The sequence below is a fragment of the Cajanus cajan genome, chromosome 1 (assembly GCF_000230855.2).
Source record: "Cajanus cajan strain Asha chromosome 1, NIPB_CcT2T_4, whole genome shotgun sequence".
Classification (NCBI taxonomy): Eukaryota; Viridiplantae; Streptophyta; class Magnoliopsida; order Fabales; family Fabaceae; genus Cajanus; species Cajanus cajan.
In genome coordinates, this window is record NC_138517.1 from 39481517 (window position 1) to 39625695 (window position 144179).

Consider the following 144179-nt stretch of genomic DNA (forward strand, 5'->3'; position numbering starts at 1 on the left):
AAACTGTATAATAAATGAGTTAAAAAACTTTATGGAGGTCTCAGAATTTGTGGAAGTAGGTATGAGCAAAGTGGAGAGGGTGAGAGAGCCATTACCTTGACTGCCTTGGTAAGATCTCCATCTTTCCCACAGACACTACTCCATTTCAAATTTTTTGGAGTTTCCTTTCCAAGAGCTAACCCTGCAAGGGCTCGCACAGCTTCCAGTGCTGATCCAAATAACAGTTTGTCATGTGACAATGATGTCTTACGACATTGTAAACTGTAAAGCTCAACAGCATTCTGACCATGCATTAACCAATCAATAGGAGCCACATTGACTGCCTCTGCACAGTTGAAGCCACAATTGAAGCCAGAATGATATGCCCTTGGAAAGGTAATAACAAATTCCCCAGAATGCTGAACTGTGCGATACACAGGCACTCCCTCAGATTTAAGAATTGAAGGAGAAAACTGGGTAACCTGCTCAAAGGAAAAAATCAAAACCATTAGAATTATAATACTTTTCCAAACTTACAAACTATGTGGTGTGTACATAGAATGCTAAAAACTGAACAAATGCACTGGGAAAATCTGGAGATGAACAAATGTTAATTGTTAGTAGTAATAAAACTGACAAAATTCATCCCACTATGTAAGGAGGGATAGGCTTTAAACAGATTGATTATTGATAAGAGCGACCATCATTGCAGCAATAACGGAGCTGAAAGTTTGTGTCATACAGAACACATCATGAAGGATATTGGTCATGAGGAACTGTCAAGTCATTAAGATGATGCCAATTCTCAGTCACGACTTTTCCCAAACACACTAGCAGTGTGGTTTGCTAGAATCTATAATGAACTTCAGTTCTAAGGTATGATAACTGATAACTACTCTAATCATTAATATATTTCTTCTCTATAGAAACAATAAAGTAGTACTAAAGCAACTGATAACTGAAAATACTAGTCAACAACCGAAAGCAATAAGGAAAGTACAAGTGGTAGCGTTATACCAGTTCATTGAGTAGATTTGGTTGTTCCTCAAATAAATCACTCAAGTGCTTCCTCATTACATTTTCCAAAGCTGGAGCATGGCTTCCAGGTACTCCATACCATACTTTTGGGTCACCCCAGTGCAAATAGTTTAGTGAATAGAGGTGATGGTCCTCAACATGCTGTTTCGAGAAGCAGAAAATGATGACAATATGTTATCTTTCTAAGAAAAAAGTTAGGAATTGAAATGAAAGAAATGCAAAATTCAAGATCACTGCATATGTTATTAGTTTTATAGTTCAACATGTCAAATATATCAACACAAGCAAGTGGAATACAAAATACCGCAAGTGCAAACATACTGAGGTTTCTATTATATTAATTTATTTAATGATAAAGCAGTATGAAGCAGCCCACTCCATTCTCTATTACTTCAAGTAATCTATTTTGTTAGGTAAACCTTTAACCAAGTGAGAAATTTTCTAAACTAAACAGCTGTCAAAAATTTTAAGCAAACTTTGATGAAAAATAACTTAAACTCTTAACATCATGTCATGGCAAAAAAATTGTTTATATTACATCTCATCAAGTTGAGTTAAATTTAGACTTGGAAAAAAATCATTACTTACCCAGCAAAATGATGAAAAACACATGCCAACATACAGCCATGGCACTAGAACTCCTGATATATCACTTCCCTCATAACTTAGTACAGAACCTGGCAGCCGCGGGAAATTATTCAGATTCCAGCCCGACAGAGCATATTGATCTGAATCACTCTTAGTTAAGGATGATGCCTTAGGAAAACCACTTCCAAGTGCTCCAGTTTCCAAATCAGCTCCATAATACACCTACAATATAACACAGTAACATATATACTGTTTCCACGGTTGTGTGGTAATAAAGACTAATATAGTTTTCAATAGACAATGCTTAATACCTCAACCTCATCAGTTGGTTGTTCAATTATACGCCAGTATTCACCTTCAATTTCCTCCTCAGAGGGCTCCCATTTCCTCTCAGGGTTGCTGTCGTTGGCTATTCTGTCTCCATTGGCATCTCTCAACCCAAAGTAGCACTCTTTAAAAAAATTAGCATATTGCTGAAAGTCTTTAAGAGTGAAGTCTGACCCTGATTGAAATCCAAATTTCTCTTCAGACTCAGAAGCATTGGCAGGCTTCCTCCTACATGTCCCTGTTTTGGAATGCTTTCTACGTTTTCTTTTCCTTCCCCTACTTTTTTTCCTCATAGGTTCCCTATTTTGAAGCAAATCAATTTGTTGAATACGGGTGGGAAATTCAGCATTTTCCCATAGATCTTTCTCCTTAAGAGGACAGGGTGGAGTCCAGCAAGCTGGTGGAACAATCCTACATATGCCATGGTGTTCAGCTAGGGGCCGAATCTTTGCTATGTAACTGAGTGTGTCTTCAAACTCCTAATTAAAAAGAATAAAAATAAGAAATCAAATTACTCATAGTACAATATTACTACCACAAATGTGAAGATGGCAATAATAATAACAAGTACTTCAATAGTCGGATAGAAGACAGGTGCTTCTTCAATTATAGGCCGACATGCTTCAACTGGATCCCATCGAGCTGATATCTGCAGCATAGCAATAATAATTCAACATATGAAAAAACAAAATCTCTCTTCTATATAATCATTAATGGTAGCTTTCAACCCATTAATTTCTTCTATACTATAAGAAATATGTTTAAAAAACTGAATTTGGTCATTGACTAATCTATATCCTATTATGCTTTCAATAAGCTGGGAATCAGATTATTCAAGTTAGATTCACCTGATGACTATCAAGACAAGTATTGATTGCTCAAAATTGTGAACCCTCATATTAAACAAGTTCATCTAATTCAAAAAACAGGAAGGGAAGTTTAAAAATAAAATTACTTAAAGCACAGGGTGCTGAAAGGTAATTCTACTCGGATTTCAAAAGTCGGTTCCTATTTGTTCCAAAGACAAGAAAAGTACAGAGTATTGTTGATGGACCATGAAAGCATTATGCATGCTCAACACATAGGATCATATTGCATACCTTTCTATTTCTCAGACTGTCCGAAGACTCAAGCACATTGTTATTTTTTGGCTTGTTCCCCAAAGGATTATCCTGAAAAATATGAGTGATAAATTTATTAAAATTTGCAGCCTCAATAAAAATAATCAATGTAAAAAATGAATTGAAGGAAATCATAATTAATAATGTTACATTCCAAATATTGCCAAAGGATTTGGTACAAAAAAGTGTGACAGTTTAATGTCAAAGAGGTCAAGCTGTAGAAAACAGAAAGTAAGAATGCACCAAAAGTAAACAGCAAAAATTGTAGATGATGCACATGAAAATTAATATTTAAAAAGAAAATAGAGATAGTGATGCATTCATATTTCAAGTACTGGAAAATATAATTTAAATTTCAGTTTCAAGTAAAGACAGAACATTCACTCAATCATAAATTAAATCCAATCTTATAGGCTGAAATAAGTCATAAATATTTACATAAGCATCCTCAAATAAATTTCCAAAGACTCCGAGTTAAAAGAGTACTGGATGCCATAATTGGGAAGGAAGGGGAGATCTGTATAAAATACAGACCAAAACAGTGCCAAGGTTCACACTCTAGTTTTTTTCCCCCTCATGTGTCTATTGCATAGCTTCAAAATGTAATGCATAGCATTCGAATGGTCAATGAAAAGATACAATGAATTTAAGCAAATAATACTTTTACAGTTATAATAAGTACAACCTCCCAACATTGAAAATCACCTAAAAGGAGCACTTTTGATATTTGGTACTTCCCTCTTGTTTGAAAAATCAAGAAGCAGACAACATGCACTGAATAATATGTATTACATGTTACCTATTTTTCACCCCTTCTATGAGGTATGTCAATTTAGAGATATTGAGAGTGACAGATACAAATACCACTGGTGTATGCAATTCCAAAAGGCTAAACAGAGGCAGTACTAGTCACAACCACTTGCTGAAAATTTTCTAATCTTTCAAATCCCCGTGATATAAAGAAACCACAAAGCTTGGCACATAGACCAGGCAATAGAAGATGTTAAGCAATTAGGATATGAGATAATTAACGATCTGAAGGGCAGAAGTTAGCTCATCAACTAGAAGTGTTGAACAACAAAAGCCATCACAAGTCACAAGTGAACACAGAACGTTATAAGCAAATTAAGAGGGGGAAAATAGTATAGTAACACATGACTAGCAAGATTTTTCAGACACAAACATGAATAATAAGATCACCAGCAATTGTGATCCTTAAAACAGAGGATAGAAGATTTTAGATACAGAGGGAGGAAATAAAATATTCCAAAAGGGGCTTCAGAAACAAAGACGTATCACACATTGCTAGGGTTTGAAATTCTAACCTCTTTGGCTTTAGAATCTGCAACCAGTTTCAACTGCTCCATTCAATGCAAAATGATAATATAGATAAACTAATTGAATAATTATGCCTGCAACAAAAGCCACATACCCTTTATCATAGAGTCAACAAAAGATCAAGGAGAAAACCCAGAAACAGTTTTCTACTTCTTTATTAGCAAACTCACTGACGGGAAAAAGAAACGTTAACAAAAGCAAAAAACAAAAAACAAAAAAATAGGGGTAATAGAAGAACAAATGCAGAACATCACAATACTCACCCCAATGCAGCAAAAAGACAGTTCGGTTCCTTCCACGTTCTGATTGCGTACAAATGAATTAAACATGAAATTCCTATAGAGATCAACACAGTGAAGAAAACCTAAATGCAAATTCAATTTGCATGTGTATGCATATTCCTGTGAAACCCCTTAACAATTGCCTACAAATTAAAAAAAGTACAAAATCCTATGAATCATGGAATCAAATGCTCAAAAATTCAAACAGTTCCCACAAATGAAAACACAAAATTAAGAGAAGAAAATTGAAACAACAATTGACCGAGTAACAATCTTTATTTAATTTATTTATTTTGACAGGTGGACTGGGAAAGAGAATTATTAAATTAATAAATAGATATAATGCAAAAGATAAAGCTACAGGTTAAAAATTAAAACCCGAATACTTTTCAAAATATTCTATTTATTTATTTTTCAGTACTTTTCTTAAAACGAAGACAAGTAAAACATTATTATTTTTTGAGAAAATATAGGGGCACAAAAAAAAAATAATAGTGCATATACCTCAGAGATAGAGATGTTAAGATATACTACGTCGAAAGGTGTGCTTGCTTTTGAAGTTTTCTAATGCTTTCTTATTTTTATGATTAAAAGGTTAAATTATAATTTGATGGGAAAATGCATCAAATGAAATCAAATATAGATATAATAATAATACGAAAGAAACCATTCGTATCAAAATAAATAAAATATAATAATGAAGAAACAATGAAAAAGAAAAGATAAAAATAAATAAATAAAAAATAATAAAGATGGATGAGAGAGAAAGAGAGTGAAACGAACCCGCTCTAACGCACGCAGTATTAACGGAAAGCGATGAAACCAACCAACCAACCATACACATGAAACAATCACACAACACAACACCTTAAAACTGTGGGTGTTGTCTTCTGCACTTGGAGTAATTAACATGAAACAAAAAACAACGCAATGTTTATATGTACTTGCTGAACAAAAATAAAAACGTAAATAAAAGTATTGTTAGCTGTATGAAATGATGGCTTATGTTTGGATTAAATTATTTCTCTTCTTTTTTTTAGTAATTTTATTTTACTTATAAACATGATTTACACAATGTTTTAAAATTAATAATTAATGATTAATTTATACTCATTTTTATTGAATAAACATTATTTTAATACAGGAGAAAATCAAACTTAAGAACACAAAATTAACATTTTATGTTCCAGGTCAGACCTTATAACATAACTATTGAGCTAACAAACTTAGTTTCTTTTCTTTGAATAAGCAAGTAATCATTATTTTTGTAACTAACTAAATAAACCATCCTTAAATTTTAATAGTTTTCATGAAATTATTAATAATTAAAAATATTTTTAAGAAATATTTATATAAAAATTTATTATAATGTATAATTAAAATATTGATTTTTATATATAAATATTGTTTCATAACTTAAAATTTCTAAATCCGTAAATGATTCTTAATATGAAATGATGGTTTATGTTTGAATTAAAATTTAATATAATCTTGGAGACACTAACAATTACAACCTATCCATAATATATAGTCAATCAATAAAATATTTTTAATTTAATCTTCTATATTTTTTTCCTTTTAAACACAATGTTCCTATTCAATAACATTCACTAAACATTTTTAATTTTTGGGTTTATATTATCAAATTAAAAACTAAGTAAACACTAATGCATTGAAACATTCATTGTAAGTGAGTTTATTGAGAACTTGTGCATATGTACGGGTACATGTGTGTACGGTGTATTTACGATTTAAATAAGATTTTAGTTCCGCTTTAATGGACTACCAGTAGACTTCTTTAATACCTACATGATATAGAAGGTTTCTTTCTTTATTTAACTTTGTTTTAGGTAACTATTTTCCAAGCAATATCATATCTATTTACCAAACTAAATAATCACATCATCGTTAAACATGTTGTTTATTACGGATATTTTTAATTTAAATAATTTTTTTTACAAATATCATTAAATTAAAAATTATTAAATAATATAATAATTGATAAAAATTTATGTCAATATACTATTATGCCGGATGTACTAGATATTAATTATTACACCATCAACAATTTTATAATAAAGATGATTTTATTAATCTAATCATTACTTATAATTTTATATCATCTTAAATATTTATGTCAAAATTTATAAAAATTAAATAAAAATTATAAAATAATTAAATTATTCATATTTTAATATATTTTAAAAGATATATATTATGTTAATTTTTATTTATATAAATAACGTATTAAATAATTTTATATTTAATATAAAATTATATATATACATATATATAAATTATGTAAAATAAACTTTTAATTCAATGATGAATTTTGATAAAATACTATATTCAATTAAAAGTTACTGTGATTGTTTTAAGCAATAATTAATATATATATATATATATATATATATATATATATATATATATATATATATATATATTACTCGTAACAATTTTTAGTTGTGATACATTAACATCCCATGTTAAAAAAAAAAATAAAAAGACAAAAAAAAATTTACTAAATATAATTTGGGACTAATAAAAAATTATTTAATTAAAAAAAATATAAAACCATTCCCTCTCTCCTCTTTCCTTAGTTCGGCCTCTAATTTTGTCAAAAGTCTCACAACCATTAACCATAAACATGGAGTTTGTGTTGGGATGCTCCGGTGTCATCATCATTAATATAGGATAAATACATGTAATTTTGGTGTCAATGGTCTCAAACTTACATGTTTACCAATTTATTCAATTTGTATTAATCTTTTATTTATTTTGATCAACATTTCCTTGTTAAACTGTTGAGGATTTTCAGTAGCATGAAATAACAGTAAAAAGGAAGCCATGAAAGAGAAACATAGAAAGCTCATATGATCTTCAATATATCATATGTAGAAGAAAAAAAATGATATATAATACCCTTATTTTGAACCTCAGATACATGTTCGTATTGACTTTCCACATATCATATTTACCTGTATCAAAAAGTTTCACACGGAAATAGTCTATCAGATGATGGTTTTTTTTTCCCAATCATAAGACATACTAATAAATCATTACTATCAGTGTCAAAAAATAAAAAAGCAATACTATCAAACAAAAAAAGAACACTAATTAAATATCAGATTTGGTTTCTTTAAGTAAGATTTTAAATTTAGGTAAAAAAAAATATTTAATGAGAAGATTTTATTAAAAATGTTCAACTAAATCTCATAACAAAAATTAATTATCAACAAAGTTTATGAATATTTTGTATTGATAATATAAATTAAAAAAATGTAAGATACATTTAAAAAATTTAAAAAAAGAAAAGACATATTAGCACTTCTCATTTTAAAAAGGGGCATTTAAAATGCTTTAGTACCACATATGACAAAATTGAAACAAAAGAATTAGGATTAAATTGAAACATTAAAAACATGCTTGATTTCAAGAAAATTTTGTAGCTTTCAGCTTTTTCACAAATAATTTTAAAGTGCCACTTTACTTTTTTTTATTTCTTACTTAAATATAACCAAAAAATAATTTTTTTTTAAAATTTTCTATATAAATTTTGAAGACAAAAATCAAAGTAAAAATAAAAAAGTTTTCCTTTTCTATTTTTAATTGTCATAAATATTGCAAAAGCATCGCATGAGATTAAAATAATATATAAAAATATTACAATTTTAATTAGTCATTGTTTTACAAAATATTTTAAGTTTTACTTTTAAAATTAAGTAAATAAAGACATATGAAAGGTCAAGATCAGGGAAAACATTTTTCTTTTATATGAGACAATTTTATTTGAGTAAGATCAATATTGTCGACAATTTTCTACCTTTGACCTTGAGGAAGTGTAACGACCCGCCATGATCTTTACTGGAATCACACTACTAGTGAACTAAGAGAATATTAAAACTGGATAACTCATACATATAGGTATATATAAATATAATAATAAAACTATGTTTCTATGTACAAAATATAACACTAAATATGTACAGTCATCCAAATAATATCACCCTAGTGTCGGTCAAGCACGACTAGTCAACACTCCAACAGACTCTGACACTGGGACAAAACACCTGATCTTGTCAGTAGCAGCCCCCACCAACTCCAACCTAACCCTGACCTGCTCCCATACATAGTATGATCATCGTAGTCCATCCACATGGAAACAGAAGGGTAAGCTAGAGTTCAATAAACAACCATACAAGCATAAGAATAAATATTTATGCTACTCAACTGTAACACCCCAAATTTTCTACTAATAGACTATTTATTATTATTTTATTTTTATATTTATGAAAATTATTTTCTTATAATTGTTTTAGTTAATTAAAGGGGTTTTATAGAATATTGTAAATGTTTGTAATAATTTAAATTATTTATGAATTTTTTTTATAAAATTGTTTTTTAAGGCTGGAACGGGCTATTCCAAAACTGGAACGGGCGTTCCAAACGATGAAAATAAATTATTTCTGAAGTAGCAGAACGGGTCGTTCCAAAAGTGGAACGGGCCGTTCCAAATTTGTAAAAAGGCCCATTTGGGTTTTTCCAGAACAGGTCGTTCCTAAAGTGAAACGGGCCGTTCCAAGATTCTAAAAATGCCTAAAAATCCAAGTTAGAAACGGGTCGTTCCAATGATGGTCAATGAGTGTAAAAATGAACTCCAGAACGGGCCGTTCTAATTTTAGAACGGGTCGTTCTGCGTTTTGAAAATGGACATTCTGATTTTAGAAGGAGTCCTTCCAGTTAAAAATTTTACATATATTCAAAGGATCCAAAACGGGCCGTTCCGGGTACCCCTGGATGCCTATAAATAGGAGGCAGGAGGGTGAAAAAAATTATAACTGAGTGAGAAGGTGCAAATTTTAGAGAGAGAGAGAGAGAGAAAGAAAGAAAGAGAAAGAGAGAGAAAGAAAAAGAGGGAATCCTGAGGAAGAAAGTAACAAGGTCCTGCTCAAGTTTCAATTCCTGTTTATCCAGGTAAAGGGGGGAGTGAGAAATCTCGCTCGGGGGTGTGAGAATAGTTGTTGGATAGTCTGATTGTCGGGTTGGCCCCCAATCCCTTGCTTGTTGCATGCTTCTAGGAACATGCAACGTATTAATGTGTTCTGTTTTACTTTCTGTTTGCTCTACTTTATTCCTTGTTGGAAGTAATAAATGAATATGTAATTAATGTTAAAAATAAATAAGTTTTAATATGAATAAGAATGCTCTCTGTGGATTCCTGTGCGGACCTTATGAAGAATAATTATGACATGACCATGTGAAATATGCACATATAACTCCAGGTGTGCTGCTTATGCCGCATATAAGAATGGACTATTGAGACAAGTTGTGATTATGAAAATATGAAAAATGATGACATGATGTACTAAATGAAATTCTGTAATAAGTCAAATGTTGAGTCAATGAAATAATGAATGTATGACATGCATCATATGCACATATAACTCCAGGTGTGCTGCTTATGCCGCATACCAGTGATGTACTGAGATATTTTAGGTGTACCTTAGGGTCACCAGTGATGCTAGCAAGGTGTACCTTAGGGTCACCCACAACGTAACATGCTAACAAGGTGTACCTTAGGGTCACCCACGACGTAACATGCTAACAAGGTGTACCTTAGGGTCACCCACGACGTAACATGCTAACAAGGTATACCTTAGGATCACCCACGACGTAACATGCTAACAAGGTGTACCTTAGGGTCACCGGTGATGTAACAAGCTATGAGAAATGTGAAACTTTCGTATGGCGCCACATGCATGCATTTATGAGTCGAGTCCATGACATCATTGCATGATAAATGAGTGTATATGTGATATTGATTATGTATGTGTATTGTATATGTTGTGTGGGTGTGCTATCTAACCTTTATTTCTGCACCTGAAACTGAGTGAGATGTTTCTCACTCCCTTATTGTTCTTGTATATGTTTAAATTATGTTGCAGGTGATCATCATCGTGAGGATGTTGGTGATGAGGCTTAAGACTTCAGTTGGGCATGCTCTGATAGGATGTGACATCAGGCATATCTAGGCTTAGTTGGGATATTATTGTTTTAAAAGCCTTAGTTTTCTTTTCTTTTGTAATTTTGAACGTTAATGATAAAAGACCAAAATGTGCATCTTTGTCATATTATTTTTATTACATGATTTGGAAGTTAAAAATTAATTCCTAACTAGGAGGCACTGTCACCTTTGTTGGAATTAATCTATATTTTTTCTTTATATGATTTCTTGAGTTTTGATACTTACATGTTGACTTTTTATGATTTATGAGTTACGAATGTGAATCTTCTACCTTATGATATTTGAGACAATTGTTTTATACATGAAAGATGTTATCAAACTATGAAAGATTTTATTTACTTAAAAAGAAAGAAAAAAAATCCATTGTTTACATTTATTGTGTATTAATGTTGGGGTAGAGTGTGAAGTCCCACATCGGCTAGTAAGGTGAACGAAGCATGCCATATATATGGGTGTGGATACCTTACTCTTGAGGACGCGTTTTGGGGTGGTGTTGGCCATTCCCGAGAACAAAACCGTGCGGCCGTGGGCCAAAGCGGACAATATCCTCATGCGGGTTGCTTGGGCTGTTACATTGGTATCAGAGCCGGGACCCGGGCAGGTGTGCCAGCGAGGGCGCTGGGCTCCCCGAGGGGGGGTGGATTGTGAAGTCCCACATCGGCTAGTAAGGTGAACGAAGCATGCCATATATATGGGTGTGGATACCTTACTCTTGAGGACGCGTTTTGGGGTGGTGTTGGCCATTCCCGAGAACAAAACCGTGCGGCCGTGGGCCAAAGCGGACAATATCCTCATGCGGGTTGCTTGGGCTGTTACATACTAAATGTGACACCCTCTACCCCAACATCATTAATAAACATAAACTATATTTATAAAAGATTTTCATAGAATGATATAAAACAATAAGTATCATAAGGTAGAAGATGCACATTCATAATTCATACACATAAATATTAAACTCAAGAAGTTATTATAAAACAAAGATTATAAATTAATCCCAGTAAAGGTGGCAGAGCCTCCTAGTTAGGAATTAACTTATAATCTTTTAGTAAAATTATAATATGACAAAAATACACACTTTCAACATAAATAACATAAAAATTACAAAAGAAAAATAATAATAATTTAACAATAAGTCTAGCTAATCCCGATGTCACATCCTATCAGAGCGAAACCCAAACAGAAGCCTAAGCTTCACCACCAACATCCTCAGCCTCATGCTAATTATCTGCATCATAATTTAAATATACACAAAAATGACAAGGGAGTGAGAAACTTCTCACTCAGTTGCAGATATAGAAATAAAAGTTAAATAGCACACACACACGCAGTATAATTCACATATATAATCAATCTCACATATATGCTTATGTATAATGATTTTCTTGACTTGACTCACTATTGTATGCATGTGGCGCCATACGGAAGTTTCAGAATTTATCACTGGTGACCCAAAGGTACACCTATCACTGGTGTTCATACACCTCGTTAGCATGTTACATCACTGGTGTCCCGAAGGCACACCTATCACTGGTGTTCATACACCTTGTTAGCATATCGTGGGTGACTCAAAGGTACACCTTGTTAGTCGTGGGTATGCGGCCTCAGCGGCACACCTGGAGTAATATGTGCATATGATGCATGTCATACATTCACAGACTCAACCTTTAGCATGTTACACATATCATATTCATATTTCATAATTAAGAATTATTTCAATAATCCAATTTAATAGTCCAATAGTCCAACAGTCCAAACAGTCCAACAGTCCAAACAGTCCAACAGTCCAACAGTCCAACAATCCAACAGTCCAGAGGTTGCTTAGGTATCATATTTTTCAATAATAATATATTAAGATCTTTTAAGTAAAGTAGGAAGCTTAAAAGGTAATATAAGATAATAAGGAGGCTCAGCCTTCCATTTAAATAACAGATTACAAATTTATAAATACTTAGGAGGCTTAGCCTTCCATTCAAATAACAGATTCTAATATGTAAATAAGATATAAAACAAAACACATCAATAATACATATTCAAAGAAATAAACAACAGGTAAGGGATCGGGAGCCAATCCAACAAACAAACTATTTAACAATTATTCCCACACCCCCAAGCGAGGTTTCCCACTCCCCCCTTACCTGGGTTTACAGAAATTTGGGCAGAATCTCCTCCTCTCTATCTTTCCTTAAAAGGAATCGGAATTAGGGCAGAATCTCTTCCTCTTTCTCCTTAAACAAGGCACTAGAGCAGAACCTCCTTTTCTTTCTCCTTCTCTCTCTCTTACTTTCTCTCTCTATTTCTCCAGAATTTCCTTCTCTCTAGAATTCTAAATTTTCAAAACCTTAGGCCCCTATTTATAGAATTTTTGAAGTTACTATGCACTATGCACTATTCATTATTATATTCAAATTAATTAAAATTTTGAAACGGAAAGAATCCGCAGCCCACGTTTCAGCCGCCCCTTTACTGTGCAATTGCATAGTAAAATACTATTCATACATACGTATTCGTAAATAGTAAAATACGTATACATAAATAGTAAAAATATGTATACATAAATAGTAAAATACGTATACGTAAATAGTAAAATACATAAATAAAATACTTATTCACATAAAAAAATATTTCTTTTCATTGAATAAAATTTGGGATGTTACAATTCTCCCCTCCTTTTAGAAATTTCGTCCCCGAAATTTTTGCAATGGTAAACTCTTCGCATTCTTACTTCTAATTCTTATGCAACATCACTACCTTGTTGATGTACAACTTTTATCAATTTCCTCAAAGGATTTGCTTAGGGAAAGATCTTGACGAATTTATCCACTTAAACACAAACAAAATCAATTTCTTAAGCGTCTTAGACAAATCTTCCACTAGGGTCTATCTATTCACCATCTTACTTCCAAAATGGAGCATCTAAGTGCTACAAGATTCTTAAAAACTTTTAGTATGCTAACCATAAATATACAATTGCTTTACTCCTCTCTTCATCTTAGGTCACAAAATATCTTCTTAAGATTTTGGTACATCTTAGTAGTTTCTGAATGGATACTAAAGATACTCTTATGACCTTCTTCTAGGATTGCTTTATTAAATTCTAGCACACTAGGAATGCCCAACTTATCCTTAAATCTCAAAACTCCATCCACTCTAAATTTAAACTCACTCTCCATACCTTGATTCAAGTTCTCTACTTCTCTTTCCATATTAGACCATCACGCTTCCCCTGCGCCACTCTGATACATTTTAGTAACTCCTAAATAAATGTTAAGAGTACTCTTATGTCCTTTCAAGTTTTATAACTAAACATTCAACTGTGTCCTTTCTGATCTCTTGCTTATTTGGGTCACTAATAAAGGATCTAACTCCTAGTTCCTCTAATCTCATCTATTAATCTGATAGTTACTTCCAACATAAATAATTCAATGCTACTAGGGTAATCTTACACATCAAGCATAAGTTTCTAAATTCTGCAATCAAATTCAATCCTTAAATCATCAAAATAATAATTTGGTTATCATTGTAATCCAGATATTTGCCACAACATCAACACCTAAGCATTAGATACACATATCAGATCACTAATTTTACTACTCTATCTACAACCAATTCAAACTCTTCTATGATCAATTCTAAAGATCAGGTACCTAAGCATAATGTACACTCGGTATCCATATCAGTTCTCTAGTTTCACCATTTCATCTTCACCCAAGTCATAATCATATCCATCACCTTAACCTATAGCCTTATAACTTGTTACCAAAATAAATCAACTAATTATGCTCCTATAATTTTCTTCAACAATCCATTCGTTATTCATACTTAATCTCACAATACTAGAAGTAACCTTATAATCCAAACTTAAATTTCTAATTTGAGCCAAAAAGATTCATCTCTCTAATCATAATGAAAGATAAAGATTTCCTCAAAACATCAATCACTACAATGGCTTTAGCCAAATAATAAGATCAAAATTTTACTCCTTAAGAAATTTCAACTATTTCTTTTATCTCGTATTCAACCCCTTTGGTCAAAAGATATTTAAGGTTCTTATGATCATTAAATACCTCAACCATAGAATCATATAGTTAGTGTCTCCAAATCTTAGTATAAATGACAAAGTCGCTAACAAGGTTATGGGTAAGGTAATTTCTCTCATGAATTTTCAATTTCTTAGAAACATAAGCTACTATCTTTTCTTCTTGCCACAATATTCTTCCTAAACCTATTTTCAGAGACATATTTATATATCACAATAATCTTACTAAAATCTAGTAATATTAACACTAGTCAATCTTTCCTTAAGAGTTTGAAAACTACTTCCTCAATTGTTATCCCATACTAATGTAACTCCTTTCTAGTCAATTCAGTCAAAGGTAATAGTAAGTAATTCAAAGAAGTAAGCAACGAAATGATTTGGGTAGTTAAAAATATACAAAGGTTCAAGAATTCCTGATATAGATTATCCTTACGGTTGATTCCAAGGGTAGGCAAGAAACAACCTAGTGAACTGAAACATCTTAATGACCAAAGAAACGAAGGCAAAAGCAATTTTTATAGTGAGAGCAGTTTAAACCATGAACAGTTGTTAAAAAAAAAATTACTCACTGAATTTTCATATAAACTATCAAACAAGACTCCTGATTTTACTAATTGACTCAAGTATCTCTCACTTAAGCATAACTTAAGTAGATCTTCCTCCGCAAGAAATTTCATGGTCTAAAATACTCACCTCATACAATCCAAATTCATACTTAGATAATCTAGTTTAAATCTATTTTTATGCCTAACAACTCAAAATATCATGATAGCATATATCTACCTGACACACAGAGTTGTATTCGTCCAAATGATTTCAAACCTATCTCAAACGAAAGTTAAGTGAATAAGCTACAACTCTTTATGAAGACATAAGATTTCCAAGAGATCATCTCTTTAGCTAAAGATTCAAATATCACCACTAATAAATTCAGTGCTTACTAAATTTCTAATCACCAAGGCAGTCATAACTTGAAGTTCTAGATTTTTGTTTCATCTTATCCTAGTTCTATTGAAAAGATAATATCTAAAACCATATTCTTCATAAAGACCTCAAAATATAAATTTTGTCGATATAATACTCATACTATCATAACAAACTATAATGAGAATATTTTCGACACCAAATAGCAATAATGTATCAATATATCTAATGCCACAAAATACCTCAACTTTTTCCAAATTCACTACTTAATTTCTCATTCAAGTCTCTCCTTACTTTTCTCAATCAAAACAACTCACATGCTACCTAAACCATAAATAATTAACATACCAATAATAACACTTAAGGGAATTAACATCATTTCGATCTCTCACCATAGAGACAACCACCTTTAGATTCAACCTGCTACAACTATAGATGTCAGAAACTTCACCAATCATAAACTCTTAGTACACTCAATATATCACCTCCCATCCAAGGTTCTAATAATTCGAGTTGGCTAACACTATCATGATTATCATTCCTCTGATTACAAACTAACTTAACAATCTCAAACTCAACAATATCAACACAGGACGAACATCATCATCATAGTACACAACAAACAAGACATAGTCAGAGTACACAACAGAGTCATGATAAGCACATAACACACACGGTTGATAAAATCGACTTGCTCTGATACCACTAAATGTGACACCCTCTACCCCAACATCATTAATAAACATAAACTATATTTATAAAAGATTTTCATAGAATGATATAAAACAATAAGTATCATAAGGTAGAAGATGCACATTCATAATTCATACACATAAATATTAAACTCAAGAAGTTATTATAAAACAAAGATTATAAATTAATCCCAGTAAAGGTGGCAGAGCCTCCTAGTTAGGAATTAACTTATAATCTTTTAGTAAAATTATAATATGACAAAAATACACACTTTCAACATAAATAACATAAAAATTACAAAAGAAAAATAATAATAATTTAACAATAAGTCTAGCTAATCCCGATGTCACATCCTATCAGAGCGAAACCCAAACAGAAGCCTAAGCTTCACCACCAACATCCTCAGCCTCATGCTAATTATCTGCATCATAATTTAAATATACACAAAAATGACAAGGGAGTGAGAAACTTCTCACTCAGTTGCAGATATAGAAATAAAAGTTAAATAGCACACACACACGCAGTATAATTCACATATATAATCAATCTCACATATATGCTTATGTATAATGATTTTCTTGACTTGACTCACTATTGTATGCATGTGGCGCCATACGGAAGTTTCAGAATTTATCACTGGTGACCCAAAGGTACACCTATCACTGGTGTTCATACACCTCGTTAGCATGTTACATCACTGGTGTCCCGAAGGCACACCTATCACTGGTGTTCATACACCTTGTTAGCATATCGTGGGTGACTCAAAGGTACACCTTGTTAGTCGTGGGTATGCGGCCTCAGCGGCACACCTGGAGTAATATGTGCATATGATGCATGTCATACATTCACAGACTCAACCTTTAGCATGTTACACATATCATATTCATATTTCATAATTAAGAATTATTTCAATAATCCAATTTAATAGTCCAATAGTCCAACAGTCCAAACAGTCCAACAGTCCAAACAGTCCAACAGTCCAACAGTCCAACAATCCAACAGTCCAGAGGTTGCTTAGGTATCATATTTTTCAATAATAATATATTAAGATCTTTTAAGTAAAGTAGGAAGCTTAAAAGGTAATATAAGATAATAAGGAGGCTCAGCCTTCCATTTAAATAACAGATTACAAATTTATAAATACTTAGGAGGCTTAGCCTTCCATTCAAATAACAGATTCTAATATGTAAATAAGATATAAAACAAAACACATCAATAATACATATTCAAAGAAATAAACAACAGGTAAGGGATCGGGAGCCAATCCAACAAACAAACTATTTAACAATTATTCCCACACCCCCAAGCGAGGTTTCCCACTCCCCCCTTACCTGGGTTTACAGAAATTTGGGCAGAATCTCCTCCTCTCTATCTTTCCTTAAAAGGAATCGGAATTAGGGCAGAATCTCTTCCTCTTTCTCCTTAAACAAGGCACTAGAGCAGAACCTCCTTTTCTTTCTCCTTCTCTCTCTCTTACTTTCTCTCTCTATTTCTCCAGAATTTCCTTCTCTCTAGAATTCTAAATTTTCAAAACCTTAGGCCCCTATTTATAGAATTTTTGAAGTTACTATGCACTATGCACTATTCATTATTATATTCAAATTAATTAAAATTTTGAAACGGAAAGAATCCGCAGCCCACGTTTCAGCCGCCCCTTTACTGTGCAATTGCATAGTAAAATACTATTCATACATACGTATTCGTAAATAGTAAAATACGTATACATAAATAGTAAAAATATGTATACATAAATAGTAAAATACGTATACGTAAATAGTAAAATACATAAATAAAATACTTATTCACATAAAAAAATATTTCTTTTCATTGAATAAAATTTGGGATGTTACATAGAGGTTGTCACATTTAGTGGTATTAGAGCAGGTCGATCCAATCGATCGTGAGTTATGAGTTTACTATGCTTATTTGGTAGATGAATGATGGACTAAATTGATTGTGGAACTTGTTGGTATGCTAGTATGATGATTGATTATGTTTATTAATTGTACTATTTTCTTAGATTATGGCTGGTAGAAATGATCGTGCGATTGCTGATGCTCTTCAAGCATTAACACAAGCTATGAATAATAACAATAGGACTGGAGTCGCTCCTAACTGGTTGGAGCAATTTCAGCGAAATCACCCACCTACCTTTAAAGGAGGATATGACCCAGATGCTGCTATGAATTGGCTAACAGAGATCGAGAAGATCTTCAATGTTATGGATTGTCCCCTTGCTCAGAAGGTGAAGTTGGCCACCTTCATGTTGACTGCTGATGCTCACTTTTGGTGGGAAGGAGCACTTTGGAGGATGATTGATGGAGGGGTGCACTTGAATTGGGACAACTTCAAGAAGGCTTTTCTTCAGAAGTATTTCCTGGATGATGTGAGGAGTCGGAAAGAAATGAAATTCCTTGAACTGAATCAAGGGAACGACATAGTGGCAGTATATGCTGCCAAATTTGATGCTTTGGTTCGTTATTGCACACACTACCATGGTGAGGGTGGTGAAAGAGCTAAATGCATAAAATTTGTAAATGGTCTGCATCCTGAAGTGAAGACTGCAATTAACTATAAGGAGATATATCACTTTCCCACTTTGGTCAATAAGTGCAGCATTTATGATCTTGACAACCATGCTCGTGCTGCTTTCTATAAAGGAGTGGGAGGTCCTATCCGTGCTGTGAGTTCTAGTACTACGGGTAGGAGTAAGCCTTACTCCGCTTCTACTAGATTTCAAGGGAGTAAAGTTGCTACTAATAAAAGCAAGTCATTTACTAGAGGATCCACTGTTAGTGCTACTGGAAGTGTTGGAGGGTCTATGTCCACTCCTTTATGAAGATGCGGGAAGTGTGGACATGTTGGTCATAATCAATTTGAGTGTCGTGACAAGGAGGTTACCTGCTTCAATTGCAGTGGTAAGGGTCACATCATCACCCAATGTCCTGAACCACCAAGAACACGTGTTATTGGATCGGGTTTGCAAATTGAGCGTCCAAAGACTGTAGGGAGAGTATTTACTCTTAGTAGTGTTGAAGCTGCTCGGTCGAAAAATTTGATACAAGGTACTTGTTTCATAGCTGAGACTCCTTTTGTTGTACTATTTGATTCTGGTGCAACTCATTCCTTTATTTCTGTCTCTTGTGTCCAAAAATTGAATTTGCCTATGTCTTTGTTAGAGTTTGATTTAGTTGTTGAAACCCTTACTAATGGTCCTGTGACTACATCCCTAGTGTGTTTGAAATGTCCTTTGACAGTTTCTGATAAGTAGTTTCTAGTTGACTTAATTTGTTTGCCTCTTAGTCAATTAGATGTAATTCTTGATATGGATTGGTTATCTTCCCACCATGTCCTTTTAAACTGCTTTGATAAATCTATTTCCTTTGGTGAATGTAAAAGTACGGAATTTCTTAGTGCTGCCGACATTAAAACTTGTTTAAAAGAAAAGGAAAGAGTGTACATGATCTTCGCTTCCTTAACACTTGAGACTAATAGTAAGCTAGATGAGATTCCCTTAGTGAGAGAATTTTCATAAGTATTTCCTAAGGATGTGTCTAGTTTACCACCTGAGAGAGAGATTGAGTTTAGCATAGACTTAGTACTAGGTACCTCACCTATATCTATAACACCCTATAGGATGTCCTCTAAGGAGTTATTTGAGCTTAAGAAACAAATAGAGGAACTGCAAGAGAAACAATTCATTAGGCCTAGTGTTTCGCCTTGGGGAGCGCCTGTTTTATTGGTTAAGAAGAAAGATGGGAGCATGAGGTTGTGCGTAGACTATAGGCAACTGAATAAAGTGATCATTAAGAATAAGTATCCCTTGCCTAGGATAGGTGACCTTATGGATCAACTAGTTGGAGCTTGTGTGTTCAGTAAGATAGATTTAAGGTCAGGATACCATCAGATTAGAGTGAGAGTTGAGGATGTTCCTAAGACTGCCTTTAGGACCCGCTATGGGAACTATGAGTATTTAGTTATGCCTTTTGGTGTGATTAATGCACCTGGTGTTTTTATGGACTACATGAATAGGATCTTTCACCCTTACTTGGATAGATTTGTAGTGGTCTTCATAGATGATATCCTAGTGTATTCCAAGACTAGGGAGGAGCATGTTGAGCACCTTAGGATTGTTCTTCAAACCCTTAAGGAGAAGCAGTTGTATGCTAAATTGTCAAAATGTGAATTTTGGTTGGATAGTGTGAACTTTCAAGGACATGTGATATCCAAGGGTGGGATAGCTGTAGATCCTACTAAGGTAGAAGTTGTGTCAGAGTGGAGTACACCTAAATCAGTATTTGAGATTAGGAGCTTCCTAGGACTAACCGGTTATTACAGAAGGTTCATAGAGAATTTCTCTAGGCTAGCTCTTCCTTTGACTAAGTTGACGAAGAAGGACCAACCTTTTGTGTGGGGTTCTAGGTGTGAGGAAAGTTTTCAAGAGCTTAAGAGGATATTAACTAGTGCCCCTGTGTTAGTGTTACCTGACCCTAGTAAGACTTTTGAGGTATTTTGTGATGCTTCTAAATTGGGTTTAGGAGGAGTTCTTATGCAAGAGGGTAAGGTAGTAGCCTATGCTTCTAGACAACTTAAAATTCATGAGCAAAACTATCCTACCCATGACCTTGAGTTAGCTGCAATAGTATTTGTACGTAAATTGTGGAGACATTACTTGTTTGGGTCTAGATTTGAGGTTTTTAGTGACCATAAAAGCCTTAAATACTTGTTTGACCAAAAGGAATTGAATATGAGGCAGAGGAGATGGTTAGAGTTCCTTAAGGATTATGAATTTCAATTGAATTATCACCCCAGCAAGGCTAATGTTGTAGCTGACGCTTTAAGTAAAAAAATTTTGAGAGTGTCTTCTTTGATGATTAGGGAATTGCATATGATTGAGGAGTTTAGGGATATGAGCTTAGGGTGTGAGTTGACCTCTAAGATTATTAAGTTGGGAGCTTTGAGAGTGACTAATAGCTTGATAGATGAGATTAGAGAAGGTTAGAAGATAGATCCTTTCTTATTGAGTCAAGTAGAGAAGTTGAATCAAGGTGTGAAAAGTGAGTTTAGATTTGGAGTGGATGGAGTCTTGAGATTTCAGGATAGGTTATGCATTCCTAGAGTGCTAGAGCTTAAGAGAGCAATCCTAGAAGAAGGTCATAAGAGTATTCTTAGTATCCATCCAGGAGCCACTAAGATGTATCAAGACCTTAAGAAGATGTTTTGGTAGCCTAAGATGAAGAGGGAAGTGGAGGAATTTGTGTATGCTTGCTTAGTATGTCAGAAAGCTAAGGTAGAACACCAAAAACCTTCAGGTCTGATGCAACCTTTAGATGTGCATGTGTGGAAATGGGATAGCATCTCAATGAATTTTGTAGTTGCGTTACCTAAAACTGTGAAGAACTTGGATGCTATATGGGTCATTATGGATAGATTGACTATGTCTGCCCATTTTATTCCCATTAATATTAGGTATCCTTTGGAGAGGTTAACTAAGTTGTACATCAGTGAGATCGTGAGGTTGCATGGAGTTCCTACTAGTATAGTGTCTGATAGAGATCCTAGGTTCACCTCTAGATTTTGGGAGAGTTTGCATAAGGTTTTAGGTACTAAGCTTAGATTGAGTTCAGCCTACTATCCCCAAACAGATGGCCAAACTGAGAGAACCATACAGTCTTTGGAAGACTTGTTGAGGGCTTGCATCTTAGAACATGGGGGTAGTTTGGATAGTTTCCTACCTTTGATAGAGTTTACCTACAATAATAGCTACCATTCCAGTATTAGGATGGCACCCTATGAGGCTTTGTATGGTAGGACATGTAGAACACCTTTATGTTGGGTAGAACCTGGAGAGAATGCCATGTTAGGACCTGAGATAGTTCAACAAACTACTGAACAGGTTAAGATGATCCAAGAGAGGATGAGAGCAACCCAGAGTAGGCAAAAGAGTTATAATGACAAGAGGAGAAAAGACCTTGAGTTTAAAGAAGGTGATCATTTATTTCTTAAAGTCACTCCTTGGACAGGAGTAGGCAGAGCACTGAAATCCCGTAAGCTTACTCCACGTTTCATCGGTCCTTATCAAGTTCTTAAAAGGATCGGTGAAGTAGCCTATCAAATTTCCTTGCCTCCATCTCTTTCAAATCTCCATAGTGTCTTTCATGTTTCCCAACTCAGAAAGTATGTCCATGATCCTTCCCATATCATTGAGTCTGACAACATTCAGTTGAAGGATAATCTCACTTATGAAACGGTTCCTTTAAGGATTGATGACACGAGGGTGAAACAACTAAGAGGAAAGGAAATCCCTTTGGTTAAGGTCGTTTGGGGAGGAAATTTTGAAGAAAGTGCTACATGGGAATTAGAAAGCAAGATGCGAGAAGCTTATCCATTTCTGTTTTCAAGTAAATTTCGGGGATGAAATTTCTAAAAGGAGGGGAGAATTGTAACACCTCGAATTTTCTACTAATAGACTATTTATTATTATTTATTTTTATATTTATGAAGATTATTTTCTTATAGTTGTTTTAGTTAATTAAAGAGGTTTTATAGAATATTGTAAATGTTTGTAATAATTTAAATTATTTATGAAATTTTTTTATAAAATTGTTTTTTAAGGCTAGAACGGGTTATTCCAAAAGTGGAAGGGGTCGTTCCAAACGATGAAAATAAATTATTTCTGAAGTAGCAGAACGGGTCGTTCCAAAAGTGGAACGGGCCGTTCCCAAAGTGAAACGGGTCGTTCCAAGATTCTAAAAGTGCCTAAAAATCCAAGTTAGAAACGGGTCGTTCCAATGATTGTCAATGAGTGTAAAAATGAACTCTAGAACGGGCCATTCTGATTTTAGAACGGGCCGTTTTGCTTTTTGAAAACGGGGCGTTTTGATTTTAGAACAGGTCGTTCCAGTTGAAAATTTTACATATATTCGAAGGATCCAGAACGAGCCATTCCAGATTCAATACGGGCTGTTCCGGGTACCCCTGGATGCCTATAAATAGGAGGCAGGTGTGACACCCTCTACCCCAACATAATTACTTAATAAGCATTAACTATATTAAAAAAATATATTAGAGTGATAATAAATATCATAAGGTAGAAGATGCACATTCGTAATTAACATTTATACCAAACTCAAGAAGTCATAATAAAACAAAGATTATAAATTAATCCCAGTAAAGGTGGCAGTGCCTCCTAGTTAGGAATCAATTTATAATTTTTTTTGATATCATACAAATATATTTAAATTTCAAAAGAAGGAAAATAAAACATTATTATCCCAGAAAGAAGCCTAGCTAAGCCCGATGTCACATCCTATCAGAGCATGCCCACTTAAGCCTCTAGACTTCATTACCAACATCCTCATGATTACGATTACCTGCAACATAAATTTAAACATATACAAGAATAACAAGAGGAGTGAAAATCTTCTCACTTAGTTGCAGGTATAGAAATAAAAGTTAAATAGCACACACACACGCAATATAATTCACATATATAATCAATCTCACAAATATGCTTATGTATAATGATTTTCTTGACTTGATTCACTAATGTATGCATGTGGCGCCATACGGAAGTTTCAGAATTTATCACTGGTGACCCAAAGGTACACCTATCACTGGTGTTCATACACCTCGTTAGCATGTTACATCACTGGTGTCCCGAAGGCACACCTATCACTGGTGATCATACACCTTGTTAGCATCACTGGTATGCGGCCTCAGCGGCACACCTGGAATAATATATGCATATGATGCATGTCATACATTCATAGACTCAACATTTAGCATATTACACATATAAGATTCATATTTCATAATTATGATTTATTTTATTAATCCAACTTTAATAGTCCAATAGTCCAACAGTCCAATAGTCCAACAGTCCAATAGTCCAATAGTCCAACAGTCCAATAGTCCAACAGTCCAATAGTCCAATAGTTCAACAGTTCAACGGTCCATTCATGGATCGTAAGTCACAAGTCATGAGTACATATTTCATACAGTCATATCCTCATAGGTCCGCATAGGTCTCATATATACTTCATATACTCAAGTCATAATAAGATCTTCATAAGTTCGCATAGGTATTTTTATTCTAAAACTTATTCTTTTTTTAACATCAATTACATATTTATTAATTAATAGGAGGCTTAGCCTTCCATATCTTTATTAATAAACAATTTATTCATTTTTTTTCTTTTATAAAAATAGTATAGTTATTATTTACTACGGACAAGAAATCAAGTAATGCAAAAAGCAAAGCACATTAATAACAATATTTCATACAAACAAACAACAGGCATAAGATCGGGAGCCAATCTAACAAACAACTATTTAACGATTACTCCAACACCCCCAAGCGAGGTTTCCCACTCCCCCCCTTACCTGGATAAAAAAGAATTCGGCAGAATCTCCTCTTTTTCTTCTTAGATGATTATCGAAACAAGGGCAGAACCTTCTCTATTCTCCTCCTCTTTCAAAACCTAGGCAGAACCTTATTTTCTTTTTCCTTCTCTCTCTCTTACTTTCTCTCTCTATTTCTCCAGAATTTCTTTCTCTCTAGAATTCTGAATTTCCAAAACCTTAAGCCCCTATTTATAGAAATTTTGAAGTTACTATGCACTATGCACTATTCATTAAAATAATATTATAAATTACTATGCACTATGCACTATTCATTATTATATTCAAATTAATTAAAATTTTGAAACGGAAAGAATCCGCAGCCCACGTTTCAGCCGCCCCTTCACTGTGCAATTGCATAATAAAATACTATTCATACATACGTATACGTAATTAATAAAATACGTATATATAAATAGTAAAATACGTATACATGAATAGTAAAATACGTATATAAATAGTAAAATATGTATATAAAAATATGATATATCTACTAAGAATCTCAATACATAAAAATAAAATTTTGGGATGTTACATTTCTCCCCTCCTTTTAGAAATTTCGTCCTCGAAATTTACCTGAAAATAGGAATGGATATGCTTCACGCATCTTGCTTTCTAATTCCCAAGTAGCACTTTCTTCAAAATTTCCTCCCCAAACGACCTTAACCAAAGGAATTTCCTTTCCTCTTAGTTGTTTTACCCTCGTATCATCAATTCTTAGAGGAACTGTTTCATAGGTAAGATTATCTTTCAACTGAATGTTGTCAGACTCAATGATATGGGAAGGATCATGGACATACTTTCTGAGTTGGGAAACATGAAAGACATTATGAAGATTTGAAAGAGATGGGGGTAAGGCAATTTGATAGGCTACTTCACCAATTCTTTTAAGGATTTGATAAGGACCAATAAAACGTGGAGTAAGTTTACGGGACTTCAGTGCTCTGCCCACTCCTGTCCAAGGAGTAACTTTAAGGAATACATGATCACCTTCATTAAACTCAAGGTCCTTTCTCCTCTTATCACTGTAACTTTTCTGCCTACTCTGAGTTGCTCTCATTCTCTCCTGGATCATCTTAACTTGTTCAGTAGTTTGTTGAACTATCTCAGGTCCTAAGATAGCATTCTCTCCAGGTTCTACCCAACACAAAGGTGTTCTACATCTCCTACCATATAGAGCTTCATAAGGTGCCATCCCAATACTGGAATGGTAGCTATTGTTGTAGGTAAACTCTATCAAAGGTAGGAAACTATCCCAACTACCCCCATGTTCTAAGATGCAAGCTCTCAACAAGTCTTCCAAAGATTGAATAGTTCTTTCGGTTTGACCATCTGTTTGGGGATGGTAGGCTGAACTCAATCTAAGCTTAGTGCCTAAAGCCTTATGCAAACTCTCCCAAAATCTAGAAGTAAATCTAGGATCTCTATCAGACATTATACTAGTAGGAACCCCATGTAATCTTACAATCTCACTTATGTACAACTTGGTTAGTCTTTCCAAAGAATATTTAATGTTAATTGGAATAAAATGGGCAGACTTAGTCAATCTATCCACAATGACCCATATAGCATCTAAGTTTTTCGCAGCTTTAGGTAACCCCACTACGAAATCCATAGAGATACTATCCCATTTCCACACAGGCACATCCAAAGGTTGCAGGAAACCTGAAGGTTTTTGGTGTTCTACCTTAGCTTTCTGACATACCAGGCAGGCATACACAAATTCCTCCACTTCCTTTTTCATCTTAGGCCACCAGAACATCTTCTTAAGGTCTTGGTACATCTTAGTGGCTCCTGGATGAATACTAAGGCTACTCCTATGTCCTTCTTCAAGTATTGCTTTCTTAAGTTCAGGCACCCTAGGAATACACAACCTATCCCTAAATCTCAATACTCCATCTATTCCAATTCTAAATTCATTTTCCACACCTTGATTCAATTTCTCAACTTGACTCAATAGGAAAGGGTCAATCTTCTGACCTTTTCTAATTTCATCTATCAAGTTATTAGTCACCTTCAAGGTTCCCAACCTAATACTCTTAGGGGTTAGTTCACACCCTAAACTCATATCCCTAAATTCTTCAATCATACGCAATTCCATAATCATCAAGGAAGACACTCTCAGAGATTTCCTACTCAAAGCGTCAGCCACAACATTAGCTTTGCCAGGGTGATAGTTCAATTGAAAGTCATAGTCCTTAAGAAATTCTAACCATCTTCTCTGTCTCATATTTAATTCTTTTTGGTCAAACAAGTACTTAAGGCTTTTGTGATCACTAAACACCTCAAATCTAGATCCAAACAAGTAGTGCCTCCACAACTTAAGCACGAATACTATTGCAGCTAACTCAAGGTCATGGGTAGGATAGTTTTGTTCATGGATCTTAAGTTGTCTAGACGCATAAGCTACTACCCTACCTTCCTGCATAAGTACTCCACCTAATCCCATTTTGGAAGCATCACAAAATACCTCAAAAGTCTTGCTAGGGTCAGGTAATACTAACACAGGTGCACTAGTTAGTCTCTTCTTAAGTTCTTGAAAACTCTCTTCACACTTAGAGTTCCACACAAAAGGTTGGTTCTTCCTAGTTAACTTGGTTAAAGGTAAAGCTAATCTAGAAAAACCCTCTATAAACCTCCTATAATACCCAGCTAATCCTAGAAAACTTCTAATCTCAAAAACTGACTTAGGTGCTTTCCATTCAAGAACCGCTTCTACCTTAGAGGGATCTACAGCTATTCCATCCTTGGATATCACATGCCCTAGAAAATTTACACTCTCCAACCAAAATTCACATTTTGCCAATTTAGCATACAACTGTTTCTCCTTAAGGGTTTGAAGGACAATCCTAAGGTGCTCAGCATGCTCCTCCCTGGTCTTGGAATACACTAGGATATCATCTATGAAGACTACTACAAATTTATCCAAGTAAGGATGAAAGATCCTATTCATATAATCCATGAATACTCCAGGTGCATTAGTTACACCAAAAGGCATAACTAAATACTCATAGTGCCCATAACGAGTCCTAAAAGCAGTCTTTGGGATATCCTCGGATTTCACTCGGATTTGATGGTAACCTGATCTCAAATCTATTTTACTAAACACACAAGCTCCAACTAGTTGATCCATAAGATCATCTATTCTAGGCAAGGGATACTTATTCTTAATGGTCACCTTATTCAATTGTCTATAATCTACACACAATCTCATACTTCCATCTTTCTTTTTGACCAATAAAACAGGCGCTCCCCAAGGTGAAACACTAGGCCTAATGAATTGTTTCTCTTGTAGTTCCTCTATTTGTTTCTTAAGCTCAACTAACTCTTTAGGAGACATCCTATAGGGTGCTATAGATATGGGTGCGGTACCTGGCACTAAGTCTATACTGAACTCAATCTCTCTCTCGGGTGGTAAACTAGACACATCCTTAGGAAATACTTCAGGAAATTCTCTCACTAAGGGAATCTCATCTAGCTTACTCTCAGTCTCAACTGTCAATGAAGATAAGATCATGTATACCCTTTCATTTTCCTTTAAACAAGTTTTAATCTCAGAAGCACTAAGAAATTCTGCACTCTTACATTCACCAAATGAAATGGATTTATCAAAGCAATTCAAAAGAACATGGTGAGAAGATAGCCAATCCATACCAAGGATTACATCTAATTGACTAAGAGGCAAACAGATTAAGTCAACTAGAAACTGTTTATCAGAAATTGTCAAAGGGCATTTTAAACACACTAGGGATGTAGTTACAGGACCATTAGTAGGAGTTTCAACAACTAAATCAAAATTTAACAAAGACACAGGCAATTTCAGTTTTTGGACACAAGAGATGGAAATAAAGGAATGAGTTGCACCAGAATCAAATAGTACAACAAAAGGAGTCTCAGCTATGAAACAAGTACCTTGTATCAAATTTTCTGACCGAGCAGCTTCAACACCACTAAGAGCAAATACTCTCCCTATAGTCTTTGGTCGTTCGGTTTGCGATCCTGATCCAATGACACGTGTTCTTGGTGGTTCAGGACATTGAGTACTGATGTGTCCTTTACCATTGCAGTTGAAGCAAGTAACCTCCTTGTCACGACACTCTGATTTAATATGACCGATCCGTCCACACTTTCCACATCTTCCTGAAGAAATAGACACAGACCCTCCAACACTACCAGTAGTGTTCACAGTGGACGATTTAGTTCTATTGGCAGCAGCCATATTTCCCTGAGATCTGGTAGAAGCAGAATAAGGCTTACTCTTACCAGAAGTATTTGAATTCACTGCACGAATAGGACCTCCAGCTCCCTTGTAAAAGACAGAACGTGCACGATTATCACGGTCATAGATTCTACTCTTGTTGACAAGCGTTGGGTAGTGATAAATCTCTTGATAATTAATTGCGGTTTTTATCTCAGGACGAAGGCCATTCACAAACTTAATACATTTAGCCCGTTCGCCACCCTCACCATGATAATGGGTACAATAACGGACCAAGGCATCAAATTTTTCAGCATAGTGTGCCACCGTATCATTTCCTTGCTTTAACTCGAGAAATTCAGCTTCCTTCTGGCTTCTCACATCATCCGGGAAATACTTCTCAAGAAAAACTCTTTTGAAGTTTTCCCAATTTAATTGCATTCCTCCATCTATTATCCTTTGAAGTGCTCCTTCCCACCAAAAATGGGCATCAGCAGTAAACATAAAGGTAGCCAACCTCACTTTCTGAGGAAAAGGACATTCCATAGCATTGAAGATCTTTTCGATTTCCATTAGCCAATTTATTGCAACATCTGGGTCATATCCTCCTTTAAAGGTCGGCGGGTTATTCTTCTGAAATTGCTCCAACCAGTTAGGAACAACTCCAGCCATATTGTTGTTGTTCATAGCTTGGGCTAATGCTTGGAGAGCATCAGCAATCGCACGATCATTTCTACCAGCCATAATCTGGATATATAGAACTTTTAATAAACACAGACAACTATAACATAATATATTTACAATCAATAAACATAGTAGACACATAACTCACGGCCGATAGAATCGACCTGCTCTGATACCACTAAATGTGACACCCTCTACCCCAACATAATTACTTAATAAGCATTAACTATATTAAAAAAATATATTAGAGTGATAATAAATATCATAAGGTAGAAGATGCACATTCGTAATTAACATTTATACCAAACTCAAGAAGTCATAATAAAACAAAGATTATAAATTAATCCCAGTAAAGGTGGCAGTGCCTCCTAGTTAGGAATCAATTTATAATTTTTTTTGATATCATACAAATATATTTAAATTTCAAAAGAAGGAAAATAAAACATTATTATCCCAGAAAGAAGCCTAGCTAAGCCCGATGTCACATCCTATCAGAGCATGCCCACTTAAGCCTCTAGACTTCATTACCAACATCCTCATGATTACGATTACCTGCAACATAAATTTAAACATATACAAGAATAACAAGAGGAGTGAAAATCTTCTCACTTAGTTGCAGGTATAGAAATAAAAGTTAAATAGCACACACACACGCAATATAATTCACATATATAATCAATCTCACAAATATGCTTATGTATAATGATTTTCTTGACTTGATTCACTAATGTATGCATGTGGCGCCATACGGAAGTTTCAGAATTTATCACTGGTGACCCAAAGGTACACCTATCACTGGTGTTCATACACCTCGTTAGCATGTTACATCACTGGTGTCCCGAAGGCACACCTATCACTGGTGATCATACACCTTGTTAGCATCACTGGTATGCGGCCTCAGCGGCACACCTGGAATAATATATGCATATGATGCATGTCATACATTCATAGACTCAACATTTAGCATATTACACATATAAGATTCATATTTCATAATTATGATTTATTTTATTAATCCAACTTTAATAGTCCAATAGTCCAACAGTCCAATAGTCCAACAGTCCAATAGTCCAATAGTCCAACAGTCCAATAGTCCAACAGTCCAATAGTCCAATAGTTCAACAGTTCAACGGTCCATTCATGGATCGTAAGTCACAAGTCATGAGTACATATTTCATACAGTCATATCCTCATAGGTCCGCATAGGTCTCATATATACTTCATATACTCAAGTCATAATAAGATCTTCATAAGTTCGCATAGGTATTTTTATTCTAAAACTTATTTTTTTTTTAACATCAATTACATATTTATTAATTAATAGGAGGCTTAGCCTTCCATATCTTTATTAATAAACAATTTATTCATTTTTTTTCTTTTATAAAAATAGTATAGTTATTATTTACTACGGACAAGAAATCAAGTAATGCAAAAAGCAAAGCACATTAATAACAATATTTCATACAAACAAACAACAGGCATAAGATCGGGAGCCAATCTAACAAACAACTATTTAACGATTACTCCAACACCCCCAAGCGAGGTTTCCCACTCCCCCCCTTACCTGGATAAAAAAGAATTCGGCAGAATCTCCTCTTTTTCTTCTTAGATGATTATCGAAACAAGGGCAGAACCTTCTCTATTCTCCTCCTCTTTCAAAACCTAGGCAGAACCTTATTTTCTTTTTCCTTCTCTCTCTCTTACTTTCTCTCTCTATTTCTCCAGAATTTCTTTCTCTCTAGAATTCTGAATTTCCAAAACCTTAAGCCCCTATTTATAGAAATTTTGAAGTTACTATGCACTATGCACTATTCATTAAAATAATATTATAAATTACTATGCACTATGCACTATTCATTATTATATTCAAATTAATTAAAATTTTGAAACGGAAAGAATCCGCAGCCCACGTTTCAGCCGCCCCTTCACTATGCAATTGCATAATAAAATACTATTCATACATACGTATACGTAATTAATAAAATACGTATATATAAATAGTAAAATACGTATACATGAATAGTAAAATACGTATATAAATAGTAAAATATGTATATAAAAATATGATATATCTACTAAGAATCTCAATACATAAAAATAAAATTTTGGGATGTTACAGCAGGGGGGTGAAAAAAATTATAACTGAGTGAGAATGTGAAAATCTTAGAGAGAGAGAGAGAGAGAGAAAGAGAAAGAAAGAGAGAGAAAGAAAAAGAGGGAATCTTGAGGAAGAAAGTAACAAGGTCCTGCTCAAGTTTCAAATCCTGTTTATCCAAGTAACGGGGGAGTGAGAAATCTCGCTCGAGGGTGTGGGAATAATTGTTGGATAGTCTGATTGTCGGATTGGCCCCCAATCCCTTGCCTGTTGCATGCTTCTAGGAACATGCAACGTATTAATGTGTTATGTTTTACTTTCTGTTTGTTCTACTTTGTTCCTTGTTGGAAGTAATAAATGAATATGGAATTAATGTTAAAAATAAATAAGTTTTAATATGAATAAGAATGCTCTCTGTGGATTCCTATGCGGACCTTATGAGGAATAATTATGACATGACCATGTGAAATATGCACAAATGACATGAGACATAAGAATGGACTATTGAGACAAGCTGTGATTATGAGAATATGAAAAATGATGACATGATGTACTAAATGAAATTCTATAATAAGTCAAATGTTGAGTCAATGAAATAATGAATGTATGACATGCATCATATGCACATATAACTCCAAGTGTGCCGCTTATGTCGCATACCAGTGATGTACTGAGATATTTTAGGTGTATCTTAGGGTCACCAGTGATGCTAACAAGGTGTACCTTAGGGTCACCCACGATATAACATGCTAACAAGGTGTACCTTAGGGTCACCCACGACGTAACATGCTAACAAGGTGTACCTTAAGGTCACCATTGATGTAACAAACTATGAGAAATGTGAAACTTCCGTATGGCGCCACATGCATGCATTTATGAGTCGAGTCCATGACATCATTACATGATAAATGATGATAAATGAGTGTATATGTGATATTGATTATGTATGTGTATTGTATATGTTGTGTGTGTGTGTTATCTAACCTTTATTTCTGCACCTGAAATTGAGTGAGATGTTTCTCACTCCCTTGTTGTTCTTGTATATGTTTAAATTATGTTGCAGGTGATCATCATCGTGAGGATGTTGGTGATGAGGCTTAAGGCTTCAGTTGGGCATGCTCTGATAGGATGTGACATCGGGCATAGCTAGGCTTAGTTGGGATATTATTGTTTTAAAAGCCTTAGTTTTCTTTTCTTTTGTAATTTTGAACGTTCATGATAAAAGACCAAAATGTGCATCTTTGTCATATTATTTTTATTACATGGTTTGGAAGTTAAAAATTAATTCCTAACTAGGAGGCACTGCCACCTTTGCTGGAATTAATCTATATTTTTTTCTTTATATGATTTCTTGAGTTTTGATACTTACATGTTGACTTTTTATGATTTATGAGTTACGAATGTGAATCTTATACCTTATGATATTTGAGACAATTGTTTTATACATGAAAGATGTTATCAAACTATGAAAGATTTTATTTACTCAAAAAGAAAGAAAAAAAAATTCATTGTTTACATTTATTGTGTATTAATGTTGGGGTAGCGAGTGTCACATCAACTATCAAATCATCTGGTCATGAAGTCAAACACCATACACTTCATCATAACAACATTCATGCAATTAAGCAACACATGAAAGATATCAATGCATATCTATCATCTAATGCGTTGTCATGCATACACCTAGGAGATCTCCTTAACAGTAGAGCAGTATAAGTGACATCCCAATCCTACCAAAACCACCCCAACCATTTTCATGCCCAATGCGCCTGCTCGGTCACAGCTAATTAGGACATAAATCCTCACTCGATTTTACTCGGATGATGTCACTTACACAATTAAAAGTTCAGTTCCACTGTCAAGTATAACACAACTGGGTACAGGCTTCCCATGATCTTGACATGCATTACCAAGTCACTTGTGGAGTTTGCCCACCGAATATCTGCAAGGAACCATGCACCTTCCCCAGTACTTGGTTAAGGGAATAACCCTCGACCTCATACCCCGCTCCAACACTAGCTAAGGACTTAGAGGAGACTTGCCCAAACTAGTGGTCTATCTAAGCACCACTCTCACCCAAAATCAGTGGCCTATCTAAGCACCACTCTCCATTTATATTAGTGGCATATCTAAGCACCACTCTCAAGAGACTTTATGTGAGCTCTAACAGTTTGAAAACATTTTCCCTCTCCTCAAGTCCTAGGCTAGACACATACCATAAGGCATCACATGCAATAATGCATCATACATCATACATGGTCAATCCACCATCATGATCAATATCATTCTCATATGAACATATATAAATGTCATATCATATCTAAACATTCATACATATCATCACCATACATCATATATCATACATACATGATCAATTCTTCAACGTTAAACATGCATAAGCATCATTCCTAAATTAACAGCATTAAACATACTCATGCTCGATGCAACTCTAACACCCCAATTTTCAAAAAGGTTATTATTATTATTATTATTATTATTATTATTATTATTATTATATGGTATTTGTTCATAATTATTTTAATAATTATAAAGGAATATTATTTTGTACGTTTTAAATAATTATTGTTTTGGACAATTATTTTGTACGTATTAAATAAGTATTTTTATTAGCATTTTTAAATAAATATTTATATGTTTTAAGAGAAGGTTTATTTTATATGATATTTTGTTATTGAAATTATATTATTATATTTTGGGTCAGAAATATATTATTATTATAGAAGAAAAATATTTTAAATATATATTTATTTGTTTTATTTAATTATTTTGAGGAAAAAGAGAAGTGGGCTAGAAGAGAAGAAAAATGGGTTGGGTTGACCCAGCCCAATAGATTAATTTTAAGAAAGGAGTCATGTAGCGTTAACCCTATCTGCCTCATTTGCATTTTGAAAGGTTACGAAAAAAAAGAGGAAAAATAAAGAGCTCTAAGGAAGAGTACTCAGGAACGATCTTAGATCACCCCAAGACCATTCGTCTTCTGCTCATCCAGGTACGGGGGGATTGAGAAACCTCGCTTAGAGTGTGGGAATATGTGTTGGGTAGTGGGATTGGTCTCCAATCCTGTGTTTGTTGTATTTGTTGTATGCTCATGTACGAGGGTTTTCCCCAATTGTATCTGTATCATCTATTGTTCCTCTTATATGTAATTAATTGTATGAATTGCTTAAATGAATGATTAATTTCAGTTTTAAAATTGTAATTGTATGATTTGAGATTCTTGTGAGTTCCTACGGGAAACACTATGAGAAGTAGACAAATTTTTAAATGTTATTTAAATATAAATGTATAATTTTGAGATCTCTATGGGTTCCTATGGGAAACTTAAGGGAATGAATTTGTAATTGTAACAGAAAAAATGTGAACTTTTTCTGTTTTGCTTTCTGATTGCTCTATTGTGTTCCTTGTTGAATGAGATGAATGAATATGTGTTTAGTTTTGAAAATAAACAAGTTTTGATATGAATTAGAGTGATCTGTGGGTTCCTGTGAAAACCCTATGAGAAATAGACAAATTTTAAATGTTTTTTGTTTTATCTTCTGAGTTTTCTGTTGTATTCCTTGATGTTTATGGAGTGTAAATATGTGTTTAATTTTAAAAATAGACAAGTTTTAATATAGATTAAAGTGCTCTGTGAAATTTATGAATGACATGTGATAATGTGATATGACAATGAAATGTGAATATAATGATGAGATATAATGATGAAATATGATGATGAAATGTGGTGATGAAATGTGATGATGAGATGTGATGATGACTATGTGATATGAGAATGAGACATGATAATATGATATGAGGATGCGTAGACTCTTGATTGACATGCATCATGTGCATAAATGTTTTTAAGGGTACGATATGGAATACATCGCTAGAGAAGACCCCTAGTGTAAAATCTTTGGGGATTAGTCCTTGGGGATAGCTCGATTTGTAAGTCTCAGTCTCACCCATTATGTGCATGGGATGTATCTTGCGCAGCTTAGCTATCCTGACGAGACTCTGGTAGTATGTCCTTCTAGTGAGAGTGCGCAGAGGGTGTGACCCGGCATGTACTCCTAGACTACTCTTCGTGTATTACTAGCGATAATAAGCCATGTGATATGTTATTAGCGCCACATGCATGATAAAATGTAGTTCATGTCCATCCATGTGCATTTTAATATTATATGATAAATTGATATTTTTATGTCTTGAATGAGTGAGATGTGATATTATTATTAATTTATCTATGTGATATATGTTTTGTTTGTGTTTGGTTATCTGGTGTATATTCCTACGCTGTGAGCCAGAGTGAGATATGTTTCTCACTCCCTTTTCTTGTGTTGTTTTTCCTTGACTTCCTTGTAGGGTATTATCAGCATGAAGCTGAAGATGTTGATGATGAAACTTAGGCTTCTATATTAGGATTTGCTCTGATAGGACATGTGACATCGGGCGTAGATAGGATTAGATTAAGATGTTTTTATTAAATTATTTTGAAAACTTTAGTTTTATTTCTTTGTAATTTTCGCTGATTTTGTTAAGTTATGGATGTGGTACTTTCTATCTGACCACGTTTGATATTTTAATGTTATGTTATTCAAATTTTCTTATTATGTGTTATGGTATGCGGGGTAGAGGGTGTCACATTAAGTGGTATCAGAGCAGGTCGATCCAATCGACCGTGAGTTATGTACTTATCATGATTCTGTTGTGTACTCTGACAGTGTTTTGTTTTTTGTATACTTTGATGATGCTTTCCTTTGATAATGATGATGATGATGTTCTCCTTGTGCTGATATTGTTGAGTTTTATACTGTTAGATTATATTGGAATTAGAGGAATGATAGATAGTGTTAGCTAATATCATTATGACTACTCTTCTTCATTCTTATGAGTGCTAAATTGTTTGATACTTCTTGCTTACGTAAGAAGTAGTGGTTGGGTGGCATTGCTTGTGTTGCAAGCATATGTGCGAGTAGTAGTAGACGAGATATTGTGCTAATCAACTAGAAATTATTGGGACCTTAGATTTGGGTGAGACATTGATTTGTCGAGAGTTTACGGTTAATGAAGTTTTTGGAATCTATAGTTGTAGCGATTGAATCCAAGGAGGTTGTATCTGAGAATTGGAGTTTTGATATCCTTGATGAGAGATTGAAATGTTGGTAATTCCCTTAAGTGTTGGTGTTGGCATGTTAACCGTTTATGGTTTAGGTAGCATGTGAGTTTTATTTTCTAAGTCTGTTGTGCTAAATATGTGAGTTGTTTTGGTTTAGGATTGTAGTGGGAAGCTTGAATATGAAGTTGAGGTGTGAGTTTGGAAGGGTTGAGGTATTTTTGTGGCCTTAGATATATTGATACACTATTACTGTTTGGTGTAGAGGATATTTTCGCTGCAGTTTTTTTGTGCCATTATGAGTACCTTATTGACAGATTTAGATTTTATGGTCTTCACAAAAGTTGTAGCCTTGGACGTTATCTTTCCAATGGAACTGGAATCAGGTAAAACGGAGGTCTAGAACTCCATTTATAGCTACTTTGGTGATCAAAGGTCTAGCTGTAAGCGCTGAATATATCTGCTGCGGTTTTTAAAATTTTTAGCTAAGAAGATGATCTTTTTAGAATCTTATGTCTTCATAGGAGTTGTAGCTTATTCTCTTAGCTTTCTTTTGAGATAAGTTTGAGATCATTTGGATGAGTATAACTCTCTAGGTATCATTTTCTTTGATCGTTGTTGAAGGGATATGTATGGTGTCATGATATTTTTGAATCGTTAGGCAATGCAAGGACAAAAATTGATTTTTGTCATGATTCTGAGATGTCATGTGGATTGACAGGTTGTTTAAGGTTGTATGATGTTATGTGGTAAAGTTGGTTCATGTACATGCTATATGGAGTAAATGGTGATTGATTCGTACATGCTTAGGGATGGTATATATGAAGGTTTAAAGTAGGTATCCTAATATGATTTGATATGCATGTATGTTGATATGTGGATAGATGACCTTAGGGATCAATTAGTGAGGTTAGGATTTCCTTGGGTTAGCTCATAATTATTAAAGATTTATTTAGTAAATTTCTAAGATAGCATTACTTTTGACTAGGTCGACTACGGAGAGTGTTGTCTTTGTGTGGGATAGTAAGTGTGAGAGTAGTTTCCAAACTCTTAAGGAAAGATTGATTAGTGTTAATACTACTAGATTTAGTAAGTCTTTTGTGGTATATAGTTGTGCTTCTAAGATGGGTTTGGGTGGATTGTTTATGCAAGAAGGAAAGGTAGTAGTTTATGTTTTTAGGCAATAAAAAATTCATGAGAGGAATTACCTTACCCATGACCTTGAGTTAGTAGTTATGATATTTACACTAAGATTTGGAGACACTACCTGTACGGTTCTAAGCTTGAGGTATTTAGTGATCATAAGAGCCTTAAATATCTTTTGACCAAAGGAGTTGAATATGAGACAAAAGAGATAACTGGAATTTCTTAAGAATTAGGATTTTGATCTTAGTTGTCATCTGGGAAAAGCTAGCATGGTGGCTGATGCTTTGAGTAGAAAACCTCTAGATATATCTTCCCTTATGGTTAGAGAGATAGATCTTTTGGCTCGGTCTAAGGATTTAAGTTTGGCTTATGAGGTTACCCTAAGTAGTGTGAGACTAGGTATGACTCGAGTAATGAGTGGATTGTTGAAGAAATTGGAGAAGCATAATTCGTTGATTCATTTTGGTGTCAAGACATGAGGCTATAGGACAAGGTAGTGGATAAGAGTTGCCTTGGGTATAGATGAAGTGGTAAGACTTGGAGATCGATTCTGTGTACCTAGTGAACTTACGCTTAGGCGCTTGATCTTTGGAGAGGGTCGTAGAAATAAAGCTATTATTCTGGCAGATACCTTGAGTAGGATGATCTTTCATCTATCGTCTTTGATGATTTAAGAATTAGATTCGATTGAAGAGTTTAGAGATTTAAGCTTGGTGTGTGAGATTACCCTTAAGAGCATTGAATCAATTATGTTGAAAGTGACTAGTGAATTAATGGATGAGATTAGAAAAGCCCAAGAGTCAGATCCTTTCTTAGTGAACCAAGTGAAGAAGATTGATAGGAGTATAGGTAACCTTTTCTGAGTAGGAATTGACGTTGTTTGGAGGTGCAAGAACAAAATTTGGGTGCCTAGTAATCCCGAATTAAGAGATGATCTTAGAGGAAGGACAAAAGAGTACTCTTAGCATCCATTTAGGAGCTACTAAGATGTATCAGAGTGGCGCAACGGAAGCGTGGTGGCCTAAGGTGAAGAGAGGAGTAGAAGAAGTTTGTGTACTCATGTTTAGTATGGTATAAGTCTAAGACAGAACATCTACTACAAGAAAAATGTTGATTTCTGACGGAAACAAGTAAATTTTCGATGGATTTTTTTTTTCAACAGATTTTTTACGGATTTAAATCCGTCGGAAAAAGTGGCGTCGAAAAAAAAATTTCTTACAAATATCCATCATAAAATTTCGTTAGAAATTTTTGACGGATATTTCTGTCAGAAATTATAATTTTTTAAAAATTTTAATAAATTTATTAATGTTTAGTGTGTTTTATCCTTACTTGCGCAATTTCCGGGAAACTTCTCAGAAGGTCACCCATCCTTATACTACTTCAGGTCAATCACGCTTAATTGTGAAGTTCTGATGAGTAAGCTACAAAAATGTATATATATGTTGTCAGTATAATTTTGTACAAATTAATTCATTTAAGTCATCCTCAAATATACAATCTCATACTAGTACTATAATAATAATATATAATAATTTTATATTACGAATAATAATAATAATATATTTAATTATTCTTTATTTATATGTACTTACTTTTATAATTAACATCTACTTATTTTTATTTAAAATTATAATTTAAATTATTTAATTTTATAATTTATAATGATAATATAATTTATAAAATTATAAATATTTATTTATTACATACTTATAAATTAAATTTTAACATTTTAAATAAATTATTAATTAATTTAATATATTTATTTACCTTAAATAAAACATATAAAATTCAAAAAATGTATTTATCCTTATTTTATTTTCTAATTATCAACCACTAATAAAATACTAACTTAAAATCTTATCTAATTATATCATAATATTCTCATATCAAATTTAAAATCAGATATTAGTTATACAAAAATATTAAGATCATATAGTAAATTGTTAATAAGATTTTAGTTAAATAATTTAAAATAATTAATGTTTCAATTATATTGTTAATTAGCAAGTAATTTATTCCAAAACTAATTAATTTTTTATATATTAATTATTAGTAAAATTTAATAAATTTTAATTTAACAATTAATTGGATCGATGAAATTCAACACACACCATGAGTTATTGAGCGGAATAACTTTACCAAGAGTTATTTTCTAAGTTATCTTAAATCAAACATATAAAATTCAAAAAATGTATTTATCTTTGTTTTATTTTTTAATTATCAACCATTAATAAAATACTAACTTAAAATCTTTTCTAATTATATCATAATATTTTCATATCAAATTTAAAACCAGTTCTTACATTTTCGACAAATATAAATTTGTCTGAAATATTCCATCAATAATATAGCTTTTCCTACAAAAATTTTCTCATTGAAAATATAAATTTTTCGATAGATTTAATTTTGTTTTATAAGAAATCATCTTTGAGTAATATAACATTTTGTATATATGATTTAAGAGTAAAGAATTTTCAATTTAACGGTTGGATTTACAAAATTCACATTTAATATAAAGTTATTAAGCGGTGTAATACTTAGTAAAATTTACACCGGTGTAAGTATAACCCCCCTCATATATATATATATATATATATATATATATATATATATATATATATATATATATATATATATATATTAAATGTGACTTTTGCTAAGTATTACACTCCTCAATATTTTTATATTAAATGTGAATTTGGTAAGTCCAACCGTTAGATTGAAAGTTTATATCTCTTAGATTATATATACAAAATTTTATATTAAACCAAGATGATTTGTTACTTCATTTTTATAAATAAAAAAAATTGATGTAATATATTCATTTCAAAATATATTAAAATATGAACAGTTTGATTACCTTCCAGTTGTTGTTCAATTTTAACAAAATTTGATATACACGTATAAAGGGATATGAACTTTCAATTTAACGGTTGGATTTACAAAATTCACATTTAATATAAAGTTATTGAGCAGCGTAATACTTATTAAAAGTTACAACGATATAACTATAACCTCTTATATTATATATATATATATATATGTGTGTGTGTGTGTGTATGTATGTGTGTGTGTGTGTAATTTTAAGCTTAATACTTCTAGAAAATAAAAAAAAAATTTCTTCTAAAATATAAAACTACTATTTATGTTAAATAAACTAATATATGCACTAATTATTTAATAGAAAACTCATGAAACACACAAATATGCAAATATTCACACTTGAACTTGCTTACTATAATTTTAAAGACAATATACTAACATCTCTAAGTAGTTTATAAATATTTAAAAATAAATATTATTTATTTAAAATAATTGTTAAGATCGAAAATATTAATTTTAGAAGGTTTAAATATATTTTAGTCCCTATAAGATGGGTGATTTTGATTTTGATCTTTGTAAATTTTTTTCTTTATTTTTCATCCTTGTAAGATTTATAAAGATTGTTTCGTACTTGTAAAATGAGTAAAATATTTTTCTTTGATTTTCATCCCTCTAAAATATAAATTCACTAGTTTGATTATTTTAAGGTAGATAAATAATATTTATTTTAAAAAACTAAAAAAAAAATTAGTGGTGTTAAATATCAATACGATAAGAGTACGTAATTGTTGTAGGTGACACCTAAGATAATTATTTATCTTTTTTTTCAATAAAAAGTAGTTAAAAATGATTACATAAAAAATAAGAATTAAAAATAAAAATTCCAATTTTAGAAAATGAAAGTAAGAATTAAAAATAAAATTAAAAATAAGAAATTAAAAATAAGAATTAAAAATAAGAAATTTCTAACGGATTGGAAATTTTTGACAGAAATATAAATCTGTCAGAAATTTCTGACGGAATATTCCGTCAAAATTTTTTTACGGATTTATTTTTCCGTCAGAAATTTCTGACGGATTTATTTTTCCAGCGAAAACGTCAGAAATTTCCGACGGATTTATATTTTTGTCATAAAATTTTGACGAAAAATTTCTGACGAAAAATTCTATCAGAAATTTCTCATCTAAAATTTGCGTTTTTCTTGTAGTGGTCGTTACACATATCATAAACCTAAATATCTAATGTTCATAAATTAAAATTCTATATATTAATATTTTATAATTAATATAAAATTTAATTCAATAATAAAAAAATGTTATCCACACAAAATTCAATAATAAAAAAATCACAATCCTTAATTACTAGAAATTGGTAACAAATGGTTGATTAAATTGACTTAAATTTTTGAGTTTGGTTATCTCTTACTCTTTTCAATTGATATATTTGCTACACAATATTAATCTACTATATTTCTTTCTTTCTTTTTTTAGCACGTCTTCTATATTTCTTATGATTTTGATATTCCAATTAACAAATTTTCAAAACTTTTGTACTTTCCCCCTACCTATTTGTTATGAATCCCTTTTCCATCAAACATGAAACTCTTAAGAATTTAAGAAATAAGAGCAATAAAAACTAAAATATATTTAATTAATTATCCTTCATATTGGAGCAATATACATTAATAATTATATATGACACACGTAATTGTAAACAAGAGTGCAAAATAGATTCCTAACACATTCTAAGAAAATTATTTTAAAACATACTCATTTAATTTCGGTTTTTATTTTTTTGACGAAACATACCTAAATTCAAAAGTTTTAAAGCAGGAGCACCGGATGTATACATAGAGGATACAAAAGAAAAAGTATCATATGATGGGTCGAACCAACATAGAAAATAGAGAAGTGTTGTTATGAAGAAGCATGGTTAATGCGATTTGGGTTGAGAAGCTTGATAATGGAGATGAGTGAAATAATGAGGAGGAGAATGAAGGCAATGAAAGAGACAATAAGGGCAGCACCACCTCGGTTGCAATAGGTTTCGAATTTGTCACAGATCTTATCCCATCTTGCATGAGAATTACCATTCCTTCCCAATTCAGACATGAATGTTGCTGCACCATCTCCAGCTGATGCCAGAGCCATTGTCATCTTCACCCAAAATTGTAAGTAATCAGTTTTCATACACCAGCTACAAATTTAAATGAATAATAATAATAATAATAATAAAGTACTACCATGTCTAGTATAGCAATTAATGCAAGCCGGAGTCCTTTGTAATCATATTGGGGTCCTAATACATCCACTGCTATCATCACCAAATTATGCAGACTCGCACTTCCATTGGCTATCACAAAGAACCTACGTCATCCCAAAAAAACATATATGCATATAATACTAATTAAAACGTCAGGTAAAGAAACAGGAAAAGTGGAAAACACAATCATATTTATAATTAGAATAAATGGTATATTTAGTCTTTTTATTTTTTTTTCTAGTCTCAATTTCAATTTTAATTTTAAAATAAAGATATCAAGTTCCTCTAATTTTAAAAATACAAAATTTTAATTCTCTTATCAAATTTATATTTATTAATTGTTAAAATTTAATATTTATTCATATTTAAGTGATATAATATTTAATAATATAATATTTAAAAATGAAAAGAAAATATAAAATAAATATTAATTATTTGTTAAAATTTATACAAATAAAAAAATTATTTATTATTTTTTAATTTTTATCTTTAGATGTCACTCACTAAATATTATTTCACTTAAATTATGATAAGTCATTGAACAATTTGAAATTTTAATAATTAATATTTGGCTCAAATATGTTTTTAGTCTCTTAAATTTAAGACAAATTTATTTTTGGTCTCTCAAATTTAAAATTATTATTTTTAGTTCCTATAATTCTTATAAATCTTGTTTTAGTTCCTTAGGTCACCAATAACATGTTTGAAAGTGACTAATTAAGGCAATTATGCAATATCAATCGGATTTAATGCGATATTTTCATTAATAGTGACACCAATAAGTAGATTTTATGCTATAATGTTTGATAAATTTCTTAACAAAATTTGAATATAAGGATTGAAATAAGATTTTTTAAAATTACAGGGACTAAAAACAACAATTTTAAATTTGAGGGACAAAAAACAGATTTATCATAAATTTGAGGGATTAAAAACATATTTAAGTCTTAATATTTTTATTTTAAAATAAAAAAACTAAAATTAGATATCAACAAAAATAGAAGTAATAAAATTGCAATTTAACTTTATAATTAAAAACTTACACAAAAGCTGGAGTTTGGTTAAACTTTGCTGCAATAGTAGCTGTTATGGGGGTGCTACCAACGGTGGCAACCACGAAGCTTTTGGTCTGTTTGTTGAGAGCCATGACAAGTGTTGCAGATGCAGTGGCCACAAATGCAACCACTCTCAGGGACAAAAGAACCCAATTCTTCTTTGCCTTTGTCCCTGGAAATGCATTGAGACCACCAACCTCTACTTTTTCTCCATTTTCTGGGGCCATTAAGCACTTACGTACCAAAGTGATCGAGAAAATGATATGATATGATATGATGGTGCAGATTATTAGGGAGAGGAATGGGTTATTATAGAAAGGGATAGTGAAATTGGTCAACCATATCATTTGTTGAGTCAAAGAAGCCAAGTGTGGGTTCTTTCTCGGAATTTCTAAGGTGGTGTAACCAACAGAAAACTTCAGGTGGTTGTTGGTTGGTGAAGAAATACTTGTCCAATTACCTTTTTGTTTTGGAAACATTTAGATTAATTAATTTAATAAAACTAAGAAATAGTTTTTAATTAGACGATATGGTATGTTAAATTAAAAATATGGAGCAAAATAAAAATTATGTTTTTAAGAAATCCAAGTCGTTGGTAAAGGTTGATATAATTCATTACTTGGATTAAATATGTTCATTATTTTGTTCGTTTTGAATCCGTAGATTAATGATTTTGAATAAAGCAATTGTATTTTCTTCCTAAACTTTTGATTGCCAAAACATAAAAAGTGGATCATCAACTCCTTCTCTTAAATGTTCCATGAATATCTACTACTTAAAGTCATTTCTAATTAATTAATGTGTTGTACAAATTAATCTCGCAAATTATTTACCAAAAGCAATCCAAATTAATAGTTTAATGCATCAAATGCGTCACCGGAGGAGGGCTATGACAACTTTAATTTTTAAGAAACAATTTTGTTTTTCTAAACAGACGTTTTCAGAACTAATTTAATAATTATCTTAAAACCAACTCGTATGGAAAAATTAACTCGTATAAAAAATTAACTTGTACTAAATCTATTTGAAGCCCTCAAATTTTTAAGAGGCCGGGATATGATTAATTGATGTAAAGTGATCAAAGTTTGTGGAAAGAACATCTCCAATAATTTTAATTAGGGTTAGTTGGTAGAATGAAAATTTTTTCATACTGAAAATCATGATTTGTAAAAATTATAATTTTATAAATAATTAAATATATTTAATTGTTCATAAATATTTTTAAAAAAGTTTATAAACATTAACTAGGAATCAAAGATTTTTATGGTATAACTAGACAAATAAGGTAACTTAATATTTTTAAAGTAGTAAAACATTTCTTTTATCTAAGGAATGTTAGATTCCTATATATATATATTTTTTTAAGAAAAGGGGCTTAAAAGCCCAAAACAGAAGATTCCTACCTATTCCATGGTAACAATTTGGTGGGAGACCTGTATATAAAAATTATTTCTAGGAAATCATGTGTTTCTTATAAGAATGTTATTATTTTGGATGATAAACCAACTATGAAAAACTAACATTCTTAACTTTAGATTCAACTTAAAGTAAAAATATTATGCATAACAAAAGTTGCCTTAAAGTAAATATTATTAGCTCAATCATAATTACTACAAAAAAAATTATTATATAATGATACACATTTTATAATAATACAATATTTGTCACTAAAATCTACTTTTATCTACATTATAAATACAATATATGTTAGTATATTGTTAAAAAATATTGGTATAAGCTATAATAACATAATATGTGTTGTTAAATCTCATTTAAAATCAATACTAAAATTATATGTAATTATACGTCAAACAAATTTATATTTACAGTGATATTTTTTTTGTATGTCATTATGTGTAATATTTCTTGAAGTGAATGCATATTAACTATCAAGATGTGATATGATTGATAAAATACTTTATCCTAAATGTGGTTGATGTATGGTCCTTAATTTATGTATGTGGACAAATATTTGTTGAGAGAGATTCACCAATTAAATAAAATTTTAGTGTCTCAAGAGATTGATCATTAACTTTCAATTAAAGATACCTAGTTAATAAATAATAAAAAAAGACTACAAAATTTCAACAATTTAAAAATATAGATTTTTATCATCTTATTATTTCATTGTGTAAAATGCCATTTTATCAAACAGATTGCGTGTGTATCCGTGTGTGTGGGAGGCAAATTTGTTTTACTTATAAGCATTACAAAGTTTTATGGATAAATTTTTTTTTACAAAGTTTGAATCTAATATAGCACATTTAGGAAAAACATGCTATTTGTGGTGGTTAAATTTGCCATTTCTGGCTATTAAAAACTAAAATGGCATTTTCGAAATTTAAAATAACATCGCAAGCGCCAAAACAATTTGTTGCAGAACTTAACTAAACATTGGCATCGCTAGGAAAGAAAAATAATTTCTAGCAGTTATATAACCCCACAAATGCATTTCAGTTCTATTTAAATTTTTATTTTTTGGTGATTTATAACTACCAAAATGTGTTTTTTATATATTTTTATTCGGTAGTTTTTGAGAGTTAAAAATCGTCACAAAATATAATTTTTTTTTTTACAACAAACCATACCAAGTGAATACAAAATAAGCATAATCTGACACCGAAATACTTTATGATCTTCTTCAACATGAATAACATGCATTTTATGGTAATAATTTTTCCAAATCTAGATCTACTATTACTCCAAAATTTGAAATCACACTTCAAACCAAAGAGCTATGCCAACTGATACCGCAAACCAAAAGCATACATTTAACTAAAACCATAAGTCATGAAGCCCTCGTGGGAACCGACAAACCACACCACTGCCTGACCTTGCTTTGTTTCATCTTCCTTTTAATACAGGCATCCAAAAACAAACCTTCCCAACCTCAATATTTGCACATATGAACCTAATGTTTTGGGCCTAGAAAGTTATTCATTCATTTTGAGTCATAGAAATACATTTTAATTGAATTTGGTAGCCATGTTGCCAGCCATGTAGAAAGGCTCACATGGACTACACAAATTCAATGCAAATGAACACATAACCTCCTTAGATCTACTAGCACTAGAGCTGTCAAAACGGGTAACCCGGCCTGGCCCGGCCCGGCCCACCACGGGTTGAGCCTTTGGTGGGCCAACCCAACCCAACTCGTTTATTGGTGAGCTGGAAAAAGTTGAGCCCGGCCCGGCCCACCACGGGTTGGTGGGCTAAACGGGTTGACTCACCTAATTTGAAAAAATCACCTAATTTTAAAAATTATTTATTTGAAATAAATTTAAAATTTTGAAACCCATGAAGACATGCCACAAAGCATGACCCTGAGGGTTAATAGGCCAACGGGAAATCTCCTTGCACAAAATACGGTCACGGAACCCAAACAAACTGCCAAATAAAAAAGTAACTAGAAATAGCTTTGCAAGCCGCTTGGCAGAAACATCTTTAGTGTAAATGTAATACTTGTACATTCTCGGAACGCAGAGGAGAATGAGAATGATATAATGCACTTTGAAGCCAATACCAAAATGAAACACTGAATGGGCAATGGCAAAAGCAGCACCATACACGAATGGAAGTGGGTGGAGAGCGAATAGCCTATAAATTGAAATTTCCTAATGATAAGGTTTTCAATTATAAAAAATTGATCCAGCCACAAACAACGAGGAAAAATCAGTTTAGAAGCATATAACGTTACCTGAACTGAAGCTAAAGGAGGAATAATTATTCGTGAGCAGTTAGCGAGTTCACTTTTTGGCGACGACGCCTGCTACTCGGAGTTCCACGCAAGGCCGATGAAGAGTGAAGACAGCGAGAGTGAAGAGCGGGTAGTGCCTCCTAGGCTCCTGGCTTGCGGCGTTGACGAGGGTGGGTGTGTGAGAAATGAGAATGAGAACTCATTAGTGATTAGGGTTACGACGTAAAAGAAATTTTAACTTTATTTGGCCCAACCCAATAGCACAAGTTTTTTTTTATTTTATGGGTTGGTGGGTCAGCCCGGCTCACCATGGGTTTAACCCGGGTGAGCCGGGTTGTTAGTGAGCCGGGTTTAAAATTGGCCCACACTGAAATTTTCAAATTTTTTTTAGCCCAACCCGGCTCAAACCCGTGGTGGGCCGGGTTGGCTCACCGGGCTGAGCCCATTTTGACAGCTCTAACTAGCACATGGATCTACTAGGTTCATGCACCAATTTGAATTTCAATTTCAAATTGGCGCACCTAGTAACTAGGATTAGGGAATCATGTTTGCTTAGACCTTAGTTTAACCTAGCTTCCTCCATAAGACAATTAGTTCTATTTAAGGCTTCTCCTTGATGTATTTGGTCAATTTTGAGTTTTATGAGTATTCTATATTCAAAATTATCTCTTTTCTCGCTCAAAAATCTCATTGGAGAATCACTCTCCTTAAGTAGTTTCAATAAGGAAACTTTCCTTATGGATTAGTGCTATAGTTTCGCTTGCTTCTTCCTTAGAAGAGTGCGCCCTACTAAACACCTATTCTTCCATCTTTGTTTGGTCAAATCCATTGAAAAAATATCAAGGAAGATCAAAGTGAGATCAAGGAGTCTCTTAGATGAATTTGGTCATCATTCAACTAAGTAGAATCCATCATACTAATTCATCAATGATGCCTTATCAACCCTTAAAAAAAATAGTCAATTAGTAAAGAGATGTTGATGAGTAACTTAGCAATAATTACTCACATCAAAAACTTTTAAATATTGGGAAACAAATCAATGAAATCACTTGATAATTGAAAAACCACGACTAATTCCTACTAATTGTAGCAAAAATTACAACAACAAAAAATATCCATATGACTACATTTCCGTATGTACTTTGATTTATGTTTGGATGTGTGTTGTGTGCCATAAGTGTGATTCCATGTGTACTTGATATGGGTTAAGTGTTGTAGTATGGTTGTTTTCGTTGGTTCTTTTGTTTGTTTGATACTTCTTACTTACATAAGAGGTTGGGTGGTATCATTCAGGTTGCGAGCTTAGGTGCAAGTAATAGTGGATGACTCTTCATGCTAATCAACTAAAAATAACTAGAAAATTTTTCTTAATGTGATGTTGAGCCTTTAGTTGTACTCTTGATTTTTGTGCAACTTATTCCTTTGTTTTATTTGTTTGTTTGTCAACAGTCAATTGCTTAAGTTCTTCTAATTTATCATCTTTATGAAACTCCAAATAGTAGTTTTGTTTATATTCCTATTGCTTGTTTATAACATCTTTTACAAGTTCTTGTTGAAATTCTAGTTGATTTGATTTCTTTACCCCTTAGCCAACTAGACGTCATTCTCTAGATGGACTAGTTATCTTCCAACCATGTTCTTTTAAATTGCTTTGAATAGTCTATTTTCTTTGGTGAGAGTAAGGTGCGGAATTTTTATCTGCTAAAAAAATTAAAGCTTGTTTGAAAGAAAATGAAGATATATACATGATCCTTACCTATTTAAAACTTGAGAAGAAAAATGAGCTAAGTGATATTCCTTTAATAAAATAATTCCCTGTGCTTTTCCCTACGGATATGTCTAGCTTACCACCTAAGAGAGAGATTGAGTTTGTCATAGACTTAGTACCTAGTACAGCACCTATTTTTGTAGCACCTTATAGGATGTCACCTAAGGAATTAACTAAACTTAAGAAACTAATAGAGGAACTTTAGGAGAAACAATTTATTAGGCCTAGTGTGTCACCTTGGGGAGTGCTTGTGTTGCTAGTGAAAAAGAAAGATGGGAATTTAAGGTTATGTGTGGATTATATACAACTTAATAAGGTAACAATTAAGAATAGATATCCTTTGTCTAGGATAGATGATCTTATGGACTAGTTAATTGGGGCTTGTGTGTTTAGAAAGATAAACCTGAGATTAGGATGCCACTAGATTTGGGGTGAAGCTTGAGGATGTTTCAAAGACTTCTTTTAGGACTCGTTATGGGCACTATGACTATTTGGTTATGCCTTTTGGTGTGACTAATGCACCCGGAGTTTTCATGGACTACATGAACAAGATCTTCCACCCATACCTTGACAAGTTTGTAGTAGTATTCAAAGATGATATCCTTGTATACTCTAGGACTAGGGAAGAGTGTGTCAAACATCGTAGGCTAGTGTTGCAATTCTTAAGGATAAGTAGTTGTGTTCTAAGTTGTCTAAGTATGAATTTTGGCTAAGTAGTGTTAGCATTTTAGGTCATGTGATTTTTGAGGGAGGGATAGTTGTAGATCCTTCTAAGGTAAAAGTTGTTTTAGAGTGGAAAACACCTTAAGTCAGATTTTGAGATTAGGATTTTCCTAAGATTAGTTGGCTACTATAAAAGGTTTATAGAGAATTTCTCTATGTTAGATTTGCCTTTGACTAAGTTAACTAAGAAAAATGACTCTAAGTGTGAGGAAAGCTTTTAGGAGCTTAAGAACAAGTTGACTAATGCACCTGTCCTAGTGTTACCTGACCCTAGTTAGACTTTTATAGTCTACTGTGATGCTTCTAAAATGGGTTTAAGAGGAGTGCTTATGTATAAGGGGAAAGTAGTAGCTTATGCGTCTCAACAGTTGAAAGTCCATGAGCAAAATTACTCTACTCATGATCTAGAGTTAGTTGCGATAGTGTTTGTGTTGAAGTTGTGGAGGCATTACATGTATGGTTCTAGGTTTGAGGTGTTTAGTAACCATAAGAGCCTTAAGTATTTGTTTGACCAAAAAGAGCTTAATATGAGACAAAGGAGATGGTTAGAATTTTTTAAGGATTATGACTTTGAACTTAGTTACCGCCCTGATAAAGTCAATGTGGTGGCTGACGCCTTGAGTAGAAAATCCCTCCAGGTATCCGCTTTGATAGTAAGGGAGCTTAGTTTGTTAAAAGAGTTTATAGATCTTAGTTTTGCTTATGAGTTGACCCCTAGGAGTATTAGATTAGGGACCTTGAAAGTGACCAATAACTTAATAGATGAGATTAGAGAGGGCCAAAAGATAGATCATTTTCTATTAGGACTAGTAGAGAAGTTAAACCAAGGGAAGGAGAGTGAGTTTAGAGTTGGAGTTGATGGAGTTTTAAAACTATAGATTCACTACAAGAAAATTGTCATATAGTGACATATAGTGACACTATACATGTCATTAAAAATTACTTTTACCCACACAATAATTATAATATATGTTGGTATATTATTAAAAAGTATGGGTATAGGCTATAGTAACACACAAAATATGTTGTTAAATCTCGTTCAAAATCAACACTAAAATTTTGTGTAACTATATGTCAAATAGACATATACCTACATATATTGTACTTATAGTGACACTTTTTGTATGTCACTATATGTAACATTTCTTGTAGTGATTGTGCATACCTTGTATACCCGAGCTTAAGAACAAGATCCTTGAGGAAGGTCATAAGTCTAGCCTTAGTATTCACCAAGGAGCCACTAAGTTGTACTAAGAACTTAAAAAGATGTTTTGGTGGCCTAGGATGAAGAAAGAGATGGAAGAGTGTGTTTATGCTTGTCTAGTGTGCCAAAAGTCTAAGGTAGAACACCAAAAGCCTTCAAGAAAATTGTAACCTTTAGATATACCTATGTGAAAGTGGGATAGTATCTGTATGGACTTTGTGATTGGGTTGTCTAGAACTGTAAAGAATCTAGATTTCATTTGGGTTATTATGGATAGACTAACTAAGTTTACTCATTTTGTCTCCATCAATATTAGATACCTTTTGGAAAGGTTAACTAAGTTGTACATTAGGAAAATTGTGAGGTTACATGGGGTTCCTTCTAGCATAATTTCTGACATAGACCTTAGATTTACCTCTAGTTTTTGAGAGAGTTTGCATAAGGTTTTAGGTACCAAGCTTAGACTAAGTTCAATCTATCATTTTTTTTAAAATAAATTAAAAAAAAATCTAACATAGAGTAGTAATTATAAAATTATATTAGTTAAGTTTGATTTGACAAATTTAAAATAGAGTAAAAAAATATATAATTGTGAGTAAATTTTTTAAAAAATAAATTAAGTTTTTAGAAATTTAAAGCAAGTATGGACAGTGACGGATCCAGAAAATTTGTTAAGTGGGGGCAATAAAATATTTTATAATATTTTTTATTAAAAATATAATAATTTTTTAGAAAAGTATATTTTTGTGACAAAAAATTTAATATATTATTTTTTGTCTGATATTATATTTAAGTGTGATTTTGTAATTTTAAGTGACTTATTTAATATTAGAGGAATAAAATGGTATAAATTATTAAGATAAATATGATATAGTTACTATTTATTTCCTTTTGTATCTCTCATCAATTTTCACGTTCATTTAAATCAAAAATATTTAATGAGAATAATGCCTATTTTTTTAAAAGAGTAAATTTTTTTTATTAAAGATGTTTAAATAAAATAAAAATAAAAATGTTATGCAGTAATTACTCTCATTCTTCTTAATTTGGGTCTTCTCTTACCAACACACAATATATATATACAAGATCAAAAGGATTAAAAACTAAAATAAAAATTAAAAAATAACTTATATTTATAAACTAAATTATGACATCTTTAATGAATAAATTAATAAATCTTTCGGTCTAAAAATAAAGTATATTATAATAAAAATAATTAAGACAATTTTATCATAAAATGAAAGAAATTACACAATAAAATAAAATATTAATATATTTTAACATATTAGATATAAAAAACAATTATTACAATAAACTTTATACATAGTCACATATAAAAAGTGTTACCGTAGTTTATATTTACTTTTTAACAATATATCAACATATTATATCTGTGAGGTCCCTGGTCTTTTCTTTCCTTTTTCCCGAACTCTCACTCACTCTCATACTTTTCTTCCCCAAATCCCCTGCTCATTTCTGATTCCTTGTGGTGATCTTCTTGAGCTTAGGTGCTGAGTAGTAGCTTTTGGAGCTAGCTGTGGGCGTGAAGCTTGTTCTTCTTCTCCGGTCGTCGTTCTTCTTCTCCATTTCTCTTTTTTCTTCCTTGTCATTTCCTGAAGCTCGGAGCCGTTGAACTGAGGTAAGGGAAGCTAGGTTTTGCTGAGTTTTTGGTTTAAAGAGAGTTCTAAGAACTCCTTAGTTGTTTGATGTTTGGTGACTTTTGGTTGAGAATGATGAAATTAAGGTTTTCGGGGTTTTGGAGTAATAGTGAAAATTTGGGGTTTTGATGTTTTCATGGTTGCATGTTGAAAAAGAATTGATTTTTGGGTTGTTGGATGAAAATGGGGTGTTTTGGGTGGATTGCATGTGCTTGGATTTCTTGTTTTTGCAGGATTGTTGTTCAAAAATGGTGGAGGGATTGTGTTTGTTGTCACAAACGGCTGAGCCGTTTTGAACGGCTGAGCCCTTTGGGAGTTTCGTGACAGGGAAGAGTTTCTGGAACCAAACGGCTGAGCCGTTTTAAGGCGCTGAGCGCTTTGGGAGCAGAGAGCCACCTGGAACCAAACAGCTGAGCCGTTTTAAAGCGCTGAGCGCTTTGGGGGCAGAGAGCTAGAGGAGAATCTCTGGAGGTAAAGCGTTGAGCGCTTTGGAGGCGCTGAGCGCCTTTGTGATTTCAAAATTGAACTTTGTAGTCTTTATGAAAGTTGTAGCCTTGGATCTTAGCTTTCCAATGGCGCTGGAATCACCCAAAAAGGAGTTCTAGAACTCCAGATATGGCTGTTTTAGTGAAGAGGGGTCAAGCTATCAGCATTGGTTAAGTTGTTTTAGGTGCTTAGGTTGATTGGTGTTGTTTGGGTGGGTAATTTTGCATGATTGATGAGTTGTAAACAAGACGGGTGAGTCGTATTATATGTTGTATGTTGCAAAATTATTGATCTTGTTATTAATAATGTTTGAGTTGAATTAAAATAGGCGAATATGATGTGATGATTAGTGGATAATATTGTTGCTGATGTTGAGTTGTATCAGTTGTATATTGTTGTAAGTTATTATGTTGAGTTGTATCACTTGTACATTGTTGTAAGATGATATGTTGAGCTGTACAGTTGTGTTGTACTGTGTGTTGATATTGGATGTTGTAGGCCGAAAGGCTGAGGTGTTGTAGGCCGAAAGGCTGAGGTGTTGTAAGCCGAAAGGCTGAGGTGTTGTAGGCCGAAAGGCTGAGGTGCTGTAGGCCGAAAGGCTGAGGTGTTGTAGGAGATCTCCGAGGTGATATGCGTGACGACGCATTTTGTGTGTATTGATAAACCGTGTGGTAACAACTGACAGGATGTTTATGGATGAATTGTTGATGGTTGTAATTGTTGTTATTACTTAAAAATTTCCCTATATCTTGTTCTTTTTTTTTATACTAGCTTACCCTTGTTGTTTCCATGTGTTTGGACTGCGATGATCATACTTGTATGGGAGCAGAGCAGGGCTAGATTTGTGATAGGAGCAAGCTTATAGCTAGCAGAGGACAGGGAGTCTTAACTGGCTGATGTTTTGGATGTTAAGCCACTATCTGGCTATTTTGGATTGTATTTTATATTATACGCCCTAACTCTAGTCGGATTGGAACATTTGTATATATTTATATTCTAGATCCTATATTTATATACTCGTTCTATTCTGTCTAGTGTTTCCGGTGTGCTGCGGTTATGAGTGTGGTGACCTGCCGGGTCGTTACAATATCTATAGTATATATGAAAAATATCATGTCATTATTTAATAACTTTTTTAATAAATTAATATATAATTACTATATATATATATATATATATATATATATAAATGAAAAATAGAAAAAATTTAGTGGGGGTAAGTGCCCCCACTCACTTAGTCGTGGATCTGTCCCTGAGTATGGACAGGGGATAGGTAAGCATATATCAATTCCCGTTCTCGTACCCGATTTAATAAAAAAAATATTATCTGTATCCGTACTCGTACCTGTATCCGATCAAATAAGATATTTCTCGTCAAAATCGGGATGAATTTGGATATTATCCATGAATACGAATTTACTTATCATCCTTATCTTTTAAGTACCCATAATTTTAGACCTTTATTACAATTAGTAAATTTATGTTAGTAGAATTAAATACAAATTATTAATTATGCAATGTTAGGTAATAAGAATTTAAACTAAAAATATATAAAATTAGTGATATTTGTCAATTTAAAAGATATAAATTAAAAAATAATTTTTTTTATTTAAAAATATTATTTTTATTAAATTGTAAGTTTGTAATTTGTAATAATTAAATGAATAAATTAATTATTATTGATTTAATTTTTACTGTCTTGACATGCTTAATTACATGTGTATATTATATTTTTTATTTTATATGAGTTTTAATTAAATATAATTATATACTTAATTATCTTAAAATGTTCTATTATAATTTTTAATAATATTGATTAAATGTGAATGAATATTGGTTACTGTACAATCATTATATTAAATGTTGAATTATTGGTGTCGATAATTAAAAAAAAAATAATTAATGGTAGGTTAAAATTGGAAGCGTTAATTTTAATTGCGTACGGATGTCGAAATGAAAGTCCGAACAACCCTATGCTTGAAGTCGTCCAAAGTCGACGAGTGCAATCGCAACGTCACCGACGACGTAATGTTCTTCTTATGCATATGTTTTCTAGGAAAATAAGAGAAAATGAATGTTGCTTTCTGGAATTAATTACCATCCAAAAAGCAAATTTCAACGAACTTTTGTACAATATATATATATTGAAACTTATACAATGATATGTTTAGATTTATGCACTTAAAAGTGAGTAAAAAAGTTATAAGAAATAAATAAATAAATAAATTTTTGTAGGACTAGAAAATGTTTAACTTAATTATATAAGAAAATATCAAATAATAAAATAAAATAAAAATATTATCATTTTATTTTATATATTTTATGTTGATTTTTAGTTTCATAAATTATGTATGTAATGATTTTTATACCTTAAATTAATAAAAAAAAATTATTTTAGATATAATTTTCTCTGTAATTATTATACATAAAAGTCAATAAAGTCATTTTTTTATCCTCCAATAAAGTCTATTTTTTTGTTTAGTTATATATAAAAAAATCAATAAATTCATTATACATGTTAATCTATATATAAATGAAAATATAAAAAAATCTAGACATCGTTTCAATTAACTTTTTTTAAAAAATTTAAATTTGGTATTTTTTTTTATCACTTTATGCAATACATTGTATTTTTATTATACTTTCACTGAATACTAAAATGAATAATGACAATAAACTTAATTTAAATCACATAAATTCAATCCAAGTAGTTAAAATAAAATTTTAAAATTACATATAAATTAAAATATAAATATTGAAAATCACATTAATAGAAAACATCATATATTTGCCGAAGTTCATTAATAAATCGGGCACTATCGACCCTAGATACAAAAAGGTCATCAAACCACTCAGGCACTGTTGGCCCTAGGTATAAAAAGAATGCCCTTCCCAAAAAAACAAACTAAACAAGGCCTTTTGCCCTATACAATAAAAACAAGGGGCAATCAGACAACTTGACCCTAAGAAACCGTGTTCCCATCCCCCACTTGAGTATCTTTGTCTTTATCATCTTGGATGGTCATGCCCGGATCCTCATGTGCAGCCGATTGAAGGGGAGCATGCTTGTCAGGCTTGACATTTTCAGGCATGTCATTATAATCCATATATGCCCCCTGATAGAAGTCCTTGCTCACATCAAACTGAAATTTGGAAGGAATTTGGCAAAAATACAAAGCCTTCCACAGGACATGCATGAACCCGACCTCGTGCTCAAGAAAAATCTTGTCCTCGCATTCTTTCCAGAAAGTGGCCATATTCGCCTCAGCCTCAGCCTTCACTTGCGACTCTCGAGCCAGCGCCTCCTTCAACTCTTCCAGCCACATCTACTCAGCCCCATCAGCAGCAACAACTTTTCCCTCCATATCTTCAACATTCTCTTTCAACTTGGCCACCTCGGCCTCCAACCTTGCTTTCTTAGCCAAAGTGACCTCGTGAGCGCCGACCGATTCATGGAGCGACTTCCTTGCCTCCTCCAAAGAACTCTTCAATTCTTCGGTCTCGGCAATTGGTTCCCAAGCCAATTGACAAAGGATGGCATTGGCTCGAACTTGCAGTTCACAAGCAATAGCCCACTGGGCCGCTGGGCTAGCTGAAACTAGTAATCGACGGCCCTCGTTAGAAAGGACATCGGCCGACATCATCCACGTGGGGCGAACTCTCGAGGCCAAAATAATCCCGATGCACAATGGGCGAGGGGATGGCGAGGTTGGAAGGTGGACTCTCTGTCTGCCTACTCTTGTGCCCCCGGGACACTTCTCCTTGAGCACTTGAACCCCCGGTGCAAGAGGGTTCAGACTATTTTCTCTTCCCCTTGTCTTTCTTCTTTGAATGAGACTCTGGGGGAACAAGGTCCCAAGGAGGAGGACGGGTCGCGTTAGTGTTGGTTCTTGGTCAATCACCACGTTGCGATGCCCCTTAGCCGTAGTATTACGAAGAGCCTGATTCCAGACAACTTGACGATAAGACAGTGCCATTCCTCTTTGAGCCATGAGACCTGCAACAAAGCACCGGTCACAAATCAACTCAAGTGCAAATAAATCAAGTTTCAGGCAATACATACCGTTTAGATCAAACCAAGGCCTAGGAGACTTCAGCAAAAAGACTAAAAATCGAGCCAGAATCCCTCGGGACAATGTTAACAAGTACTCCAAGGCCGACACCTCATTCGGATTGAGCATCTCAACCAGATACTCATCATACTTCCGAGGCACGCTCGTCTAGTAAAATGGAAACAATTGTGTGCCTTTAAAGTCATAAAACCAGTTCTGATAGGCCACCGGATCAATCATGACTTTGGAAAAACCTGACTTGAACCCCTTGAAAGAGGAAGTGAAGGGCTTGAACAATGGCCGATCCACGTGCCTTATCAATGAAATCCACTTCATGGTCTTATTAGATGGTCGAGTGCAAAAGAAATGCAAGAATAACCCTACACTAGGTTCAATATAATGATATTTACAAAGTACTCGGAAGGCCCGCATCACTGCCCACCCATTCGGATAGAGCTGAGTAGGAGCTACATTTAGCGCCCTTAAGACACCCATTTGAAAATCATCAAAAGGCAAGGTGACATCGAGTTCTTTAAACATGCACTCATACACAAAGAAAAATTCTCCCTGGTTATTTTTCATTCCAAAAAACACCAGGTCGGCATCCGCCCAGCCATCGGCCTTACAACATCTTAACATGACCGGATAAGGGTCTTGATCCTCCCATCGAGCTAGCTGCATCACTTCATTAACCCTTTAACAATTCTTCTCTGATAAAAATGCGAGAAATACGCTACAACCTCCCTGTCCACCCATTCATACCCGACAATATCACAAGGGGGAAACTTCTATCGATAATCCCGAGCCTCCATTTCGGCATCCGGAAGTGTAGACCTGGAAGAGTCAGTGGCATTAGAAGTCCCCTCATTGGAAAAGCGTTGCAACTCAGACTCGGACGCAACACCCCTTCGACTAATACCCGGACCTTCAAAGCCAGACGGAGAGTAGGGATGGCAAATATACATGTACCCGTGGGTAATACCTGAACCTGTCCCGACTTTGACGGGGAATACCCGGTTTGACCAGGTATGGGTACGGGTACAGGTAAAACTCGATATATTAAATCGGGTACGGGTACGAGTACGAGTATGTACTTACCTGCCCCTTACCCCTACCCGTACCCGTCCCCGTTTTCATTTTTAATTTAATACTCACTTTCAATTTAATTATATTAAAAAATTTTAATATTTTTTTATGTGTGATTATTTATTATAATATGAGATAAAGAAACAACCTAATTATAATTATAATATAATAAAAAAAATAATTTAAAAATATCATTTTTTTACAAAAAATAAAAAATAAAAAAATTAACGGGTACGTGTACGGGTATACCCGATACCCGACGGGGATGTGGATGGGGATGAAAATCTATACTCGACGGGTATGGGGACGGGGACGGGAATGGGTTTAACTTGTGGGGACGGGGACGGGTATCATGAAACCTGTACCCGACCCACCCCGTTGCCATCCCTAACGAAGAGCCCCTGAACACGAACACCTCATTGATAGAGGCCATTCCAAGAATTACCTCGAGAGATTTGACCGACCGACGACTCAACACCACGCACATAAACGTACCTCAAAGTATACAGTATAAATGGAAACACCTTTTTTGGTACAGAAAAAACGAACATGTATATTCACCAGTTGGACCCCCTTTATATATGTTAGAAAAGAATGGCACAATCCAAGAGGGGGGGTGAATTGGATTCAATGACCCTTTAAAAATTTATCAGAGTATTTTGGATCTTAATTTCAATCAAAACTTTTCCATGACAGAATTTCCAAATGAAGCTCTTCTAAAGACTTGTTATGAAAATATGAATGCAATATGCTCACTTGATTACAACATAATGAGGTTCAAAAATAATGTTCAATTACAGATTTAAACCATCAAGATTCACATACACTTGTTAATCAAGTTTTATCTTCTTTGAAGTTCAACCAAGAAATTACACAATGTAAAAGATAAGGTTGAAGAAGATTGCGCAAGTCTTTTATACTGGTTCAGCCACTCCACATGTGACCTACATCCAGTCCTTAATCAACACCTGATTAAGATTTGCTCCACTATCTTTAAGCAAGAAGGTTTACAAGCACACACACATGCATATACTTCAACACTAAAAGATAACCACTTTCTTGACCCCAAGAAAGCACCCCTTGTAGAACCCACTACAAGAAACCTTACCACTTGAGAAACCCTTCTCAAGATTTTCCACAAAGATTCACAAAGAATAAAAGGAACGAATTCACCTAGAATTCTTGAACAAATCTTTATCTTCCCCTTTCAAGAATATGATGATGATGATCTTCTACCAAAGCTTTTCACAAACGTTTTCACTCTTGGATTTCACAAAGAAAACTCTCCAAGATGTCACAAAGACTCACAAAAACGTTTTTCACAAATTGATTATCAGTTCTAACTCATGTCTGAAGTTTCTCAAGGTTCAAACTATTTATAAAAGTTTCAGACACAGATAATCGATTATTTTAAAGAATAATCGATTATTTTGTTCTTCAGATTTTCTGGAAATCAACCAAGAACAATATAATTGATTATTTAGCTAGATAATCGATTATTCCAGAGAGTTGTTCCTGGGATAATCGATTATTTTGGCAAATAATCGATTATTACAGCAAGGCATTCCACTTAGCCTATTTGCTGAAATAATCGATTATATTTAACAATAATCGATTATTTTGAGTTAGTTCTTAAAACCTCATTTTAAGACTCAAAATAACTTTTCAATGTTTTTAACTCATCATCATATACTCTCTACTTAGTTTAGACAAGATTTTCTCATGCACAAAGCATACTAAGTACACAAAATATAGAAACACATTGAAAACAATCTATATCCTAAATTCTATTACATAGCTCCATCTCATAGCATTTTCTTGATTCTTCTTTGACTTTGTTTTTGTGCTCCAAGTTGTTGTTCTCATGTTGTGATCATCAAAACTCTTCAAGCTTCTCCTAAGCTCAACAATATAGACCTCAACAACCAAGAAATGAAGGGCCACACCCCTAGTAAGCACCGTTGGATCTACTTCATCCAATGACTACCACTGCGTGACCTTTCATCTCAACATGAATCCCAACAATTAAGGCACTTGTACACCTTAGCCCTAGGAGACGAAGAGACACCCCCAAACGTTACCACCCTTCGGTCCCGACCATCACATCGCCCAAACAACCAACTGGTCTCTACACCAAACTCCTTCATCTTGCATCCTGGGCTTGGGGGGCAGTGTACAGGTTATGCCGAAAACTCCTTCAGCCAATGAACAGGTCGAACACCCCTTTGGCCAAAGAACAAGTCGAGCACCCCTCAGGCCAATGAACAAGTCGAGTACCCATCAGGTCAATGAATAGGCTGAGTACTCCTCAAGCCAATGAATAGGGCAAGTACCCCTCAAGCCAATGAACAGGTTGAGTACCCTTCAGGTCAATGAACAGGTCGAGTACCCCTCAGGCCAATGAATAGGCCGAGTACCCCTCAGGCCAATGAGTAGGTCGAACACCCCTTCGGCTAAAGAATAGGCCGAGTACCCCTCAGGCCAACTAATAGGCCAGGTACCCCTCAGGCCAATAAATAGGCCGGGTACCCCTCAGGCCAATGAACAGGCTGAGTACCCCTCAGGACAATGAGTAGGCTGAACACCCCTTCGGCCAATGAATAGGCTGAGCACCCCTTCAGGCTGATGAACAGGCCGAACAACCCTTCAGGCCATTGAACAAGCCGAACACCCCCTCAGCCAATGGATATGCCGAATATCCCGACATGCCGCATACCCCTCGGCCGATGAACCTACCGAATGGGTTCAACTATAACGAATATCCATGAGGTAAAGTAAAACAAGTGTTAATTACATTAAACACATCCACGTCAGCTATAATCAGTGTGCAAAACCTTGTGCACTAGCCCAATAATCCAAAAAGTCCACCAGGCCCAAGAACGTCACTATAAATATGGTATTGATGGGATTGATGGGATATGTATGATTATTTAATATAATAGCCTTTATTACTCTGTATCGAATACTCACTTGAGCATCAGAGTGCCTTTGCAGATACCCTTCCCACCACTCGAAGACAGGACTCGGCCAGCATGAAACTTAAGAGACTAGTCAAGAGGAAGGAGAGAAAGAGTGTTTCCGACAAGAACAATTACCATCCAAAAGCAAATTTCAACGAACTTTTGTGCAATACGCTATATTATTTGTTTTTTTTTTTTTGAAACTTATACAATGATATGTTTAGATTTATGCACTTAAAAGTGAGTAAAAAAGTTATAAGAAATAAATAAATAAATAAATTTTTGTAGGACTAGAAAAATGTTTAACTTAATTATATAAGAAAATATCAAATAAAGTCATTTTTTTATCCGCCAATAAAGTCTATTTTTTTTTGTTTAGTTATATATAAAAAAATCAATAAATTCATTATACATGTTAATCTATATATAAATGAAAATATAAAAAAATCTAGACATCGTTTCAATTAACTTTTTTTTAAAAATTTAAATTTGGTATTTTTTTTTATCACTTTATGCAATACATTGTATTTTTATTATACTTTCACTGAATACTAAAATGAATAATGACAATAAACTTAATTTAAATCACATAAATTCAATCCAAGTAGTTAAAATAAAAATTTTAAAATTACATATAAATTAAAATATAAATATTGAAAATGGAAATAGACTGTTTCCTTTTCCTCTATGATTTTCTATATTTAAAAAATTTAAATTTTGGTAGTTGACAAAATATGGCGGTGTAAATTCAACAAATGAAATAAGAGAAATTCTTGGGTTAATTAATTAGACCACCTAAATGAAAAAATTGGAGGTAAAATTTCCTAATTCGCGTACAGAACGAAGGTATATATAGAAACGAGACTTGAATTTGTAGGCCAAATTAAATATTGATAACAATTGGAGGTTGCAAGTTCAGAATTCAAACATTCTAATCTCAACGATTCCTCTCATCAACATTCTCCTTCAACATATTCCACTGCACGACACAGGTATTCTTATTCTTCTACCCTTCTCAAATGTTACATATTCTATGATTTGTGTTAGGGATTAAAATTGTTTAAGAGTAACTAATGTGTGTGCATGTGTCTTTGCAGTTATGAGGAGCGTGTGTAACGGGTGTAGGAACATCCTTGTTTACCCTTTGGGAGCATCTAATGTTTGCTGTGCAATTTGCAACACCATCAATTCTGTTCCTCCTCCTCGTATGCTTTCTTTTAAAGATTTCAGATATTTTCTTGTTACAACATGTTTAGAATGTTCATTTGGTTTCACATTGGATTAAATGGTGCAAGCTTAAATGAATTACATATTTAGGGACCTTTAATTTTCTGATGCCTTTGCAGGAATGGAAATGTCACAACTTCATTGTGGAGGCTGTAGGACATTTCTAGTGTACCCGCGTCGTGCTGCAAGTGTGACATGTCCTTACTGTCACGCTATTAACCTTGCACCAGGTACATTACAGCATTCTTAATTAATTTCTATAAGAAACCGTATAAAATTCCTTCCTAATTAATTCTTATAGAGAATGAGAAATAGTATAACATGCATTCCTAATTAATTCTTATAAAGAATGGGAATTCATTCATATATGGAATTAAAAAAGTGTACGATATATATTTACCCTTATATGGAATGATAACAAGTATAATATTCCTCCTAGCTACAGAAGAGTGGAAAATATACAATATTTAATATTATTGAGACTTGCAATATTCATATTTATAAGGCACACACAATATTTAAAGGTAGTAGGAAAAATATTAGGACATATTCTTATCATTATTATTATTAGGATATATATGCTTATCAGTATTAGAATATACTTATTTATCATATCATAACAACTTACTGTTATATGTTATGAGAAGATATAACAGCTTATTAGTTTTATCTTTTAGTTGGTTATGGCTTACCTATAAATCGTAATTCTTTGCCTTCTTTATTTTATAAAATGGAACAATAAATCTTGAAAAGAATTATCTTCCGATTCATCTTTCTCCAAGTCTTTACGATTCATCATAAATGTATAATTTTCATCTCTATAAGGATTGAAAAAATATATAATAATTAATATAATTACAGGGGAGGGAACATGCAAGGATAACAAAAAGTCAATTTTCTAAACCCTAATATATTCATAACCCCTTAAATACAGAAATGCATGCGCAAAACCAACATTAAACTAAACATTATAGAGCACAGTCCAGATTCATTTGAATATAAACATAACCCAAAACCTGGATTAAAATTAATTTGATTATGTATCCTTGATGAAAGTTTGTAATATTCATGAATGTTATCAGCATAATTCAAATTCAGAGAGCTGTGTAGTATGGTTATTATATGCACAAAATCATACTGCATAAACAACAGTATGTTGGGTGTGTCTGAGAGGTCATTTAATAGGTTCCATTTTCTCTATTGTATGTAATTCCAATGATGAATTCATTATTTTACTGTAATATTTGATGCTTATTAATTAATTATTAGGTTAAATTGTTTATTGACTTTATTAATTGTTGATTTGTGTTGTGTTTTGATAAAAAAGAATTAAATCAAGTAAGCCATGTCCATTGTGGGAACTGCCGGACAACACTCATGTATCCTTACGGAGCTCCCTCAGTCAAATGTGCAATTTGTCACTTTATTACTAATGTCACTGTAAGTATTCATTCATACAATCTATTCAATTTCACCTCATTTAGAAGTATCTAACAGTAGCATGCATGAATGAAAATCTTGGAAATATGATGCAAATAATGTTTTGCATTTTATGTAATATTATTTGTACCATCTGATTAATGGCTTCTGCTTCTTGTTCTGTAGATGACCAATGAAAGGCTTCGCATTCCTGTATTGAGATCAAATGGAACAGTACCTTCTAATTCATCGGTATGCTTTTCTCTTTTTCTTTTGGTGATTCCGTGAGATCAGATGTATTGTTATGTTCTTGTTATGATATTCATATCTATTACATGATTCTGTTGCCTGCAGTCAATGCCTCTTTCTCATACCCAAACTATCATAGTACAAAATCCAATGACTGTTGATTCCACTGGCAAATTGGTATTTACTATTGCTTTTCTTTTTTCATTAGTTTTGGATCCATATTTGACTGGAGTATGTTTTTAGTATAGCTTTTTTTTTTTAATTCCTACTTGAAGGTTATTCATTTTTAATTCTTATATACTACTTGAAGCCACTATTTTTTTTTAATTATCCCTCGTTGGTGACTGAAAACATTTTTTTAAAATAATTTTTTAGGAGTAAAATAAATAAATTTAAATAGACTGATTTAAAAAATTGTGTTAAGGGACTAGAAGGATACTTAAACTTATTTTTATTTTTTTTTTACTTCGTATTACCATTTTTTTTTACTTATAAGAATTTTATGTCACAGGTGAACAGTGTTGTTGTGGGCATTACAACAGATAAGAAAAGATACTTATCAGATTAAACCGTTACATAAAAGTACAAAGGGAAAACATTATTTGACTCACCATCAGCTGCTGGTTCCTGAAGATTTGTTCTTGTATGTGAAATTGCAGCAATTAATAGAAGTTAATATGTTTATACAATACGAGTTTTGGATGATTAAATTTGTCTTTTATGTGATTGCCAAGGTCCACCTTTTGCTGCAGTTGTATCATAAGGTCTTTCATATCTCGAATTATAAGTCCTAGATGAATATTTGATGGTTCCTCATCTTTTGTGACTTGATAAGAAAACTCAGTTATATGTTGTTAATAATATGAAGTGTTTTATATTATGCAAGCATATATTATATAGCCGGATAAAAGTGTCCAGAGTCAACTGGCGTAGAAATCCAGTATCATCGTGGCTGTCCACTGTGTATGACTGATGAAATATAGCAAAATCTATGTATGACATACTTTTCTATGTTTGTAATAAAGGGAGGGTGTCTAGAAATTGAGTTGTTAAAAAAATTTATAGACTTATTATTGTTCCTGCGTAAGAACACTCGTCTCCTTACTCCTTAAGCTGCCTTTGAGTCCTTCCGAACCTTCCGTGCCGACCGAATACTAGCTCCGAATGGTGGGGAGGGTACCTGCAAAGGCACTCCGACGATCAAGTCAGTGTTCGGTTTAGAGCAATAAATGTGCTAGTGGGAATAGTAACGTACCTCATTTATGTCACATCACCTGTATATTTATAGTGACATGTTTGGGCCTGGTGGGCCTTCATCCTTGGGATGTGTGTAATACGTGACTTAACCTTAATCCTGTCTTAATCTGGCCTGGTAATAAGTATCTTAGAAGGTATTTGGTTTGCCACGTATTCACCATGGGTTTTTCACTATGTTTTCGGCTAAGCATAAAGCCGAAGGGGTGTCCGGCCAAGCTTGGGACCGAAGGAGTGTTCGGCCAAGCTTGGGGCCGAAGGAGTGTTCGGCCAAGCTTGGGGCCGAAAGGAGTGTTCGGCCAAGCTTGGGGCCGAAAGGATGTTCTTGAGTAACCTCTTTGGGTCTTTCCTAAGGGACTGAAAGAGTGTTCGGCCTAGCCTGAGGCCGAGAGGGTGTTCGGCTAGGTACGGTGCCGAAGGGGGTGCTGTGGTTCCTCGGTTCGGGCCCCCCTTTCGGACTATTTTCTGACCGAGGGGGTGCCAATTGGTGTGGCTCTTCGGTTCGGGCCTCCCTTTCGGCCTATTGCCTGACTAAAAGGGGGTGCCAATTGGTGTGGCTCTTCGGTTCGGGCCTCCCTTTCGGCCTATTGCCTGACCGAAAGGGGGTGTTTTATTAGTTTAGGTACCCCTCTCGGCCTATTTCGTGACCGAAGGGGTACCCACCAGTACACTACCCCCCCAAGCCCAAGGATGAAAGACGAAGGGGTTTTACGTGAAAAAGGCTCGGGGACATTTAGGGTTTAAAATATAGGGGGATGTGCATTTTCGGGAGTCGCGTCGAGTAGATAGTGACTGTTGCATGCTACCGCCGCCCTAGGGTTTCGCGCCTTGGGGTTGTGCCGTTTGGCGTGCAAATGCATTTATTGTGAGCCTCTTGGGTTGCCGCGAGTGAGTTATATAAGGTGTTGAGGTGGGGCTCTTTTCTTCGTGCTTTCTCTTCATCGCCTCTGTAGCTTTTCTTCTCTGAGCCGAATACTCCTAAAAGTTTGGTTTTATTTTTGATCTTAGTGATAATGGCCACCGAAGGTGTCACATTGTCGTCAGGGTCCTCGGCCAGTGAGGGGGGATCGGCCCAAAATCCGGATGCCGAGATCTTGGCGTTTAACGCCGAAGTAGAGACGGATGGGGGTGTCGGTGAGTCGGGCCCAGAGCGTAGTGGGGAGTCGGGGAGTTCCTCTGGGTCGGAATTGCCCGATGCCGAAATGAGTCCCGGGGATTATAGGCAAAAATTTCCCCCCTGTGAGATCCCCGGGTACGATTGGGTTGATGGTGAAGTGGCGGCCTATTTCTCTCGTTTTCATGAGAGGGCCGCCGTGATACGCCTTCTTAGCCTTTGCACGATGGGCCGATGGGAAGGTTGGGACCCTTATCCGATAATGCTACGACGATGCCGAGCCGAAGGCCCTGGGGAACTCGATCTGGTTTTCCTTGCGAAGCGGGAAGATCAGGGGGATTTCTTTTACATGTACGAGTGTTTCTTTCGGGAGTTAGGGATGTCACTTCCTTTTGATGATTTTCAGATGGGGGTCCTTCGTGTATTAAACGTAGCTCCGACCCAGTTGCACCCGAACGCGTGGGCTTATATGCAAGCGTTTCGGGTGTTATGTAAATACCATTATGTAGAGCCGACTGTAGGTTTGTTTTTGCATTTTTTCTGTACACGTCCGTCTAATAAGACGATGAAGTGGTTGTCGCTGATTCGGAACCCCGACCGACCGCTATTGACGCCCTTTACATCGTCCTTTAAGGGCTTCAAATCAGGGTTTGTGAAGGTGATCATAGACCCTGTAGTCGGCAAAAATTATTTTTACGATGCCGATGGGGAGCCTCTTTTTCACTTCTATTGGACTCGTCAACCTCGGAAGTACGATGACTTCCCCGAGGATATGATGACCGATGCCGAGCTGTCGGCCTTAAACGTTCTTAAGGGATTGCCGAGGTGCATCCCGTCTCGGTTTCTGGTGCTGCTTCCCAAATCGCCTCGGCCTCGTTTCGAGCTAGAGGGTATGTGTTGTTTTATCTCTTTTTGCTCGTGCTTGTTAGGTTGATTTGTGACTTGGTGTATTTTTGCAGGTTGGATGGCGCAACAAGGATTGGGCTTGTCTTATCGGCAGTTGATGAGGAACAGGGCTCCGGCTGGGTCCTCTGCCGAAGATCATCGCAGTGTCGCGATTGATCCCCAGCCTCAAGTGATGGAGGCTCCCCGACCGGCGCCCCCTGTTATCGCTCTTCCCGATCCGAAGAGCAGGAAGAGAAAAGACAAAGGGAAGAGAAGAACTGACGCAGCTGGTCCGGAGGTGTCGCAGCCGAAGCAGCGCAGGGTTGAAGGGTCTTCGTCGGATTTGGCGGTCCCGTCGGTCATTGTGGCCAAAGATTTTCTGTCTGAAGAGATCCGGCCGGCGAGGATGATGTCTTCAGATTTGCTGTCGGCTCATGGTCACACGATGCTCGACTCGGCCTCTCCCTCGGCACGGTGGGCTATGGCCTGTGAATTACATGTTCGGGCAACTGCCATTTTTAGGAAGATGGCTTTGGAGCCGATGGGCGATCTTCATAACCTCCAGAAGAATTTGGAGGACACTAAGACGGCCCTTCAACAATCCCTGTCGGCACAAGAGGCGCTTTCCAATGACAAGGCAGCGTCCGATGCTGAGATTGCCCGACTAGAGGTAGCTTTCGCGGAGATGGAGGCTCGGGCCTTGGCGGCTGAGGAGGCAAGATTCCGAGAAGTGGAAGAGGCCGCTGCTCGGGAACAGCAAACGAAGGCCGAGGCCGACGCTGCTATGGCTGCTTTCCGGGCCGAGTGTGAGGACAAGATTGTGAAGGAGCATGAGGAAGGGTTTTGGCACGCCGTTCGGCAAGCAACCCACTTCGGCGCTTTTCCCTCTGACTTTTCTTTTGAATTGAACAAAGACTTCTTTCAGGGAGAGTTTATGGATTTTTCCGAGGCGCCGGATGACCTTGAGCCGGATAATGCAGCCCCACCTCGATCGGCCCCCGCCGAAGACCCTGGGACCACTTTGAATGATGATGACGAGACCGAGCAGACCACCAATGCCGATTAGGCAGCTTTTGTTCTTTGCTTTTTGATTCATACATCTGTTTTGTTGATGATGTATAGATATAGGGATACTTTTTGCTTTTGATTATTGTAGGCCATTTGAGCCGTGGAACCCTTGTACTCTTCGGCTGTTAGTGCCATCTGTGGCTTCAAAGCCCGTAATGAATTTCATGTTTTCTTATTCGGATTGTCTTTCTTGTTATGCGGCTATGTACTTGACTTTGTTCTTTGACATGACCGAAACGAGTTATTATCTTTGGCCGAATAATATTTGTTCGGATAAGAGGTTTAACACCTGTCAAGTTTTCGTGCTTCGCCGAGCGGGAGTGCTTCGGGATAGAGTTGTCTTTTTCGTCCTTGGCCGAGCGAGGTTGCTCGGGAGGGAATTAATTTTTTCATCCTTGGCCGAGCGAGGTTGCTCGGGAGGGAATTAAGCTTTCATCCTCGGACGAGCGGGGTTGCTCGGGAGGGAATCAAGTTATTCGTCCCTGGCCGAGCGAGGTTGCTCGGGAGGGAATCAAGTTTTCGTCCTTGACCGAGCGAGGTTGCTCGGGAGGGAATCAGGTTTTCGTTCTTGACCGAGCGAGGTTGCTCGGGAGGGAATCAAGTTTTCGTCCTTGACCGAGCGAGGTTGCTCGGGAGGGAATCAAGTTTTCGTCCTTGACCGAGCGAGGTTGCTCGGGAAGGAATCAATTTTTCGTCCTTGACCGAGCGAGGTTGCTCGGGAGGGAATCAAGTTTTCGTCCTTGACCGAGCGAGGTTGCTCGGGAGGGAATCAAGTTTTGATTTATAATTAAATTGGACAGATGAATGATTCGAAAGGGGCTTGTTTCATTGATATGGTGCCTCGTTAAAAACCTTTCTCAGAAAAACCTCTTTCTCATTTTTATAAGAGGGCAAAACCTGAGGAAGGAAAAGAGTACACCGAAACAATTACAATTGTTAACTGAAATAATGTTTCAAATGCGTTGCGTTCCATGTTCGGGGAATAGCCTTTCCCGAAAGCTCTTCTAACTTGTAGGCTCCGTTCTTCAAGTTATGCATTATGCGAAAAGGGCCGTCCCAGTTGGGTGCAAGTTTGCCCTGAGCTTTGTCCTTTCGTGCTTCTCCGGTAACTCGCCACACGAGATCCCCGGCTTGAAACTCCCTCGGTTTCACCTTGGTTCGAATTTTCTTTTCTAACCTGGTTCGACAGGCCTCCATGTTCACCAGTGCTTGCTCTCGAGCTTCGTCCACCAAGTCCATCTGAACATTGAGTGTTTCCCGATTGCTGTCCTCGTCAAATTGGGTTCGTTTGAGAGAAGGTTCTCCCACCTCAACTGGGATCATTGCATCCGTGCCGTAGGTTAGCCGGAAGGGGGTCTCCTTGGTTGAACTCTGAGGCGTGCACCGATATGCCCACAAGATTTCGGGTAGCTGGTCCGGCCATGTTCCTTTAGCCTGTCCGAGACGTCGTTTCAACTTTTTAAGGATAACCTTATTCGCTGCCTCGGCCTGACCATTGGACTGGGGGTGCTCCACTGAGGTCATTCTGTGCTTGATTCCTAATCCGTTCAAAAATTCATTGAAACGTCAATCAGTGAATTGCAGTCCATTGTCCGTGATCAAGGCGTACGGGATCCCAAACCGGGTAACAACGTTTTTCCAAAAGAATTTTTGTATGTTGTTAGCCGTGATGGTGGCCAATGCTTCTGCTTCGATCCATTTTGTGAAGTGGTCGACGGCTACAACGAGGAACTTGACTTGGCCTTTTGCAGGTGGGAATGGTCCCAGAATGTCCATACCCCATATGGAAAACGGCCAAGGCGTGGCGATGGAGTGTAACCCCTCGGGGGGTTGGTGAGTTAAGGGTCCGTGCTGTTGACAGGGCTTGCATCGTTGAATGAAATTTGAACAGTCCGCAACCAGGGTTGGCCAATAGTACCCTGCTCGGAAAACCTTGGCTGCGAGGGTTCGGCCTCCCGAATGAGTTCCACATACGCCTTCTTGAATTTCTTGTAGCACATAGTGTACCTGGTCTGGTGTTAAACATTTCAACAGGGGGGTCGAGAATCCTCTTTTATATAATTCCCCCGCGATCAGGGTATATCGCGCCGCCGTAACCCTCATCTTTTTTGCCTCCAACGGGTCATCAGGTAATGTTCCCGCTGTCAGGTACCCCCTTATTCCTGTCATCCAGTCGGGGCTGTCATGCCGAACCTGTAAACACTCTGGTTTTGTGATGCTGGGCTTCGGCAAATCCTGTTGGATCATACTTCGTAAGTGGCTGACCTTTTTGCTGCTGGCTAGCCTAGCCAATTGATCAGCTCTTACGTTGAGTTCCCGAGGCGTGTGCTTGACTTGAACATCTTCGAAGTCTGCCTTTAGCTTGTTGAATGCATGAAAGTACAACAACAATTATAATATAAATCGTCATCTTAATTTTTCATCCTTTTGAGTTACGAAGTTATTTATCAGAGTTTTATAATCGTACAATTTTATGATTTCAAAATCTCAATTGATAAATAACTAATTCATTTGATCTATTTTATAATATTGTTTATCTTATATAGACTTAATATATAATCTTAAACAAAATATTTTTGCTGTAACAATAGTTACGATGTCTTCAATGATGTTCTAGAAGAAATTCTCAGTTAAAAAAAACCTAATTTTATGTATTGAGAAGATCACTTAACCGAATTAATTTTTTCTAGTCTCGCAGTACTCTTTTGAAACTATGTTTGTTATCTCATTCAACTCATTGAAAGAGATTTGTTCAAGTAGATTTTATTAAAAGAAGTTGTTTAACTCAAAACATCTTGATTTTCAAAAATAAAATAAATAAGTTTTTAACTAAAATTTATATTATGGACTTGACTAAGTTATTTAATTGGATTTCAAACATAAATAAAATGTCTTAATAAATAAAATAAAAGAAATAAGTAGTGAGTTAAAGAAGGAATCTAGGGTTGGACTCTTGAACCCAATTGGGGACTTATTAAAAATAAGGAGAAAGAAACAGGTTGGGTCTATTTGCACATGTCTGTTATGAATCCTAAGAATGCATGCAGAGAAAATCCTAGAAGGAAACATCATAGAACATGTGGAGTAATGACGAAAGCAATGAAAGAACATTTTGGTGCCTCAAAAGTCATCACTTGAGGTAAGTGGAGTGTGAATGTCTCTTTCATGGGCATATATAAGGAATTATTGATAGTAAGATCATCTCTAAGCCTCTTAGGTTGTTGGTTGGATATCGTTTGATGACTATGAGAATGATTTGACGATTAATGCTAATGTATGATGCTTGTAATGTGAATTTTGTGGCTAAATTAACAATGTGTGAAATTGACTTGTTTGAGGGTTGGGGTTGTATGAATTGGGGGTTTTGATTAGGATGGATGAATTTGAGTGTTTTGATGATTGTATGTTTTTCTATGAATTAAAAAAAAACTATTTACTAATTTATTTGAGTAAAGGAACATTTTGATGGATTTGGAAGGGTTTTGGAGACCCTTGATTGAGAGGTTTGCGATTCTGCGAAGTGTAATGTTGGGCACGCGTTTAAGGCATCAGGCATGATGAGTGCAGTTCTCTGCATTGGGTGTGGACAGGGTTATGTCAGGTGCAACAACAATAAAGAAGTCTCCAACTTCATTGCGTTAGGCGAGGGTGTCTCGCTTGGCACTAGTTGACATCATTTTTGAAGAGAGATGACAACAGGTGTGACTAGGATCACGTTGGGTGTAATTCTGACTTCTCAGTTGGGTGTGAAGGTAATCACATAGTGTATGATTGAGACAAAGAGGTCCCTGAGCTCTCTACACTATGCATAGGTATAACCATGTCGGACATGAATGTCATTATGTCATAGAGCAATTCTTGACCTCTTCACACTAGGCATGAGAATATCATCACCAAGTGTCACGTCACTATTAAAATTGTACTTAGTTTTAAGGATAATAAATAGTAGAAGAGTTTGTGAGGAGTAACACTATTAGAATTAAAAAAAGAAGATATAAAGAGAGTAAAATTAAGTAAAAACAAACAAAAAAAAGGAAATGAGAGTGTGGATAAAGGAAACATAATAGGAAGAAAGGGAGGAACTATATAGCTATATTTGAGTAAAGATATAAAGGAGGTGAGTATAACGAAAAAAGATAAAGAGTGTATAAATTATGATAATGATGAATGATAATAATTGATGGTAATGATGATGAGATGAGTAAGTCCAAGTAGAGGCTTGTACAATGATAAATCTAGGCAGGGCTTGGTACTTTGTGGAAAAGTCCAAACAGAGGGGTATAACAAGTTGTGGTTGTATCATTGCATTCTTATTGTTGTATTGAGTTGGTTGTGTGGGGTTTATACATTGCATGCATACTTTTTTTGGTAAGGTGGTGTGAATTTATATAGAAGGGTCTCTATTGTTTTCTACTTAGACATTGGGGGAATTATGATAGGGAGTCCTAACCGAGCATGAGGCAACCACAACTAACTGTAATGCTATAATTGTATCTTAGTAGATTTTTCCTAATTAAGAGTGGATTTAGATGGTCACCCAATGTATAATGATTTGGTCAATGTTCCTAGGTTGCCTTGTATTAGGTCACCGTTTGAAAATATTAGAGATTGGTACCATATGCATGTAAAGTTTGGAGAATACATTGCAAGAGTCTTTAATTTAGTGATTAGTATGATTCAATTTTGATGCGTGGAATGTTATGAGATGATCTTGAAAACTGGACGAATGCATGGATATAATTGTGTTAGTATGTTACTTTATACCTTGGATGTGCTATACATTGATGAGATATATTCTCCCTCTTCTATATTGCTTAATGCTTTTATTTTGGATGATCACCATGTAGGAACTAATCAAGCATACGAGGCTAAGCATGAGGGGGAAGAAGCTTGATGCTTCATTTTGATCTTTAGATAGAGTTCATTGTTTTATGAATTGGTTTTAGAACAACTTTTATTATGATGTCTTTTTCATATCAAGATTTTGTAAAATGTCGATTTGTGTCAGGGTTTTAGGGTTTAGGATTTATACCATTTCCTTTCCATTGTGCTATAGTTTTTTGTTTAAGACATGTGAATCCTTTTACAACATTAAAAGATGGAAACTTGATCTATTAAAGTTTTGCCAAAAGAATACATTTTCTAAGTGATTTTCATACCAAATGATTTGTGGATAGAAAGGTTTATCTTAGTTATAACCTTTCATTCGATTGATTATGCTAACAACCTGGTATAGATTTCAATGACTCGACTAATTTTTCTAATGAACCATTGAATCAACACGTTTAGGGTTTAGGAATCGCAAATGACTAATGAATTATAATACGAGTCTAAATCAAATTTCAAAATACATTTATCACTCAACATCATTGTCATTGAATTTCATGGTGAGGTCTTAACCCTAAGAATTAATCCACAAGAGATTCCTAAATAAAATACAAATCCTACAGTTAACTTAAAGGTCTGTTTGGATAAGTTTTTCTAGAAACACTTTTAAGATAGAGAGAAAAAAATAGGAAAATCAAAATAAGTTTCTCTAAGCTAAATTTTATTTATACATGAGTTAAGAATAAAAAATATTGGAGAAGCTAAAGATAAAGTATCTACAAAATAGCTTATAAGAAACTAATTTTAACTTCAGATTGCAGGTCAAGGAAAATATTGAAAAAATGTATTAAGTGATTTTTTTTCTTATAAAAGAGGAAATAAGCGAGAGAGAGAGCGAGAAAAAAACATAGAAATAAAGTGCTCATCTACCTACGTAGCTTATTAACTAACCACATACACATTTACAAACTCCCAAATAATAAATGTTTGGGGTAGTGATATATTCCAGTCTTAAACACATCCACATAAATTTAGTAATTAAACGAGGAGCCAACACAATCTTTCCATTGCTATACTATATGTAACGATTTGTATATATAACGATTTCCAGCTGTAGCAGATAATTATATTCTTCGGAGAGAAGCCAATCTCTTTTCAAGATCTTCAACATCTTGGGATTCTTGTGGTCTGCATGCAGGGAAAGAAATTTCTCTTAAAATGCCACAGGAATGACAGGATTCATCGTGAAACCAAAAAACAAAATCTAAATGTAGATACCCCACGCAACTACTAGTAGAAACTGTTAACATTCTTATATGTACATAGGAGTAAATGTATTCACACACACAAAAAAAAAAAAAAGGAGTAAATATGTTTAGTGAGCATTTTCCATAAATAAGGATTGAAATGTACCTTGGAGCAGCAACATTTTCAGTATTCCTTGAAGCAATTCGACCTTTTGGAGCAGAAGATAACTAGCATCATAAAAAACAAGATCAGGCTCAACATTCAGAAAATTAATTAAACGAAAGGAATTGACAAAGATAACAAATTAATTTAGTCCAAAACCAACCTGGGATGCAATATCCACCCCAATCTCATCAAGAACCTGTCACGAATAAAATGAAAATGTTACAAAGGAATAACTATACTTATTTTAGAAGATATATAATTGGTAATTAATTTATATTCACCTGGTTAGTGAGCTCTTCTGTTTCTTCCTCAGCTTCATCTTTGTCTAAAGTTTCATCAATAGATTCTGACATCATCTCAATCTGCAAATACGATAATGTTATAAATTTATGGAGCCAAAGAAAATGTTGTCATATTACTATCAGGCAGGCACCACAGCTGCTTTGCCGATGCCATGATTTGCAAATTATACTCATCCCTATTTTATTTTTTATTTTTTATTTTGATAAAAAAGTGCAGTCCATTTAATTCATTTCCTGCTAATTGGCAACTGTAACAGGGTAGTGAAACTTAATTTAAAAAATAAACAGTATAGTGTTTTCAAAGGGCAACTTCCTTAGAAATCCTCTTAACAATTCATAGCAACACAGAATCTTCTGAAACATGAAACCAATATTTTTCATTGTACTTCATTTTTGGTTGTTTATATTCTTCTGTTTGAGGCAGCCAAGTTCTGATTCCTTAATTCTTTAAATTCTTACACAATTTTTTTAATGCAACTTGTGTCTACTGCCCATTCTTGAAAAGAATTTATTATTCACATCTCAATTCTGCCTTCTATGGTCTCTTTTCTCTTATTTTTTCACACTGTTTTTAGTACAGCCTTTTCCAGTGCAAAAACTCCAAGTATTCGTTACTATAGACAGATTTCTGTATGTTTCCAGCTGAAAACTAGCTTAATGACCATCGCACATTAAATTATATCCACAATCCTTATCTTCTTTGTTTTTGTTCCTACTCTTTTTACATAAAGTTTTCTCAATTCAACTGTTATTTTATTGTTGTTCCTTCAATCAGTCCTTTAGTTAAATACATTGTTATTAAATATTGATAATGAAAATAATTAGTCCTCTCCATTAACCACCATTCGTGAGGTAGACCAAAAAATGTCATCATTTTAAATACTGAACTGAGAAAATTTAAATCAACAGTACTTTATGCAGAAGTTCAAAGCAAATAATTCCTTTCTCAATTTTTAGTGTGCAAGCCGTGTTTCATGGAGTGAAAAAGTTGATATTGTAATGCCAATCAATAGACATCAATGATGGTCCCCGTAAAACAAAGTCTAAGAATATTGACATAATGTTCAGACAACTGGATTTTTGCCAAACTGGACCAGTTTATGATCTTATGTTAATGTATTTACTGAGCACCTCCCTAATAAAGGCCAAACTAGATCAATCTGATAGCAATTGCTTAAAAACTAACTGAGGAATCTTATTGTATTTAGCCTACCCATTTAATGCATGAAACCTGCATGAGAATGCATCAGAAATATGCTCAAATGGATAAATTACCGTCATGTCCAATTGTGCTGATTGCTTTTGGAATTCTTTAATCACTTTAACCTGTTTTGCTGGTGCCATTTGCTGATAAGAAAAGTAAAACAATGATTAGCATAACATTTTTGGTCATATCTGGCAAAATTTTATCAATGTCACAGAAGAATATATGACATATCAACTTTTGATTCAGTGACAGCGGAAAATTGCTGAAAGAACCAAATTTGTAATTTTTTTATTGAACTATAAAACCACAAATTGAAATCAGAAGTTTGTAGCTTTTTGTCAACATATCAAATGAAAGCTTAAGTTATAAGACTTATGCTCAATTTGCTTCCTTTGTAATGCATACTCGAGTTCAACACTCTTTGACCTTTAGGTGTTCAGATGGGTGAAAGTTGGCTTGCAGATACTTAGATTTTGTCAATGCCAAGGAAAGGAGTTTGAATAACATAAACTGATGCCATATTTATTACCAGTAACCAAAAGAAATGCATTCCACAATTTTGAATGATATGAAGCAGAATCTGGACTACATACCTTATTCATTGCCACCATTGCTTTAGTTGCACCCTTCATTCCCGTAGAGATTGAAGTGCTAGCATATAATGCCTGCAAAGAAATTCAGAAATTGTGAAAATTGAAAATCCTGTCAACATCTTTACCAAGAAAAAAAATGAAAATTTGCATACCTGTGTGTGAGTTGCTACACCCCTGATCTGAGCTCGACTTCCCTGCAAATTGGTTATCTGTTGACGTAACCTAACAAGTTGACGAGCTAAGATTCTGGTGGCAGCCTGTAACCAGACACTCCTTTGTTCAGTATTTCTATGTAGTTAATCATCATGCATATCAATCAAACTAGTTCATACACAGACACAAAACACATATATAACTGTATCTTGAAACATATTACTTCTGAAGCTCAAACTAACATGAAAACAAAAGCATGAAATAAATAAAAGCTATGATAGAGATACTCGTGTACTTCTGTATTTCCTGCTTATGTACAGCATATTCAAGTAATAGTTAAAATTTTAGAACAAAAGAAAGATCTTGCAAGGAATTTTCTATCACGAATTAAAGTTCTTGTTCTTGGTGAACAAAATTGCACATAGAGGATAATAGGGACAGATATACGTTTATGATTGTGGGGAAATTACCCATACAAACTTTTTAACTTTTCAAAATAAAATATATTTTATAATTAAATTATCCATATAATTTAAAATATAGTAAAAATAGTCAATTCATAATATGAGTATTACCCCAATCCCCATAAATTTATTTCTAATCTCTCTTGTGACTCTCTCATGTAGATATCTCAATTATTTTTTTTTTTTTTTTTGAATGTACATTTCACATATTATACCCGCAAATTAACTAAAAGAATTTATCTTCCAACCATTTCAAACTGCATTTCTTTCAAGTTTTATATGTATATTTAAAATTGTTAACTGTATATTACTTTTAATTTAAACTTCTCAACTATATAGTACTTTTAAAATAACACCTTTTGTATTAATCTCCAAATTGAATTTCAATATTTTTTTCCAAAAGAAATTATCATGAATTTACATTGTTCATTATAAATCTAAAATATAAACTAGATATTTAAATATATTTATTATTAAGAATTTAAATTATAATAGAAATTATATATTCAAATTATTATATATTATATATATATATATATATATATATATAAATATTGCCCCCCAACTAAATTTTTAGACATGTCACTAGCATACCCTCGGTGCTATTTACTTATATAGACAATATAACACACCCTGGAACAAAATACAGTATGCCCCAAGTTGGATAAAGAGCACACATGCACACTCCACAATCCAAAAAAGTATATAGGTTAAAAGCCTAAACTACCCTAAACAGTGGTTATCTAGGAACTTCGTTTCACCTTGGACCCAAGTGAGATGAAAACACACAGATTTACAACTGACAAAAACATACCTCATTACCCGTTTTGGCTTCTCTTTTAATCTCTGCCACCAATTTTTTTTCCTGCGATTGACAAGGTAATGAAGCACTAGAAAGAAATACGAACCACAGAGGAAATCACTAAGAAGGTCTATGTTAGCATTATGTACCTCCATCTGAAGCGATGCTATCTCTCTTTCAATTCCTACAAGAGTGAATGGAAGAAAAAGGTAGCAAACTACTGAAGTTCCCCTTTATTGAAATTTAAAACTAAATAATGATATCAAATGTTAACCCATGTTATTTCCTAGTTCCTACCAATACCTTTATTAATTCCTACAACTGACATAGACCATTAGTGACACCCAACCTATGTTGATGGCAGTTTTTGAAAGAAAACCATTAAGAAAAAATATATATTTAATGTAGTTGATTTCAATTTAATAACAAGTATTTTTCTGGTGTCCATCTTTTTTTATTGATATGGAACCCCCTCAGCTCTTGTTATTTCCTAGTTCCTAACAATACCTTTAAGTCCTACTACTAATCTCTTTTAATGTATAGGCACATATGACATAGACCATTAGTGATACTAAGCCTAAGTTTATGGAAGTTTTTGAAAGAAACCCTTTAAGAAAAATATATATTTAATAACAATCATTTTTCTGGTGTCCATCAGTCCATCTTTTTTTTTTTTTTTCTTGATATGGAACCAACCTCTCCATCAAGCATTTCATTATCTTCTGCTTTCTATTTTTTATTTAATTTTAATAGAATTTAAAAAATTTATTATGAAATCATCAATTAATAGTAGCAAGTATCATACCCATCAAGACAGCAATCTCCTCTTAAAGATTAAACTAGACATGTAGGACATTATCAAAAATTGGAGCAAAGGCAGCAAAACAATGTGAGGAAACAAAAATGATTGGTCAAAATTTGTGGTAAAGGTTTTGAGGAAAAGAACATTAGAGGAGATATAGATTACAAGAAACCATTTAGGAAAATAATAAAAATTAGGAGCCATGACAAAAATAAAGTTGAGAAGGAAACGATTGTTGAAAGTCCCTAGCTAGACTTATCTATATTAGCCTGAATATTTTCTACCAAAATTTAACATGACCTTATCCAATGACACAACCAATGGGTCTCAGCATTCATTGATATGCAAGGGCACCAACCGAAAACAATCTAATCCAAGGATATAAGATTATGACCTTCCCAATAAATCAATAGTATTTCTGTTTGACTCATATAATTATAAACAATTATGGCTGTTGGGAAGCAAGAAGAATAATTAGGAACTACTTTCTACGCAAATGTTAAAAAAATATTCAAATGATCAACAAAAAATAGTTTGCACTGGAAATTTTAGATGTACATCCTCCCATAAAATTCTGAGTACTTTCATCTATAACTATTTGATTTAACTATCGCTCCCAGCCTTCCAAACTAATTTGTCACATTATATTCTCCCATGAATTATGATGCCTGACATTTTAAACATTATATTCAAAAAGGAATTCACTTGAATTAACACACTGCATCCACCAACATTAAATTTTATTATCCTAAATGAAATTGCCGGTGCCCATGTTGTGGGTCTCACTACTGAATTGCGTAAATTGATTTTATTCTTAATGTCATGAAGCACCATGTTAAGCAAGATAATTTTTTTCCCTTTCAGCATAAACTATACATCAGAATAAAAACACCCCGTTTATGCATCAAAGATACATTAACGAGTTTTAAAGCATGTTTGAATAAAAACTTAGAAAAGCTTTTCTACTGAAAATTTAGAGCTCTTTCAAGTAGAAAAGCTCTAAAAAGTACATAAACTTGTGTCCAAACAGACTCATACAAGCAAATAGTGAATACTAGAACTTCTGAATCAGCTATCATTCAATTCAAGTAATTACCTCTGGTTGCAACAGCCATTTCCCTCTTACTTGACCGCAGAGCTTCTGTCATAGAAAAACGAAACAGACGCAAATGAGTGCCACTGCCCAGACACGTTCTTTCCCATTTTCACCAATCACAAACAATGCCACAAAATATTCACCAAAAAAAGAAACCAACACCACAAAATTAAGCTGCGCAAAACCCACAATTTCTAAGAATTCTAAAGAGACGACTGTTTCTGCTCAACAAAAACTAGATCCAATTCTGGACACAGCCACACAATTCCAACGTTTCTTCGATCCAAAGTTCCCAATTTTAGTTTCCCCAGCAACCAAACACTAAAGAAACGAGTTACCCTTTTGAGAGAAAAATAATAAAAATTCTAATTCTGATCACAAATCCTACTATGCTTTAGGGCAAAAGGGAAGAGAAGGTAAATATATAAATAAATAAAAATGAAAAAAAAAACAATGTGGGAAATTTTGGGGAGAAGAGGAGGAAAAAAATGGTGCACCTTTGGGTGAGGTTTTCTTCTTGAAGATGTTCATGTTGGCGAAGAAGAGAAAACCCTAATCGAAGAAGAAGCACTGTGCAGTGTGTGAAGTGTGGTTTGTTTGTAGCAAAGAGAGGAGAAAGGAGTGATTAGAAAAGATGCCTCGGGGAGCGTACTTGGTTTCCACGTTGTCACCAACGGTCACCTTCAAGTAGCCGTTACACCTTTCTTTTGACTCCAATGCAAATCGCGTTTCCAGTTTTATTTATATTATTATTCTGGGAGTATAATTTTTACACAGTAACAAGTGCTGTTCTTTTTATTTATTTATTATTATTATTAAGAATATATTTTTGTAAATCTATAACAAAGGTAATACAGCCTGGTCTTTGTATACACATTTTTATTCTTAAAATTTAATATTTTATATATTATATATTATATATTAATTAATTATAAATTACTATATTATAAGAGTTCGTATAGTGGACACATATTATAGGATAAATAATTATCTTATTCTACAATAATTTGTTGTTTGTTGCTAAACAGAATATGATATTATTATCTTACTCCTTGTTTTATCTTGTTAGTGTAGTGTATTTTTAATCTTGAGAGGAGGAGTGTGATTAAGAAGCAATAAGATAAGTTTGAGAAGGAAGTTGAGTCAAGAAATAATACATTATTTCATATAATATATATTATAAAATATATATATATATATATATATATATATGATATATATATATATATATATAATCTTATAATATATTATTATATATAATATTAAAAAATATAACGTATATAATATAAATATTAATTTATAAGATATATAGCAATATATTATATAATTTTAATTTTTATATTAATATATTATATTATATTATATTATAATTTTAATATATCCTTTCAAAAAAATATAATTTATATATTAACTTTATAATATAAATTATAAAATCTCCTTTCAGCATTTTATTCTATGTATAATTATAATAATTTTGACATGTAAATTTAAAGTACATTACTAATTAAGATAAAAAAAATGTTATTTAAAAAATTTTAAGGAAAATATTTTAAATAAAATTGAATTTTTAATTATTTATAATTTTAATAAAAATAACTGCCTAAATAAAAAAAATATTTTTATAAAATATAGTAAAAATTATATTTTTATAATTTAAAATTATTAAATAATTAAATTAAAAACTTATTTTTCAAACATTTATATGTAATTTTAATAAAAAAATAATTTATGTTATATCTTACATGATTTGTTATTATAATGTGAATCAAATATTAAATAGGATTAATATTGTCTATTATCATATCTTACTCTTACATCATATTATATACTATCCTATACCACCAACAGACCTTAAGTTTATTAAGTTTTGTAATAATTATTTAAATTCTTTTGTTGAAAATGACTTCAACTCATACAAAATGAAAATTACGTTCATAATTTTGTTAAAAGGTTTTATTTTTTAGTGTTATGTATTTATGGGTTTCATGAGGAATTGCATTGGAGATTGAATAAATGATCAATAGTTTCTCTAAAAAATTTTAAAATGATTCATGATTGACTCTAATTGTATATGAAATTGTGTCTTATTCTAATTTAAACTTTTAATTACTAAATAAAAAATACATATATTTACTTCATTTTATATCAATAACTTGATTAGAATGTATAAAAAGGAATCTCATTATTATTTCATCATATATATATAATAAGATTATTGATAAACATCAAATTTATATTTAAATTATTTTTAGACGAAAATTTATTCAATCTAAATATTATATATATATATATAGTTCGTTTAATACTAGATATGTAAAATAATATATCTAAATTCATTTCATCTTTGTAAAAATCATTTCAATTGAAATGAATAATTTTTATTTTATTTTACTGAAATTTTTTTTATTACTTGTTTATTAATGTTATTTAAATAGACTGTACTAACATATCAACAATTTATAAAAAAATAATAATAATAATATATGGCTAATGTCTTTTTTTTTTTAAATTATATATTATTGATGTTAAAATTAAAACACTAACGTGTATAAATTAACACACATACACAGACGCACACACAAACACACACACATACACACACATATATATATATATATATATATATATATATATATATATATATATATATATATATATATATATATATATATATAATTCAAATTAGCATTCAAATATTTTTCACAAATTCAAATATGCAATTTCATATTTAAATAAATATATATCAGCAATTTATACTTTCCTATTATAATTTAACTTAAATAAATATTTTTCACCGTCATTCAATTATAGATTATTATGTACAATAAAATTATTTACTTTTATAATAAGTACTTTAAAAATTATATATCAAATAAATTGTTTGTTAAATAAGGGTGTAAATATCCCAATAGTGAGGATATATAAAATTATTTTCTATTGAGAGTTTAATCTTTATATACTATTGGTAAAATTTATTTTATGCGAGTATTTAATAAGATTTTACTACTTTCTCTCGTTATTTTATTTATTAGTATTTAAGCCTATAAATTGCAAAAATTAAATATTTATTATATATAATTAAAATTTTTAATAAATTACATGTAAATAAATATAATATTTGAATATATAAATTTTATTTAAAACTTTATAATATTTAGAAACATAAATTATATTTTAGATTTATGATAAAAAAAAATTAAATTATAATATACAAGATTAGTTTCTTTATTGATGATTTATTTTAAAAATATTAAAATTTAATTTATAAATAATTATATTAAATAAAAACCAAATTAGGTAAGAAATTAAAAAAAAATATCTTTAAAAACTCTAGTTCTTAAAAATACTATCACGTAACATAATTGTATAGGTTTAATATATAGGAATTGATTAATATAATGAGATTTTATTCCTTAATATAATTCTATTGAATGTATGCATAAGAATATTTTTTTAAAAAAATAATACATGACAATTGAGGATTGAACTCCGCTAACGTGAGAAGATTTATCTTTATAGAATAAAGTTCAACAATTATTATTGCACTTTATAGAATAAACTACTATATTATGATATTAAGAAAATGTTTTTCTTAAAGATTAAATAAACCGTTCTCTCTATAATACTAGTAAAATAATTCACATATCTTAATTTTACTTGATAAAAACTTCATTATTAGACAATGAAATAAAAAAAAATATAAAAAAAACAACATATAAGTTCATCACATATGTATACACTAGCCTTTCCAAAACCTTAAACAAAATCATCATAATAAAACAAACACAAAATCTTCTAACCCAGATGCCATACTATCAAAGCAAGACATGATAAACTTGAAACCTCAATTTTTGTGTCTTTCATGATCAACCTCATATACCTAATTAACTCCTGCATGACAATCGATCCAACCAAGAAAACAACTAGAAAAACAAGAGTGAGAATATATATCATAATTGTTTAAGCACATATAAGACATGAGCAACATTAACAAAACATACATTCATAAATAAACACCACATTATTTTAACACATACATGCATGCAGTGTATAGGAGATTGTTCTTGTGTTACTCCGACAGAACGAAATAGTTGAAGTTAGAGACCTTAACAAGGTTGTTCAGCTTGAAGTCGTAATGCAACACATCGTTATCAGCGGACGAAGACAAATTGCTGGTGTAACATTCCAATTTTCATAATTAATAACATGTTTTAATTGAATTTGTTTAACTTTAATTCCTGTGTAAACTTGCTTATATTTTGATCCCCAATTCATGCATATAATTAAGCATATCACGATCTACAGAAGTATGTGGTTGTACATAATGAACAAAAGATGAAAGTTATAAGAAATGAGTATGTTACTACTTGAAACAGATGATTCATTATATGAAAATGGTTAATAAATGCGATGTAAAGAAAAAAGAAATGAAGGAAAAAAAAGTGTAAAAAAATATAATAGAAATAAAGATTGTTTGGTAAGGGAGAAATAGAAAGAAAATTGAATGAAAACTACTTTATTTTTTATAGATAATTTTGTTTAAAAATAAATATATTATTATTATTCAAATAAAAGAACAATATATTTTATAAATAATTTTATTCAAACATACTAAATATTTTTATGATATTCATTTATTATAGTTATATTATTTTTAATAAATAAATAAATATAATTTTGATAAATAAATTTATTTAAAATATAAATAAAAAAATATTTATTTATTATTTTTTACTTTATTATATATATACATCATAATCGCCCTTTTATTTTAAATTTAGTAGATAAAAATTGTATTCAATATTTATTATTACTAGTATATTTATTATTATTATTACTATTATTTTGTTACCAACTTTCCTAGGCTTTTCATTTTAGATAAGTTTTTTGGTGTAGGCCCCACAATAATATCTACACACCTCCCCTCAATTCTCCTATACCAAACAACACATTTTAACTTTTACACACTTTTCTTCTCTTTCCTATCTACTTACCTTTTCCCAAACATATCATGAAGGTCATTTAAGATGGTTTGGGCATGTAAAATGACATACTATAGTCTGATACATGACATCATAACAGCCACCCTTTCATGGAACGGGAGAGGCCAAGAGGGAGATCACAAAAGATATGGTGCAAGGCTAGAAAGATTTGAAGTTTTGAATTACTTTATGTTTCATGAATTCTGATACTGGATTGAGTACAATTGTGCTACAATCCATGTAGCTGACACTATTCAATGAGAATAAGGCTTGGTTGGTGTTGTTGACTGTTGTGTTTATGCTCCTGTACAACATATAAATTATAACAAGATATATAAGAACTGGCTAAAAGACCAATGATGCTCTATGGTACTGAAAGTAAAGCAATGAAATGCCAACAAGAGCAAAAATTAAGTGTATAAGAGATGACAATGTCGAGGTCGATGCACAGGCATATATGATAGAGGCTTCAGCAAAAAAAAATAATAATAATCAAATGAAAGAAAGTCCAAATAAAAGATGTATAGGAAGACCTAAAAATTTAAGGAGAAACCATTCAAAAAGACCTTGCTCTAAATATATGGTTTGAGTATCAATCGGTATCATGTAAAACTTGTCACATTTACACATGCCCGTATGTCTAAATTGTACCAAACAGTCTTGAAAACAATACTAGCAGTACCTGCATAGCACCAGCCCCAAGCACAAGTTGGCATGTTCTTCTGTTGAAAACTTTTAAGATTTCTACTACACGGTGAACAACTTCTGAAGATAATGTTGGCAAAAGGTTGTTCATATCAATGTACTCCGACAACATCTTGAGCAATATTAAGCCACTAGAAGCAAACAAGACAAACCAAAAGCTACTTTAAATGTATTCACAAGATGACAGCCCAAACAAAAATAGGATCAAACAAAATCATAAAAAGACAAGTGAACCTCACAATAGGAAACTTCAAACTAAGACTAACAGAAAGCAGTATATTGCGATAAAATAATTGAACATACCTACACAAACATACTCACAAAAGGAACCGAAGGTGCACATAATTGGAAGATAAAAAAAAGAGGAAGTTGAATCCAGATAACTAACCAGTTAACCATGCGATAACTAACACCTTTGTAATAGAGCCTGAGATGCAGATTTTTTATGGTCTTTCTTGAGATTGTTACTGTGGGCTGACGAAATCCTACCATGTTTTATTTGGTTCCATTGAATCTATCGGGGGTTTGGAACTATCTGATGCTTCACTATTCATATTTCATAGATGCTTCAATGGAATCAGCCCGTGTAATTTGTTGTTCAGCACTTGACTGTGCACTGTCTGCCGTTGGCAGAACATCATTATTAGTCACCACACCATTGTAACCGATTGAGATATCATCCTCAGTGCCATTAAGGTTCTCAGAAGTCAATGCATCAGATGTAAAAAGCATATTAATAATGAAATTCATCAGGAACACCTATCTCCACCCAGGTTTCTTGGTCAAGCACTGCCTTACTCTGACATCTACATGCAACGCAGCAGCTATTAACAATGACGTATAAAGATTTCATGATGATGAAAGCCAAACAAGGAAGGACAAAAATCAAAACTAACCAAGATACATGCTGAAATTCAACAAAAGCCTTGGCCTGTGATTGCAGCATGCCACAGATGCTGTATCCCAATCTCCCACCTATCTGTTAATATAAGCAATGGAAATGGAATTATATAATGAAACAAAAACCAAATCACTTGTAATCGTAAGTTATAAATCAATATGGAAATAAATACTTTTTCTATAGCAGTAATGAACTCCTGGGTGATATTGTATATGGTTAGAAACTCCTGTAATTTCAAACTAGGATGGAGAATTGCACGGACAGTCGGACCCCAAGTTTTGACCATCTTTCATGAGCAGCATCACATGCTGCAAAGACAGCTTCTGCGTTTTCTAACAATATATTCCTTCATGTTTTCCCCACATCTAGTGATCATTTCTCAAAAAAGCTTCTTAGCTTCATCATTTTCACTTTTTTCCTCCTACAGGAAATGAATAACTGACTCCACAATTATGAAAGGAAGGCAATCTGCCTTTCATTTATAAAAGCAAGGCCTTACTTTATTCTAACGTTCCAACTTTACAAAGCTCATTGATTATATATGTTTGGACATCTGGATGATAGCCTCTAATGAAAAGATACTGAGCAATCTTCTGTGCAGTCTTTGGCCTCCCACCTTTGTGCAACCCATTAATCAATATATTGTATGTATGCAAATTTGGACTAATACCTTGGTCAACAGTGTGGTATATTAATAATGCAATTGCCTTGTCAAGTTGCTGCCCGTTGCATAAAGCATCTAACAAGAGATTGTAGGTTACAATATCAGGAACCAAATTCCTGAAACACATATGATTAAAAAGATTCATGGCTTCATCCAATCTTCTATTCTTACAACAACCACTAATCAAGATGTTGTAGCTCCAAACGTTAGGTGCAAAACTTCTCTCAAAGATGAGGCGTTTAAATAATGCAATTGCCTTGTCAACATGCTCAATTCTACATAGAGATTCTAACAAAATATTGTAAGTGGTTACATCTGGAGGTGGTTGACCACAATAATAAATTTCATCAACAAGCTTCCATGCATCCATGATTCCCCCAGATTTGCATAAGCCATCAACTACAGAATTGTAAGTTATAATATTTGGAACTAAATTCTTAAGAAACATTTCTTCAAGTAAATGCATAGCTTCATTCACTCTACTAATCTTGCAATAACCTTTAATCAAGACATTATAGCTCCAAACATCAGGCACCAAACCCCTTTCAATCATCACATGAAATAATCTTCTTGCTTCATCCACTTTATCATTCAAACAATATCCATGCATCAAAATAGTATAAGTAATAATGTCAGGTTCTTCCCCTCTTTCAATCATCATATTAAATAAGTTTTTTGCCTCACCCACGTCATTGTTTAAACAATATCCATTCATCATAATATTGTAATTAGTAACGTCATGTTGTTCACCTCTTTCAATCATCACATTAAATAATTCCCTTGCCTCATCAACTTTATTGTTTACACAATACCCATTCAGCCATGATGTAACTTCTTTCTGTTGGCCTGCACGACACAAACCATAAATTAATGAACTATAAGTGAAAATGTCAGGAAAAATTCCCTGAACAATCATTTTAGAACACAAAACACGTGCCTCGTTTATATGACCATCTTTGCACAGACTATGGACAACTGTATTGTACATTACAAGATTGGGCCTAACCAACTGTCCCTCCATTTTCTGAAGCAGCTGAATAGCAGCTCTTGTCTTTCCTGTCATACTCTTACATAACCCATTGATTAAGGTTCCATACAGAACTTCATCAAATTGAATCCCTTTTGCAACCATTTCATCATGGACGTATAGTGCATCTACCATTTTAGCATTAACACACAACCCCTTCATTAGTGTAGTAAAAGTTACAACATTTGGTCGACAACCCCACTTAAGAATTTTACCCATTATAGAGAAAGCAAAATCCATTCGACCCATGTGGCAGAAACAGTTGATCAAAATGTTAAAAGTAACTGTAAATGGCACAACACCCTTATATTCCATTTGGGTATAGAGATCAATAGCAGTGGCATAGTATCTCATCTTAGCAATCATTCCTAAGATTTTGGTGAATTCCACAATCGATGGCAGGGGATGCATATTGACCATGTGGTGAAACAAAGCCACAGCATCATCAATACTATCAAATTTGTAGGAACTTTGTGATGGCAATGGCTGCGAATTATAATGCATCCTCCCAATGTGTGGCATAAGAAGGCGGGGAAGTTTCAGGAATTGCATACCTTGTTGTATGCCACATGTGCTCAACTCCTAAAACAACACAATATGCTCACTTTAAATTTCTGTGTCCTGCCTTGTGTCCTTCCTCTAGCTTCAAGAACAAAGCAGTTGAGATGCAGAATGGCATAGAAGAATGAATACCGCTCTCTTTTTCATAAATTCTTTATTTTCTACGTTAAAACACTAAAAAATGTAAATGAACAGAAAATGAGTATTTGTCAACAAACTAATCATAAACAAGGTAAAAATGCAAGTTAACACAAACAATGAATATTTTCCATTTTTTAAAATAATAATAATAACTATAAGCAAAGGAAATAAGATAGAAAGGTAACAAAGAGAGACATTTTTACAAACAAATAGTGTGCAGAATGCATAGGTTGGGAGGTTAGGGGAAAACAGGGGATCGTATGTTGGTGAAAAACATGCAGAGGAGTATATAGATAGATTAAAGATTGTTATTTTGATGGAGAGTTTGTTTATTCATATACATGTAATGTAAAATGAGTGAGTCATAGCTAGGAACTGAAGCAAGTTGAGAAAACATAATATATCAGAAAGCAGAGAGAAATAAGGAAAAGCATTATTAAAAGCTGGTTAATACAAAATGAGCTTCTAAGTATATTAACACATAGTCACAACATGATAAAATCAATGGAACAAGCAAAAATGAATCAAAATCACATCAAATAACCAACTAAAAGAAGTTAACCACCAAACAAACTTACAAACTAGAGGGATAAAAAGCTAATTGAAAAACTCTAACCTAACAAATTCAATAGGAAACCAAATACAACCCTAAATTTAAAAGAACAGAAAAACGAACCTGAGTAAAGGGAGAGAGCAAGGATTATGAGTGAGAGAGCGAGGATGACGAGCGAGAAAAAGCGAAATCGTGAGTGAGAATCGCGAGAGAGTGAAAATGGCGAGAGAGCGGCGTCGCGAGTGTTAAGCAGTAAGGGAGGCGGCGTCGTGTGTGACCCAGCGAGCGTAATTTCAAATTCCTCAGTTTTTCAGAATTTCAAATTTTTTAATTTAGTTAATAGAAATGCTCCATAAAAATGAGTAGATTTAAAGTTCATTTAAAATAACTTGTTCAGCAAGCACATTTTAGAGTCGACTGATTTAATTTCTTAAAAAAAATTAATTGTTTCATTAAAATATCTTTATCCAAATACATAAAAATGGGTTGGTGCAGTATTAAAGGTTAAAATAATATGTATAAAGTCTTATATTCAAACTTTGTTATAATTTTTTTAATTTTTTTCTGTTAATAAAAAAATTAAATAGATTTATTTTATATTATTACAAAAGGTGATATACTTTTTTGGTTCAGACATTTTGTTTACTGTATTATTACTTGCCTTTCAGAATACTTTTTTCTTTTATTAATCATCTTCTTTAATTATTAATCACCCTCACAAGTTTAATTTAAATTATTTTATTATTTATTTTATTTTATTTTTAAAAATAAAAAAAGGTATGAAATGTCTCTTTTATACTAATAAGAATAATGTTAATACATGGATGGTAAAAAAAAAAATGCACTATGAATTAAAAATAATAATTAAATATGTAGCAACGTAAAGTAAGATAGGATGAAAAGGAGTGAGGTTGTACTCTTATTATAAGTATTCATTTTTTTTATTCAATAAGGTGGCATAACTCTCCTACCAAATCAACTTCTATAAGAATAAAGTAGTATCTATAATTACAACTTTTTACTTAAGTCAAAGATCAAATCATGATCATTGCTTAAAGAGAATAAGTGTTGAACCACTTAGACTGACCATAAGTATTTACACTTTGAAATTATCAAAAGTATTTTTAATTATACAATGTGCTTTAATCTAATTTATTTTCTTATAAATATATATGTAATAATTATTTATTTTAATTAAAAATATATATTATAAAATTAATTTTTAATATAAATATATATTTTAAAATTTAACTAAAGATTGGGGTACGATCATCAACTTGAGCATGAAATTGTGTTAGAAGTACCATTTTATCTTTATATGGGTCAATCTAGTAGAAAGAATTTATAATATCCTTATCAAACTAAAAAAAAAAAAACTATGTATCGGTGACTACTCTCATATCTATATTTATTATAAAGATGATAAATTTTGGTAACTATTTCCATTTTCTCATTAGAAATTATTACCCCTAACTTTATACTACACACTTTAATAATTATATTCTCTCAAAATCCCCTAAAAATAAATATTTGTGCCTATTTTCCTACAAGTATATATAAAATTAATGAATACCATATTTATCTTTTAAATTTAAATTACTTCAATGCAATTTAATGTAGTGTTGGGATTTAAGATGGATGTAGTTCGCCTTTTGACTCTATAGAAAAAAACATTATAGTAAAATGATATATTAAGATTAATTTAAAAAAATGATATACATATATATATATAAATTATATAATTGATGATTTTATAATTTTTAAAAATTAGATAAATAATATGATGTATTTAATTGTTATAATTTAATATTTATTTAAATATATTATTAAAAAATTCAACCTCTCTATTAATAGGATTCTAGATTATTAGAATGATGATATGTCCAATGAATCAATCTTAATATATTAAATACAAATTTTTATCTTATAGGATAATGTTTTCAAGAATTTTTCTTCGACAAGAGTTTTTAAATATTTTTTTAACTTCATATTTAATTTAATTTTTATTTACATGATTATTTATGAATTAAATTTAATATTTTTAAAATAAATTATCAATAAAAAAATATTATATTACAATATAAATTATTTTATTATAAATTTAAAATATAATTATATATTTAAAAACATCTATTTATATAAACTTTAATTATGATTTATATATTTTAAGCATAATATTTATTTATAAATATTATTCAATATAAATTTTAGTTACATATAATAAATATTTAGTTTATACATTCCACATATTAACTTACTGGTTACTATTTTATTTTAATCGTGTGTTAAAATCCTATTTCCTACAAGTCTTCAAACCTGTGGCTTTCATGGTTGACGATGGCCATGGAAGTTGCCACTCCAACGGATGATTATCGCATAAAGTATGGTTGTGTGCTGCATGCAGTGTGTAGTAGATTGCTCGTGTTTCTCCAACATAAAGAAGGAGTTGAAGTTAGACACCTTAACAAGATTGTTCGGCTTGAAGTCGTAATGGGGGACATCGTCGACATGATACAAGCGGAGGACGAAGACAAATTGCTGGTGCTACACTCCAGTTTTCATAATTAATTAGTAACACGTTTTAATTGAATTTGTTTAATTTTAATTTCTGTGTTTACTTGTTTAAATTTCGACCCCTAATTCTTCCATACAATAAAGTATCAAGCTGTTGGATAAATGAAGAATCAAAACCATAACACTGTAAAATTAATCGGTTCTATGCTCGAGAAAAGATATATAGGAATCAAACTATACGATTGTACAGTTTTTTCTTTTAACTATGCGAAAAAATACTTAGATTTAAAATATTTATTAACATTAGCTTTTTTTTAATCGTGAATATTGACATAGTTAACCTATATTAATGTCACAATAGCTGTAATTAACAATACAAGACCTTTTCTATTAAATCAATACATCGGCAGTATCTATAATTGCAAGAAATTGCCAAATGCTTACCGTTTCAGCGCAATGATATGCACCACATGCACCATCAAATTATTACTAGATTAGGGCAAATATCATGTCAACACTTCTCCATTCCTGACACCAATTGTATCTATAACACTTTCAAATGTGTATATTTGGCATTATTCCATTGCAAATATTATTTATTTATTTATTTAAGGTAGTTCTTATAAGAGCACACAGATCGGTAATCTCACTAGATTTCTCAAATATGCACCAGAACAGAACACACAGACTGGTAATCTTACTATGGATTTCTCGAATTGTGTACATATTGATTCATCGATATTCATGGCTGAAGAAGCAAAGGGAAAGATATGGGCGGGGGGAAAAACTTAATTCATTCACTAAATCATATCTATTTTCAACTTAACATTACAATTATGGAGACAAAACAAGAATTTGAATATCAACATCGACTGCTACAAAACTTCTGTTAAACGACCAACCACGGCTGCACAATGCTCAGAAATGATACATTACCTTGTATATCTACCACAGACCAACCAAAGGCCTGAAAAAAAAAATGAGAAAATGGAATTCAGAATTTGTATATGAAACGGTCTAGTATATAACGCTCATCACAACTCAATATTCAATCTCCCAGTCCCCGCCCCTATTCATGTTTTATGAAACCAATTTAATTAAGGCTTTCTGTCGTGTCTTTAAGCCTACAAGAGTAGATTACATGGTTTTAACCCAGTGAAAAGAAGTAAAGAAAGATCAAGAAGGATATTTGAAAAAATTATTAAAAGTAATCTTATAGTGAACATATGAATTTGATTATTAACCAAGCCCAATAGTGTGTCATGACTTATGATCTATGTACTTGAACTCACCTAGTAGGACAATGCTAATGTTATTTGATTCTGTCAGGTATATTTTTATCTGCCGAAACAACAAAATCTAATCAAAAGTCTACCATCAAGCCTCAGCCACTTGGACTTTATACAAATCCCACTAATATAGTCAACTGCTTGCCTATCTGCAAGAAATATTTCAATGTTCCAGTGCGCATATCCTATACTTTTCATTAATCTTTTGATGAGTTACCATTCATGCATGCTCATCAAACAGTTTGTTTAAAGAACATTAAATTAAAACTAAGCATATCATTCTTATAGCAAAAGAGATGAATCATTCGCCTCAAAGTGAAATAACAAATTAAAGCATTCAACAGGCCACCTATTTTTTTTAATACAACAATGGTAATAAGGTTTGAACCAATGACCTCATCTAAACCATCCAAGCCCATCACTACTAGCCTGACCCCAGTGGCTACCCTAGTTCCCTATTTAGGGTTGAAATGATCAAGAAGATAACAAGAATTCATGTGTAAGCTATAAAAAACAAAATGTAGCAATAATATTACCTCAATTTAGTGTTACACAAAAAATGCAGAGTGAAGAAGGTTTAAATCACCCCCATATCTTCCAAAGTATGTTAGCCTTCCCACGGAAGCAATTGAGTTGCTACTTTACAATACAATTTACTGAACAGCATCATTTCCAAATCTCTGCACCAAGAATTCATCCAGCTGACCCCAGTTTGGGGTATCAGATTTACTCAAATCACCCAATGGCAATGACCGTATGCATTGAAGAATATGTTTGACATCCCGATATAGCCTAGCAAGTGGGAAAAATTTAAGGAATAAAAACAAAATCACTGCATTTTATAAAGTACCTTAAAAATTTATTTCTACAGAGTATAACTTCATAAAAGTAAATACCTATTCTTAGCTGGAGGAGTGCTTATGTCAAATCTTGAAAATGCTTCTGAAATTTGTGAATGAAATATAACGACCACTTGCCTGAAAAGTAGCAAACTCAAGGAGTGAGAAGTAGGAATTCATATGATGTTAACATTATACAATCAAATTTTCTTTCAATGCAGAGAGTGCAGTAATCTTTCATTCTTTTCTTTTAAATGGGAAAATAAACGAATTTTATTTCATAATTCCACACAGGAAATAATACAGATCTAGGGGATTTAACAGTATAATTGATAGTAATACTAATAGCTGTGCAACACATGATTGGGAGGTTACTTGACACTCCTTCCCATCATGCCTTATTCATTTCTATAAATATTCCATAATTCTCTCAATTTAGAAATGAAAAATTACCCTAGCCTCCTTTTCTCTCCAAACTCCATCCAAAAATACCCAAAATGGTTATTTCATTATAGTAAATCAGTGTCACCCACTTCATGATCTTCAGATATAATATTTCAACCATGGAAATGAAAAAATTACTTCATCAGGCACCAGAAATCACACTGCGAATAACAACAGAGATACCAAAAAATCTGCACTATAATCATTTACATGATGGAAGACTAATTTAAAACTTATAGCTACTACGCTCTACTGTTTTTTTAAAACAACCAGGTTTCTTTTCAACTAATTATAGCCAAGGCCAAGGGAAAAGAGAATAATCAGTCACCTACTGTTATGTAGAAATCAATATATTAGAAATAAGAACGAATTTGGCCTAACTCAACCCCAAAGGTTGGCTAAATGGGGGAGCATTGTCCTAGTCATTATAAGGAGTCCTTTGAAATTGACCATATATCTAATGTGGGATTCTAATCTTAACCTAATATGAAAAACCCATTATTTTAATAAACATCGCAGCATAAAAACAATAGGAACAATGTTCTGTAGAGTACTCTTGATTATGATCTTTCTTCAACATATTATAAGAACAAAGAAAATGGAAATTTCTGACATTCTTACCCGAAAATTGCTTGAACGTCTTCTTCATTCAAAGTTCGAGATAAAACACGTTGTAGGTACCCAACTTCCTAATAAATTCAAAAAATAAATAAGATCCAATTATGAGATTGCTTCAGAGACAGGTGGGGAATGAGTGAAACTCAAAAACTATAATTTCATATCACTCCACCCACCCTATTATCAACATATATTTAGCGTCTGGACATAAACTTGTTACCTATAAGTGGTTAAATTATTAAATCAGTTTGACAAATAGTTTATTGCACATCTGTGAGGGGTTTATCTCAATTTTGACTGTGCAACAATCACTTCCTTATTTACTATAAACCTAGTGACTAGTGAGCCACTATATTCTCTCCCAAAAGCTTTTTGTGCTATTTGGGATTCATATTTATGCTTTAAACTACGGGATAGGAATTAGGAAGATACATATTAAAATCTTTTAAAATTCAATCATAAAGAAACAGAAGGTGAAAGACAGAACACACACGCAGTCTAAGCATTTACACATAATTATTCACCTTTGTAAGGGACCGAGCAAATTGACTAGGCTGAGGGTCAGCATCCTCAGGTCTATTCCAACTCTCAACAATTTGAGGCAACCCACGTAAATGGACTAGTAATCTTTCTCGCATTATTTGAACTAATTTACTGTGTATTTCATCTCTGTGTACTTTATAATCCTGGAATGAAAAAAAAAAAAAAACAGTAAATCAAATGTTGTGATAAAAGAATACATTCCTAAAAGTGCTTAAATTTTTTAACAAACAAAATGAATCAATTTTTAAAATTTATAAATTTATAAAATACAGTTTATTTGAGAGAGAAAAGAAAATGTAGAAATAAGAGGAATTAGAGAAACAACTGCCATCCTTGTAAATAGAAACCAAAAAGGAGCACAAGGATAAGCCAACTATAGCAGACCCTACACAGCTATTGTTTTAATAAATATGTTTGGATACTGAAGGAGAATAAACCATATTCATTCTTGAAATTACATTTGAAATGGCTCCATCCCATGCAGTTATGTATTAGAAAGACGAATGTCATTCTTCTTAACAGAGATACCTTATAGATGGGGCATGTGTTAAGTTAATGGTAAAAAGAAACAAGAAAAAACAAAAAAGGAGTAAGGAAAGAAAAGGAATTAATTAAGAATAATAAGAAATTCAAAATAAGAAAGTGAGCGACAACATTTAGTACAAAAGTGCAGAAAAGACTAACAAGTCATCACAATTAATGGCAGACAGTGATGAATTTCGCAGATGACAGAAGTAAATGAATTTGAACATGAAGGAACCAGTGGGAAAATTAAGAGAACCTTTGTTTTCAACTTTGAAAACATGCACATTCACATTGTAGCTTTGTAGCCAAGTCATCGCATGTGGTATGAGAGAGAATACAGAATTATGTTGAGCCAAATGTCGTCAGACTCTATTCCAATAAAAGAACCAAGCACACTGTAATTTTTAGCTCCTTTAAAAAGCAGTAGAAACAATTTTTATTCCCTTGGTTTTTGCTTTCTACAAAAAAACACTAATTATAAATTTTTTAAACATGTTTCAATTAAAAAAAGTCAAGTTTGAAAAAAAAAAAGGATCTAATGTATGATATAATAGTAACACATTCTGGGTTCCTTCTCCTTATTACTTTTACTAAAATCAACATTTGGACAAAGGTAGCAAAATCTTAACTATTGACCTCCAAGATTAAACCCTCACATATTGTTGTGACTTGCAAATATAATTCCTCATGAAAGTCTTATCCTCTCTATTACTTTTTCCCTTTCTCTTTAACAATATTTTGCTCCATTCAATTGAAAAATAAAAAAGGGGAGGGGAGAATCTGAGGAGGGGTAATTAAATTGAAAATCTCTTTCCACAAATTCAACTACAAGTAAATTATACTATACACGATGAATTGATTACCCATGAATTTTCATCATCAATATGCAGCAAAAGAAAGAAACCATCACACTTCCAAAATAGCAATCATTCAAAAAATGCAGTACATGAACAAATCATCTGAACAAGTTTTTCTCTAACAAAAGGACTAAAGAGTAAAGGTTAAATAGCAATGAAGCACATACCTGAGCGACCCGATCAATCTCTGAAAGCAATAATATTTTTCTAGTCTCGGGTACTTTAAGAAAAAGAATCTGCCGAATATCTTATACCAGAAATGAAAAACAAAGTTATAATTTAATTCATACAATGAAAAAAATATAATAAATTCATGAAACAAACACATTAAAAAATTCCTCAGTACAACATTAAAAATCTTTAGTTAGGAGAGTGCATTTGTACCAGGAATAATAGCATGTACAAAACTAATGACTTGACTCGCCAACGCCAGGTGTTTTGAAGTAATAGACTTCAAACCAGACACCTGCACAGAACTTGGGAAGAATTAGAAGCCACTAGAATGAGAAAGATCCAAGTAAATTGAAATGGGAATGGAGATACATCAGTAAACTATGGGGAAAAACCAGGATACGAAGTAGGAAAGCCAAAAAAAATGTCAGCTATGCTGTCTTTCAATTTATTGTTTTCGCTCATACATAGAAATCAGTTTAGATGAAATAATATCCAAAATGAGAAGCCCAAAAATTCTAAAACCCAGCATTATTTTGCAGTTTTTCCATTACGCAGGACAGTTGCAGGCTGAAATGATTCAACTATATACTCCCCGTGCTATGCTAGGCTAGATTAACACAGAATTGGAATTATAAAGATAAATTCCTCAAGTTTTAGTTTGCTTGGCTCCAATCAGTTTCTGGAGAGGGAGAATGTTAGGAGCTCCACATTAAGTAGAATAAGAAGTTCAACGTGGTAGTTAAATCTTAAGGCTCTCTGACCTAATGGGCTGGTCTTTTGAGTTGGGCTCTTCTTATGTGTTTAAATCTTAACAATTATTTTTTTCATTGATTGGAATATGGAAAGCGCTACCTCTAAGCTAGACTAAGGTGCAATACCGAATATTGATCGATGAGTGAAACCATCAAATTGAAACCGGCTACCATTAGGTAAGTGTCGATAATGTGAAAGCCACCATGAATGTTAGCTCTTAAAGGGGGTGAAAATGTTAGAAATCCAACATTGAATAGAATAAAAAGCTCAATACAATACTTAAGCCATTAGGCTCTCCCACCTAATGGACTAAGTCTTTTGGGTTGGACACTCCTCATGTGCTTAAGTCCTTACAAAGGACCCTAATACAAGTATATGGTTGTATGTAATGAACAAAAGATGAAAGTCATAGAAATGAGTATGTTTTAACTTGAAACAGATGATTCAGTATATCAAAATGGATAAAAGATGAGATGTAAGCGAAACACTATAAGGGGGTGTTTGGTATGCGAAAAGTTTTTACTTTCCTGAGAATCTCAAGTCAGGAATCTTAATTTCCCATGTTTGGTATCTATTTTAAAAAAAAAATTCTAGGAATATAGTTTTTCGAGAACCATTTTTATCTCTTTTTCCTATAAAACATTCCAATGGAGGAGGGTGGGAATCCAACTTTCCCGAAGTATGGAGAAAGTTTTATGTATATAAAAAGATCACAATATCTTTTTTTAAAACAGAAAATCTCTCTCTCTCTCTCTCCTTCTAATTCTCTTTCTCTCACTTTCACTCCCTCCCGCTCTCTTTCTCTCTCTCTCTCTATCTCCTTTTATTTCTCTTTCTCCCACTCTCACTTCCCCTCTCTTCCTCTCTATCTCCCTCTACCTCCCTCACTCTCTCCTATTTCTCTTTCTCCCTCTCCTTCTCTTTCTGTCTCTTTCACTCTCACTCCCCCCCTCTCTCCCTCCCTCTTTCTCCCTCCTTCTATTTCTCTTTCTCACTCTATCTCGCTCACTATCACTCCTCTCTTTTTCTTTCTCTCTCTCTCTCTCTCTGTCCCTTACATGTCTCCATCTCTCTGTCTTCTATCTTATTACCTTGTCAATTTTAATAATATTATTAAAGTCTATTTTGTTTTTTTAGTTTAATGGTATCTGTTAACACTTTTTTTATCTTTTTATTTGAATGAAATGAAATAATATATTTTTATCCTTCTTAATTATTATGTAGCATTTTTCTTTAATTATTTATTTTGTTAAATTTTGCATTTAAATAATATTAACTATAAGTTTTCAACTTTTTAAAATAGTTTAATGTCATATTTGTAATAAGATTTAAGTAAATATATCTAATGAGTATATTTTAATAAAGGATATTCTTATAAAAAATATTTATATATCCAAGAATATACTGTTGTAACCAAACATGAAAATCTTTAATTCCCAAAAATCCTTATAAATATTCCCAGTAACCTTTATGAGTAATCAAATAGATTTAGCTATTTCCAGAAATCATAATTCCTGGGTATGGAAAAATTTCTCCCCTACCAAACGCCCCCTAAAGGTCAGTTAAGATGGTTTGGGCATGTAAAATGACAAACTATAGTCTGATACATGCCATCATAACAGCCACCCTTTCATGGAAGGGGAGAGGCCAAGAGGGAGACCACAAAAGATATGGTCTAAGGCTAGAAAGATTTGAAATTTTGAATTACTTAATGTTTCATGAATTCTGATAAGGGATAGAGTACACAATGATGCTACAATACATGTAGCTGACACTATTCAGTGAGAATAACACTTGGTTGGTGTTGTTGACTGTTGTTTTTATGCTCCTGTACAACATATAAATTATAACATGATATATGAAATGATAAGACCTGACTAACACTGTTTGGTTGCATTGAAACAGCAATGAAATAGGGAGGAGAGGTGAGAAATAGCAGAGGTGAAATAAGTTTGATTGTTTGGATGGTGAGAATTTGCCAGGTGCAAAATTAAAAGTAATGGGTCCCACATGTATTTTATTTCTTTGCAAAACTGCGAAGAAATACACAAGAAATTGAAGGGAAGTGTGTCTAGGTATTTCATTACGAGAATAGCTTCAATCGAATACAGCTTCAATCATAATCAATTACACCTCTTTATTGAATTGAAGCATTCGTAATCGAATAATGAACTGATTGCGAGACCAATCATATACAAATTGTTTTATTCGCGTTGAAGTTAAGAATTTTATTTAATAACTTTTAAATGTTTATATAATTTAAATTTATTATTTTAATTAATTTTTAATCTAAAAAATATTACTTTAAAATTATTTACTTACTTTTAATTAGTTATTTTTTTTATTTCAAAATATTATTTATTCAGTTATATAATTTTTTTATTTAAATAAATAAAAATTAATGTTAAAAATATTTTTTATTTTCTATTTCTTTCTTTTTACTCTTTATTTATTTATTTCTCTCATCTCTTTTTAATATATTTTATTTCTCACTTATTTCTTTCAATCTTACTAAACATTAATAATATTATTTCTCACTTATTTCTCTTCAACCAAACAATCAAATTTTCACTATATTTCATATCTATTTCCACTTATCTATTTCTCTATTCTCTACTTCTATCCACTTTATTTCTCACCTAATTCTTTCCTCTCTACCAAACACACCATAAAAGACCAATGATGCTCTATGGTACTAAAAAATGAAATGCCAACATGAGCATAAATTAACTGAATAAGAGATGACAATGTTGAGGTCGATGAACAAACATGATAGAATCTTCAGCAAAAAAAAAAAAAAAGTTAATCAAATGAAAGAAAGTTCAAATAAAAGATGTACAGGAAGACCTAAAATTTAAGGAGAAACCACTAAAAAAGACCTTGCTCCAAATATATAGTTTGAGTGTCAATTTGAACATGTATATATGCGCATATGTCTAAATTGTACCACAGTCTTGAAAACAATACTAGCAGTACCTGCATAGCACCAGCTCCAAGCACAAGTTGGCATGTTCTTGTGTTGAAAAACTTCAAGATTTCTACCACACGGTGAACAACTTCTGAAGATAGTGTGGGCACAAGGTTGTTCATATCAATGTACTCCGACAACATCTTGAGCAATATTAAGCCACTAGAAGCAAACAAGACAAATCAAACTACTTTAAATGTATTCACAAGATGAAATCCCAAAAACAAAAATACGATCAAACAAAATCATAAAAAGACAAGTGAACCTCACAAATAGGCTACTTGAAATTAAGACTAACAGGAAGCAGTATATTTTGATTAAATAATCGAACATACCCAAACAAACAGTCACAGTAAAAAAGTGAAAAAAGAAAACATAAGGAACAGAAGGTGCACATAATTGGAAGAAAAAAAAAAAAAAACAGGAAGTTGAGTCAAGATAACTAACCAGTTTACCATGTGATAACTAACACCTTTGTAATAAAGAGCCTGAGATGCAGATTTTTTATGGTCTTTCTCGAGATTGTTACTGTGTGCTGATGAAATCCTACCATGAGCTTTATTTTGTTCTATTGAATCGACCAGGGGTTTGGAACTATCGGATGCTTCACTATTCATAGATGCTTCAATGGAATTTGTCCGAGTAATTTGCTGTTCAGCATTTGACTGTGCACTATCTGCCGTTGGCATAACATCATTGTTAGTCACGACACCATTGTAACCAGTTGAAATATCATCCTCAGTGCCATTAAGGTTCTCAGAAGTCAATGCTTCAGATGTAAAAAGCATATTAATGATGGATTGAAATTCATCAGGAACATCTATCTCCACCCAAGTTTCCTGGTCAAGCACTGCCTTTATCTTTGACATCTACATGAAAAGCAGCAGCAATTAACAAAAAATGTACGGAGATTTCATGGTGATGAAAGCCATACAAGAAAGGACAAAGATCAAAACTAACCCGTGATTCATGCTGAAAATCAATAAAAGCCTTGGCCTGTGATTGCAGCGTGCCACGGATGCTGTATCCCAATCTCCCACCTATCTGTTAATATAAGCATGGGAATTAAATATCGAAACAAAAACCAAATCATTTGTAATCGTAGTTACAAACCAATATGAAAATATATACTTTTTCTGTTGCAGTAATGAACTCGTGGGTGATATTGTATATGGTTAGAAACTCCTGCAATTTCAACCTAGGATGGAGAATTGCACGGACACCAAGAAGTTTTGCCCATCTTCCATGAGCAGCATCGCATGCTGCAAAGACAGCTTCTGCGTTTTCTCGCAATATATCAGCTCTGTTTAGAACCAGATTCTTTGAGAACATCAAACAAATGGGACAACAAATAAAATACAAAAGTTATGGCAGAAAAATGTATTATCATTTTTTTCATCGGGAAGCTTTACAAGTAGTCAGTGAATTTAAATGATGTCCCCATCATCCTCTTTTTAAAGATAGAAAACCCCAAAAGAGCCATTTGTTATTAGCAAAAAGAAATTCAGTACTCGAATCCTGACAACATAATAACAACTGAAGGATCTCATAAGCATGCATACTGATTTAACATTGTTATCAGGAGCTATTAATCATGCATCAAAAAACAAATTACTCAAATTTAATGTAGCAAAAAATTTATAACGTCCCTCCTAATTATTAAATTAAATTAATATCCTGTTATCGGGAAGCTTATGTGTCATGTATCACAACTTTCACAAGATAATAACAGGAGTAAACATTCTAAAAAAATATCATCTGCAGTCTTACATAAAAAACCTAAGATGTACAATTAAAAATTAACAAATTCTAGAAAGTTTTAGTCTCTGTAGAAAGAAATTCTTCATATAATGACGCACTCGTGAGCAAGAGCCACAAGTACTAACCATTTGGAGGCTTGAGGAAACAAAGTGGAGGCTAATATTAATATTACAGCACAAATAATTTTTTTTTTCAATATTTCCTCTCTTTCTTCACCATTTCATATTTGAAAGCATATTTTCAAATGACAGGATTGAAAATGTTAAGAGATATAAAATTTATGTGCAATTCACCTAACAACTTAGGCTTTTGGAATAATTAGGTGTTCACAAATAAATAGTGTTTCATTAAAAAGCATTCCTACAAAATGGACTCTAGAAAGGAATCGTTCTCATCCTCTCAAAGCTTCATCATATAACATGTCACCATTCAATGAATAATCAAACTTAAAGGGGGGAAACAAAGTTCATTGCAAAAAAACAAAAGGAAGAAAAATTTGTCATAACAATACCATTATATATCAATTCTAGAAATCTTCACTATATAAGTCCATTTATTCAAATATAGTTAAAATAATTACAAATACAATCCAGGAAGCACAAGACTCTCAAGTCTCGATACTTATATTTCCAAACTGAATTCAGGTGATTCTGAACTTCAGAATAATAGTTATCATTTTATGAGGACCAAAAAAGGAAATTTGAAAGAAAAAAACTAGCTCTAATCACAAATTACTAGCCACCAATAAGAATCTGGAAAAAAGCTTTCCACTACAAGTATGTTTGAAACAAGAGCCTAGATTTAACCTGAAATTTTTTGACATGTTTGAGGAGCTCACAGCATCAATTGCTTTTCCCTGAAATGAAGAACCCTTGGCAACACTTCTTTGTGATGAATATGGTAAAAATGTAGTACCATGAGCCTCGCTTTCCTGGGATGTTTCTGCAGCAACAGCACCATGAGCAATTGCTGCCACAACTGAATCAGCAGCATAATGGCCATCATGGTTGTTCAAAATCCATTCAATGGCCTTTTTCACTTCAGCAGCCCGCACTAAATGTGCCTGCAATCACTAAAAGGAAAAAAATCTTATTACATCCCTCTTAAAACAGCTAATTTAGTTGCAAAACAATGTACAACTGAATTTCAGTAACCTGGATGTAACCCTTAATAAAAAACATCTGTGCTTATGAATTGTAGCCCTCTCCCTTGGAAGATAAATTATTGAATTTGTAACACCTCAACAATAAGTTGCCTTATTCTTGGGGCAATAGGTATTAATGATTAAGTTGCAATGCATCAATAAGACAATATAAATGTAACAAGAGGTATAACATAAGCAACATGATTTAAAATATTCAAAATGATAAAATAAAAAATGTAAACCCTGTGATTACGGCAATCACTCCAAGAAGCAAATCATGTTATAAAACAACACTAAAATGTTTGTAGGTTTAACAAATATCCTACATGTGATGGAAAATACTATGAAGTTAAGCAAACCCCACTAGTTCCATTTGTCATGAAAAAGACAAGTCAAGAACCATATCAGAGAGCATTTCAATTCATGTATGGACGATGCATTTCATAATAATATAAACTTAAGATTACAAATTCACCACAAATATAAAGCATTAAGTATGATTAAGGTTTTAGATACTATAAGTTTAAAGATGCTTACAACAAAACGGTTGGAATATCAACACAATAATCCAAGCTTCTCATTTTAATAAATGGAAATTTTTTCCACATGGACACGCTACTTTTATGTGTGTTTGTTTTTTGTAGCTTCCAACTAAACGCCAATCCAAGATCACCCTTGCTTTTACATTTTTTGTCTTGGAAAGTGGGAAAAGTCTGTTGAATGGTGTTCATGGAAAAACAAACACAAGCAATGTATTTGCTTTCCATGGAGGTGGATACAGGATAATGCTTCTAATGCTAGTTATGGGAGGACCACTTGGCAGTCTAGATGATGTAACAAATTAACAATTGCCAAGTATAAATTACCTGTACTATCAAGAAAATAGCGCTCAGAAGATGCACAAAGCAATCAGATGATAGGCTCCTCAACTTGCTAGCAAGTGATGCACCTCCACCTGAGTCACTATTTAGCATTAGAAAGTTGAAAGTAGAACAGATCACATAAAAACACAACAGAAGAAAAATATGTAAAAGTATATCTTCTAATAGACAAACATCATATGCTAAAGAATTTTTCACCATCTGCATCGACAGCCCTGTCTCCAGAAAAGAACTCTGACTCAGAACCTCGAGAAGCAAGAACTGGAAGCAACTCAGCAACAGCAGTCTTAATAGCACTCTTCATATCAGCAGTCAGCGTATCTCGATAAGTCCTCAGAACAGTGGGAAGTTTAGCCTGAAAATAAGGGAATTATTTAACCAAAGCCAAAATAACCTAAGTCAGAAAGTTTTATGTTCCCAGACCCAGAGCAAAAAGGTCAAGGATAGTCACATTTTGGAAGCAGTACTTTGAAAAGGTAGTATTATTGTTTTATAGTGATGTTTCTCCAAAGAACAATAATATTGTGGCATTAAAAAATGTTAAATCACTTAGCATGCATAATCCCCAGCACAAAGAAATACCAAGTGAGATAAAAGTAAAACACATCAAACAAAGGAGTATAGACTATAGACTAGTAGCTATGAGACCCAAAGAAACAGAGGGTAAATAGAAGAGGGAGGGGGGGAATCCTGTATCTTGCCCTTTGTTTGGGTGTAAATAGATAGGAGGGATATAGGATAGAAATACCAAATGTCTACTGTTTTTTCCGTCTTATTTCTATTCATCCAAACAACACTCCTTTTCTACTGTATTTATCTTTTATTTCTACTGTCATCTACGTTTCTTTCCCTCTCTATTAATGAAATTTATACAACCAAGTTTTTTCACACTAAATGGAGTCAGCTACAAGAATCAAACTATGAAATAATATTCTCTAACAAACCATATCTATAAATAGACTATTAACCTCCAAATCCTTCTTCATGGTTTCACCAGTAGTTTTTTTAGGTTTCCCTTTACCCCTACCCTAGCAATTGGGCTACCCTCCATAAGGTCAACTCTTCTTATTGGCTCTTCTACAAGTCCTCTCTACACATGCCCAAACCACCTAACAACCCACCATCTTTTCAATAATAGGTGTTGATCAACTTTCTAGTGCATTCATTCTCAATAATATCATGTCTACTTGTCTAGCATGTCCACTCATCCAATGAAACATTCTCATCTCCACTACATTAAATTTGTTCTCTTATTTCCTTTTTACAGCCTAACAATGCAAATATTATAGCTATAGGGGCAAAAACACCCTTAAGCTTGGACAGTATGCCATAAGCACACCTTCATCTCATCCAACGTAATCAGATCTTATGGTTTATATCTCTTAATTTCTCCATCATTTTGCATGATGGACCCAAGATGCTAAATCCATGTGACTTGTGGGTGTTATAGTCTCCAATTTTTACCTCAAAGCTAGGATTAGTGTTCCTCCCGCTAAACTTATAATCGATTAGGTTCATCTCACTTATATTTAAACAAATGTCATGTGCTCCCAAAGCCTGTCTCCGCATCACTAGCTACCCATTTATTTACTCTATTGACACTTGTTATGCAAAAAGACTATATCATCTGCAAATGTATGCATCATGGCAGTGGCACTAGCTCTTGGACATGCTAAATATGAACATCCAAGACAAAGGTAAAAAGATAGGGGCTCTTAGTTAACCCCTTGTTTAGTGTAGCCGTACAGTTATAGGAAAATCTGTTGTGATTCCACCCTGTGTTCATGCCCTTGTTGTGACCCTCATGCATATCTTTGATTGCTCAAATATAGGCAACACAAACCTCTTGCTTATTGGGAGACTTCTGCAATACATATGTTGACACACTATAGTACCCCTTTTTAAAATTAATAAACACCATATGTAAGTCTTTTTTATTCATTACGTATCACTCCATCAATTGTTGTAACAACAAACAAGTATTTGCTTCCTTGGTTGACTTCACATGCATAATTGCCCTTGCTTTTCAGCAATGAGTCTCTTGACTTAATCCCTGTTCAATTATCCTCTCTCATAGCTTCATAGTATGGTTCATGAGCTTAATCCCCCAATAATTTGTGCAATTTTGTAAAATAGATGATAGCCTAAAAATTTATAGGAAAAATCTTTAAAAAAATCTAAAATATCTCCCCCAAAAATATTGTCAAATCATGAGATCCTACAAATTGTGTTAGAGATGGGGGATTTGAAAACTCTCTAGTCTATATACAAGTTACAACCAGGAAATTCCTCGCCAAAAAAGTTTAAATTCTGGGAAAACAAAATCCCTCATAGAAGGAGACACATTAAAGAAACCAATTCAAAAATTTCAACTTTCAGGATAATCCTCAAATCAAAAAACAAAGGACAACTACAATGTAGAGACCAATAAAATTAAAGACAACCAAATTTATAACAATCAATGTTAAAAACAAACATCAGTGGCATAATTTACCTACTGCAATCATGCTGTGGTTTCAGATTTCATACAAAGTTCTGTTCAAGACATTCAAAAGGAGAGTAGCTGTTGTAGAATTTGTGATGGTATTTAGAAAAAAAATAAATTAATACAAGTAGTTTCTGGAGGTTGGAATCACATGGGATGCATTAATATGAAACATTGAAGACATTGTTTCTTTGTCTATTGTAGCTCAGAAACAGAAACCTTCTATAAGCATGGGATCTCATACAAAGTTTTTTTTTTTTTTCTTTTCATTTTCTCTTCTATCAATTGCAAAATACCAAGTATTTATAAATCTAGATGAAGGGATAAGGGTTAACATATCCTCAAAAATTACAAAAGGAAAACGCTCACTTCACTGATCTTACTAATGATTCTTTATCAATACAAAATAAACTAAAATTTTCACAATAAATAGCTTAAACAATAAGTTTCTTAAGATAAAAAGAGCTAATCACTTACAGTTCTAAGCAATCCAATTACAGTAGGAAGAAGACTATCTTTGAAAATATTGGTTTCTTCTTCTTCCAACATTACCTGAATATGAAACAGAAGTTAGATCACAAACTGCATCATCAAAACTTCACAACTCAAGGTAAAAACACAAAATAGTTCAACTAAATATCATATAACTTTACGTTGTGAGACTCTCAGCTGCTCAAACATTGGACTAATGCCAACACAGTACGCAATTAAATGGGTAAAAAATTAGGCATCAAGAATCAACAAGAGCTTTATTTACCCTTGATTCTACTACTCATCTATGTTCCAACACAGACAGATGAATTAAGATTTTGGATTGTTCATGTGTGTTCTACTAAAAATCTTTTTCTAAGAAGCAAAGATTCTAAATTAAATAAACAATCTCATAAAAGATAAAACAATTTCATCTCTGACAAACCCATTTGAAACTCTCACACTGCCCTCCTAAACACAGGTCTTTCATTGGCACAGAGGTGTCCTCCGTAAGACTTAAAAAAAACTATTACAAATTCATATACCATGCACAACTTTTCACCAGACATGTGTTACATGCTGATTAACACTGGAACCAGTAGAATAGGGAAAAAATGAATTCTCTCCAAGAACCCTAATCGCAGTTCAGCCCCAGACTCAGAGTGGTACCAGAACTAGGATAGGAATGAATGTTGTATAGAGAAACCACTTTGGAGTTTTGAGAAGCCTGAGATCTCCTGCTTAGTTTCACAAAAATGAGATTCCCTTACCCTCTCTACACCATCCTATTTAACAATCATACCCAAATAAAAAAGTAGCAGACTTCCTCAAATGTTAGTCATACAAGCTGAAATCAGATATGTTCAATTCAGGGTCTTTGTTCCCCAATAACTCTCCTATTTCTTCTTTCATAGACCCTCACAATAGGAGGCCAATAACTATCACGTGCAGGTTTAATCAGAAACAGAGACCCATTTGTTTCTGCAGGGTAAAGTGGCTCTTTTATGAAACAATCCAGTTGTATTCTTGATCAACACAGCATCGTGTCCTTTTTCACCTCGTAGATTTTTTTAACAGAAAGTTAAGATTCATTAAGGACATAGAGAAGAGATTATCATATGCTTTAGAGAGAGTAACATGAAGAGGCTACGACATCATTGCAGGCTGAGTGTGTTGTTTTTGCACTTTTGACGTGTACGTGGCAAGAGAGTAATGTTAGTTGTTAGAGATCTCACATCAACTAATGATAACAGACCCAAAATAGTGTATATAAGTGGGAATCAATATTCACCTTACAAACTGATTTTGTAAGGTTAATTAGGCTTATAATCCACTTTCTTATGATGGTATCAGAGCCTAATCTAGCGAGTGTTGTTGGGTGTATTAGACTACCCACTATCAAGTCATTATCAGATCACCCACAGATGTATAGTACTGCAAACTTCAAATTCTAGATATTCAGTCCTCAGCGTGATTGGGTGTGTTAGAGACCCCACATCGACTAAAGATCATAGTAGTCAATCCTAGTAGTGGAGCAAAGTGGCTGACCCCAAAAGTGGGATAGTGGGATTGTGGATAGTGGGATGACCGCTATTTAAATATTATTTTTATTTTTATTAAATAATTAATAATATATATATATATATATAAAAGCTAAAAAAACATAAATGTCTAGAAAACAAAATGTCAAACTCTAAGTAACTAAAAAAGTAAACATTCCAATTTAAGATCCTCTAGTATTTTTCTACAAGCACCTACATCTCCTCTTATTCCAAGTTAATGTTTTTTTGCTCTAGTAATTCCTTCCGTAGAAGTTTTTAAGCAAAAATCACATGTCACACTCTTCCTTTTGTTTTTGTCTTTTAAGCTATTCCACTTCCAAAATATATCAATTTTGTCACCATAATTCCAATTGAAGAACCCATTGATGGTGTGGGACTATGATTGGGACCAGTTCTAGTTCTAGCATCGTTTGTTTGAGCCATAATTCTGTTGATCACTAATGCCCAAGTAAAAAAAATGGAATTCAAAAAAGAGAAAGAAATGGAAAAAAAAAAAGTGAACAGCAAAAAAAGAAGGAAACAAGAAGAAAAAATCAAGCGGAGAAAAAAAAAACAGAGAGAAGACAGAAAAGAAAAGAAAGAATACCATGGAGGAGGGAAGAGAGAAGAAGAGAAGAGAGTCCGAGAAGAATACCCACAACGGACATTGGACAGCGGACGCAAGAACATCGAACAGCAGATGCAAGAACGTCAAACGACCCTGACGACTAACACCAGAATGGAAGAAGACAACCCTCAAAGAGAGTCCGAGAAGAAGACGCATGAAGGTGTCGCGTTTTTGGGGCTAGGGTTCACCTGGAAGAGGTTTTGTTCGTCGGTCTTTGCATAGAAGGAGGAAGAGGTGTTGTTCGCACTCAAAAAAGTTGAAAATACCCTTAATGAAGTATTTTAAATAATAAAAAATCTAATCCACTTCAGGCTGTGAAATCCGCACCACCGTGTCGCACCGCTCCAACTGCGATCCAAAAATGCTCTGTTCCGGTGTGCCGCGATAGCAACCGCTATGGCTGCTATTGACTACTATGCTAGAGATGAAGCCATAATAGTATACAAATGTGGAGAACAATCCTCACCTAATAAGCCAATTTTGTAGGATTGAGTTAAGCTGCAATCCATTTTCTTAAGAGTTTTATCTCTAGATGATGTAAGACTTGGATTTTTCTCAATACACTCCAACACTATTAGGCTTGGTGCACGAATCGATAGTGGGTGGCTCTTTTTAAATGATCTAAGATAGTCAGGACTTAGAATGACTCATACCATTTTAGAATGTAGATTTACAAGTAGTTTTGAAAGGTTGAATTAAGCCAATAATCCACTTTCTTAACATTTTAAGGAAGTGGGTTTTTTGGACATAACTCAACCTTATAAAATAGACTTACAGGGTAAGAATTGCTCCACATTTATATACTCTAATAAGGCATTATCTTTAGTTGATGTGAAGTTTGAGTTTTTCCTAATACACTCCCACACGCCCAACACTATTGGGCTTAGTGTGAATAAACGATGGGTGACACTTTTTAAATGATCTAGGATAGTCGGGACTTAGGTTTTTCCCAATACACTCCCTTACACTCATTATTGGGCTTGGTAAACGTAAAAATGGTGGATGATCCTTTTTAATGTATCTAGAATGGCTCTGATACCAACTTAGAATGTAATTTAGACCTAACTTAACCTTACAAAACCGACTTGTAAGGCAAGAATTACTCCCCACTTACTTACTCTAATAAGGTCTTATCTCTAGTCAATGTGAGATTTGGTTTTTTCCCAATGTTAGTATTTTTCTAATTTTCCAAGGTGTCTTTTTTGCACTTCTCATCTGTTACATTGTGGAATACCCTGCTCATGATCGTTTCAAGGGAATATCTATTATTGATATGCAAAGAGATTGTACAATTTTATAATTTTGTTGCACTTTTGAGCCATTACAAATTACCTTTTACTCCTTTCTTGTATCCCTTTTTAGTTGGACTTTTCTCAACCTCTTCCCAAATGTACATCGCTTCTTCCAGGTAACATTAAACCTCTTTTGTAGAAAAATATGGAGACAAAAGTGGTATCTACTTAAAAGACATCAATAATACATTAAACAAGAAGTGTTTATGAAGGTTACAAGCTCTACGCAACAACAAAAATGAATGAACAATTTTCTTTAGTGAGTTTAATATATACATGTATGCACGACCTCCATCAAAAAATGTTAAAACTAGATCCTATTGGCCAAGGGAAGGGACAATAAAGAACAACTCATTTCGCTATATCTTGACCCCCTGTTAACACAAAGAATGCACCATAGGAAACAATAGCCCTACTAAAATGTAATGGTGAAGATTTGAAAGATTTCCAACACAAGAGTCATATAAAATTAAGGAAAAAAATATTAAAGAAAAAATCAATTGAAGATATTATCTTACTTCATCATCCTTTCCGTTCATTGGAAGGGAAGCTCTTGCTTTAGCTTTGGATAAAATTATACTATCTTTTTCTGCAGCATCGTGTAACGAAGCTCGAATAAACTCAGCCGAGAGAATGCTATCAAAATAATACAATACATTACTAAACATCCAATACAAAATACAACTCTATCCTTTTCTTTCACAAATATAAAATCCAAAGTTAGCAATATAACAACCAAAAATAAAGATTTCAAAGTTCAGATTAACAATGGACAAAGAAAACATGTTTAAAATAAGCAAAAGTTTAAAATATTTCAAAATACGAATTGAATTATTTCACAAGCATAACATTTGAAATCATGATTTGCATCAATTCATTCCATACAATTTTTTACACAGATGATAGATTGGAGAGCTAATCGCACTGTGGCCAAAGTAACTGCTCAAATTGGCAGAATTACAAGATTCAGAATAGAAATCAAGAATAATAGTGTCAGCCAATTTATGATCTTCCGCCTTTAGCCTATTTGCTTGGGTCAAGAAGTTGGGTCAAGGATGATCCAGTGCTACCCAGAGCCACAAACAGAAGCTGATTTTTTTATTTTGGGTAGAGAAAAAAATGAAGGCACATCTGCCAGAAGCACTGTTCTATAAGTGTGTAAGAAAAAAGCCATTTTATTTATCTATTTCTTCCTATCTTCCCTCTGACATGGATGCAAAGATGAATAGAGCAAGGAAACAAGGCAAAGGAATAAACTTTGGAATTTGGACTAGGTTACAAATGGGTTTTTTTATTAACTTGTTAACTTAAATAAGTTGCTACTAGCTAGTAATATTCAATTTATGTTTACAACTCTGTTCCATGAGACTTATGGTTATGTTGTTTTGCGATTAATTCCAGGTTTAAAATTATTACATTGAGGATTTTGTTTATGGAATACAACCACACATCATTAATATGTATTTCAAGCAATTTTTCATTTTGTTTCTAAATCTTATGATTCAATATGTAAGTATTGTCTTAACTTTCAACACATTCAAGCCAATAGCAGAGTGCGGCAGATAGCCTTTTCAGCAACTAAGATTTAAAAAACAAAAGGAGCTATCCAAACTTAAAACATCATAACTCAACCCTATTCTCATCCAATTATTACTCATCTCTCTAAAATAAAGAAACTAGAAACCATCATAAATTGAATTTGCAGATACAAGTAAAATAACTTTAAACAAAGAGTTAATCACCTATACACTGTCAGTGTAAAGTTTTTTTATACTAGTAACCAATTATATCTTTTAATAGTGTCATATCAGTTGCTTATTTAATGAAATAAAAATAAAATAAAATAATTTAAAAAATATAATTAGTTGTCAGTGTAAAAAACTTTACATTGACAGTGTATAGATATTAACTCTTAAACAAATATGTATCATAAATTAAAACAAGTAAACACTAGCATACGCCAAGGTGTACCTGTTTATGGAATCTATAAAGCCTATTACATGATCTCTAAGATGCCGAAAGCAATGTAGACCAGTGAGTTCATCTCCATCCTGCCAAAGTTACAGAAAATGAATAAAACAAATATATATATATATATATATATATATATATATAATATATATATATATATAAATTTCTCTTCATCTTTCAGAAATCCCATCATGCTATGTCATAAACAAACTTCAAAGGGAACTATCTAAGTTCAACACAACTACTGATATCAGCTAAGCATTAATCTCTAGTCTCATCCACCTAAGTTTAAAACCATTTAAAACAGTATATATTCCAAGACCATCATTTATATGCGAGCATATTCATGAGATACAATACAATGATTAAAGTGATACCAGCAAATGTTGCAAATCATCAGTCACATCCAACGCTCCAGCACAATCTGCAGACGCAACAAGCTGTATCACAGCAAAACACATCAACTTAAAGTCCATCAACAATAGCAGTCCGCAAACACAACTAAAGTAACAAAGGAAACACCAAAAACGAAATAGATAAATGACCAACGCTGAATCGACAAGGCATGCGTGACAACTGGTAATTAAAACTACCACCATAAAATTCCCCTAATTAATCCACAACCTAACCAAACTACAACAACACTAAAATACAAACACAGTTTCGCTCTTCACAATCCTACTCAGCAAAGATTAGACACTCACATCGCCCCATTCTTCACAAAAACACACACAGTTCTGTAGGTGGTTTCGGTATTACACTTATTCTCCGATCAACAATTAGATTTGAAGCTTTACTTCAGATATTTATGTTGATCTTCAATACAAACTTTTATTATGCCAATTATAACTCTCCAATTCTGATTAGATAACAAAACCAAAAGTAGGAATCAAACTGCATCTAAGTTCTGTCAAAAAAAAAACAGAAACTCGAAAAAAGCAATAGTACCAATTTGAGAGCAGAGAGGGCCTGGTTGACGTATAATATAAGCCTGAGTTTCTGCAGGAGCGCCAAGAGGTTAGTCCTGGTGCCGTTAAGCTCCTGAATCTGGCGCGCGTCGTGGACCAAATCGGCGTCGAGGAGGCGAATGGTGTCCTTGAGGTGCCGAATTTGCGTGCAACCTTGAAGGATCTTATCATCAAGGTCCTGCAGCTGGCCCTGCGCCTCGAAGAACGAGGAGGAGCGGAGCGAGATCTCCTTCACGAGGTGGAGCTCCACCACATCGAGGTAGTGCGACAGCTTCTCCTGCAGCGCGAGGTTCTCGGCGACGTTGGCGAACGGGCACGCGGCGCGGAACGTGGCGCCGTCCTCCAGCCGGAAGTCCTCCTTGAAGTAGAGCGACGGGACCTCGCGGAGGCACGCGACCAGCGCCTCGCCGAGACCGCCACCGCCGCCGGCGCCGCCATCGGCGGCTGCGGCCTTGGCGACGTCGTTGATCTCCCTGGAGGCGTGGTTGCGGATGTCCTCGAAGCGGTGGTAGGCGTCGGCGATGGGGGCGAGGTAGGGGAGGAAGTCGGATCGGGAGACCTCGGAGGCGGCCTTGGCGGCGGCTATGGGGGCGAATTCGGGCGGCGCGACGGCGGTGGAGGAGGACCACCAGCCGACCCAGGAGGCGGCGTCGGAGGCGTGGGGGTTGTTGAGGATCGAGGAGAGGCTTTGGATGGTGTCGGAATTTGAATTGGAATTGGATTTGGAGAGAGAGGAGGAGGAGGTGGTGGTGGGTGACCTTCCCCACGTTTGCTGCGAATGTGGGGAATCCATCACATTACGATTGCGATTCGAGTGAGTTCGGCGATGGTGTTATGCTAATGCGACGAGTGTGGCTCTTTTCGTTGGGATCTGAGAATTGGAGTGAGAACAAACAGGTTTTGTCTTGTTGTTGCTCGTGAAATGGAGAGCATACGGGAAAGCCGGGATCGGGATCTTCGACCCGGAACCATCAAACACCGGAGTCCACAGGTTGGGCCATGGGGCTTCACAATATAATCACAATCACACCAGGATTCATTGTACGAGTAAAATGTAAAACATCTACAGTGTAATTCCATATCTAATGGGATTACTTCTTAAATATAGAAAAATGTTAAATGTTTTTATTATTTTTTAAAAATTATATATTTTTATTTTTATTAAGAAAAATTTAGACAGATGTATAAAAATAAAATTATATATATATACAACATTATTACGTCATTTATTATATTGGTGATTAATTTGGTATGTTTTAACTAATGATTGGCCGGTGTAAAAATAATAATGATTGGTTTTGTCAAAGGAAAAACTAGTAGATTTTTTTTGTTACGAAGCTTATAAAGACGGGATGAGTATCCCATAGGTCTTCACGTTTTTAAATAATAAATAATTTGCTGAATGCATGATTGATTCAATTGATGTAAAATTATTATAATTTTTTAATCTATAGAAATTAGAATAAAAATTATTACAATTTAATTAGTAATTTTGAATTTGAGAATTTGATATATAATTGCATCAAAGAGGATATTTGTGATATCTACTAAAATAATGAATAAAAATGTTTTCAAGGACCCAAGTGCAATTTTTATATTTTGTTTTTTGTTTTAAATTATACCTAAGTGATAATTAATCGAATTGACAATAACACCTTTTAAGTTTCACTTCAAATGCTCAAAATAAAAGCCATGCATAAGATTAAGGTTTTGACATAAATGAATTACAATCATCCCAATTTCCAACCTGTACCTTTGCATCATATGATTTCTATCATAGAAATCTATTATCATTAAGTACAAATTCCTTAAGATCATTTCAAACCTTCACTTTAATCACTAATAACTTCTCATTTTAATCTTTTGACATCTTTAAACTTGCCAAATTTATAATAGAACAAAAATCTCACTAAAAAGCAAAAAATAAAACTCTAACCAAGAAATAAATTTTTGTTCAATTTGACATAATCCTTATGAAATAAAGTGAACTTTTAAGTGTGAGCCTAGCACATCATTAGTATACATTAACCAAGTCCTAAATGGGATTGTCCTATCACCTACCTCAAAATAATTCGCACTTTTCCAGCACTCAATTTGAAATTGTGACCCTCAACTTCATGCTTTACTTGTTTTCCACTTTTGTCAAGTATGACTTAGTTTAACCCTATATCATTTTCAACTTACAAATCTTAAAAGGGACAAATTTTCAGAAGAAGCAATCCTTCTAGGAGCCAACTCTCTCACTAGGATTTTTTAAAATTAGACTCTTAGAGCACCACGACTCAGATCTGCATAATGGGATCTTTTAACTTAAAAACAACTCAGTTCCCCTCTAATTTTTCATCAATTTCTGTCTACCCTTAGCTTTGATTCCTAAGCAATATAAGACTTTGATGCATACCAAAACATGCCCCTAGTTGAGGTTAAGGGGTAAGACTGGTCTGGGCCGTCTTCCTTCTAACACCAATGTTCCAATAGTAAGTCTGTTGGCATTATTAGAGCCGCTACATTCAAGGTATTATCTGTTTTGGTACTCGTTGGGTTGTTACAATTTTGTCCTTGAAAAGGCACCTCCATGGTTAAGGAGGAAGATGTTTATAAGCCACCCTTAGCCTCGATTCCTAAGTGATGTGAGACTTTTAAGCATATTGAAACAAGCCCCTAGTTGAGGCTAAAGGGTAAGAGTGGCTTGGGCCCTACTTCTAACACCAATATTCTAGTCATAAGTCCATTGGCATCGATAGGGTCACCATTTTCGAGGTATTGTCCTCTTTGGCATCCACTTGGTTATTATGATTTTGTCCTTGAAAAGGCATCTCAATCGGTTAAGGAGGGAGGGGATTTATAAACTACCCTTAACATTGATTCCTAAGCAATATGAGGTTTTTAGGTACTGAAACAAATCCCCCAATCAAGATTAAGGGGTAAGAGTGGTCTAGACCCTTCTTTTAACACCAATGTTTTGCTCGTAAGTTAGTGGACATTGTTAGAGCCACCACATCTAAGATATTGTCTGTTTTTGCGCTTGTTGGGTCATCATAGTTTTGTCCATGAAATGTGCTTTACTGGATTAAGGACGAAGGGTGTTTATAAATGACCCTTGGCCTTAACTCCTAAACGATGTGGGACTTTTAGTCATATCAAACCCCCACCCAATTTAGGCTAAGGGCAAAAGTGCCCTTAGCTCTCCTTCTAATGCAAATGTTCTGACAGTAAGTCCATTAGCATCATTAGGGTCACCATGTCTAAGGTATTGTCTTCCTTGGCGCTCACTTAACTGTCATAATTTTGTCCTTGAAAAGATGTCTCGGTGGGTTAAGGAGGGAGGGTGTTGTTGAGAATTCCGTTGAAACACTTTTGTTAATATTTGTAAATTTGTTTAATTCTATCAACGGTCTCAAACACGGCAAGTATACCGGCCGTTCAAGTAGTAAAAATATCGTATCCACAGGGATTAGAAGGTAATATAAGCATTTATTGACTATTCGTGACTAAAGAATAATTCCAATTTCATAGTTTGTGCAGTGAATGCAAAGTTGTGACTATTGGAATGAAAGCTATAAATAAATATTGTTGTGAGTGGAAAAGGTAAGGAATGGTATTGTGGTATTGTGAGGTTGTGGGGGTCAGATTTCACCGAACGTAACACTAATGTATCCTTAATCTCTTGTTGAATTCATTGCTTAGTCAACCCATAAGTTTACTCAAACCTAATCCCTTAGAGAAAGAGCCTAGATGCGGATATTGAATATCAATCCCTTGAGTACCCAATATCTACACCCGCATTACGGGCTAGGGTTTAAGACTACTAATGGGTCAAGCTCTATCCCTAGATACAATCACCACTAGGCATATGTTTCAGAACTAATTTCAAAGGTATTTCCCAATACTCAATGGAACCTTAAATCATGCAAAGGGTGATCAATCCAAAGCAAGCATTAAGCAAAGAAACAAACACAACAATGAATGAAACAACAAATATATATATCATTGAAAACGTAAGGATTACAATAGAGTATGTTGGCTACATCTAACCCCACAAAATGGGTGAAACCACTCAACAAAGAGGGCAAATACAAAATAGAGATGGAAGAGGAAGTGAAGAACCGAAGGAAAGATCCGCACACGGACGATCCCAAGCCCTGGGAATCCCTTCCGCAGCTCCTGGAGGCGCCCAATGTGAGAATGGAGAGAAAGATCCCCGAAAATGGCTTCAAATACGAGCCTGGGAGATCAGATTAGGGTTCCGCGCCCGGCGCACAATTCTTCGCGCCCGGCGCAAGTTCTTCCAGAGAAGTCAAGCACTCTCTGTCTCAACACAAGCCCGGCGCAATTCCTTTTGCGCCCGGCTTAATATAACTGGCAGAGATGAAATACTCTGTTTTTGTCACGCCCAGCGCAGGTTATATTGAGCCCGGCGCAGAACCTCTTCTCTGCTCCTTAGCTTCTTAGGTTTCCAATCCTAAGAGTCTTCAACTTTCCACTCTTCCTCAATACCTGCACAAAAAATGAGGTGGATTAAGGTATTGTTAGATGAATTTGGGTTAGTTATATCTGCACACAAAATGAACCAAAAAGAGAACAATTATATTGCAATGGTTCAAAGGATGAGTGGAATTTGTTCAATAAGCCTCATCCAAAAAGAGGTAAAATTGAGACTTAACAGGTGTTTATAAATTATTTTTAGCCTCGATTCTTAAGCGATGTGGGACTTTTAGGCAATACCAAAACAACTTTGAACTTAGAAAACATGAAAATGGATAACCAACTTCTCACAAGAACTTAATAAATAAATCAACTTAACATCTACTCAATTTAAAAGAACGTAACAACCTTACAACGTTTTAAATTAAGAAACATATAACAACTCAACACCAAGTAACTCAACTCATCATAGGTCGTCATCATTCATCATGGCAACTTAATATATATGCACATACAACCCTCAAGTAATACACCTTAAACAACACAAGTCTTCTAACTTAAAGTTTATGAAAATATATTTTCTCTAAGCAAGCTTTAGCTTGCTAGGGGACCAAATTATGGTACCTTATTATTGACCTAGCTTCTTTCGCTTGATGGTCAAAACTTTTTGACTTATCCTCTCTATGTGCAAACTATGGCTCGTTGAACAAATATAATTTTTTGTTGTCACCTCTCGCTAAGCGAGCTATGGCTTGTTAAGCGAAACACTAGGTCATAACAACGAACAAAGCTTTCCCAATTACGCTCATGACACCTGACGTAGCTTCAACACCTATACATATGTTCAAGTATTTTCGCGGAGTGACCAATGTGTCGCTAAGCGAAAATACACTTTTATGGGTTTATGCCTACTAGAGATGAAGGCTTGTTGAGTGAGTTATCCCTTGCTAAGTGAGAATGCAATGCACTTCCATGGTGCATTCACTCTACCAACTCACGCAAGCACCATATGATGGAAGCCTTGTTGCATTGTGAGCAAGATGAAGGACTCCTTGACTCCTTGGATCAAAGCTCTTCAAGGGGAGTGTTTTATGGAAGAATGGATGAAAGTGGAGGATGAGGGAAAGGTGTTTGATGAAAGCCTTCAAATGGTACTCTAGGGTTTGGCTCACTCCATGGGTGATGAAGGCCACTTCTAGGGTTTTCTCTCAAGATGGAGATAAGCAGGGTTCTTGGACGAATTTAGACTAAGAGAGACTAAGGAAATATAAAGGCACAAAAGGCTCACTCTATATTGATTTCCAAAGTATTTACAAGGAGGCTAGCCTAGGATATTTATAGAAGGGAAGATGCATTTAGGGTTACATTTGAGAGTGCATGGCTAAGTAATGCAAGCCAAATGCACTTCAAATGAAACCTAAACTAACCCTAGATGCTACTTGGTGGCCAAGGATGGAATCTTTGGGTTTGGTTAGCTACATCAAGGTACATGATAAGACCATGCATCCTAGGTGCCCTCTACTTGGGCCTAAGCCTTACCAAGTCCAAAAATAAATCCAATGCCACCATAAAACATGTCTAGGCCTAGTTTCCAACCTTAATAAAATACCCTAGCTATAAAATAAAATCCTATAATCTAAGACACCCCATAATACAAGGGTAAAATGGGAAATACAAGTAAAAAATAAATCATATGACTAAGACACCCCAAAATACAAGGGTAAAATAGGAAATACAAGAAAAATAAATCTTATGTCTAAGGTACCCAAAATACAAGTGTAAAATAAAAAATTAAAGACAAGGGCAAGAATAAGAATAAATCCTATATTAATAAAAACTTAGGAGCTAAGGCCCAAAAGTAGTCACACTCCTCTTATGGTTTTCAAAACTAACCTATTCCTCTTGCCTCTTTCAATATATCACCTCTTGGTCTTCTTGGCCTTAGTGTGATTCCATCACCATACCTTAGCTTAAAACACTCACAAAGACCACCAACAACACAAAAAACTTGAAAACAACCTCAAAATCAACACACAACCATCAACTAACAAGGAATCTACACATTTTGGGGTATTTGTACTTCAAACCTAAAACCCCATCTTCAACTCAAAACCAACTTCAAAATTTTCAATTTAGAGACAACCAATGGTTTAAACAACATAGATTTAAACATAAATCAATGTGATTAATTAAACAATAAACTTCCTTTACCTTAATTTGCTTCCAAGAAGTAAGATATTGGAGGAAAAGGAAAAACCATCAAACCCTCAAGGGTCAATATCCCTCTACAAATACAAGTTCCTCAATCTTGAATCTCTGTTTCTACAACACCAACTCAACTTCAGGGAAATATCTAGACGCTCTTGGTGAAGTTAAAAAAAAAGGTTTTCCTTGTCCCTAGAACTCCTCTCTCTATAACTTAAAGAAATGAACTTATGAAGTTATTTTTTTTTTAAAAAAAGCTTATATACCTTCCCTTGTTTTGGGTCTAGTTGAACCTTTACTCAAACACCTCTAAACAACTTAGCCTTCAACAATATCTTAACCTTAGAGCTCAATAAAATAACTAAAAACACGAAATAATAACTTAAAGCACAATAATTAATCATACATCACATAAGCACGCATAAAAGGAAAAACACACAATGTTACAAAAACATCAATCCAAGGTTGATTAGAAATAGGTGCAAAGGTGTATAGAAACCAAGGGTTATAACTTTAGATTTGGCCTGATTACATGTTATGAACTTATTACAAATAGAGTGCATATCATATTTCATGCTAGGCCAATAAAAATGCTTATGCAAAATTTCTAGTCATTTTAACACCAAAATTTCTCATCAATCACCAACATGAGTTTCTCTGACCAATATTTCATGCAAGGAATAAATAGGCACACAAAGCTTATGTAACACCCTTATGATTTTACGTCTTAGCGATGCTACTCCATGACACTTCACACAATTTTTCATTGGTCAGAACTCTCGATGAGTAGCTCTTTCTAAGATGCTTGACCGCCTTTAGGATTAATGACTATATCCCCACATACCAACATAAGACTTTTCAATATATTTTATCTTCAAAAGCAAACTTTCTAAGAAACTTCCCAAAAGGTCACCCCATCCCTAAATCACTCCAAGTTAAGCACGTTTAATTTTGGAGTTCCTAACTAATGAGCTACCAAAAATAATATGCATTTTGTTGGTATAGGTAGTACAAATGTATTCCTTTAAGTCATCCTTAACTGTATTGTCTTTCACTTGAACAATCTATAGATCCCTTTGATTTTGGTGTGTGTAGGGTGTTACAAGCTCACCAGCTTTCGCTTGATTTGTCCCCAAATCACATTGTACTAGAAGTGAGAACATAACTCTAATACCTTTTGTAATAACCCTTAGATTTGATGCCTTAGTGGTTCCACTCCATGACACTTTACACAACTCCTTGTTGGTCAAAATCCTTCATCTGTTAGAACCCTTCATGGGTAGCCCTTTACAAGATGTTTGACTACCTTTAGGATCAAAGACTATTCTCACAAATCAATACAAGACTTTTTAACATGTCTTGTCCTCACTTGCACACTATCTAGGAATTTCCCAAAAGGTCACTCATTCCTAAGTCACTCCAAGTCACAAATGCTTAACTATAGAGTTTATAAGTGATGAGCTACCAAAACATAGATGCATCTTGTTGGTACATAATAGTACAAATTTATTTCTTTAAGTTTTCCTCAACTGTACAATCTTTGAATCCCTATTATTCTAATGTGTCTAGGATGTTACTGCTTGTTATTATTAAATAAAAACCCATCATGCTCATAAAAGTCCCCCAAAATGTATAAAACAAGAATTATTTTTCCAAAATTAGAATCATTGGCATACACGTCTTTTATAATCTCCAAAACCAAGTAACTTGGTTTGCAAAGAAATAAGCAATACATTCCTTCTAAACAATGCACCAGTCACAATATTTTCCTTACTATTCTTATACTTGATCATATAAGGAAACATCTTAATGAGTTCCAACCATTTGTCATATCTCTTTTGAAGCTTACCTTGAAATTTCAAAAACCTCAAATTTTGATGGTTAGAATGGATAATGAACTCCCTTGGCCACAAATAGTATTGCCAATTTTGCAAATTTCTCATGAAAACATAGAATTCGAAATGATAGTTCAAAGTTGTCCCACTAAGCTTCTCACTAAAATATGCACTTGGTTTATAGTCTTGCATAACTACAATCTCTACTCTAACACTAGAAACATCATATTCAATTTCAAAAGTTTTATCAAAATTAGACAAAGCTTTTATAAAACCTTGATAAACCATGAAAACTTCTCACTTCATTTGCATTCTTAGGCCTAGGTCATTCTCTAATTGCTTATACCTTTTCTTCATCTACAACTATTCATTATGAGCTAAACAAATACAATAGATTCAAGGCAAAATGATCACTTCTTGAGATTGACATACAATTTATTTTCTCTCAAAACATTAAAAACAATATGCAAATGATCAACATGTTCACCTAAGGTCTTACTATAAATCAAAATATCATCAAAATAAATTACAAGAAAGTTCCCAATAAAAGAATGCAACACGTGGTTTATTAATCTCACGTAAGTGTCGTGTGACACCCATTCTACCCCAACACACAACATAAAATAATAATAAGAAACAAAGAAATAATTCTACAATAAAGTTAAAATGGTTAACATAATACTTCCAAGATGTACTTCAATATCCAAATGATTCAAAACAAAGATTAGAAAAAGAAAAGTCCATAAAATGTTCCAAAGAAATAAATGTAAACTCCAAATGCAATAAAGTTCATGTCCTAGAAGTCCCTTGCCCCGATGTCACATTATTAGAGCACACCCATGACTCAACTATTGACATCTTGAATGCCACTTATGTCCAGATTTTCCTCACCTAAAAACAACCAAAGATGTACGGTGAGAATATAAAACATTTATATGTGAAACACACTAGAATCTCCACAAATAGTTTCAATGCCACATATTTTACAATCACAATTTTTTCAACATCCATACATGTTAAATTTCACCAATATTAAGTCAATATATTTTATCATCACATCCCAAATCATATTGATACACAAATCATCCATATCCGCCATATCACACAACTAGTATCATGTCATGCTCACGCCATCACTGTTGCATCACATGCCTAACATCATGCCACACATTTATTTGTACCAAGACATCACACCACAAAACAATGGCTCACATACCCCTCATGCAATTCACCATGAACCCTAACTCACAGGCACATTTCAATTAATTCTATCTCTCTCCTAGAACATCGATTTTTAACATCTAATACCAGAAATACAATCACCAATACAAGTAGAATTTATCTAAATTACCAAATATACAAACAAAAAACATTATAAAATTATTAAGAATCCTAGGGAACTCTCTCCCTCTACCCATTCCCTCATGTGACTTCACATACAAAAATCTCTTTTTTTTTTTTTTTTTTTTTTTTTTTTTTTTTTCCGTACCTAGTTGCGTTAATCCGAATAATCTTGATGCCAATTGAGATTATTCTTAAGCATCTCCTGAGCACTTTTCCTCATAGCTCTTTATTTCTCTTCTCCTTCTCTCTTAACCCTTCAAAACGTAAAATGAGGTAGATATGGTTAACTCTGTCTGACCCTTTTCTTAAAATAATTCACTAGGCTGAGTCAGCCTAACTCGCTTATGTTTTTTGTAAAATAATTAAATAAATAAAATAAATAAATATATAATATAAAATACTTTTTTCCTAATAATAATAATAAAATATTTCTAACCCAAAATATAATAATATAATTTCGATATCAAAATATCCTATAAAATTAACTTTTTAAATTTTATAATAAAATATATAATTAATCTAATTGTAAAAATATAGGAGGTTGTATCTTATTTCGACTCCTAAATTATCTCTTTTAACATATAAATAATTATTTAAAATGCTAATAAAAATATTTATTTAATACATACAAAATAATTATCCAAAACATAAAAAATAGTTATTTAAAATGTACAATATATTTCTTTATAATAATAAAAATAATTATGACTAAATACTATATAATAATAATAATAATAATAATAGTATTTTTTTGAAAAATGGGGTGTTACATATTGGGTGCATTAGTTAAACCAAATGACATTATTAACCAATCATATAAATCCTATTTTCTTTTGAAAGTTGTTTTCCATTTATTACCTTCTTTCATGTGAATTGATTATATCCAATCTTCAAATCAATTCTAGAGAACACATAAGAACCATGCAATTCATGAAGCATATCAAATCTAGGGATAGGATATCTAGACTGTATAGTGATGTTCTTTATGGTCTGGTTGTTAGTGTACATTTGTTGTGCCTTATCTTTCTTCATAACTAAGATCACAAGAACTAAACATAGACTAGGACTTTCCACTCATGAATCCCTTTTGTGGCAACTCATTCACTTGCCTTTGAATTTCCTTTGTTGCCTTGGGGCTAGTTCTATTAGTTGGTTTATTTGGAATTGAAGAACAAAAAAGGTTAATTTAGTGTTCACATCTCTTAAAGGAGGTAAACCATTAGGTGTTTTTTTTACAAACATTAACAAATAAACAACTTAACAAGACAATGAAGATCTAAAATACTTAATGAAATAAAATCCCTGCACACGAGTACAACTATTTTCTATCTTGCTAACAAAACACTCTCAATCTCTCTTTTGTTTGTAATTGCACTTTTTTTTCTATTTTCCACATTCAATTTTATGTTTTTATTTCTTTTGCTTATTTTCAATCTTCTCATCTTTTCTCTTTTTTTTTTTTTCTTGAATGCTCAATTTACACTCTCTTGTAATTCTAATTTTAGTTGCACATGCTTCAAGAGGCTTGAGTGGTGTTACCTATTTTTGTAACCATAAATAATCTTATTCTATTAATTTATATTTTATAAATTATAAACTACTTCAATTAAGTTAAAACTTATAAACTTGTATGTTTTTTCATTCTATTTTTATTCTTTTATTATTTGAATACACTTTTTTATTATCTTTTTCTTCAATTGTTTTTCTGCACTCTTTCTTGTTTCTTCTCTTTCATTTTTCTTATGTCATTCTATTTCACCTTTATTATTTTAACTATTATTTTATTTTTGACTTTTTAGTACTTATAAATAGGTTAGTTATTTCCTAAAGAGAATATACTAGTCATATTAATTTCTTTCTTTCATATTATTTTATTTGTTCTCTCTACTATTATTTTTCTTTTTCATAACATGTTATAAGCATGATCAACTTTTATTTTCTTTTTATTTCCTTAATTTTTTGATACAACGTTTATAGGGAGAATAATTCTCATAATTATTAGCATTATTTATTTTTCCCTTAAAGTCAACCTAGCAATGACATAAAAGTATTTTTATTAAATGGTATTTTAAATTATTTTATCATAATCATTATAGTGAAAAAGATTCACTTTTTTTTATATGTTTATTTTGTTTAATATGAGTTTATACCAAATCATTCATTTCCCAAAATTATGAAGTAAAGTGTTATCAAAATATGTCTTCTAAATGAATTTTTTTGTATGAAATATTTATTTTTAAATTATACACATTGTTATAGTATAAAAATTGGTATAGGTTTTGAGATTAAATTGGTGTTTGAAGGTACATCAAGAGAAATGTCATTTTTACAATGATTTCTCATTTGAAAAATATGCTACATTGTTCATACACCTATCGTGCTCCTGAAGTAGCAATATCGAAAGAAAAATAAAATAAAAGGAGATTAAGAAATATTTTAAGTTGATTTATTGTTTCTTGAAGACTAAACTAAATAATGAGATTTTTGATACATGAGACCATTTTAACTAGCATTATTTCATTCCTTGAAGTGAATGTCCCAGTGTATTAATTTTTGTCTTCTCATATTCAATAATGTGAGAAGTTAATGTTATATGGTACTATATAATATAGTTATAGGCTCTAGAAGAGCTAACACATTTTTACTAGAAAGAACAAAGTTTCATATTAAAATGCGTTATATTATTCTAAGTCTTATAAAAACTTATGAAGTTTCAAGGATATTCGTTTAAATGGGTACCATATTGAAATAAACTGAATAAAATATAGAATATCTTTATATCATGGAACTTCAATTTACTCACTTTATCCTATGATTTGTATTGCACGTATGTTAATACGGTTGAAGCACATACTATTGTAAATCAGAAAGTTTACAAATCAAAATAAATTTGAGGTTTGGCGTGACCGATTAGGTCATCCTAGGTCTATCATGATGTGAAAAATAATTGAAAATTCATGCGAACACTTATTAAAGAGCTATGAGATTCTTTAATCAAATATTTTCTCAGGTACTGCTTGTTCATGAGGAAAGTTAATAATTAGACCATCACCAAAAAAAATTGGGAATGAATCTATCTTGTTTTAGAATGGATACAAGGTGATATTTGTGGACCAATACACCCCTCATATGGACTATTTAGATTTTTTATGGTTTTAATTGATACATCAACAAGATGGTCACATGTTTATTTATTATCAACCTACAACCAGACATTTGCGAGATTATTAACTCAACTAATTAGATTAAGAGCTCGTTTTCTTAACTATCCAATCAAGAAAATCCATCTAGATAATGCTGGTGAATTCGCATCTCATACTTTTAATGAGTATTGTATGTCCATTGAAATTGATATTGAACATCCAGTAGCACATGTTCATACATAAAATAGACTTCTAGAGTCATTCATCAAATGTTCAAAACTCATTGCAAGACCATTACTCATGAGATCAAAACTTCCAATGTCAACTTGGGGCATACAATCTTGTGTGTTGCATTATTAATTCACATCAGACCAATAAGCTATCACAAATTCTCCCCTTTTGAGTTGGTTTGGCGAGAAATATAATATTTCTCATTTATGAATCTTTGGGTGTGTTATATATATTTCAATTGCCCTATCTCAAAGAATTAAAATGGGTCTTCAAAGAAAGTTGGGAATATATGTTGGGTATGAATCTCCATTTATAATAAAATATCTTGAATCATTAACTGGAGATTTATTTATAGCTTAGTTTGTCGATTACCATTTTAATGAATTGATTTTTCCTACATTAGGGGGAGAAAATAAATAATTAAAAAAATGATATTAGTTGAAATGAATTATTGTTATCTCATTTTGATCCCCATACAAAACAATGTGAACTGAAAGTTCAAAAGATAGTTTATTTACAAAAGTTTAACTAACAAAGTGGTTAAATCATATATATAGCAACTGTTAATGCTCCAACAAAATTTATGTCCCTATTGGACAATATTGTAAAAAGTCTCAAATACGCATGAAGCATGACAGAGTTATTGGTTCCAAATATAAGAAATTCTTGATTTAGAAAAGGAGTTAAAAACTAAGATGGTGAAATAAAGAATATAGAAAGTAAATATTTTCTTGACATAATTAATAAGTTCCAAAAGGACTTAGGCACCTAAAATTTGTAAAAATAAAGAGATCTCAAAGTATGTCATTAATCAACATACGATGAAACCAAAATAAAATTAAAGTTGATGATGTATTTGCATATAATATAGTGTTAAATATAATAAATGATATCGAGGATTAAGAACCAAATTTGATCAAGGATTGTCGACAGCGAAATGATTGAAAAAAATGGAAAGTTGCAATTGAGGTAGAATTAGACTTGTTTGCTAAGCGAATTTTATTTTTTGGATCAGTAGTATGTACACCTAAAGGTGTAAAACCAGTTGGATACATATGAGTTTTTGTACAAAGACAAAATGAAAATAGTGAAATTATGAGATATAAAGCAAGACTAGTTGCTCAAGGATTTTCACAAAAACTTGGTATTGATTTTGAAGAGACATATTCACCTATAGTGGATGCAAGTACTTTTTGATATTTATTTAGTTTGGTTTTACATGAAAAACTTAATTTATATCTAATGGATATAGTTACAACATATTCGTATGGCTCTCTTGACGTTGTCATTTATATGAAACACCTTGAAGGATTTAATTTGCTCAACGGTGCAATTTCTAGAAAAGATTACTTGATCAAGCTGAATAAATCTCTACATAGATTAAAGCAACCAAGATGTATGTGGCAAGTGAATATTTGCTAAAAGAAAGACACAAAAATGATACAATTTGTTTGTGTGTTTTTATAAAAAGATTTGAAAATGGATTTATCATAATTGTTGTTTATGTAGATGATATAAACATTATTGGAACTTTTAAAGACCTTTCAAAAGGCAATATATTGCCTAAAGAAATAATTTGATATGAAGGATCTAGTAAGGACAAAGTTTTGCTTGAGACTACAATTAAATATTTAGAAAATGTAATTCTTGTGCATCAAGAAGTTTACATAAGAAATATTCTTAAAAGATTTTATATGGACAAATCACACCCATTGTGCACTCCTATGGTTGTAAGATCTTTAGATGTTAACAAAGATCCATTTAGACCCCAAGAAAAGGATGAAGAAGTACTTGGTCCTAAAATACCATATCTCGGTGCTCTTGGAGCACTAATGTATCTTGTTAATTATACACAACTGGATATAGCATTTGCTGTTAATTTGTTAGTAAGATATAGTTCTTCACCTACACGAAAACATTGGAATGTAGTTAAACAAATCTTTTGTTATCTTAGAGGTACAATGGATATGAGGTAATTATATTCAAATGTTCCTAAACTAAAACTAAACGGTTATGCATACGCAGGTTATTTTCAAGCCCTCTTAATGATAAATCACAAATAATATATTTGTTTACAAGTGGTGGTATAACCATTTTATGGCAATCTATAAAACAAATCATAGTAACTGCTTCATCTAATCATGTAGAAATTTAGCATTACATAAGCAACTTGTGAATCTGTTTGGCTAAGATCTATGATTCAACATGTACGAGAAACTTATGGTTTATCATTTAGAAAAATGACATCGATGGTTATATATGAAGATAATGATGTATGTATTGCACAGTTGAAAGATGGATACATAAAAGTGAGGTTAGCGGAAAAACACATAGAAAGGGGGGTTGAATATGTGTGTGTGTGAACAAAGGTATTTTAAAAACTTTTTGCAAGAATAGTGCTCTTCGTGCACTGCACTTTTAAATATCAGACGTTTATACAGAGTTGGCTTAACATACGATCAATGCATCTGAAAGGTTTATCGTCCACTAGAGAAAATGTTTCATAAAAATATTAATTGAAGTTCTTACATTTTCCTTTTCAAGATAATTTCGTTTAAGGATAAGTAGCAGATGAAACTTTCAGTGTAATAAGTTTGTTAAGCAAAGTTAGCGTCTTTGTCTAAAAGTTGTTTTAAAGATATATAAACACCGGACGAAGTCTTTCACAAATGTTTAATCAGTAGGGAAGATTTGCGTCTAAGTAAATAAAAGGATGCAATCGTTTTATACTGGTTCGCTCAACAGAGCTACGTCCAATCTCCTTTAACTTGAAAGGTTCCACTAAATATGAAATGAAGAACATTGAGTTTTATCGTCCACTCCTGGACCTGAGTATTGTCGACTACTCCTAGCCTTGAGTATTCTCGACCACTCCTGGCTCGTCGGCTCCACTCATCAACGCTAGTATTCTTAAACCACTTCTAGTTCACCAAGTATTCTTGACTACTCCTGGCCCGTCGACTTCACTCACCAACGCTAGTATTCTTAAACAATTTTTGGTTCTCCAAGTATTCTCGACCACTCCTGGCTCGTCGGCTTCACTCACCATCGCTAGTATATTATTCTCAGCCACTTCTGGCTAGCAATGAGTATTCTTTGACAAGTCCCTCCGGGCTTTACAAGTATTCTTTTCCTAGCCTCTTCAAACTTTACAATGTTGGCTAGACAGTGTTGGTTGAGTGCAAACATAACTCTCATAGAGAGGATTAGAAATTTCCTACACTCACTAAGGTTTGCTACCTTAGTTTTACAAAGACTTGTGTTTGAGTGTTTGGGTTACTCTCATGGAGAGGATACATAGGTTTACAACACTCACTAAGGTTTATTCCATCACTGACATTTCGAACACCTTAATCTACAAAGATAAAAATATAATATTACATTGTACATATGACTATGTATGCTCATCTTTGGTCTCTGTCTTGTGGGCTTGATATCACTCTTTTTCTTCCAATAAAAAAGCCAACCATTTAAGGTTTGAGGTAGTGAGATATAAATATATTCTTGTAGAATCTGCCCGTTGCTTGATTTTGAATATGTCCGTTGACACGGAGCTTCCCGTTGCATATGTCCGTTGAAGCTGATATAGTCAATCATGACTAGTTTGATCCTTTCATTTAATGCATTTGGTCTTGCATTTAATGTTGTTTCCTGTTGTTAGACACTGCGTGTATTCTTCTCTGTCAGTTGCAGCCGTGTTTGACTTTATCTAACACCAAGAAATTATTTATCTTTTTTTGGTCATGTAGTAATATAGCCGTTGTCTTTTTCTAAAAAAGTATTTCACTTTTTCTGACACATGCATGCTCTGCTTTTGCGTGCTTCTCTTCTTCTTTGTTTCTTCACTTAGATCATGCGTTTTACGTTGAAAGCTTTTGTGTGGTCATAGACGATGTCTTGGCTTGTTTCTTGAGAGGTGATTCTTTATTTTCTTGTGTGCTAGTCTTCATCTTTATCTGTTGGTCATTGTTCCCATCTGGAGTGTCTCTCAATCTGATGCTTAATTGGCTTTCTTTTTGACCTTAGTCATATGCCTCGTCTTATTTGCGCTTTGAGATAGTTGTACTAGACACATTTTGTCTGAGTATTTTATGATCAACTGGCACATATACGTGTTCCAATTATTTTTCTCTTAACGTTCGGTTTCCTACATGACTTGCTTCATCTATCTCAACTTCTCTGGTTCGTGTCTTGTCTTGACTATTCCTTATAGGCTTCGTCTAATACTTCGGTGTCTCATTTTGGTAATCGTAGACTTCGTTCTTATGCTTGATTGCTTATCATCTGATTCTTTCATCTGGATTGTACAATCTTCATGAATTATGACATTTAATGCTTTTGACTTAACATTTAATGTTTACTTGCTGAATCTGCACTTCTCGAGATCTTTTGTACTTTCTTGGTACTATTATTGTAGAGGTGTTGTCTTTTCCTGGCTGGTAGGTGTACTTGCTCTAACACACGCTATTTTGGTTTGTGGATAAGCGCTCGTCTATTTGTGTTATCTTCCTTCTTCTATTTTGATGTCTTCATGTGTTCTTATGGAAGTGTGGATGCTAGATATTTCATCTCGTTGTGTCTTCAGAAGCAATACAGCTTTCTTGACCATCATCTATGTATTCGTCTCCGTCTAGTTGGCTGTTGTAAGTACTTGACTCCGTCTAGGGTGCTCTTTCTAGGATTTGTCCATCGTCCAGGGTCTTGTATCGTCTGAGTCTTCATCTGATGTATTCCCTTTGTTTGCTCAGCCTTTATCCAATACTTGCCTCACATCTCCTTGATTCTAGTATGGATGTATATTCTCTATTCAGCAATTTACCTGTACTTGTATCTAAAACACTAACACATTTGTTAGTAATAACAATATGTATTATATTTGTCTCATTCAAACCTTGCTGGGAATTGCTTTCTTCTTCGTTTGACTTAACAAAAGGTAGATAAAACAAAGCATATTCTACCAAAAAAATTACTCATGATCTTCAAAACAATGGTTATATAAATGTTCAACAAGTTTTCTAATGAGACAACATAGCAGATCTCTTTACAAAGTCACTTGACAAGTTTTTGAGTAGTTGATACATAAGATTGGACTTCATCATCTTAAAGATAATTGTATTCTTGAGGAGGAGAAATAAATAATTATGAATGATGTGTTGAATCAGACGAAGAAATTTTCACCAGGGTTTTGAATGAGACAAATATAATACATATTGTTATTTCTAATATGTGTGTTAGTGTTTCAGAAAACATTAGTACAGGAAAGTAAAGAACAGAGCATGTGTATATGCCACTCTCTAACACCAGACGAAGCCTAGCCTAACACAAAAAGAAGACGGTCAAGTATCAGACAATACAAATGAGACAGGGCAAAACACATCACAAATATCCAAACAAGAGTTAACAAGAGTAATTTGAAGAAGGACAACATAGACTAAAAGACTGTCCACATATAAGTTGACTAGATAAAAAGGAAAAGTCAATGGGTCAAGATCATACAGGCAGACGAAGTTCGGAACCTTAGTCACACATGAACTATCAGACGCAGACGAAAACTTTGTGGAAGGTTTCGAAGAAACAAGACTCGAGGAACGAATCAAACATCGTCTATACTCATAAAAGGACCTACGAGGCTATCAAATGGTGAAAAGAAGAAGAAAGAAGAAAAGTAAGCACAAAAAATGTCAAATCACGAGTGTGTCAGAAAAAGGACAACTACTTTTCTGATAAAGATAACGTCTCTATAGCTAATTCCTAGGTCTCTGTGAAAAGTCAGAAACTGCATGTTAGTCCCTTAGTCTCAATTAACTTAAGAGGAGGGGGGGTGAATTAAGTTTACTAAATTTCCTCTTATAAATTTTTTTTCCAATTACTTCTTTATCAATTTATTGCCTTAGACAAATTTGAAGGAATGAATGATGATGCAAACTACACAATTATAATTAATAACAAAAAATTAAAAGTGCAGGGAAAGAAGAATCGCAAACTTGATTTTATACTGGTTCGGCCAATCCTGCCTACATCCAGTCCTCAAGTCTCCCACTTGAGATTTCCACTACTCTTGTAAACCTTACAAGAATTGAATCCTCCAACACCTCGGAACTCCCTTTCCTTGTGTTGAGATTCAAACACCAACAAGGAGAAAAACCCTTTCTCCTTTCTCCTTTACAGATCAACAAATCAACAGGGTATTACAGAATGACTCTCTTTAAAGAGTAGATATTACACTTTCTAAGAACTTGATGAACTCTTTAGATAATTGTTTGCAAATGATTTTTGGCCAAGTAGTTTTTGTAAATGATTTTCACAATAGAGTTCGTCACCTTTCTCTGAAAAATTATAGGTATTTATAGACAATTGTATCTTGAGTTATGTTTTTTCATGAAGAGTTGTAACTCTCTATAATTTTTCAGAAAATAGGCTCTGGTAATCGATTACAAGACTTGGTAATCGATTACAACGGTTTAAGTTCAAAATGTTTGAAACGTTGTATAGTTCAAATTCGAATTTTGAAAATTTCTCTTCTGGTAATCAATTAAAGTCAGTGATAATCGATTACCAGAGATCATTTTAACATTTTGAAAGGTTTTGTTTCTCTGGTAATCGATTACAGCAAGTGGTAATCGATTACCAGAAACATGTCACTTGTTTTGGCTTATGAAAACTTAAGATATAAAGAGCTTCTATTTCCCAGTTAAAAATATTTTTGTTTAATCTTTTGAATACTCTTTTTGCTTTCTTTTCAAACAACTTATTCTTATATTCAAAAGTATTAAGTTTAGGTTTTCTTGAAATTCTTATTTTAATGGCCAAGTCAAATTTGCAAATTCTAAAAGTTCATTTTATATACTAAGCTAAGCAGTCAAGACTTATCTAGTTATTACTTGAGATCTTGCTTCTTGATCAGTTTGCTTTAACTTGACCTTTATTTTCTTCAATGCTTTGGCATCATCAAAATTTTGTGCATATTTTCTTCCACACTACAGATTCAGAATAATACACGTATTGTCTATGAATAGGAAGCAACATTTAATGCAAGATAAAATGCATTAAATAAAGAATCGAACTAGTCTCGAACGACAATATAAGCTTCAACGGACATATGCAACGGGAAAATTTTACAGGCCTATAAATATGCAAGAACCTCAAACTGGAAAAGGTTGGAAAAAGGGGCAAGGAGCAACGAAAGAATGACTATAGGCATTTCCTTGGGCTTTTAGCATTAAGCACAAAAAGTAATATCAAGCCCAAAATAAAAATAGAGAAATCAGAGATCGATTCTTCATAGTCAAATCTACAATGTATCATTGTATTCGTCTCTGTAGTCTAAGGTGTTCCAAGTGTAACTTAAGAAGGAGACCTTAGTGAGTGTTGCAATCTTATGTATCCTCTTTGTAAAGAGTAACCCACACACTTATAATCTTTAAAGGACTAAGGTAGTGAAACCTTAGAGAGTGTAAATCATATATGTATCCTCTCTATGAGAGTAACCCAAACACTAAAACCAAACTTGTATAGAATATATGTAAAGCCTGAAGAGGCTAGGAAAAGAATACTTGTAAAGCCTGGAGAGGCTAGTCAAAGAATACTCATTGCTAGCCAGAAGTGTCTAGTCAAAGAATACTCATTACTAGCCAGAAGTGGCTGATAAGAATATACTAGCGACGACGAGTGAAGCTGACGGGTCAGGAGGTGGTCGAGAATACTCACTGCTAGCCAGAAGTGGCTGATAAGAAAATACTAGCGTTGGTGAGTGAAGCCAACGGGCCAGGAGTGGTCGAGAATACTTGGGGAACCAGAAGTGGTTTAAGAATACTAGAGCTGGTGAGTGAAGCTAGCCAACTAGGAGTGGTTGAGAATACTCGTGACCAGGAGTGGTCGTGACCTAGGTGGTCTATATTACTCGTGACCAAGAGTGGTCGTGACCTAGGTGGTCTATAATACTCATTGCTAGCCTGAAGAGGCTGAACAAATAATACTTGTACTTCATTTCATATTTAGTGGAACCCTTCAATTGAAGGAGACTAGACGTAGCTCAATTGAGCGAACTAATATAAAAATGATTGCATTATTTTATTTATATTTCAGACGCAAATCTTCTTAATTGACAAATCATGTTGAAAACTTCGTCTACTGTCTATTCTTTATTAAAACCATTTTTCAGACGAAGACATAAATTTTGCTTAACAAATATATTACACCGAAAGGTTCGTCTACTACTCGTTCTTCAATACAAACTATCTCTAGAAGGAAAATGCAAAGACTTGAATTATTAATATAAGAAACATTTTTCTTGAAGCAGATTATAGAACGCTCAGACCGAAAACCTTGAGCTGAGCAAATTTTGCATAATCGCCAATTGCTTTAAATCTTATTTTACCAGACGAGCCAAATTACTTGTGAAAAGAAAGGCTTTTAGATTTCCTTAGCTCTCACACACACACATTCAACCCCCTCCCCCTTCTGTGAGTTTTTCCGCTAACTTCATGATGTACTCCTTTTGCTTAACTAGATTTTTATTCCACAGGTTTTTCCTAAAATGGTTTTAACGAGGCACATTCTACATATTAGACATCCATGAGGAGTGTTATGAATAATAATTGGTAGCTCAATTAGTGGATGTCAATATTCAATGTCAATTATTATCATTTATATTTTTGTTATGTATTATTCTCCTTTTTTGTAATCGTTCAACTACCACATATAGTTATAAATAAGTTAGTCCTCTCCCAAAGATAATATATTAGTCAGATTCTTTTCTCTCTTTCATATTGTTTTCTTTGTTTTCTATGCTATTATCTTTCATTTCATAACATTCAACACATATATACACATTTTTAGGTGTTAATTAGCACTATATACCAAGAAAAATATTCTTAATTTTTATTTTCATAAAAAAATCTATACTACCACGATGGGAAGTTGATAGAAGTCACGTCCTATCATGAGAGTATAAATTAATTCTTAATTAACAATTTTAAGATATTAAATTAAGAGGAAAAGATACCATATAAAAAGAGATCTCAACTATAATGTTTTTAGTGGCACGTACTTTGGCTTTCAACAACTACTCATGGATAACTTTCAAATATTAAGTAAAACAAGCATTTCTAGCTTTTTTTTTTTTTTGTTTAAATGTGGGGAAACTACACACATAAGTATATGAAATAGATACAAAATTTATATATATTTTATAACTGGAATGAATTAAATTAGTGGAGGCAAAATATATATTTATTTTAGAATGAAAAAAATTGTAACAATTAAATTGTGAATAGCTCAAAAATAATATATGAACAACTATCAAACACTTGGAGTAAACACATTGAGATTACTTAAGACATACACAAGCTAGTTTAAAAATTTGATTTATCAAAAATCGATAAATGATGATAGCAACAAGTATAAAGATAAATATAGTAATTTGATTTGTATCGAAACAAGTGCAATGGTAAACGAATTATTGGACTGTACATAAGGGTGTTAAAAAAATCCGCAGCAATGGGTATTCGCAGATAATATCCGTCATAGTTAAAAAATGAATATTGTTCATAGGTATGTGTTAGGGACGACAAATAAATTTATACTCTTGAGTAATGTCTGAACTTGTCTTAATTATGACGAAGCACACCAAGTTTGACCAAACGGGTATATGTAATACCCAATTTATTAAATTAGATACGAAGACTGGGATGGGGTTGGGGATGAGGAAAGGTTATATACTTACTCACCCTATACCCATTCCCCTTTAAATTATGCAATTTTTTTAAAAATTGATTTGAGATTAATTACTTTATTTTACATTAATATTAGATGAAACTTAATTAATGTAATTTTGTAATATCTATTCTATGTTAAATTTTTTATGTATTTTTTTTTATAAAAAAGAGTTCATTAATTTTTGGACAAGTATAAGTACACCCGATACCCAATGAGGACTAGAACATGACACAAATTCCATACCTATCGGGTATGGAAACAGGGTGATGGATGCCCATAGGCCAAGGGCACAATCACTAGGGCTATGGTCAAGAGGCTAGAGGAAGATTGGGCTAACTCCAAGGAAAAGCCCATAGTTTTTTTTAGTTGGGCTATGCTCTAAAGCCCATGTAGATTAGGGTTGGCTCACTTAGCCTTGTATTTATGTTTGTGGCCTTGTATTTTGGCCAAGTAGGTTAAGATTATTTTGGGCCATGTATTTTCAGCCATTTTAGGTTTAGTTTTAGACATGTGCATGTGCAACTTTATTTTCATGTAATTTGGATTACGTTTGGAAAGCATTTGAGCCATGTGACCGACCAAGTGGAGTGGCTCACATGGCATGTTCCAAAAGCTTCTCAAATGCCATCTAAATCACATTTAAATGAAGCAAGCACATGGAGGCATACGGGTGAGGGATGGAAGGATCCAAATTTGAATTTTAAATTCAAATTCGGGCACCTAAAGGTTAATTTAAACCATACCATGGTTTATCTTAACCTTAGGTTAGCTGAAAGTTATCTTCAGAATTTTCTCTTTAGCTGAAAGTCACCTTGAGTGAGGAAAATCATCATTCACCTTGAGATTTCCTATTTTTAGCCTTAGAATTCTATCCGAGGAGCTTAGGCAAGTCTTATACAACACTTCTTCTTTTCTTTGGACTAAAACCTTGTAGATTTTCTCAAGGATTCAAGAAGGAGTGGCATGTGGAATCCATGGAGTTTTCCTTAATCTAAGACTCCATCACAGGGATGGGTATAGGGTATGAAGTTGAGGATGGAAATGGGGATATTGAAACTCATACTCATCTCGTCCCATTGTCATCCCTAGAAATTGCAGGTAATAAATATATGTATTTTCTATACATGCATGTTAATGGGGCGGGAACAGGTATCATAGTTTCTACACCTGCAAATTCTACTAATATTAAATCACTTATTTCTTTTAGTTTCTCTTTAAGCTATATGTGTGTGTTAAGGGATCTTATGCTTTTTTTTATGCAAGTTTTTTTGTATTTATGCAAGATTTTATACAATTTTTTATGCCAATTTTTTTATCTAGTTTTTTAAAGCAATTTTTTATTTATGCATATTTCATTTTATGTAGACTTTAAGCACATTTTTATGTTAAATTTTCTTAGTGAGTTCTCGTTAGTATTCATAGATATCTATAGATATTAAAAAACATTGTAAATACCCACTTAACAGGTACCTACAGGGATATGAAAATATATACAAAGTGAATATTTATCCGATAGAGAGGGTAACGAAAACATACTACCAATACCTGTGTCGTCCCATTAACATCCCTAATTGTATGTTTCTGAGAAAATATTGAAAACTTGATTCTTTATCCACTTTAAAATAATTGTCGTTTTAAATTTTATATAATAAGTAAATATATTTACTATAGGAAATATAATTATACTCGACCAAAGTATTCTTTCACCCTCATAAATGTTTTCTTTTATTTCACTTGTTAAAGATATTGATCAAAGGAAAGGATACAATTTTAAAATTTGTTTTTCTAAAGTGAATTTTATTAACCAAATACAACATCATAAATTAATAATTATCTTCAAATATAAAAAAACTAAAATTGATGTTTTCTTTTATTTCACTTATTAAAGATATTGATCGAAGGAAAGGATAAAATTTTAGAATTTGTTTTCCTAAAGTGATCAAAAAAATTGAACCAAATACATCAGTATAAATTAATAATTATCTTAAAATAAAAATTGCTAAATTGATGTTGTTGTTTTCTATATAATATTTTTTTATTGTTAGAAATAGAGAAAGTATAAGAAGGAGGAAAATTAAACATTTAAATTGAATAAATATTTTTTTTCTATAATTAAGCACATTTTTCTCATATTTTTTCAACATTTTGTTTTCAATTAAACAAAACAATGTATTGATAGACCATGGGCCAAGGGCCCAGTTACCAGAGTTATGGCTAGAAGAATACAAGAAGAGTTGGACCTCTTGAAGACTAATGGGCTTCTCTAGCCCAAGGTACTCTTCATTTGGGCCACTCTATCATGAAGAGAAGGCCTAGTTCTAATTGTGTATATTTTGTACATAGTTCTTTTGTATAGGTTCACTTTTTGCCTTTGTATTTGTGAGACACTTTACTTGCTTTTAATTAGTGATTGTATATTGTTTTTAGGGTGGGTTACTTGGAGAGTTTAACTCCATTTAACCTACTTTGTTGATACATTCATTTTATATTTTTTCAGTAGGGAAAAAGGGGTAGCATTTAGAAATGCTTGAGGGTGTGACTAGTAATTGGGCCAGAACTGGGCCTAGGCAAAATTTTGCATATTAGACTCATTTTGCTCCTAATTTTTCATAGATTTGATTTAGCTAGGTCCCATCATCATATGATGAACCTAACTAAACCAAATCAAAGAATTTCAAAATAAATCATGGAGCATTTTGGAGCCTTGGCCGCCTAGCCTTCTTCTTTGGTTTTGGCCGAAAATTGCTTGTTCCTCCTTCAAGGTTTGAAGCTTCCCTTCCAAGTTTCTAAACCTTGGTAGGTTAGGCTGACCTTACCATGGTTCTTAAGTGAACCATGGTCAAGGTTAGCTTCTCTTACAAGTTTTATAAACCATGGAAGGTTAGCTACACCTTACCATGGTTCCTAGTGAACCATGGTTAAGGTTAGCTTGCACTAGAAGCTATCTCTCCCTATATATTTGTAAATCCCTCTCTTGTATTCACTTTTGGACATTTATGAGAAAAAGAATTCAGAATTCTCTCTCATTTTTCAAAAGTCAAATCCGTGAGAACCTAGTTCCTAGTTCTCTCTCAAGGTTCCTTCTCCTAGAAGCTTGGTTCCTCAAGCTTCTTCACTTCTTCAAGAGGTGACCGAACCTCCTTAGGTGCTTCTCCTCCATTGGAGATTGCTTCGTGGAGCTTCAAGTGACTTTGAAGGTTTACCTCAAGAGTTTCTTCAGTCCTTTGCATGGAGGCTTGGTTGAACAACAATCTTCACCAAGTAGTTCCATCATGTATCCTATATGAATAAATGTTAACTACAATTAATAGGTATTGGACGTAGAGGTGTTCGCGGTTCGGTTCGATTCAATTTTTAACTAAAATGTTACCCGAACCGAATAACGAAAATACATGGGATTTGATTTGGTTTGAATTTTTTTTTATAATATTCAAACCGAACCAAACCAATAGTTTGCGATTCGGTTCGTTTTGATTTTTGCGGTTTTTTGACATTTTTTGTATACAATCATAATTACATAACACTACACAAGGTTACAAACCATCAAATAATATTAAATTGTACCAAATGTTATAGTTATGCCTTAACCATTATAATATCATATATTCTAAACAATATTATCCATGTACATAACTGTGTACCTCTAATGAATTTCTTAATATATATTGTCGTCTTTTGTTGGGCGATAAAAAAAAATTATACATTCTAAATAAAATAAAATTATCTTTCAAATAACAACAAATTAATGTTCTACATAGAAAATTAAAATGATAACAACATCAAATAATACTACATTATATCAAATGCTATAATTGTGTCTCAACTAATACAATATTATACGTTTTAAATCAAATAAAACTATCTTTTAAATAATAACAAATTATTTTTCTACATAGAAAATTAAAATGATATCAATAAAAATAACATATTTCAATAAATCATTTAGGAGCTTCTAATTCATGATAAATCTTGCAAAATTTAAAAAAAAATATATTTAATTTATAGTTTAAATATAAATTCCAAACATAAAAATAAAATAGTTAATTAAGTGATAAATCATATCATAAGTCCAAATTTTCAACTCCAAGTGTTAATTATATAGAGAAAGCTTTTAATTTGGGAATAAGAGTGAGGGACCTAGAGTTTAACCTACACTCACACACGTAGATGCAGTCACGGGTAACACTGTGATTTAGTCAATTTTGGTTCGGTTCCAGTTGACTGAATCGGAATTAGGAGTAACTTATAAACTTATTTTTTTCTTATCATTATGTAAATTTTATACCAATTTCAAAAGTTAAATATTAAGACATATAATTTCATAAATGATATATATATATATATATATATATATATATATTATTTAGCAATAATAAAAAAAAATGTATTATATACTATTAATATTCCTTGTGGTTTAAATACATAAAAATTTTCTTGTAAGTGTAACTAGCAAATATAGAAGTTGTTTCATGCACACCCACATTCTTAGGTGTCATTGAATTTTTTGCTCTAGTGTTAGATATCACCATCATAGGTGAAAGAGAGATCTCGACCACATCTCTTGCCTTTCCACTATAAATACTATTCCCTGTTAACTTGCATATTATAGGTGAAGCAAATATTTCTAAACTTTATTTTCAAATTACAAATATGAGGACAAATAGATGAGTTGCCTTTCCACTATAAATACTATTCCTTGTTAACTTGCATATTATAGGTGAAGCAAATATTTCTAAACTTTATTTTCAAATTACAAATATGGGGACAAATAGATGAGTTGGTTGGAGCATTTCTTGTGTTGTTTCTATTGATGATAAGAGTGGTAGAGTGTCAAGAACTAAAAGAAAAAATATTTGTTGACATTGAAGAAGGTTATTTTGGTAGTGGAGGAAGGTTTGGTGAAAATGTTGGTGTTTTAGTGGAGGTGTTGGACTTGAAGGCGATTTTGGAGAAAGAAGTAATAGGGGTGGTGAATTCGAAAGTGGTACACATGAAGCTGGAAACACTACTTCCTTTGGTGAGGGGATTGAGGAGGAGATAGGGGAGGTGACTCATAGTGGTATTCATGGGGGAGTTAGTGGATGTGCTAATATCAACGGGTGTGCTAGTAGAGGTATCAGAACAAGTATTAAAGGAGAAGTTGTTTTGGGGGGAGGAATTAGTGGAGTTAGAAGTGGTGTTGTTATAGGGCATGAAGGTGGATATGGTGGTGGAATTGAAGGTTTTGTTGTTGTAGGGCATGGAGGAGAAGTTGGTGGCATGGGGGGGGGGGGTTAGAGGTGGATATGACTATTGTGACACCCTCTACCCCGACATAATACACAATAAATGTAAACTATAATTTTCTGAGTAAATAAATTTTTTCATAGTTGATAACATCTTTCATGAATAAAACAAGTGTCTCAAATATCATAAGGTAGAAAATTCACATTTAGGGATGGCAAATATACCCGTACCCGTAGGTAATACCCGAACCCGTCCTGACTTTGACGGGGAATACCCGGTTTGACTAGGTACGAGTACGGGTACGGGTAAAACCCGATACTTTAAATCGGGTATGGGTATGTACTTATCTGCCCCGTACTTGTACATGTACCCGTCTCCGTTTCCATTTTTAATTTAATACCCACTTTCAATTTAATTATATTAAAGAATTTTAATATTTTTTTATGTGTGATTATTTATTATATTACGAGATAGAGAAATAACTTAATTATAATTATAATATAATAAAAAAATAATTTTAAAATATCATATTTTTTTATAAAAAATAAAAAATAAAAATTGACAGGTACGGGTACGGGTATACCCGATACCCGACGGGGACGGGGATTGGGATGAAAATCACATACTCGGCGGGTACGGGTATAGGGACGGGGATGGGTTTAACTCGCGGGGACGAGGACGGGTATCATTAAACCCATATCCGACCCACCCCGTTGCCATCCCTATTCACATTCACAACTCATAAATCATAACTCCAATGTAGAAATTACAAAAGAAAAGAAACTAAGGTTTTCAAAACAGTTTAATGGAAACAACATCCTAGGCTAGTCCTAAATATGCCCTGATGTCACATATCCTATCATAGCACTCCCAACTGAAGCCTAAGCCTCGTCATCAACATCCTCATGCTGATGATCACCTTCAACACAATTTAAAAACATACAAGAACAACAAGAGAGTGAGAAACATCTCACTCAGGTTTAAGCACACAAATAAAGGTTAGATAACACACAACAAACATAAGTCACAAGCACAAATCACATGTAAACCATACACATACACAATCAGTATGACATGCACACTCATTTATCATGCAATGATGTCATGGACTCAACTCATAAATACATGCATGTGGCGCCATACGGAAGTTTCCCATTTCTCATCGCTGGTATGCTGCTAAAGCAGCATACCTAGGGGCACGTTCAT

General features: G+C 33.3%; 6 protein-coding genes across 7 annotated transcripts in view; 1 reads left to right on the top strand and 5 right to left on the bottom strand.

The window, feature by feature from the left end:
- The window catches only part of LOC109803511 (lysine-specific demethylase JMJ18), an 8879-nt gene extending 3405 nt beyond the window's left edge, over window positions 1-5474 (bottom strand). The window contains exons 1-9 of one of the 2 annotated variants that reach the window (XM_020365117.3): window positions 5456-5474; window positions 4655-4815; window positions 4379-4465; window positions 3033-3104; window positions 2504-2581; window positions 1917-2411; window positions 1606-1827; window positions 997-1158; window positions 96-461 (exon numbers count right to left, since the gene is read on the bottom strand). In XM_020365117.3, the coding sequence (XP_020220706.1) occupies window positions 96-461; window positions 997-1158; window positions 1606-1827; window positions 1917-2411; window positions 2504-2581; window positions 3033-3104; window positions 4379-4420 (1437 nt within the window). In that variant the 5' untranslated portion in view covers window positions 4421-4465; window positions 4655-4815; window positions 5456-5474. Of the gene's footprint in view, window positions 1-95; window positions 462-996; window positions 1159-1605; window positions 1828-1916; window positions 2412-2503; window positions 2582-3032; window positions 3105-4378; window positions 4466-4654; window positions 5029-5455 lie in introns of those variants that run through there. The other variant, XM_083060313.1, reaches the window with a different exon arrangement.
- A 36967-nt stretch (window positions 5475-42441) lies between these two features.
- Window positions 42442-44425, bottom strand: LOC109789948 (CASP-like protein 1B1). The gene is made up of 3 exons (XM_020349010.3): window positions 44127-44425; window positions 43064-43187; window positions 42442-42977 (listed from the first exon to the last, which is right to left on the bottom strand). Exons 1-3 carry the CDS (start codon window positions 44363-44365, stop codon window positions 42738-42740), a joined length of 603 nt encoding a protein of 200 aa, XP_020204599.1. The 5' UTR covers window positions 44366-44425; the 3' UTR covers window positions 42442-42737.
- Window positions 44426-54998: 10573 nt separating this feature from the next.
- Window positions 54999-66115, top strand: LOC109789943 (protein LOL2). Its single transcript, XM_083060324.1, has 7 exons — window positions 54999-62764; window positions 62870-62977; window positions 63119-63229; window positions 64327-64439; window positions 64605-64670; window positions 64773-64844; window positions 65179-66115. The coding sequence occupies exons 2-7, from the start codon at window positions 62872-62874 to the stop codon at window positions 65233-65235; spliced, it is 525 nt and encodes a 174-aa protein (XP_082916450.1). The 5' UTR covers window positions 54999-62764; window positions 62870-62871; the 3' UTR covers window positions 65236-66115.
- An 8608-nt stretch (window positions 66116-74723) lies between these two features.
- Window positions 74724-81333, bottom strand: LOC109789942 (vacuolar protein sorting-associated protein 2 homolog 2). The gene is made up of 11 exons (XM_020349003.3): window positions 81145-81333; window positions 80648-80692; window positions 78899-78933; window positions 78762-78812; window positions 77483-77587; window positions 77331-77402; window positions 76806-76877; window positions 75510-75590; window positions 75389-75424; window positions 75229-75290; window positions 74724-75003 (listed from the first exon to the last, which is right to left on the bottom strand). Exons 1-11 carry the CDS (start codon window positions 81176-81178, stop codon window positions 74940-74942), a joined length of 657 nt encoding a protein of 218 aa, XP_020204592.1. The 5' UTR covers window positions 81179-81333; the 3' UTR covers window positions 74724-74939.
- Window positions 81334-84290: 2957 nt separating this feature from the next.
- On the bottom strand, window positions 84291-90511 carry LOC109789946 (uncharacterized). The gene is made up of 6 exons (XM_083060339.1): window positions 90305-90511; window positions 87408-89661; window positions 87231-87313; window positions 86723-87140; window positions 86312-86465; window positions 84291-85933 (listed from the first exon to the last, which is right to left on the bottom strand). The coding sequence occupies exon 2, from the start codon at window positions 89476-89478 to the stop codon at window positions 87736-87738; it is 1743 nt and encodes a 580-aa protein (XP_082916465.1). The 5' UTR covers window positions 89479-89661; window positions 90305-90511; the 3' UTR covers window positions 84291-85933; window positions 86312-86465; window positions 86723-87140; window positions 87231-87313; window positions 87408-87735.
- A 2821-nt stretch (window positions 90512-93332) lies between these two features.
- Window positions 93333-115904, bottom strand: VPS54. The gene is made up of 19 exons (XM_020349009.3): window positions 114828-115904; window positions 114257-114319; window positions 113880-113959; window positions 112427-112544; window positions 108454-108528; window positions 105690-105846; window positions 105477-105565; window positions 104273-104529; window positions 102837-103008; window positions 102666-102749; window positions 102153-102574; window positions 101714-101867; window positions 98195-98276; window positions 97978-98057; window positions 96410-96571; window positions 95889-95956; window positions 94881-94961; window positions 94521-94776; window positions 93333-93662 (listed from the first exon to the last, which is right to left on the bottom strand). Exons 1-18 carry the CDS (start codon window positions 115638-115640, stop codon window positions 94638-94640), a joined length of 3096 nt encoding a protein of 1031 aa, XP_020204598.2. The 5' UTR covers window positions 115641-115904; the 3' UTR covers window positions 93333-93662; window positions 94521-94637.
- Between the last annotated feature and the right edge of the window lie 28275 nt (window positions 115905-144179).

Excerpts from the sequence above, each read along its gene's own strand:
- LOC109789948 (XM_020349010.3), bottom strand. The coding sequence starts at position 44,365 with ATGGCCCCAGAAAATGGAGAAAAAGTAGAGGTTGGTGGTCTCAATGCA. Across the intron at positions 43,188-44,126 it reads AACCAAACTCCAGCTTTTGT|GTTCTTTGTGATAGCCAATG; the intron begins GTAAGTTTTTAA and ends GGGATGACGTAG. Across the intron at positions 42,978-43,063 it reads TAATTGCTATACTAGACATG|ATGACAATGGCTCTGGCATC; the intron begins GTAGTACTTTAT and ends TTTTGGGTGAAG.
- LOC109789943 (XM_083060324.1), top strand. The coding sequence starts at position 62,872 with ATGAGGAGCGTGTGTAACGGGTGTAGGAACATCCTTGTTTACCCTTTG. Across the intron at positions 62,978-63,118 it reads CAATTCTGTTCCTCCTCCTC|GAATGGAAATGTCACAACTT; the intron begins GTATGCTTTCTT and ends ATGCCTTTGCAG. Across the intron at positions 63,230-64,326 it reads CGCTATTAACCTTGCACCAG|AATTAAATCAAGTAAGCCAT; the intron begins GTACATTACAGC and ends TTGATAAAAAAG.
- LOC109789942 (XM_020349003.3), bottom strand. The coding sequence starts at position 81,178 with ATGAACATCTTCAAGAAGAAAACCTCACCCAAAG. Across the intron at positions 78,813-78,898 it reads TAGCATCGCTTCAGATGGAG|GAAAAAAAATTGGTGGCAGA; the intron begins GTACATAATGCT and ends TGTCAATCGCAG. Across the intron at positions 75,291-75,388 it reads GGGTGGATATTGCATCCCAG|TTATCTTCTGCTCCAAAAGG; the intron begins GTTGGTTTTGGA and ends TTATGATGCTAG.
- LOC109789946 (XM_083060339.1), bottom strand. The coding sequence starts at position 89,478 with ATGCAATTCCTGAAACTTCCCCGCCTTCTTATGCCACACATTGGGAGG.
- VPS54 (XM_020349009.3), bottom strand. The coding sequence starts at position 115,640 with ATGGATTCCCCACATTCGCAGCAAACGTGGGGAAGGTCACCCACCACC. Across the intron at positions 113,960-114,256 it reads ATGATTTGCAACATTTGCTG|GATGGAGATGAACTCACTGG; the intron begins GTATCACTTTAA and ends TAACTTTGGCAG. Across the intron at positions 98,277-101,713 it reads TTGGAGCTGGTGCTATGCAG|GTGTCTGGTTTGAAGTCTAT; the intron begins GTACTGCTAGTA and ends AGTTCTGTGCAG.